This window comes from Crassostrea angulata, unplaced genomic scaffold, assembly GCF_025612915.1.
Source record: "Crassostrea angulata isolate pt1a10 unplaced genomic scaffold, ASM2561291v2 HiC_scaffold_112, whole genome shotgun sequence".
Taxonomy (NCBI): Eukaryota; Metazoa; Mollusca; class Bivalvia; order Ostreida; family Ostreidae; genus Magallana; species Magallana angulata.
The window spans coordinates 165,969-310,147 of NW_026441667.1; the positions used below are offsets into that span (position 1 = coordinate 165,969).

At 32.7% G+C, this 144,179-nt stretch overlaps 6 protein-coding genes, 1 long non-coding RNA gene and 1 pseudogene across 8 annotated transcripts in view; 1 reads left to right on the plus strand and 7 right to left on the minus strand.

Annotated features, from left to right (window-relative positions):
- Positions 1–2,960, minus strand: part of LOC128169253 (uncharacterized) — a 10,449-nt gene extending 7,489 nt beyond the window's left edge. The window contains exon 1 of the mRNA XM_052835415.1: positions 2,875–2,960. The gene's annotated coding sequence lies outside the window, so the exon portion shown is untranslated. The remainder of the gene's footprint in view (positions 1–2,874) is intronic.
- A 6,633-nt stretch (positions 2,961–9,593) lies between these two features.
- LOC128169258 (uncharacterized) lies at positions 9,594–12,939 on the minus strand (annotated as a pseudogene).
- An 18,271-nt stretch (positions 12,940–31,210) lies between these two features.
- Positions 31,211–80,177, minus strand: LOC128169270 (uncharacterized). The gene is made up of 4 exons (XM_052835429.1): positions 80,032–80,177; positions 37,703–38,334; positions 37,557–37,604; positions 31,211–36,631 (listed from the first exon to the last, which is right to left on the minus strand). Exons 2-4 carry the CDS (start codon positions 38,286–38,288, stop codon positions 31,728–31,730), a joined length of 5,538 nt encoding a protein of 1,845 aa, XP_052691389.1. The 5' UTR covers positions 38,289–38,334; positions 80,032–80,177; the 3' UTR covers positions 31,211–31,727.
- Positions 80,178–84,180: 4,003 nt separating this feature from the next.
- LOC128169268 (uncharacterized) lies at positions 84,181–86,769 on the minus strand. Its single transcript, XM_052835426.1, has 2 exons — positions 85,810–86,769; positions 84,181–85,634 (listed from the first exon to the last, which is right to left on the minus strand). The coding sequence occupies exons 1-2, from the start codon at positions 86,159–86,161 to the stop codon at positions 84,742–84,744; spliced, it is 1,245 nt and encodes a 414-aa protein (XP_052691386.1). The 5' UTR covers positions 86,162–86,769; the 3' UTR covers positions 84,181–84,741.
- Positions 86,770–93,749: 6,980 nt separating this feature from the next.
- On the minus strand, positions 93,750–96,357 carry LOC128169256 (uncharacterized). The gene has a single exon (XM_052835418.1). The coding sequence runs from the start codon at positions 96,344–96,346 to the stop codon at positions 93,887–93,889; it is 2,460 nt and encodes an 819-aa protein (XP_052691378.1). The 5' UTR covers positions 96,347–96,357; the 3' UTR covers positions 93,750–93,886.
- Positions 96,358–105,068: 8,711 nt separating this feature from the next.
- On the plus strand, positions 105,069–107,328 carry LOC128169254 (uncharacterized). Of its 2 annotated transcripts, none has more exons than XR_008241514.1 (4): positions 105,069–105,377; positions 106,102–106,215; positions 106,406–106,556; positions 106,871–107,328. It is a non-coding gene; the product is annotated as an uncharacterized LOC128169254 (long non-coding RNA). The 2 variants fall into 2 exon arrangements; XR_008241515.1 differs by having other exon boundaries at positions 106,105–106,215.
- An 11,001-nt stretch (positions 107,329–118,329) lies between these two features.
- LOC128169265 (uncharacterized) lies at positions 118,330–121,978 on the minus strand. The gene is made up of 3 exons (XM_052835423.1): positions 121,827–121,978; positions 118,476–119,091; positions 118,330–118,391 (listed from the first exon to the last, which is right to left on the minus strand). Exons 2-3 carry the CDS (start codon positions 119,056–119,058, stop codon positions 118,330–118,332), a joined length of 645 nt encoding a protein of 214 aa, XP_052691383.1. The 5' UTR covers positions 119,059–119,091; positions 121,827–121,978.
- A 1,758-nt stretch (positions 121,979–123,736) lies between these two features.
- LOC128169255 (uncharacterized) lies at positions 123,737–131,943 on the minus strand. Its single transcript, XM_052835417.1, has 2 exons — positions 131,067–131,943; positions 123,737–127,661 (listed from the first exon to the last, which is right to left on the minus strand). The coding sequence occupies exon 2, from the start codon at positions 127,642–127,644 to the stop codon at positions 124,864–124,866; it is 2,781 nt and encodes a 926-aa protein (XP_052691377.1). The 5' UTR covers positions 127,645–127,661; positions 131,067–131,943; the 3' UTR covers positions 123,737–124,863.
- Positions 131,944–144,179: the final 12,236 nt, after the last annotated feature.

The window sequence follows — 144,179 nt, forward strand, 5'->3', positions numbered from 1 at the left end:
ATCGATTGAGTAAAAATTACCAATAGGATTCTTATAAACATCAAATATAAGCAGATCAAATTATTGTATCATGCATACAAATAAACTTATGGATTGTGATACACTTTTTAGCCGGGCTGTGCTGAAAGCAGAGTCATGGCTGTAGGCAGGCAAATCGCCAATGATACTATAAATAGCACAACTTTAAAAGTAAACAAAAATCCGAACAGCGTCAAAGTGAAAGCTTCCGCTATACCAAATAATTACAAAGAGAGCCATGTTTTGTCAAATCTATTGGTTTTTCATTTGTTTGCGAATAAATTAAGCGTTTTTTTCCCTTTCTCATAAATTACGTGTTTTTTTTTAAACAAGACTGCGTATTGGGCACATATACAATGCGCATGAATTTCCATAATCTATTTTTCAAACCATTTGTGTTAGGCTGCACATAGAAGTAATGAGGGGAAGGGGTTGATTTTATAACGCTTGTTTCAAATTTCAATGCAACTGTTGATTTTTTGTCTACTAGACAGACATATTTTATTTATAGCCGCTAACAAAACAATTTAGTAGCTCTCTGGCGCATTTTCGACATTAAAAACGAGAGAGAGAAATTTACAGTTTGCATAATGACACATCAAAAGAGCCCGGCTTTCACTATTACTTCAGTACTTTGAATTTTTTGTTAAGGTAGTTAAGAGTTAAATAACACGGCAGCTTCAAAAAGTGACTCGATTCCGAAGTAGAAATATAATTGCTTTGTGAACACACTTACTTGATATTTATAATCAGCATTGTGTTCTTATAAATAAACAATTTTTACAATGGCCAAATTCGACGATCATTAATTTTAGAGTTGCCTTAACCTTCCTGCGAATGTTTAAAACAATTTCAAAGTTTGCTTGTTGAAATTGACATTTCTTATTTCCAATTTGATATGAAAAAATGGGTAGGTTGGATAGCATAGATTGGATAGGATGCTGGATGTAGAATGGGTAGGTTGGATAGAATAGATTGGATAGGATGCTGGATGTAGAATGGGTAGCTTGGATAGAATAGATTGGAAAGGATGCTGGATGTAGAATGCATGACACTGAATTTAGGATACAGAATAAGCAGACAGAGTGTGTGTGTGCGGGGGGGGGGGGGGGGGGGGGGCAGACTAATCCAAAAAATCTTGACAGCGGGGCGGGGGGGGGGGGGCGTAGTATATCTATAACTTCAATATCACTCCTAATTTCCTTATTTGAATACTATTTTTTTTTACATACTCCTAACAAAGTGGGGAGGGGGCAACTCCATGATAACTCAAATACTTTATGTAAAAATTAAAGAAATTAGATGCTACGTACCTGAATAAGACAGGGGTTGTGGTGTAAACTTTATGAGTACCGACATTGTAACAAAAAAGATTGCTGTTTTAATATCGTAATTATATATATCGAATAGTTTTGTACGTTTTAATTACTTGGGTGTTTAGATCAATTTTATGTAGGAATCAAAATTCGATAAACTCGCAGTCATATATTTTCTTCACATATTACAGCTTGATAGAATTGATGTTTAAAATAAAAGCCTAACACTATACACTTGTTACTGTGTGGTCCCGTTGTCATGGTACCAGGTGGTTCAGATGTAAACAAAAATTGGCATTTTTATGGCGATTTGAAATCAAATACTGAGTAATGGCAACATTTTTGGCTATCCAGGAAAAATATATTTTACAGAAAAATTGTCATTAAGCTTCAAAATGAGTTTTCTTATTTAATTTGAATTGAAAATGCAAATTTTGAATTTTTTTTTTACAACCTATTATGTTGTTCAATAAAAAAAACTAAATAAAAAACGAATGGCTTCAATGAAGGTAAGTTTTGCTATTTTTCATCTTAAGCATCGATTAGCATGGTAATGGTTTCCCCTAGCAACCAAGTTTAAGTGTCTTTTTAAGTTTTAAACCTAGGTGTGTCCATGTATGAAATATGTATGAAAATTGACGTGTAACCGTGATGATATTTCATAAAAATCTTTGATTCTTACATAAAATTGATTTTAAATATGAGATATTTCGCTGATTTAGTGACTAAATATGCGATTTAACCAAGGACATTAGATGTCAAGGAAAGCAATTGAACCGTTCTTTTTTTTTTTTTCTGAACATTAAAAGTTTTAAAATTAAGATATCATATATAGACATAGAATCAGTTTATAATTGACGTTTTCTTAACTTCATGAAAGGAAAAATTTATAATGAACTTCGCATTTTTAAAAAAAATATAAACTAATCATAAAACTGTAGGTGTTTCTTGATCTGTATCTACTTAGTGTAATATGTTAAAATTTTTGACTGAATATGATATTTTTGTCTCAGAAGTTTCACCGAGAGAATATTCAATTTTATATGAGCAATGTCTAACGTGTTCGTAATCGTAAAACTTCAGACAAGTGTATATGAATTTAAACTTGAATGACCCGCTCTATAACCCCTAAAACGTAATGTAAAAATCAATAAAGCGTGTGGCCAGATAAGCGGAGTTATGTAAACTTGTCTCTTTAAATAGGTGTAGCTCTGTTTTTCTAGCGTCTTACTTTCGTTTATTTTATAATACATTTATTTTGAATATCTGTTTTCGTCGTACCCAGCATTTGTTTATTCACTGTAATCCGTAAATGTCCTATTTACTGCTTACTCATTCTCAATGTCAAAGCACTTTGTGTCCAGTATAATGTACTGTTTAAAATTAACCTGGAGAAAAGCAGATTGTTTACAAATCAAAGTAACAGGTTTTCCTATGAGGGCACCCGTTCATTACCAACGTGTTAAAAACTGTTTTTTGCTTATGTTATTGTTCTTATTTCAATATTCGAATTAGAATTAGAAGATAATTTTTTACTTACCAAAACAAATCCACTAGGACACACATGTAAACGAGCGGTTGCCAAGCAATATACCTTTGCCTACGTGATATCAACTTATATATCCGTTATCAAGTGTTCTTCAACACTTTTTTTTTGTCGCAGGTAAATTCGTATTTGCAGACATCGATTTATGATAAGACGTTGCACTTCAAATTCAGAAAACAAAGTTGACGGTTTTAGTAAATAATCTATAGACGTTGTTATCCCCGATAGCAAAACTACACAAATCGATATTGACTAGACAAGGTACATGTAAATAGAAAAGGAACATAATACATATATTTTTAAAACCGGATTTAAAAAAAAAAATGTATATATAGCCAATGTTCACATTGTGTTAAATAAGCTATTGCAATTGTTCAAGAAAAGGAGCATTATTACATCTATATATTTCTTAAAAACAAGATTGTCCGAAGTTGTGATTAAGCAAGTTCCATCGACAACCTTCCCTCCCAAAATTACAAATAAAAAAACATAAAAACGCACTGATTACAATACAGTCCCTGAAAAGTTCTACTTTCTCATTTTTTTCGTTCACTGTGCAGTCACAGAGCGCTGACCATGCGTTCACTAGCGCTCACGTTCGCGCTCACCGTTCACAAAGCTCTCGCCTTGCGCTCACTGTGCGTTCACAAAGCGTACACTTTACATTCACCGTTCGTTTAGCGTTCACTTATCTTTCAGTTCGTTTTCAGTCATTTTCATTCGGAACTCCAAAATAAAAAGATCGGTCTTTGCGAGTCAAAGCGAAATGAGAAAAGAACCTGTCCGTAATGGTTGAAGGTAACCTACACTACACATGAAACATCAATTTTAATAAGAATTTAATCCGTAGAATTTAAGTTTACATTATTGAGCAGGTCTGTTTTTGTTGTTTGTTAGCTCACCTGAGCTGAAAGCTCAAGTGAGCTATTCTGATCACTTTTTGTCCGTCGTCCGTCTGTCCGTCCGTCCGTCTGTCCGTCTGTAAACTTTTTACATTTTGAACTTCTTCTCTAATACCGCTTATCCAATTTCAACCAAATTTGGCACAAAGCATCCTTATGGGAGGGCGAATATAAATTGCAGAAATAAAAGTCCGATCTGTATTCAAAGCGGAGAAAACCTTGAAACTGTAGAAAAAGGGGGGTGCATTTTTAAAAATCTTCTTCTCAAGAACTACTGATTCCAATTCAACGTAGTTTAGCATAAATTATCCTTATGGGAAGGAAAATATAAATTGCAAAAATTAAGGTCTAATTCTGTTTCAAATCTGAGTTATTACGAAAATAATAATAAAGGAAAGGCATGTTTCAATCAGTTTAATAGCCTCGGATTCGGCATCCGGTAAAATGGGTAGACAAGACTTTGCCTGGGCAAAACAAAAGATAAGCAGTTATTAATCTGCCAATCTCATTAAAATTTCAGGATATTTGATGGACCAGTATATTTGTATTTGCTGTAAATATTGCCGCAAAATAATGCGTATTTGGAATTGACGATTGCCGATCTGCCCCGGCTTTTATTTTGCCACGGCCCGGTTTTGCTTACCCATTTTACCAAGACTCGTATTCCATACTTCTAAAACGAGGTTCTTTGTTTAAAGCAGCCATGACATTATACGAAAAAGGGTCGATCTGACTATGATGAATTTGCTTGTTGTGCAACACTTCGCGTATGAAGGGAAATTTTTGAAACATGAAAAATATATTGGTGCCGATTTTGTGAAGTAAATTGAGGCTAAATATTTCAATGCGTTGACAGTTTTCACACATGACGTTGATGTTAGCTTGTTCTGATTTTCGTTTCGTTTTCATTTTTTATGCTTTGTAACCTGGAAACTGTCGTCTGGATTTCGTGATTTTTACGTATCAAATCAAACAGAGACTTCGGTAAATCAAACAGTTACGTTAACTGTTTACCTGCGCAAATTAAGCAAAATCTGATGTAGGAGTACTGAAATACAATTCATTCTATCGGTAATTCGGCATTATTTTTTGCGTAATGGTAGATTAATGCAATAGGTTTTTGTTGAGATGCTCGGCATTTTCTCTAGTTTATTCAGTTTAAATAGAGTTTGATATCGCTTACGGAAATATGTAGGTATATACATATATATATATGATTCATTTCGAAAAAATAAATTGTGTTCTTTATTTGTTATACATGTAGTGCATGTTTCTTGTGTTTAATTGTTAACAATTTCTATTTACTAACCATTTTTGAGTGTTTGCTTCGAATTATAAGCAAGATACAGAGATTTGCTAACAATTCTATGTTTGTACACAGATCTTAAAAGCTAAAGATTAAATCAAAGTACTGATAGTACTGAAAAGCGCTAACCCAGCTTCTGTATGTATATAACAGATATATGTATATAGCATTTCAGCTTCTGTATACGCACTATATTTCCTCATCACTGCATGACAGTCCCTGCAATGATGTATGTAAGCCCCGTACATTAATTTCACAATAACCCGTAAATTAGATTCACAATAGCCCGTGCAGTTATGTGCATAAACCCCTGAAACTGGTTCCCTAACCAGTTTAAATGATGTATACTTTTGCTTAGAGGGGGCGGTTATTCGATGCACCGGAAGTTGAAGTCTAACGACAATAAAGGGCTGAGCTATGCTTAGCGCTTTAAAAAGTAAAAAAATTGTCAATATTTATTACGAAAATTTTCAAAATCTGTTCTTCCAGAAACCAACTTATTGAATTGTAAACTTAACCTTTTTAGCTTACCTGAGAATGGGGCCACAATGGGGGTCGAAGTTTAACAAATGAATAGAGTAAATCTTTAGAAATCCTCTTCTCAGAAACTAATTGGCCAGGAAAGCTGAAACTTGTGTGGAAGCATCCTCAGGTAGTGTAGATTCAAAGATGTGAAAATCATGACCCCTGGGGATAGGGTGGGGCACAATGGAGGGTCGAAGTTTAACATATGAATATAAAAAGTAAATCTTTAAAAATCTTCTTCTCAGAAACTAATTGGCCAGGAAAGCTGACACTTGTGTGGATGCATCCTTATGTAGTGAAGATTCAAATTTGTGAAAATCATGACCCCCGGGGGTAGGTTTGGGCCACAATGGGAGATCGACGTTTTACATAGGAATATACACAGTTAATCTTTAAAAATCTTCTTCTCAGAAACTAATCAGCCAGGAAAGCTGACACTTGTGTGGATGCATCCCAAGGTAGTGTAAATTCAAAGTTGTAAAAATCATGACCCCCGGGGGTAGGGTTGGGCCACAATGGGGGATCGAAGTTTAACATAGGAATATATACAGTAAATCTTTAAAAATCTTCTTCTCAGTAACTAATTCGAAGGCAAGGCTGGAACTTGTGTGGAAGCATCCTCAGGTAGTGAAGATTCAAAGTTGTGAAAATCATGACCCCTGGGGGTAGGTTGGGGCCACAATGGGGGATTGAAGTTAAACATATGATTATATACAGTAAATCTTTAAAAATCTTCTTCTCAGAAACTAATTAGCCAGGAAAGCTAAAACATGTGTGGAAGCATCCTCAGTTAGTGTAGATTCAAATTTGTGAAAAGCATGACCCCTGGGGGTAGGTTTGGGCCACAATGGGAGGTCGATGTTTTACATAGGAATAAACAGAGTCATCTGTAAAAATCTTCTTCTCAGAAACTAATAAGCCAGGAAAGCTGGAACTTGTGTGAAAGCATCCTCAGGTAGTGTAGATTCAAAGTTGTGAAAATAATGATCCCCAGGGGTAGGGTGGGGCCACAATGGGGGGGGGGGGGCAAAGTTTAACAAAGGAATTTATAGGGTAAATCTTTAAAAATCTTCTCAGAAACTAATCAGCCAGATGATTCTTTATAATTGTTAAGACTTTGGCCCCAGGACAATTCTTTGGCCTCACGAGAAGGTTGAGAGTTTACTGTACGTTTACATCCCATATATAAACTATTGTTAGGGATCTTTTTGAGAACTGCAATACTCAACACATGATATGACCATAAAATCATCCTGTTAGAAAAGGGACTAATGATTATAAACATAAGAATATCCAGGGGAAAATGGATTTTATTTATACAGGATTTACATGAATGATTGTATATTGTCCAGATAGTTTGTATTGTTATACTTTCATGTTAAATACTGAAATCTGATTGGTTAAGACGCAGTTAATAATATTTACTATTACCCTCAGCGTTAGCAACGCACTTGACAACGGGTAACATTAAAAAATGTTACATGCGCGAAAATTATGCGCGTACGGTTCGCTGTAGAATTCACGTTATTCCTATATAAAAGCAGTAAAATTTTCTTTAAAATTTTAAAAAAGACATTCAGTATAACAAAATAAATAGTGCCTGTTTGGGAGGATAACAGTTGAAATTGACACCCCGAGAAAACCATTGTCAACCTCCGCTTCGCGTCGGTGGACAATGGTTTTCTCGGGGTGTCAATTTCAACTGTTACCCTCCCAAACAGGCACTATTTATATATTATGACTCCATTGAGCTGATTTTATCATACCTATTGTTCCTCAGGTGAGCGATGTGGCCCATGGGCCTCTTGTTTTTATTATTACAAGGTGTATGTTTTTAAATCATTCCTATCAAGAAGTCGTTTAATATGCGTTTAAAAAAATGTGATGCGAATAATTAATAAAAATAAAAGCAGTAACGTTTTCTTTCAAACTAAGACATTCCTTGACAATGGTATTATCGAGGAGTCAATTTCAACTGTCACCCCTCCTCCACCCTCCAACAGGCATTATTTTTGACGATCCGAAAGTGGCCTTAGTATGAAGTTACTGTAATAAAGAGCTTTATAAATAAGGTGAAAAAGTTAAAATCATATTGAAATTAAGGGTGTAAAAGGTTATCACCACAGTGACGTAATGATGTAGAAATGACGTCATGAAGATAGTCTTTTTGTGATATTTTGGTGTTTTGTAGCAAATTATGGTTGTTTTCCGTTAATTATTCAGCACAAAATTAGCAAAAATGTTCAACGGTGGTAAAGATAGATAGCTCACGTAGAATTCGTGCGCCTCTCTGTCGAGGAGATCTATACGCCTGCCGTTTATCTGATGGATAATAGTGTTTTTTCTTTGACATTTAATTTCACTTGACTAAATAAATGATAATAGAAATAACTTACGAATAAATATTTCTGATGCACAGGTATTTAGGTTACTCCGTTATAAAGATTTTCGGTTATATGTACTTATTAGATATTTTTATTATTACATTAAACTCGATTATTCGTTGATAAAATCATAAAATCATTATTGTCTTAAATTTGTTTTTATATAACTGTTATTCCTGAACATAAATAGTATGGTATTAGATAGAATAGGATAGATATTATTTGCAGGATATTTGATAGGATTGTTTTAAATGTCAACTTTCACGATAGCAGCACTGTACATGTAGTTTATTAGCTATTTTTGGGAGTTGATTTGAATCAACTCTCCTATGCAGTTACTCTGGCAAACCGAAAGTGAAACAGTGTTTGGATCTAAGCACAAATTATCACCGCTGACAAGAGGTAGATCTTGAAACTAATACAATGTAGATAAATTCGGTGCACTATATGCTGTACCATTGAAAAGTATCTATAAATACCTTCAAAATAGTCAGATTTTATAAAGTACGAACAATTCAATTGTTTTTTGTAGTTGCATGCATTCCTACGCTAGAGTTCAAATTAGTCTCGTTCAACCAGACGCTCGGCTGTCTCCCTAAATCTCCGACAAGCAGAGAGTCTCTTGGTAGTAGGAGATTAACGGAGACAGCCGGGTGTCTGGTTGAACGAAACGAATTCAATTTTGCTTGGATCCAGACGTGTACAATTTTTAGAAACATTTCGATTACTGATACACAGTTTGAATTAATTCTATCTTTTAATATTAAACAACATGATTCATATGTGGTTTTCTCGAAACTCTTGTCGGAAAATTTCGAGAATTCATATTATGAAAATGTGCATAACATATCGTTGATTTTAAAATTGATAATAATAAAATCAACTCCCGACAGTACTTCAGTACTTTGATTTATCATTACCAACGAAATACAATGTAACGATAACCCCCGAGGCCCAATAAATCGTTCATCTCGCGTTCACCTTGCGTTCACATATCGTTCATCGTGCGTTCACTTTGCGCTCCGTTTGCGCTCTGTGTTCGCTTATCGCTTAACGTTTATGTCATCCAGCTTGTAGTTTCCTTTTTTGTAACTAGGAACTCTTGTTGAATTGTTGATTTATCCAATACCATCTGACAAACTGCTGTTCTCAAAAATACCTTCACGATTTATTGGCCTTTCATGTTCAGGTTCGAAACATCGCAAAATCATGTAACCACCAACTGTGGAACATTGTTCGCATTCGACCCTTAATATCAGATAGCGCTAGTTAAATCCTTGCATGCTCACTTATGACCTCTCGTTTGAACTACTGCAATGCCTTACAACACGGTGTATGTACCAGTTGTTCCTTGTCAAGACTTCAAATGATTCAAAACACAGTCGCTAGGATTAAAACGCGTACTAGGAAATATGACTACATAACACCAGTGCTGGTCAAGTTACACTGGCTTCATTTTTTTAAAGCCGTCGGGGTAGATACTTTTTTTCTTTTGGGTCAAATGAAATTAATTATCTACAGGTCAACCAGAAAAGAAATAAAAGATAAAGCATTGAAATGTTAAAATCTGCATGATTTATTGTTTAGTGTAAAGAATGTAAAGAAACATTTCATTCAAAAGTCGGGTTTAAGGAGAGCAAATATTAAATGGCTTACGATCCTATCTCTCTTTGCATTTATCTAAGGTATTCCTATTCAAATTTGACAAGTTCTGCACGTTACTGTTTATTAATAAATAGAACAGAAATGAACAATTTAGAATTTGAAACATGTACTGGTTATGAATGTTCTCCAACTCTTGTGTAGGCGATGAAAGCTCCATACAATTTTTACCGTTCATTATCAATCGATCTCATTACGTTTTATTATGTTTCAATATAATGGAGCCATAGATACAGGCAAACAAAAATCCGATTTTCAAAGGAGAGGATATTTTATCTACACAATTAAGTGTTGACACAAACGATACTTTGTACAATCTATTAATTTTACTGGCATACTGTTAACATATTCATTTGATCTATCTCATTTGTTCAATTTTACGTATTTGGCGTTATTTCCCGCCTACTAAGTCAGATTTTTCTGTAACTAAAACATAAACAAGTTATATCGTTAAAAATCATTTGTACCACATTTCTGCAGATTTTTTCTCTCGCCCCGCATATATTTTTTCATTTGACTAAATAAGCGCATTAAAACAACTTCGTGGATAAACATTCAGCAGGAAAGTCTTTCTGGAGTATTTCAAGACAAACTTTAATACTCCATTCTCGTTTTAATCGTAATAGGAGCTTGGTATACCTTGATGATGTTTCATCTTTCTCGAATTCGAAAACATCCGAATATGGAAGAAAAAACGGATTAAGATATCGTTGATCTGAGAGATTTAGCAGGTATTCATAGATACGCCCAGCAAGATCTACGTATGAATCTGTCGTTTCCGCTTTCTGAATAGAACTCTACATTTCTAACCATAGATAGAAGGCACAATTCTTTAACATATAGCTCTTGATGGCGTGGGAAGGGTTGATGGGCAACGCTTTCTTGCGTTTGAATTTTTCCTGGATTGTATAGAGCGGTGATGGAATCACATCAATCTCAATTTGAGGACAGACCTTACTTTTAACTATCTTGGTCAATATATACGCAAACCTAAAAGGATCAGGGAGTGTTCTCATCAAAGCAATCTCAGCAGGTGCAGCCGATACACGGAGCATTCTCCTCGTCTTCTCATCCCTAGCTGTGTTACAGGTTTGAAAAATGTCGTCCCCTTTCCATAGGACCTCGTTGCTAAAATCATTCACTCGTGTTTGTAGAATGAGGAAACAACCTGCTTCATTCACCTTCTTATCTATTTCTAGAAAGTCTGGAAAGTTCACATTTGCAGGCCACCATCCAGGATTGTATACGACGGGAACTAAGTCAATGCTGATCTTTAGTTGTTTGTATACTGTACCAATCCAGTAAACACTGAAATTAAAAACGGGCTTTCCACGAATGACATGCATCTTGTCCTCATAATGGAAGTAGAGGTTGCCATAAGACCAAACTTTTCTTTCATTCAAAGCGCGTTTCAAATAACCTTCAAATAGTTTCAGGAATGGAAACGCAAGAAAGTATTCTTCGTTGTCTGCAAACTCTTGGTATTCATCTGGTACAGGCTTTTGTAAGAATTTTAGACAAGCAAATCCTTTTTTCAGCGCATTCCTTAGTCAGAATAATGTCCGTTATTTTCTTGAGCTCCTCAATGCATAATGCAAAATCAAATTCATCTGGAGGACCAACTTTGGTGCCTTCTACTGACGACCCTGTTCGAAAAACGGACATCTTGAATCTTTTATCGTACGTTTCAATAACTGAACAAAGGGTTTGCACTGTTTTCAATACCTCTTCAGATATTTCCATTATTTCTTTGGTGTTTTCAGGACTGCTTTTGTAAAATCTGTTCAGTAGGAATTCATAAAAGTCACTACGTATGCTAGGGAGGTGCAGCACACTTTTTATATTTTCTTTTGTTTTGATCTCAGAGCTACACATGGATGTCGGCATATCAAGAAGAAGGTCTTCAAAAGATTGTATACGTGTGTAAAGCACTTCCATTTTTTCAGTATATGCTAATTGTTTAAAACATCGATAACTGCAATGTCTCCTAGCAGTATCAATTGGTTTGTCTCCTAGACTATCTACAGCAAATGCATCAGCCTGAAACTCTAACAAAAGTTCAACTTGTTCTTCAAAGTTGTGATAAGCTGCGAGATGTAGTGGTGTGGTACCATTAGCATCACGTGCATTGACATCTACTTTTCCTTTAGTTATAATTTTCCTTATGAGTTCAGGTATTGGTCTATGTTTCAATAAAGACATCAGCGGGGTTCTACCCCAGCGATCCTGAGTATTTAACTCGATACCATATCTAAATAGACTATCAAACACGTGCTCAAGGAAAAACACAGAGGCTGCCGACTCGTTGTAGACATTTTTGGCATTTACATCAACATTTGCGAACAACAGAAATTCCAAAATGTCGTTATATATAGTGGATACACCTGCTAATCTGTGTACTGCTGTGTTCCCTAAATTATCGGAGATCCCAAAGTCAGCATGCAGACTATAAAGCCGGGCAAGTGAACTCTCGTCTATGTTGAAGGTGTCAATCATGTAGGCCCATGGTGCACGTCCGCGTACATCTGTACTGTTCAGCAAAGCTTTGACGGTATTTTTGATAAAATTGATATCAATGAAGTCAATGATTTCAATAACATTTTCAAAGACCTCATTGATCATGTACACATGAAGGAAATTCTCGCCTTTCAAATTTTGCAGATGCAAATCAAGATTTGATGTAACGTAGTTATCAAAGATATGTTTTAGGAGAGGCGGATTGTCATCCCGTTTTGCTATAAGGTGTAATATGCTATCTCCATACTTAGTCTGCGCTTTTATGTCCGCTCCTGCTATAATTAACTTATATACAATATCCACAGTTGTAGATTGTTCTTTGAGAGTATATGGATCGTCGATGTTGGACTCGGTGCTAAATGGAAAGCAACAGTGCAACGGTGTGTACCCATTGATGTCCGCTGTATTCACATCAGTGCTTTGTTGATCAAGAAGAAACGCTACGTTGTTTTGGGATTCCAAAAATACAGCGTAATGAAGCGGAGTCTGTCCATGACGTTAACACATTCATTAGTTCCACGCCTTTAGAATTTATCCAGCGTACGGCTAAATGGAGCGGGGAATCCCCACGTAAATCTCCGGAACTAAGGAACTCGACATTCGAGGCCAGTGCTGCACATTCTTTCACGTCTCCGTTTAACACTGCTTTATGGAGTGGTGTGTACGGATTTTAACAGGATTTTTCAAGGTCTTCCTCGTCAATATAACCTTTGGTAGCGAGTTGATGAAGATCAAGTATACTTTGGGGTTTCGGTCTGGCCATAATGTAAGTTTTTTTCTGTAAAATAGAGAATCTTTTTGTAATTTTTGCACATAATTTTATTTTATTAGCCCTAAACGTTTTTAACTAGTCTAACCTATATAGTGTCCTTTAGCAAACGTCTGGAATCTACTACAGTGAACATTTAGTACGCTGCTAGGATTGTGTGAAAACACATTGCATTTATCAAAACAATATAGTATGTTTAAAGCATACATAGGGAGTCTTAAAATTACTCTTTAATATGTAAAAAAAAAATCAAATATTACATATCAAATCACTCTTCTTGAGAATATTTTGAAGAATGTTTCTTATTTTACATTCAAATAATTTTTACCTATTTATAAAACTAATCATGACCATGATCATGATTTTTTAAGATTTACTCTACATATTCCTATGTAAAACTTTGATCCCTCCATCCATTGTGGCCCCACCCTACTCCAGGGGCTGTCATTGTTTTCACAACTTTCAATCTACACTACCTGAGGATGCTTCCACACAAGTTTCAGCTTTCCTGGCTTATTAGTTTTTGAGAAGAAGATTTTTAAAGATTTACACCATATGTTCCTATGTAAAACTTAACCCCCCCCCCCCCCATGTGGTCCCACCCTACCCCAGGGATCATGATTTTCACAATTTGAATCTACACTACCTGAGGATGCTTCAACACAAGTTTCAGCTTTCCTGGCTAATTACTTTCTGAGAAGAAGATTTTTAAAGATTTACTCTGCATATTCCTATGTAAAACTTCGACCCCCCCCCGCTCCCCACTGTGGCCCTACCCTACCCCCGGGGTCATGATTTTCACAATTTAATATCTAAAATACTTTAAGATGCTTCTACACAAGTTTCAGCATTCCTGGCTGATTAGTTTCTGAGAAGAAGGTTTTTAAAGATTTACTATATATATATTTCAATGTTAAAATTTGACTCCCCATTGTGGTCCCAACTGTCTATCTACACCACCTACAAATGGTTCAACAGAAGTTTTAGCTTTCCTGGCTGATTTGTTTCTGAGAAGAAGATTTTTAAAGATGTACTCTATATATTCCTATGTTAAACTTCGACACCTCCCCCTTTTCCATTGTCGCCCCACCCTACCCCTGGGGATCATGAATTTTTCAACTTTGAATCTACACTACCTGAAAATACTTGCACACAAGTGTCAGCTTTCCTGGCTGATTAGTCTCTGAGAAGAATATTTTTAAAGATTTACTTTATATATTACTATGTTAAACTTTGACCCCCCCCCCACCCCCATTGTGGCCCACCCTACCCCTGGGGATCATGATTTTCACAACTGTGAATCTACACTACCTGAGGATGCTTCCACACAAGTTTCAGCTTTCCTGGTCTTATGGTTCGCGATAAGAAGATTATTGAAAATTTCTCGAAAATTTTTATCTATTCGTAATTATCTCCCTTTGCAATTAGGCGTGGTCCTTAATTTTCACAACTTTGTATCCCCTTTAGGCTAAGAAAGCTTTGTGCTTAGTTTAGTTGAAAATGGCCCAGTGGCTGTTGAGAAGATGTTGAAAATAAAAAGTTTACAGACGGACAGACAGACGGACGACAGACAAAATGTAATCAGAATAGTTCACTTGAGCTTTCCACTCAGGTGAGCTAAAAATGATGAACATCAACAAATGAACATAAAAAATAATTATCTTCTTTTCTTAGTTATCGACTGTAATCTTTGTTTGACATTGTCTTATTTACAATATGCATATGTTATGTAGCTTTGCTACACTTTGGCAAAATCTGGTGAGAACTAACAAGCATAAAATTATTACATCAGTTTGAAATGTTCACTGACCAGTTCTTAGTTTCCAAATAATTGATACTAACCTTTTAAAAAAAATGATTTTGGAGATAATAATATTGTTAAATGGATATTTTGACTTTACAGTCGAACGAATTAAACATTACAGGTTTCAGAAATAAAGATCTGTATATAAAGAAAGAAGTTATTATTTAACATATAAAAAGTTTATTTAAACTATCTTGGTTGTAAAGTTTTGTAATTCTGATAGAAAAGAACTTTTAAATAGTAATCAGATAATATTAATTAGCATTTTGTTTTTACTTTAACATGGCACTATGCATTCAATACCTTAAAAGATGTAGGTATTCTATAACTTCATTAATTTAATTTCATTCTAGATTTCTGAGTCATTGCATTTTTACAAAAAGATGAACAGAGAGGCAGATCTAGCAGTATGGAATATGGGGGAGAGGTACAATCGACGAAAATCAATAAAATGGGGCACAACAATCCATAAAATGGGGAGGGGTACAATCGACAAAAATCAATAAAATGGGGAGGGGTACAATCGATGAAAATCAATACGTGGTACATTCAGTATTCGTTAATGATAAAAGAGAACCCTTTGAACGTTTTCCACGCGTAAAATTCATTTCATTTCACATTCATGTCGTCATTATCTATTTTAACATCAGAGTGCACTGCATTAGGGCAAGTCCCGTTACAATTTATTGTTAAGCGTTTCAATTGTGGTAAGGAAGATCAGTGATGAGAACGTGTGTCTATGCTTAATAGAAAAAGGTCACCTAAGAAACAAAAAAATATTCAGACTAGTTACGAAAAACTATAATAATAATGGAGTTTTTTGGTATTTGTTTTATATCTTTGAAGTTTTAATTCTGAACTTTTTTTCAAGTTTTGATTTTCAGTCGTTTGCCTTGTTAAATAAAGATCTAAATGATCAGATATGACCAAAAAATGGGGGGGGGGGGGGTGATTTATCTGTAAAAATGTGTTTAATGTTATTTCATGCTGTCACCTGGAACTTGATGTGACTTCTGTAATGAATGCGTTACTTCATCCGGCAATAGTGCAGATGCAAGATCATATTCAGGAAAGTTTTGAAAGTTCTATATTTTCTTTATGGTTTACACGTTAACCATTTACACGGAATTTTTTTCAAATTGAATTGTCCCACTCTTAGAAAGATTTACACAAAACATGCTTATCTTTGGTGTTTCATGGGGGTATGAGGTACCTAGAAAAATATCATAACCCGCATAATCGGGTTATAGAATTTTTTTTTGCAACATACTATAGCATTGAATCATGATTTTTTTAAGTATACACTCTCCTAACTGCAGCGGTGTGTGCATACAAATTGATTAACGCGCGTTAGCGCGTTATGAAAATTTGTATGCACACCGCTGCAGTTATGAAAATGTATACTTAAAAAAATCATGATTCAATGCTTATATTTACATTTTTTAACTTCTTGCCTTGTCTGCAAATGTGATTCATACCTTAAAATTCCTATCTTATCCTAAGGGTAAGTTAATATTAATGGAAGAGCCACAGTAACAGCCACAAGCGTGAACTTTGATTTTCGCTTGTGACGTTGCGGTATACAGCGTTCAACGTTTGTGACGTCATAATAAAACTCCGTCAATTTGACTTTTGACTACTTGTTCCATTTAGAGGCTTTTGAAGATCACCGAATTTAATGGGAAAACACAGTAGAATGTAAATATTGTACAATGTCTTGTTTATATTTCTCCTTTTTTTATATATTAGAATAACTTAAGATATATCTGACATTAAATAAAGAAAACAATACAAATGAAGGCAGCTTTTAAAAGTAAAACAAATGTGTGTACGCGACCGTCGTTTTACTCCATCGCGTAGATTTTTGGCTTGTCATTTCAAAACTGTATGAACAATAATGAATTTTCTTAAGGTGGCTCTATACACCTACAGTTTATTCCAATTTTCAATAGAAGACCACAAAACATATACTTATCAAATATTAAAATGACGATAGGGATACTATAGGTATTTTAAAAGAATTGTTTAATGTTTTTTCGTGTTTTTGTAAAATATTTTTTAAAAAGACAGCTATCAACAAATTGAGAGAAATTATTTTGTCATATGATGGATATTTCCTTCGGACACATAAAAAAAAAATATAACACTTCTTAACATTAAAAAATGTTATTATTGCATTTTTTTTAGTATTTCCCCAAAACATAATTTTTTATATTTTCTTACTCTGTTGACAAATCATCTGAAAAAGTTGCTTGATGTTATTGGAAAATGTATTTTAATAAATGTGATCTAAAAAATTGAATGAAAACCATTGCAAATAAACACCAAAAAGAAATGTTTTGATTTAATTTGGTATGAAAGTCCCTCATGTAAGGGTTATCGTTCCTAAGTCCCAAGGCCCAAAGACCTTGGGGACTTCTCATTTCGGAGTTAAAGAAAATTTCCTAAATATAATGTTGGAATGATAAATACATACATATTTCATTATAGACTTTGCCCTGTATAAGTGAATAAATTCACTTTAATGTTAAATAAGTTAAATAAATAAAGGGGAACATTGACTAGGCTAATAGGATTTATGTATCCCAACCTGAGAGAAATTCAAAGCAACCCTCTCATCCCCGTTAGGTGTCGATATTAATGTGCATTAAAGTATATTATAATTGAAATATTTTCACCTGTTTAGAATTTTCTTTCACAGTATTCAACCAAAAAATACGTTTTGCGTACTGCGTCATCAAACAGTGGTGTATAGAGCCCTCTTAAGACATAGAGGAGGAAATGCCCAGTTGATGTTATCATTAATCTGTGTATTTCGCAATATTGCATAAATTCATGCATTCTCTCTTCATTTTCCACGTTTACTCAGTGAAATAAAAAACGCTGAAGAGGTTATTCTTATATTTAAAAACAATACAGTCCTTCTTACACAATTCTTAAAATAAGTAATGTTTACAGCATTTATTTTAGATACTTATTGTATTTAGATTGTAGATGGGAAAATCGTCTTTAATAAGATTTGAAAGTTTACTTAAAATTTCATATGTCCTTGACAAAGGGGGGGGGGGTCGATTTCATCCGCCAAATCCCGATTTAAATGTGATTCTCCATATATATTTTAATAACCTTCAGTGTATGTTTGAACACTTTCTTCCAGGCTTGCACCTTTTAGTATTTTCAGTATTTAGATTTTTTTTTCAAAACTGATAATTTACAAAATAAAAAATGTAGCATATATATCTCATACATTTTTTTTTATTTTATCGATTTCACAACAATATGTTGTATTGATTCAGGCGCTATATTTATATCATTGTTTTCGCATTTACCCGCCTGCCTAATGATATATGAATGGAAAACCGTTGTACGCCTATTCTCTTTTGAGAAGTGGAAAGGCATAGCCCACATCTTCTTCTCTTCGCAAGTCCTCAAAATCTGATTCTGGAAAATGTGTAAATGTCAGAACCAAAAACGGTTTACACTTCGACCCATGTTTCGACTCCAGTTTCCCTGAATTTTAATAACAGAGCTACTATTTCTAAATTTGAAACATTATTTTATCCATATATTACAAAAAATCAACACTAACCCGCAGTCAAATCACTTTCTCAACTTCTACATTCCGAAGTGGATGTAGGCTATACCTGTCCACTTTTCAAAAGAGAATATGGTACACATAGTACAAGACAACATTGTTTTAAAGGGGCATGGTCACGATTTTTGTCAAATTTTATTTTTCTGTTTTTATTATTTGCAATGCTTTAGGAATGCATTTCTAATGATCAAATGAAATTTGGGTGCCAGTCGTTGAGTTTAAGCAAGATGCAGGACTCACAATTCTTCGTCATGTAAACAGGGCTCGTGCCCTGATTTTGTTTACATAGGTTCAATATACCAGTAAAAATCATTTTAAAGCTGGGTTGTCTATCTTATTATTCATTTAAAGCATAAATAAACAGTTCATTTACGATTAATACATTTATTTTAGGTCTAAAACTGGAATTTTCACTTCAACATTCGAAATGTAAACAAACGCTTTCTTTACATAGCGAAGAATTGTAAGCTTTTTAACTCGCTTATTACTCATCAAATGACACTCAAATTTTGGTTGCATATGAAAAATGCCTTACTGAAGCATTGTAAACATTAAAATCGAAAAAAATAATTTTTGACCAAAATCGTGACCATGCCCATTTAAGAGCTAAATATTTATTTTTGCCATTTTTTTCAACAAGGCAATAATGTGAGGAATATAAAATATCTTATTACTTGTACTTTTATAAACAAATACCCATAAACCGGAAGAATGTGATTATATGTGCTTAGTGTTATTGAAATTTCAACGTATTTTAGCAATCACAGCAGTGAGATTCTTTAATAAATAAGCATGCACGAGAAGTGTCAGAAAAACAAAAAAGGTTAGTAATAAACGTTGAATCAACCCTTTACATACCGTCAAATCGCACAACCCAAAACGTATGTCTATTTTCACTTTAGTGTTTACGAAAATAAAAATAAAAACAATGCTGAACTTCGAGCCCGATTTAAACACAAGATATAATGACAAATAGTTTTGTAAGCAATGTTGGTCTGTTACTATATGTGTATCTTAACCCAAGGCGTGTTTTATACGAGAACGAATTATAGACAACAGAAACAAGTTTCATAGCGAGAAGTACGATATTGATTAAAATCAAAGTACTGAATGTACTGATGGTCATCAAGAAATAAAGTGTCTTTGAAAATCGAACTACAGTACTGAAAATGCTTATACCTAAGCTTATATATAAAGTGAGGTTTCTAAATTTTTAAAGCCATAACCCTCATAATAATTCTTTGGCAACAAGAGGGATTAAAAGTTTAACAAAGTAGTATATTGGGAAAATGTTGAAATGACTAATTCTCAAGAAAAACAGGGTTCCAATTTGTGTAATGTTCCTGTGCAAGTATCCTTAGAGGGTAAAATTCTAAATTGTTAAACCGAGACTAAAACTGGGGCCCAAGAGGGGTTCACATTTTAATATAAAAATATATAGGGAAAATATTTCTTTCTCAAGAACCTTAATGCTACAATTTGTATTATTACTTTGCAAACATCCGTAGACAGTGTGAATTCTAATTTGCTAGATCCGTGACCATCGGGCCAATATTTTAGCTCCAAGAGAGGTTCAAAGTTCAAGCAGAAATGTCTACAGAAAAATGTTTAAAATATTCTTCCAAAAACGAGAATGTTACAGTTTGTGAGACTACTATGCAAGCATCCTCAGTTAATGCAGATTCTGAATTGTACAGTGACCCCTAACCAAATAAACCCAATGTTGCTCAAAGTTCAACATAGAAATATACAGGAAAAATTGTTTATTTTTTTCCTCGAGGAAATATGCTGCATTTATTGACATAACTATGAAGGCAACTGAATATATTCATATCATCACATCAATGTCACTAACATTGTATTACTTTTTTATAATCATTTCAAGTCAAATCTTTAATGTTGATGTTAGTCTCAGGCACGTAGCATAAGGGATAGGGTAGGGGGGGTGCTGCCCCCTCCCCCACTTTTTCTCGCAGCATTTTTCTTAAATTTGCATAGTAAAAATAGACTTATCATGGAGCTGCCCCCCCCCCCCCCCCCCCCCCACACACACACACACTTTTTTGGGAGTATGTAAAAAAAAATGGAATGAAAATGAGAAAAATTGAAGCTATAAGTAATAGATATACTTGCCCCCCCCCCCCCCCCAGGTCACCTTTATATCATTTCAAAATACGTAAACATATTATCTTCAAAAAACTTATGACTTATATGAACCTTCATCAACGGACTTCGGTTGTTTATATTCTGTTACTATGATGAAAGTCACAATGGCGCCTAACGTCTTTTGGAGGTGACCAGATACATGTAATACAAATAATACATATATATATAATTCCAAATTCATTTACCAAATAATTCGTCTATACTATAGTACACATGCTCTGTGTTGTTACTTGTTTTATAAATATCGTTTTTGTACGAATAAGTTCATGTACGAGTTATTAGGAAATTAGAACTCTTCTGTATCAAGAGGTGCATGATTTTTGCGTCACTTTTTCCCGCTACAACACGCTAGTCAGACGCTGTTAGCAATGTCGCACTACTTGGTTCGCCACGGTGTAAGTATTTACAATATTTACTACCTACATCTAGTTTTTATAATCATTCATAATGTCATATCGATGTGTTGTTTATTTACGAGTCACTACATACTGTATCGAGTCATGACGAATTGTTTAACCGTAAACGTATATCCTGTCAATAGATTATCTTCGTAATATAACAGAAATTAGTTTGTTAAGGTGCATCTAATAGTTTTAATTCATTAAATTGTGTATTTATATTGATACTTTTATCTACGGTCCATCAGTAGCGTAATAAATAGGTCAAATATATGTATGCTTGCAATATATGCTAGTTTTCTCCATAATATGTGCTGAATGCATGATCTGCTTAGAACCCTAATACTGTTGTAGGAAGTTGTGAAAATGTGTAATTTTGTGTCATATATGTTTTGATTATGTACTTATTATTGTTTTGTTTAACTGTGGCTTTTTACCAAGTTCACGAATAAATCGCTATTCTAGTACAATTGGTTAGCTATCTGCATTCTTGAGGCAGAATATGCTCTGTGCGTGAAAAACGAGAAAAAAACAAATATTCAGTGTTATTAGAAAGTAAATTGAATAAAGATCTTCGAAAATTCCTATCAATATTTTGTAAAATATACAACGGTGAAAAAACTGATATTTGTGTTTGAAATGTCGGGCGACGCAGGATCCCAATTACACCGAGCACGAAAGTGTGATGTCACAAACCTATCAAATGTGGAGCTAGAGCGAGCCGAGACGAGAGATGTTCTGTGCGTGTATCTGTTATTCTAGCAAAATTTCAAGGACTGTGTTCGATAACGTCGAAGGACTAATCCGATTTCTTACTGGAACTACTGGAGAATTGCGATAGACCTACATTAGACTGTAGTTAGACTGTGTGTTGATCCGGTGTTCTATTTTAGACAATTCTACTTTCGTTTTGTGTATTATTGTTTTACCAATGTTTATGTCTATTTCATTTGTCCTTTTATTGTGTGTATCTGCTTAATCCTTCATCTTGTTGTATTTCATCATCCATGTGAGAAAGGTTAGAGTTAAAAGTGTGTGTAAAATCATAAAACTTAAACATTTCTTGGAAGAAAGGGGGGCTCATTGGCTACTTACAGTCATTGAGGTTATTTGAAATTTTCAGACCGACAGACATGACTTATTTTCTTCTATTAACTTCCCAGTTTTGCACTTATCAATTTGTAAGGAAGTGGTAGGTAAAGTTAGTACATAATTTATTTTGGATATTGGTTATTTGTGGTGATTGTTTTCAGAAGGAGAAGGTGTTTGTGTTTTGAAGGTGCTGTCATATCCCAATTCATCCAATTGTGTTTGTGTTTCTTATCAAATTAAGTCATCTTTTATCACTTACCACTTCATGTAGTTAAGATTTACGAGTACTGTATACAGTATATGTAGAAGAATATTTAGAGAACAAGAGGCTGATTTAAAAGATCTATTTTGAGTAACACTTAAAGTATTAGAAGTACAGTTAAAAAATATATTGCTAAAATTAAAGAGTCTTAAGATCTATTTTTTATCATTTACAAGTGTGACGAAAGGATAAATGTATTGAATTTGAATTTATAATCTATGAGCACTTGGATTATTTTTTCCAGCAGTTTTGTATATAATAAGTATAGCAGCAGGAGGGGAAGAAGTGGCCTATGATGAGCATAAGAAAAAAGGAAAAAATAAAGATCAGGAGGAAGAAAAGCTGAAAACCTTGATGTTTATTGTGCAAACGGTGATAGTTTGCCCTATTTGGTGTACATAGAAGCAGTAATTGAACTTTATTTTATGCATAAATAGCTTATCATCCCAGTTCAAGTTACAAAATATTCAGACTTTAACAGTAAAGTTTCTATTATTTTTGGGACGATTAAGACGCTGTGCAGATTTTACTGGTGATGGTGGAAAAGCATGGCAACTTGCTACTAAAAATATGTGTGTACATTGTTCTTTTCCTGTGAAGACAACTAATAGGTTTCCTATACATTTAGAACCAAATGAAGTGAAATTCATCTGAGGAATAGACGAATCAGTAGAGACTCTTATAATGGAGCAGCTGATTAACATCCGTAAAAGATCCATGATATGGTTCTTAAGAGGTTACATGATGACATGGAAAACAAAGGCAGCGATAAAACGTATTGGTTTGTACAACAAATATTTTTCTGGCCCAAGGTGTATAGTGATGTAGTGGAGAAGGCGGGAAATTGTAGTAGATGTGTTTGAAGTAAAACTCCAGAGAGACCCAAAACAGACATAATAACAATTCAGACTTCAAGACCACGTGAACTGGTTTGTATTGACTTTTTAAATTTAGAAAAATTCGGATAGGCGGGTACGAACGTATCCTAGTGGTTACCGACCATTATCCAAGGTATGTTATGGCTATTCCCACAAGAAAAAAATATGGCAAAAATACTGTGTGAACATTTTTTCCTGTCACTACAGTTACCTAGTTTGCTAGTTTGTCTTCATTTAGACCAGGGTATACACTTTTAAAGTTCAGTTAACAGAAATTGTACAGATTGGAGGAGTACAGAAGAGCCAAGAGTACAACACCATCCCATCCCATGGGAAATGGTCAGGTTGAAAGATTCTATTAGACTCTACTGAAATTGCTAGAAACCATAGACGCTAAACAGAAACAAGATTGGGAGACTTATGGTTTGCCTCTGGATATGGGCTATAATGAAACTAAACACAATACAACATGGAATTCGCCTTACTATCTCATGTCTGGATGGCACCCTCGTTTCGTCATTGACGTTTATTTGGGTCTTGCGGATTCACAGGAGCAGTAAAAAAGGTAAGGAGAACTGTGCACAGAAGCTTCGACGCAGATAACAGTTTGGTTACAATTTAGCTAGGGAAAATAAACATGGACTTCTAAAAGATATAGGCAAAAAATGATTCCAAGGTTAGGTTTGAAAATGTTTTAGTAGAAACAAAGTTTTGGTTAAGATTTTTGGCTAAACCGAGCAAGTGTAATTTGGTTGAGAAATGGAAAATAAATCTCTACATAGTAGTAGAAAAGACAGTTTCAGATACTCCTATTTATCGAAAATGTGTGTTGATGGGTAAAATCAGGACTTTACATAGGAATTTGTTACTACATGTACCATTCATGTGTATTTCGGATAATGATGTTGATTCAATTGACAGGTTTAATTATAGTGTTAAAAAAACCAGACATATCTGTTATTAAACAAGTGCAGAATGCTGAAGCATCACAAACTGGTGATCCGGAAAATGTGTCGAATGCAATTGAACAGAGTGCAGACTTCAAAGAGTGCAAAATTTGATTCTGAGTCCAGTAATGACGATGTTATCAGATATATTCCTAAAAGAATAAATGAGCTAAAAATGATTCTCAGTCTCTAGACAGGTCAAATGAATTCAGTGCAATTTCATCAGCAACTAGTCAAAAAAGGTCAAGCAGAGAAAAAATATGGGAAGCTCCGGACAGGTATGGTACTTGGGTATCTTCTTCAGAGGCAAAACGTTTGGTATGTTAAGCTCTAGGGATAATGTCACAGGTAATACGAACAAAACCCATGAATCAGATATTTTCTGTTGTTTTATGATCTGTAAAAAATTCTGTTTTTATGGGTATATGCTTATAAGATATGTATATATATGATTGTACTTATTGTTTAGATTGTGCATGGTTATTATGGTGACCGTTTGCTAGAACTACTTACCAATATTAAATGCATTATGAGATATATATAATTCATTGATATTTTAAGATAACATAAGTATAGTTATGGTTGAGAGTATTTGGATAGTAATATGTAATTAAGAAGTAGATAATATCAAGAAGTATTCTAATGAAATGACAGGAGACATTCTATTGAAGCAGGGGAGAATGTCAAGGGGTGACAATCACATGTTTTATTCAACAGTAGGATATCATTCATTCAGTCATTTTCATTCATGCGTGTATTGATTTGTATTGGTTGAGTGGTGTCTTTTGTGTCACGTAATTGTCGAGTTTGGGTTGTATTCGTGTGGTCAGATATTTTTGTAATAGAGTTTAAGAACCAGTATGTTTAGGGCGGGGTAGCTAAGTACGCATGTGTGAATGTCGGTATAAATACCTTTTCGCTGATTCTTCTATTAATTCCCTACGATAACACGTCATAGACGTATAAACTCTTCCGAAGCATCATTACTAATGCAGCATTACTTTAGGAATCAATGGATAAGTTCCGGTAAGAGATATGTCCATATTTTTTGAATAATAAATATTGCGTGAGTGAATTGTACGAGCGTTTCATTTTCACTCTAGGTCACCTTTACTTTATTTTACTATACGTAAATCATCTTCAATAAATGACTTTTGTGAACCTTCATCAATAGATTTGGGTTATTTATATCCTGTTCCTATGATGGAAGACGCCTTCATTCTCGTTTATAAATTCGACATGCGGCACTGTGTCAAAATTGAAAAGTTAAAATCAACATAAAAAATTAAAATGGCAAAGATGAACTAAAAATATTATCAAATAACAACAAATAAAAATCCATATAGAATTGAAATTTATTCTTTTATTTCCCCAATAAAAAAATTGGTTATAACGACATTTTAACGATTTTATGACGCATTTTGTGACAAGTTGAAGAGCGATCTCATAGCAAAATGACGACGTCACCGATGGAGGTGGTGCACCGATAATATAATTTAAATTAATATTACTTTGAATAATAAAAATATAAAATTTTGTAAAGACCTTCAAACAAATCTCAGGCCAAATTTTAGGTTAAAATAAAATTAATAAGATTGACCAGAAATGCATTTTTAAACAACCATTGAACACATACATAAACGTTCATACCCCAACTTTGTCTTTTGTCCCTCCGACCATAATATTCTAATTGAAGAAGGGCTACCTCTGAATTGGTCATTGGGCTCTTTGTTTTCTCGTCTTCTACAAGAATGATAGCTGTTTGACAAAGCCCTTCAGGGCTCGATTAAGGGTTTTTTTGCAGGGGGTGTCATCCGTTTTTATAGTTATCACAAGAAGATATTTGTATGAGATAATTTTTTAAAAGAGCTTCTCAATTTTGGGTCGAAAACCCAAGTGTGTCGCCTGCAGTTTTCTTAAAAACGAAAAAGATACTAATATGATAATTATAGAGACTAATAGCACGAGCATATAAGGTTTTGGGTTACAGTTCCTATACGTCAATGGATTAATTATTATAGTTAATTAATCATTATTATTGCGTTTATTCATTTCAACATTTCATGTTTTCATGTCCTGTTGTTCATGTTTCCATTCACACTACTTCATTAATTCATACATTCATTCATAGTTTGATAGTAATACGAGAGGTTACGTTTTGTGGATGAATCGGCGAATGAATGGGTGTGTTAGACTGGTTCTTAAGGTTTGAGTGAGTGAGTGCGCATGCCACTTTTTTTATCATCTAAATTTGAGCACGAACTTGGAGAATTAATATCAGGACGCCACCCGAGACAGACAGTTGATTTAATGGATAAATAACGAGATAGTGTTGAATAGTTTAGAGAAAACATTAGGGGATGTTTTCTCTAAACTATTCGACACTATCTCGTTATTTATCTTACTTTAAAAAATTCCCCCCATTGAACCTCAAAGAAGCATTGACCCATTCATATATCCAAGTGTGCTGTAATACAAAAGCATCTAGCTCATTTATGATTCCAATAGTACCATACACAATAACCTAACCAAACACACCTTTCATTCATGGACAAGTGAACAGGTGCGCATGTTATAGTAAACCATTCCGCTGTACTGAGCAGACTTTAATTTAGATGATGAAATTTTAAACGCAAAGTACATTCAATATATATAGAGGTCTACACTACCGGAAAAGACACGGATACCGTTTGAATGATATTTTAGAGCTGCAAGGAGAAAGGGAAAATAAAAAAATTGACGAAAATTAACAGACGATGATTTGTTAAAAAATTGGTAGGAGTCTTATAAAGTCATAGTGCGACAATATTCCTTATATTGTTAAAACTAGGGAAAAAGAGTGTTATGGTTCAAGGTTCAGAGAGAAATCTAAAAGTGTTTATGGAAGTGATTAATATGTGATCCCAAATCTATCAAAACTGAGAAAAGGAGATATTTCTGCTGAAATTTCATTCGTGGCTTATCGGAAATACATTTATGGAAGACAAGATTCTGTGTTAATTATAAATTTGGATTTATGTTGGAAATACACGTTTCAACATTTTGTCATTTTTATTTGTTTTATGCACCGTTGGATATTTGAATATCCAACTGATGGGCGGTTGGATATTAAAAATATCCAACTGCCCATCAGTTGGATATTTATATATCCAACAACTGTTGATTGAATAGTGAAAATAAACGTTGACTAAATACAATGGGTGACGTCATAGAAGTTTTTAAAGTCTGTTCCAAAGCTCATCAACCCGAATAACTATTTATGTAGTAGTCTTAGATTGTTTGTTATACTTTGTGAATTATCTTAATTAAAGATATGTAATTTAAGTACTATCTAACTAAACATAAAATTATATTAACGAGTAAATGAAGAGAATGAGAGTGTTTTAGTTATATTATAAATGTATATTATTATACATCACATGTGAAAACCATTTATACTATAATCGAAGAACGATATAAAATTCAGTAAATTCCACAAAAATGTCTTGGAGTTTAGGTTCTCAATGTACATAAAAATATATTAACCCCACTTCTGCTAATTTATTGACAAATTGTTTGGCTATGATTGGTTTCTGTTTGTCACGTTCGGGATCTCAACTCTTATACCTGGTTACCAATACACGGTCAGAACAAGTTATCGTTCTTTGAAAACAAAAATGGCAAAACGTTTCATCATTGACGCAGACGATATACACAACAAGAGGCCCATGGGTCACATCGCTGACCTAAACATTTCCGTATATTAGTTTTTTATTTTCTATATCTTAGCATATGCTGTTTCTATTTCAATTTTTGAACCACTTTCTGGGGCCCCAGTATTGTTCCGTGGTTTATGATTGGCTTTAACAATTTAGAATCTCCACTTTTTTAGGATGATTGCATAGTAATTTCACAAACTTAGCTTAGTAGTTCTGAAAAAGAAAATATTTTAGATATTTTCCATAATATATATTTCTATGTTAAACTTTGAACCCCTCTTGGGGCTCAAGTATTAGTCCAGTGGTCTCAGCCTTATTGATTTAGAATCTACATTATTTAAGGATGCTTGTACAATTATCTCACAAATTGAAGCATTGTGCTTTTTGAGAGGAAGATTTTATAACATGTTTCTCTATATGTTAAACTTTGAACCCAATATCGGGTCCCATCTTTGTCAAGGGGCCACTAATTTTTTACCTAATATTTATGTAAACTTTGGCATTTCTGGTGCAGTGGTTCTGAAACAGAGGATTTTAAACATTTTTCCTATGTAATTCTATCTTAAACTTTGAAACCCACAATTTTTAAAATTTAGAATGTTCACTGTATTTTCAAGCCTTTGGGTATATATTTGCATTCTTGGTAAAATGGTTACTCGAAAAGAAGTTTTTAGAACCTTTTTCCTACGTATTTCTATGTAAAACTTCGAACTTCACCTGGAACCCAGTTTTGGTCCAGAGTTCACCGTTTTTAAGATTTAGAATATTCACTAAATTTCCTTGTGTAAGTATTGTTTATCGAGAAGTTGTTTGAACAGTTTTCTACGTATTTCTATGAAAAACTTCGAACCCCGCCTGGGGTTACGGTCTTGGTGTGAGGGTCACGATTTTTTAAAACACACATCCTATAATCACTATTTCGCGATCATATCCTTTCTAAAAAGGGATAACTATTTAGAATTCCATTTCCGTAAGGATGCCTTGTACCAAGTTTCGCTGAATTTGGCCCAGTGGTTTTAAAGAAGTCAAAAATGTGAAAAGTTAACAGACGGACAGATGGACGGCCGGACAACGGACAACAGGTGATCAGAAAAACTCAATTGAACCTCCGGTTTAGATAAGCTAAAAAGAAAAAAAAACGTATTCATAAAAAGCAACATAAACGCTGTACGTTTATTAAATGCTTGCCTAAAAGAAAAGAAATAGGATGACGATTTTGAATTGTTTGATCCAGTTAAGCTGAATGAAATTTTTACACATTTTGATTTCGGTGCGCGAACACAAGATGGAGAACATTATAAGGCGACGTCGTTCAATAACATGAGACTTGCTTTAAACAGGTATTTACAGAGTTTTTTATTTATTAGAAATATTGACATCATAAAGGAGATGCCAATGTCTCCTTTAAGGCCACCCTTGCTGAACTGAAAACGGTTGGAAAATGTAATATGGGACACCATTCCGTTATAGGCGAAAGCAATCGACGGATGCTATACAATTCTATACACATGAGTCCTAAAACACCTTTTGAATTCCAGAACAAAGTGCAGTTTGAAATTACATTTAATTTTGTCGGCGTTTAGTGGAGAACATGCACGCTATGTACAGGTCAACATTCTAGGTCAAGGAAGATCCAAAGGGAGGTGTAAGATAGGTTATTAAATGTAGTGATAAATTGGCGAAACGAAAAACCCACAGAGCTAACGACAGGGCCAACATCTGGTGTGATGCCCGAATTTCCTGGATCCCTATTTTGTCCAGTGTAATCTTTTGAAAAATACTTAAACAAACTGAATCCTAATTGTGAAAGTTTACGGCAAAGACTCGGTGAGGCATTCACAGACGAGGACATCTCTTGGTACTGCAATTCAAGACTCGGTGGAAAACATTAATAAAATCTATGTCCTAATTCAGTGAAACTATTGGCCTGTCACAGACTTACACTAACCATTCGATAAGGGCGACATGTACCACAGTTCTTACCTAATGCATGTTTAGCTTACCCCAGATTCAGATTATGACAGTAACAAGGCACACGTCAGTACAGGGTATAAGCCAGTACAGTCGTTTTTCAGTCTTTCACAGTGCATCAAAAAACGGACATGGGTGAAAAGATAGCAATGTGACAAGCAATGGGCCAAAACCTTAAAAATGATTTGGTGAAAAATATACCAGCTTTTCCATCTACTTCACCGCTGGCATAATCTCCCCCTCAGGACACTAACGAATATTCTCTAAGACCATTTTTACAGGACAACAGTTCCACAATTGCTGAATTACGGAGAATTAACGTAGGTGATATATTCAGTGACTTTGAATCCCAAATAACAGCAACAGAAACTTCCGTGCAGACGAGATGTATTGTTTACAAGATTTTCAAATGTGTATTTTGCTAAAGTTTCATTATTATCTAAAAACAATTAGAGTTATTCTCCATTATCATATTGATATGTATTTTCTTCAGTTATCTTTCTTTTTTGAACCTAGAGTTATCCTTTCATTATATGACTTAGAGTTACTTTTCCTAATTGTTGACTTCCTGTATTGTTGTTTGTGTGACCCACACAGGGACACTTAGTTCACCCAACATGTTTTTTTTTGTATTCCTATGCTGCCACACTCTGTAAGTAGTTTTCTGTTGATTTATATTACATACGCGGCTATTCATTTATATGTTTACTGTTTCGTTTTTTGTATATATTAAAAAATAAGTCAAGAGCCTATTAAAATGTGAGTATTTATTTTTAAGCGAATGTAAAGATGCTTGTGTTGTAATTTCACAGACTGTGCATTGCATTTTTCGAGAGGAACCCCCCATTCATTCATTTTTATGGATACATTTATATTTTTTAACTTAGACACTCTATTGTACTGACATAGTAGCCTTCGTTAATTCATATAGGGGTTTCTCGACATTCTTGTCGAAAAAGTCAAAAATTATTATTATAAAAATGTGCGTTATTCAAATACAAATTAAAAACTACATGTACTTGTCCTGCAAAATAACATATAATTGATTTTAAGGTAAACAAACATCGACAAAATCAACTCCCGTCAGTTCTTCAGTACTTTGATTTTTAATGTTGGAACCACATTTGTGATATACTGTTAACTTGCTATTACTTTTAGGTTGACATATCAATTCCATTTTTAAGTGATTTCTATCTATCGAAGCAAAACATTCATCGTATCTTAATTCGCATGTCCTGCTTTTTTATTTTTGATCTAGAGACAGAAAGCAGAGCATAGTTATTCAAAATGGACGGAAACGTTTCTTAATTTGCTATGAAAGTTTGAAAAAGCGTATGGTTTTTTTTTCAAACTTTCAAGCATGACATTTATTCTGAAGTAAAAACCTCGAGAATACGTAAGTTCATGACTTGGCGGTGACATTTTTATGTCGCATAAATAAAACTATACACATTTATATGTTTTTAATTATTCAAAACAATTCAATCAAAGTTTTATTTCAAATTGAAATTGTACTTAAACACGATGTATCATTTTAAACAACACACAAACAATGCTTTAACAGTGCACATATCATAATGGCTTTTGGAGGCAAATTTAACAGAAAAATGAAACATATGCTATATTTTATAATAGAAAGATGAAACATATACTATACCTTTCGTACGTTAACAATTCAAATTTTATACTTAAACAACCTTTTGAACTAGCAGCAATAAATAGTGACACGTCAGAAACTCTTCTGTTGACATCTGCTTCATTTTTAAAAGTTCACGTTTTAAGTCTGAATATCCTTCTGAACATACAACAATCAGTGGGGAATCTTTTGAGCTTGTGGTGTTTTTACCTGCTCCATTTTATAACACTTAACATGTTATATCTAAATGTCTTCTTGAACAAACATCAATAAGCTGGCAAGTATCGGAAACTGTGATATTGGCATCTATTCCATGATTTAACAGTTCACAAACATTACATAAACGTCCCTATTGAACAAACATCAATGTATCGGGATATATCATTATATGTACTATTGACATCTGCCCCATATCTTAACAATTCAAGTACTATATCTAAATGTCCTTTTGCACATGCAGCAATAAGGGGCGAATTATCAGAAACTGTGAGATTGACATCTGCCCCATGTCTTAACAATTCAAGAACGACATTTAAATTTCCTTTTGTACATGCAGCAATAAGGGGTGAATTATCAGAAACTGTGAGATTGACATCTGCCCCATGTCTTAACAATTCAAGAACTATATCTAAATGTCCTTTTCCACATGCAGCAATAAGGGGTAAATTATCAGAATATATAACATTGACATCTGCCCCATGTTTTAACAATTCAAGAACTATATCTGATTGCCATTTTTGACAAGCTGTAATAAGTGGAGTACTATCATTAACTATGATATTGACATTTGCCCCATGTTTTAACAATTCAAGCACTATATCAAGATGTCCCTCTGAACATGCAGCAATAACAGGTGAATTATCAGAAACTGTGATATTGATATCTGCTCCATGTTTTACCAATTCATCCACTATATCTAAATGTTTATCTTGACAAGCTGTGATAAGTGGTGACATATCATTAACTATGGTATTGACATCTGCACCGTGTTTAAGGAGTTCACGAACTATATTTAAATGTCCTTGTGAGCAAGACGCATTCAAAGGTGAGTCTTTACAGTGTCTGACATTGACATCGGCTCCATGTTGTAACAGTTGACGTATTACAGCTAAATGAACTTTTGAACATGACAAACGAAATAATGTATCATCAGAAATGGTATTTGCATATGCTGTTTGTTTTGACAAATTAAACTTCATAAGTCGATAATCTATGAGACATGAAGCAGTAAGTGGTGAATTACCAGAAACTGTGATGTTTACATTTGCTTCATGTTTTAATAGTAAACGTATTATATCTAGGTACCCTTTTGAACATGCAACAATAAGTGGTGAACTATCAGAAACTGTGATATTAACATCTGCTCCTTGTTTTAACAATTCATTTACAACACTCAAATGACCTTGTGAACAGGCAGCAATAAGGGGTGAATTATCAGAAACTGTGATGTTGACATTTGCTCCATTTTTTAACAATTCCTTTACAACATTCAAATGACCTTTTGAACAAGCCGCAGTAAGTGGTGAACCTTTGTTGACGTCTGCTCCATGTTTTAACAATTCATTTAAAATATCCAAATGACCTTCTAAGCAAGAAGCAATAAGAGGTGAATCTGTACAGTTTTTGCCATTGATATCTGCTCCATGTTTTATGAGAGTGCGTATTATATTCAAATGCACTTTCGAACATAAATCTAGTATTTTCCCAGAGTATACGATTTCGGCAGATTTTCTTTGGTAATACTCACGTGATATTTCATCATAATGAATAAAACATGAAGCAGTAAGTGGTGACCAACCCGAAACAATCATATTGACATCTGATCCATGGTTTAAGAGTTCATTTATCACATCGTAATTCCCATTTGAACACGCAGCAATGAGTGGGGAATTTTCAGAAACTTTCATATTGGCATCTGCACCATGTTTTAACAGCTCATGGACTATGCTTAAATGTCCTTTTGAACATGCTTCAAGAAGTGGAGAGTTATTAGAAACCATGGCATTCACATTTGCTCCATGTTTTAACAGTTCCAGGACTAAATGTAAATGTCCTATTGAACATGCTTTACGAAGTGGATAGTTATTAGAAACCATGGCATTCACATCTGCTCCATGTTTGAACAATTCTTTGACTATATTTAGATGTCCTTTTGAACATGCCTCAAGAAGTGGAGAGTTATTAGAAACCATGGCATTGACATCTGCACTATGTTTTAACAATTCATGGACTATGCTTAAATGTCCCCTTGAACATGCTTCAAGAAGTGGAGAATTGTTAGAAACCCTGGCATTGACATCTGCTCCATGTTTTAACAGTTCACGAACCATATCTAAATGTCCTTCTGTACATGCAATAATAAGTGGTAATCTGTCAGAAACTATGACATTGGCATCTGCTCCATGTTTTAGCAATTTGGATATGATATCTAAACTCTTGTATGAACACGCAGCAATTAGTGGAGAAGAATAACGACCTGTGATATTGACATCAGCTCCATGTTTTAACAATTCAATAACTAAATCAAAACGTCCATTTCTACATGTAGCGATAAGTGGGGAATCATAAGTATTAGTCAGATTGACATCTGCACCATGTTTTAGCAATTCTCGTACAGCACCTTCATTTATATATTTATTTGAACAAGCAGCAATAAGAGGTGAATCAAGACATGTTTTGATGTTGACATCTGCTTTATGTTTTAAGAGTTCGTGTATCATGTCTAACTGGACTTTTGAGCATTCAGCATAATTGGATTTATCTATTAAATATCCGGTATCGACACCTTTACCTTGTCTTAACAAATTGTTTCCCTTTAAAATACAATTTATCGAACACGCAGCAATAAGGGGTGATTTAAAAAAACCTTTCATATCTACATATGCTCCGTGTTTTAACAATTGAAGTACTATATCAAGATATCCCTCTGAACATGCAGAACTAAGAGGTGAACAACCAGAAACTGTGATATTGACATCTGCCCCATGTTTTAACAATTCAAGAACTACATCTAAATGTCCTTTTGCACATGCAGCAATAAGGGGTGAATTATCAGAAACTGTGATATTGACATCTGCCCCATGTCTTAACAATTCAAGAACTACATCTAAATGTCCGTTTAAACACGCAACAATTAGTGGGGTCCTATTATAATCTTTTATATTGACATTTGCTTTACGTTTTAACAATTCAATAACTATATCTAAATGTCCTTTTGAACATGCAACAACCAGTGATTTATCACAATAGCTGTCGTCATTTACATATGCACGAAGGTTTAACAGCTCAAGAAGTATATTCAAATGTCCAGTTTTGCTTGCAACAACAATTGGTGGATCATGAATTTTCAAATCATTATCATCATTATCATCATCATAAACATCATCAAAAAAGTCGTCTTTCCACGATAAATCAGAAAAAAGGACTTTATTATCACAATATCGAAGTAAAGTTTGGAAAGTCAGAAGGTCACCACTATAACAACTGAGATTAAGGAGGCGGCGCTTCTCAATTAAGATTTCTTCGGCCCCCAAACATTCATCGCCTCTTTCGGAGCATAAATCGGACCAAGATTCATCTTCAGACTCTTCTGACACATCACATCTCCCTGTACTGTTATCATCAATATCTGATTCATTTCTTTTTTTACAATCTGTACCCTGTACTGTAGTACAAAATTCATCCGATTGAAAGTTGAAAGGAGTTCGAAATAGGTCATTAACCGTTTTGGTGTTTTTTATTATCTGATCTATGATAAACTGTAAAATTCGATTGTGTCCATAGAATATAACCCAGTCAATGGCACGAGCACACGTGTAAAAGTCAACATCTTCGTTGATGTTAATGCACATTAAATTAATGAGTAAATCATAGCTCTTGCTCGGAAAAAAATGTTTTTTAGATGATTTTGCTGGTTTAACTTGTTGTTCTTTTAAATCTGACAGAAATACGGTGAACAAGTCTGAATAAGGCTTACTATTCATCAAATCCAAAAAAATTTGAAGCACCAATGGATTTTTTAACGCTTCGTTTTTAAAAACATTAAACAACTCGCCATTATGTATATCTTCAAACAAACGATCAGCAAGTAAATGGTAATGGGACTCCTGTAGTTTTATACACAAATCATGCACATATTCTTCGTCGTCAACTGTATCACTGTCTTCCTTCTCATCGACTGTTTGGTCTAATTCGTCTTCTTCTCTTTTACGTTTCCTACATTTGCATTTGCCTGGTTTGATATAATTAGCAATGTAATCACTATCCATATATTGCAAAATTAGCTCTGGAAAGTGACGACCAAAATGATAGGCGATTATTTCAAGCATAGAATCGTGAATAAATTTAAACTCTTTTTGACGTTGCTCAGTGTAAGTCCCTTCCATTTCAGCCAATGCATCAATAAAATTAAAACTACAGATCGTATGGTCAACTTTGCATCTTTTTAAAACCTTGAACTTCATTTCATCAAAATACGTCGTGTTTTCTATGTTAGATTTTTTTTCTGACAGTGAATTTTGATTGGTCATTAATAAAACTAATGAAGCATAATGATCCTTGTTTCTTATTTTCATGTTGTCCAGAAGTTCCAATATACATGGAACAGGTGAAATAAAAAACTGTAGCCCATAATGTTCTAACTCTTCCTTTCTTGAAAACAATTTGCATAGATATGGAAAACTTTTCGATAATTTTGACAAAGTGTCTGCTGATAACAAATCTTTATCTAAGTTGTATTTTGCAAATAAATCATATTTATCTTGATCATTTAAAGCATTCTCTTCGCTGTGTAACTGAACTACGTGTTTTTTATTTGACAAAATGGATCCTGAGAAAGCTTCATGTTTGAAAACTACCTCCCGGCATGTCATAAGAACCTTGGTGGCTGGCATTGTAGGTTCATTTAATCTATCTTTATACATGGTGACCTTCTCAAGTTCCTTCATGTCAAACCCAAACACACCTAGGACATCATCAATAACAAACACTTGTGGATTGCGAGGGTTACAATACGTTTCAATGTCCTTTATGTCTTTGGTTGGTAATATTTCATACCCGTCTTTCTCTTGCAAAAACAGTGCAATGTGGCGGGCTGTAGCTGTTTTTCCTGAGCCAGGGACACCAACAAACGTCACAAACGGATGCTGTCTAACTTTGTTTAGCATCGCGTAAAAGTTGTGGGTTTCAACAAAAAAAACGTCATCTTCTTTCCATTTAAGAACGTCCTTTTCATATATAACTGTGAAAAATAAATCAAATATAAGTTTTTAATAACAAACAATAGTTTCTAAATTCAGTAGTTAACTGCAGTATATACTCTCTGTGTTTAGTAATTATAACATATCAACATTGACAAAAATAAATCAAAACATTGATATCTCAGTAACCAGCAATTGTGAAATCACTAGCACCAAGATGATTATTAAGTTGTGATTACACTCTTGATTGTTTCAGTATATTTTTGTCTATTTTCTGATTAAATAAATCTTTTTTAAGGACCTATGTAACGATTGTATAAACCATTTAACTCTTACATTTTACGTCTGTCTTTAGACTAATGTTGCATGTCCTTGCGCCAACTTACCAGCTAAAACACACCGCCATGTGCCATATTTTATTCATCAAAAAGGAGTGTTAGTGAGAATGATAAAGATTTATGTTCATAATTTTCTAATCTTAATAAATTCTATCTGTGGGGGATACACACTACCTTACTCTTCTGTTTTCATGCTAGCATTGTTACTACCTTCTAGAAATTAAGCATACTTCAAAAAAATGTGTATAGGGGTTGTGATGGTGTCAGGTGCTTAAACTGAATTGAAACGTTACACCATAATGAGCGCATATTTTAAAGCAGACCCACAGTTTATAGGAATATTATATGTATTGAAGCATGTTAATTACATGCAACAATGTGGACATCAATCCATTTATTTTATCAACTAACCATCTCATTGTACCTTCTCATTGTGTAGATTGTATTGTGTGTAACATGAACCTCGTATCTATTCTATTGTTGTAGTTTGGGTTTTGTTTATAATGTGTTTGCGTTTTGTCATGAAGCTGGTTATATATAATTTAAAATTTTAATTATATTTTCCTTATTTTCAGTTTAAATTTCAATTTAATTCAAGTAATTATTAATCATTTTAGAGATATTTTACCTTTTATATTCCAAGGAAGAACTGTCTTCTTTATTTCTTTGACATCCTCTTAAAAATAAAATTATGTGTGATATATATTTTTTATGTTTCAACAAACATCTTTTTTTTTTTTTTTTTTTGCTTTTTAACAGCGCAAATAAAAATACCTGAAATGTCTTTAATTTTTTCATGGAGGTCAAGAAGCTCTTTGATATTTTTTTCGCTTTGAGTAGGATCCATGGTACAAGTTTTCAGTTCCTTTACTTCGTCCTGGTATTTAGTAGAACTACTACCTAAGTAGTTCTCCAACTCTTTAACGATGCCCTTAATATCTTGGTATTTTATTTTAAAGTCTGTATCGGAGATAGATCTTTCCGAATTATGTCCATATTCATTTCTTATCAGACGAATCCGTTCGATGTTTCCTGACACACCTCTATCTCCGGGATGTGGGTTGTTTCCCCATTTGTTTGAATGCGGTTGGATCGAGCACATATTCCGTAATAAAAAGTACAGTAACGTAACATCGAATTTTAAGTAATCTTTATTGTAGACGAGTGTCTTTTGGTGTTGGTTGATCAGTGGTTTCTTTGTTTTAGCAATATAAGCTCTGACTTTCGTTTCCAAATTGGACGGAGAAATTTCGTTCCTAAGAACATCACGTAGTACGTTAGTGCATGGACCCAATATCATCTGGGCCACACGACCAAGGTTGGTGTTTTCTCCAGTTAGTTTAAACTTTGAATTTGACATCTTTCGTCATTAAATAGTACAATCCAAGGAATTTAACAAAAAAAAACTGAAATAAAAAGTAATGTTTCTTTTACCTAAAATGTATAACAATCACAGTCATATGATTATTTTAACAACTACAAAATCAGTAAAACAATTAGCTGAATGTTGAGTGAGCTTTTCTGATGGAAATTTATGCGTTGTATCGTCGACGTCATTGTCGTCTTTGTCGTCGTCATAAGCTTTTCACATTTGTATCTTCTTTTCAAGAACCTCTTAGCCCAACACATACTTTGGCTTTCAAATTTGTTGCAATGAAATTTTAGATTTCTTTTAAAGAGGATAATAATTTGGAGAGAGTGAATAAAGGATGTGGTAGCTTAAAGATCTTCTGAAAAACCAAATAATATGTGATATAAAAACTTCATCCTCCTATTATAGATAAATATAAGTTTCTTTAAATCATGATCACGAGGGGTTCAGAAAAGGGTTCACAAGTTCTGATAAAAATAAGTAGAAATCAACACTTAAATTATACTTTTGAGGAACTAAAAGGCTATATATATATATATATATAGTTAGATTATGTCAGAAAATACGGGAACAGTATAGTGAAAGAAAAAAATCAGAAGAAGCCCAAAGAAAATGTACTAAATAGAGCAGCACGAAATAACCCGAGTTTTGCTGAAATTGTCAATCAAAATTCCACCCAAGAAAACAGAAAGCAATCAACGAGCAATGAGCAACAACGGTCAACGTTGCTACCACAAGAAAATACACGTAACAGATATGGAAGAAAACAGCACATCGTGCCACAATATACGGGCTATGAAAAAAGAGTAAACAATGGAACACAACAAGTGAAACAAAGGAAAACTTCCAGTTACTCATACAACAACAATAACAACAGCAACAACAACAACAGGAACAATAACAGGCATGTAAGGCCAAACTACTCTCTAGGGAATACATATCGGAGAAACGGTACAACCTACATCGGCAGAGGACTATATAAGTATTTTTTAGGCGGAGGCAAACCAGGGCACGGACAAAGATTCCAGCGACAACGACAACAACAGCAACGACGAAATGCGTGGATCCAAAAATAATCAATTTGTCCACCAAACAATTAAACGAATCCGAAATAAAGCTTCTATCAAAAGGATTGAAATACACACCAACCCCAAGCAGTAGTAAACAGGAATTAAGAAAAGACATAAAAGAATACACTCGCAAATTACGTCTGGCCGAATATTTCAATAATACGGAGAGCGACGAAGAAAATAAAAATACTCAACAAGATTTAGTGAAAAATAAATCCAATTTCAACCCAAAGAAAGGACGAAACAACATTCTAGACACTGTTTGTGAAACGCTCCAGAACTTACCACTAGATAGTACTGAATGTATATCTACTAAACAAAACTTGTCTAAAGAAGATACAAATGCCTTAAAATCATTAGCGAGTGATGAAAATATTGTAATTAAAGAGGCGGATAAAGGCGGAGCCGTGGTTATTATGGACACAGTATATTATTAGCAAAAAATAATGGATATGCTTTCAAACACAGAATTTTATACTGAAACATCTGAAAACCAGGACAAAGCAATCCTACAAAAAATAAAAAAAAATGCTACTCAAACATTTCTCTACTTTAACAGATAAGGAGAATTTGTCACTGAGTTTGAATATAAAAAAGTTCCTTCTATGGGTTACCAAAAGTTCACAAATCAAAAACAATCAAAGAAGCTATACAAAAACAGAATTCTGAATACATTACTTGTGAACATCCCGCAGATTTAACATTCCGTCCTATTGTTGGAGGACCTGCAGCACCAACCCAACGACTCAGCAATTTATTGGATATAATTTTGAAACCACTATGTCAAAATGTAAAAAGTTTCATCCGGGATGACTTAGATTTTCTACGACATCTACCGGAACAAGTGGATCCTGATGCTGAACTAGTAAGCTTGGATGTAGTCAACTTGTACACTAATATAAGCAGTACACTAGGACTTACAGCTTTGAATTTCTGGATTGATAATTGCAGAACGGACATTGATAACAGATTTACAAAGGAGTTTTTATTGGAGGCTACAGACCTGGTCTTAAAGAATAATGTATTTACGTTTAATTGCAAATACTTTCATCAAATCAAAGGTACAGCCATGGGAACTAAAATGGCCCAGCATACGCTACATTATGCTTAGGATTTTTAGAAGAAAGTCTGTATAAAAAGACAAATGAGGTATTCGGTGAAGAATTCAGCCAGACTCTGAAAAAGAACTGGAAAAGATATCTAGATGATTGTTTCATCATATGGAATAAAGGAGACTCGGAATTACAAAGGTTAAAAAATATTCTTAATGATCTAGATCCATATATTAAATTCACATTAGAAAAAAAGTTCCACAAAAATTCCGTTTTTAGATGTTCTAGTCAAGAAGGAGAACGATAAAATTTCTACAGATATATTCTACAAGAGTACAGATACTCATCAATATTTGCATTTTGGATCGTCCAATCCACGACATATAAAGAGGGCCATCCCTTACAACCTTGCCAGGAGAACATGTACTATAGTCAGTGATGAGGAAACAAGAAATCGGCGTCTCGACGAATTAAAACAATTTTTAACTGATCAACCTTATCAACGACGGAATAATGAAGGCCAAAGGAATAGATAGACAGGATCTTATTTATCCAATTTTACAGAACAACAAGGAAACTTAAATATTACCGCTTGTTACTACCCATAACCCTAGAAACCCGAATATAGCTCCAGTGGTCAATCATCTCAACAGAGTTCTCAAAACAGATGAAGATATGGCTCGCGTTTTATCCAAATTCAAGTTTATTAACAGTAAAAGGCAACCAAAGAACCTTAAGAGAATACTCTGTCCATCTACAATTAATACGTCAATAAAAACGGTATCTAAATGTGGAGACATACGATGCGGCACGTGTCCGTTTTTAAAACAAGGCAGCTCAGTTGACTTCAGAGGAAAACAATTCCGCATAAATTCTGACATGTCATGTCAATCCAAAAATTTAATATATATCATTATATGTGATGGTTGCAACAAATTTTATATTGGCGAAACAGGGACAACATTAAGAACAAGAATCCGGTTGCATAAACAGCAAATTAAAGACCCAGAGTACCGGAAAATAAAACTCAGCGAGCACATCGATGTATGCAGAGGCGGGCAATTTAAAGTGTTTCCTTTTTATAAACTTTTTACAGAGAGTGCAACGGAAAGAAGAGAAAAAGAAAAACATTTTATTCAAACTTTCAAACCTTGCCTCAACAGACTGCTATAATTTAACTTTTTTATGTATTGTGTATATATTTCATTGAATAACCCTATAGATTACGCGGCATTATCCCTCTACTACGTTAACTTTAACTATGACGTCATTGTATTGTAGACATCACCAAGTAACGTAATTGTTATTTTAAAAACGTCTGAAGATTGAATGAAAGCGCCAACGTTTTACTCTGTGTTGTCTTTCATTTTTTCAAATTCTCTGTATATAAAACCGGACACTGCGATATTTTTTGGATTTAACTATATATATATATATATATATATATATATATATATATATATATATATATATATATATATATATATATATATATATATATATATGTACTGTGTTAAGATATTGTAACAGAAAATTTTTTTCAAGTACATGCATCACCAATGTGTATCTGTCAGATTGTTTTTAGTGTTGGTATTGCAGGGGTGGGGGAGAACTTGGATCATGAAATTGTATACTAGTATAGAAAACATTATAATGATTCAAATTGCTAGAATGCTTTCATATATAAAATTGTTAAAATTTAAAGTGGGTATGGGGGTAATTCAATTGTTATATCTTTAATACTACAGAGTCTAGTCTTATTTCAAGGGGGGAAGGATGACACCAAAGTCCTGCAATTGTAAGTTAGGTTTGTACTGATATATTTTAGCGTTTTTATCTTGTTTAAACGCTTTAAAAAAATGTTCCACGGTTAAAATCGAAAGTAAATTAAATTAAGGTAATATATCGGATACAGCTTTTTTATTGATATTTTGCGCATTCAAAAAAGTAAGTCAATGACCTAGTTTTGTAGTTAATGGCCAATAAATATTTCAGTGGAACATTTTAGAAATATAACTTAAAATTATACACTATCATTGAGATTTTCTGAATTGCAAAAATATTACAAATAATAAACCTCTTTTTAAAATGGCATTCAGTTTATGAATGGCAGTGGCTCTTAATAAATATAAAGCATTAAGTGTTAAGTAACATTGTTGTAAAATTTCCAGTCCAAATTTGAGCTATGGGCAATAACAGTCAAAATCGGCCCCAAAAGTCATAATATTTTAAATCACATTTAATTATTGTCATTTTCATTAAATTATTTATTTTCAAAGATGTTACTTATTACAACAATTGATGATTAATCAAATTTGGCTCTTCTATGACGTCAGTATGACGTCGAAAAATGACGTAGAATTCTTAAAATAAGAAGAAATATCACATTTTTCAACATATTTCTCGACTTTTCAATGCCTCCGCAAGCACCCGACATGATCATATCATTATGTTTTGTTACCCTGGTACACATACTAGGAAAAAAATATATTTTTTGGTGGAGACATGTGGAGGATGTTAATTTCTAATAAAAAGAACTGAGCAGTAGAGAGAATCTGGCAACACTTACTGAGTATTGGTGTGTTATTCCCACCAATACACCTTTATATCGTTTATAAATTAAACAAAAAAGAATGATACCTATGTAAGTGTGTTGTATGTAATATCTTTTCTTGATAACATTAAATAAGTTGCAGTTTTAATCGAACTGATATACAACGTCCAGCATAATACACTGTACATGTATAATGAGATAAACTGTATCTTAGATTTTTATATAACACATAACATATAATAATATATACGGTTTATGTATACGATTAAATTATTTTATCAAGTCGTTTTTATAAACACAGGCTACTCTGCCCGTTTTTATGCGATGTACCAATTCTAAAAATAGGGATGTTGCTAGATACGCTACATTCATGACAACAACAGCACTGTTTTGTATCCTATGAAACTTAGCCTAGGAGAATTGAATCCAGTTCCTCTACGTGCAAAGAAAATGAAGCTTTATGAAAATAAAACGATATAAAAGAAAAGGTATGTATATTTATTCATGTGTTCATCTTCGTTTAAAATAGGTCACAGTTATTCATATACATTGCTTTAATACTTGGTGTCGGCTGCGTTAGCTACTTGAATGTATATATGTTTACACATATGCACATAAGGCTTATAAATCTATACATCGAATCGAAACTTGGACCATAGTGCAATTTAAAATAAGTCTATATACAAGCAGTAACAAACATGTACTATTGTACGGAAATACAAGCACGGTCGACTCTACAGTGGCTATAACAGTATTTTTTTCTAATGGCGGATCCAGTGATTTTAGCATAAAACAGGCGCGTTGAATTAAAACAAAGAACGTTATGGGAAAAGTTAGACCCAAATCAATAAAAAGATGTTGACATGTCATGTGATATTTTAGGGGGTGCATGCACAGGGGCTCGGTTATCGAATGCTGGAGTTCTCTATCATTTGTTTCTAATTAAAATTAATCTATGCTAAATCATAAATATAAGTGATTTGTGTATATTGCATTGAAAACATAAAATGAAATTTTTAGTGAATGTGTTTTAATGTAATACACAGAAATACACTTTAAGATTACTGATTTTCATCATTGTTGTCTTCGGGAACAAATATTAAAGAACTCTTCTATTTGACAACCGAGCCCCTATGGGTGCACACGCGGATCCAGAAAATTTTCGGGAGGGGGGGGGGATCCAAGAAATAATTGTGTTTTCCGGGGACGGGGAGTCCGAGGCCTATTTTCGGTTAATTTTGATGGGGACTTTTTCCGTATAGATAAGCAAAGGGAAAGAAATACTGTAGGAAGTATTTAGTAGCGTTAAAGTGTTCAGATACATAAGCCAAAAAAAAAATTAATTGTTAATTGTATTATAATTTAGAAACTTGATTATTATTATCATTATTATAAGACTTAGTTTTCTAAGTAAATTATGTAACAAATCTATTATATAGGAAAAATGTGGTGTAGTTCACTGTTTAGCGTTCACAAGCAGTTCGAGTTGCTTTGTATGAGATATTATGTTAAAGAGTGTTGGACAGTCAAGGCTATTTTCATGCAATATTAAACTCCTAAAAAGAAAAGAGCTTTGTATCGAGAAAGAAATATAATCGATATTATAAACATCAAATATTTCGAAGTCTTACCTCAATGAATAATATAGTTTATGGCAAAACAACTTATCAAATATTATACATTTATTGCATTATTGTGAGGGAGATATAAAGATTTATTACCACAGGGAAAACATATTTTCCTAGAGCAACGCCCGAGGGAAATATGATTTGTCAGGTGGAATAAATCTTTATATCTCCAAAACGTGCTTGCAATAAATTGTGTATTATACCTAACGATATATGATAATTTAGGTTGTATTCGTTTTTTCAACTCTTGTAAAGCAAAAACATACTGATTGTTAACCGGTTTCTATGTTAGTTTTCTGGGTCTATAAGGGATTTTAAATGATGGTAAATTAAGGCTCTAATCTAATAAAATTTTAGAATTAATCATTTGATTTCTCGTATGTTGACTAGGGATTTTTCATACGCATGGAATGTTTTGCGTGGATTCCGAATGGGTGGAATAGGATGAAAAAATATGACGATGACAGAGAAATATGAAGTTTTACTGCAAAAACATGCGATTTTCAAGAACACGTTACGTACAATTAACATAAAGAAGTATAATAAGGTATATGTGTTTAATAATTTGTTGAGCACCAGCCCTCATGGATATTAGATAGGTATTATTTTTCATTTTCTTACCTGTCCTACAATAAGTATTTTCTGTTAATTATTGCCTTTTTCATCAGTTTTAACTTGCGTATACTAACACAAACATCTTGCAGAATCTTAAAGTGTCGTAAAACTTACAAGTTTATATTTAGTGGTTTTGGAATATTTTATGGTTTACTAGCACTCACAGAAATAATTCAAAATAACTAAAATGGAATGACATCCTCATTATTTTCTTAGCACAATACTCCATAATACGGCATTATGAATTTTAAAAAAAAATCTCTTTCTAATTTACAGAATGTCATCAGAGCAACGACGAAACTTTCCTTGCATCATTTGAAGCAAAAGATCGAAACAACATGAGAGAAGACCTCTATCTAATGCAAACAACAAACATTTGAGGAAGTACACTGTGAAAACTTTCTTAGTTAACTGCAGAGAAAATGAAGTACTGTGTGGTAGATGTAAACGAGAGTATTACACAAATACCAGACAGCATAGGAATCATCAGGGTATATCCGGAACCAAACCTGTTGTCCAACCAGAGACAATATCATCAATGGAATTTTCCCTTAAGAATATAACATTACCCCTCCCATCGATAGGAGGCAGTCATTCTACATGTTGCGTTTGCAAAAAGCGGGGGCCTAAGTTGATAGTTTTGTCATCGAACGCATTGTTTTTTGTACAAGAATGTGATCATTCCCTACGGATCAAGGTGCTGTCCAGTACAAATTGCCGATGACATGATGACCGAGGAGGCAGTCAACGGATGGACAACATCAGGCAACACACGAACTGAAATCGAACAGACATTATGAATCTTCTCGGTAAAATACGTGTGGCACTGCTGAAGGAAGATGAAAAGGGGATTAACTTTGATTCTACTTTCAGTGATACGGACGTAAAAAATTTGACTGGTCTTAACAGAGCAGCATTTGAAAACTTGTTGACATATATGACATCAATTCCTGACTCACAGGTTCGAAGTGCGAGGACCTGTTTGGGTATTTACCTCACATTATTGAAAACCGGTTGATCGAATTAGATATTAGCCACATTATTCCAAGTTTCCTGAGACTCTATCAGGCGTGCCATCAAATTATTCAGAAAAAATCTACTACAAACATTTACGCCACATCATATTGGTTTCGAACATGTAACAAGAGAAAATCTCATTAGAAACCACACACGTCCCTTGGTTCAGACTCTATCTAATCTAATATTATATTTCAACAGAATTGTATAATTTAAGTTATTTAACATACATTAATATTCTTAAAACATCCGACTTTAACTTAAATATCAGCAGGGTTTCAATATTCCAGAAATTGCGATTTTTCAGTGCAGTATAAAACTTGCTCAAAAAAATCTAAAAATTCAAACATAGGGGTGAAAAGCGTGTTTGTGTATTCTAAAAGACCTGTTTGATTAATCCATGAACATTTTTTAAATTGTTATCGTGGGGCCATATGTGACTGTTATAGCCCCTAGCTCTTTCCTCTATCAATTATCAAACACTACGTATTTTTGTTTCAATTAAACACAAAATTAAATGATAATAATACAACATCATTTATTGTATTAAGCTTTTTACGCTAACCTTTTTCGGCTGGCATAAAATTTATATGAGTTCAATGATCAGTTTTTTGAGATATGGCGTTTTTATGGATTTTAAGCTTTTTTCAATAGTTTTGCATTGCGTGCCATACAATTATCTTCGTGATTGAATGCGATACAACCAACAGGAAATGTCCAAAATTATATTAAATAACATTTAAAATCTAAACTTTTAGTATTAAAATAATAAAAAAATATTTTAACAGAAAAAAAAATATGCAAAAGTAAAAACGAATGTCCCCTGTCTTGCTTTAAGTCAATTTTTGTTTTAGCCTGATTCCATGATAAAAATATCGAATGTAATGTCAATAATACTTCATTGTCTAACTACTCTGTGTTTAGAACACGTTATTCATTTCATTAAACTTTATAACAATCACAGGATTAATGACCATCTTTAAGTCCTCCTTAAAGATAGCTTAAAGGTGTTTAAAGGTAGCTTAAAGACGATCTTTAAGCCACCTTTAAGCTACCTTTAAGCTATATGTATTGCTTAAAGGTGGCTTAAAGAAAGCGTAAAGATGGCTTAAAGACTATCTTTAAGCCACCTTTAAGGACAACTTATAGGTCCTTAATGTCCAAACTTCTTTTAGCCACCTTTAAGCCACCTTTAAGCTACCATTAAGCCACCTTTAAGCCATTAAAAAAAAATTAATTCAATATTGTGCTTAATTTCCAACAAAATGTATTAACTTTATGAAAGAAAAGTTATTAAAACGGTTTTTGTTCTAGAAAGAAAAATGAAGAAAAAAAAAAAAAAAAAAAAAAAAAAGGCCACTGCGAGAATTGAACCCGGGACCCTTAAGTTTCTAGCATCACCACACATCCTCTGCGCCACGGCAACTTACATATATAAGAGCTTTTTTATATCCTATATATCAGTGGATATTGAATCACAGTATTGAATGTGTTTACTTGAAAAGATTTTGACAAACCATTCAGTTTGTAACAATCACTTATATCTAATTTATAAATTACATGCATGCATGTATTTAGAATGAAATACGGAACTTGGTCTTCAGTGAACAAAAATATATTATACCTAAATGGAAACCGTTAGGTTCACTATAGTAGGCTTTCTTACATGTAGTTAATAAATTTAAACCGAGTAGATATACGTTCATCTTATTTATAGCTATAAAAATGTAAGAAAGAAAATGAAATCATTTCTTTTATTAAATGCATTGATACTATTAGGGTATTTGTTCAATTTCCCGCAATTTCCCGGTTTTCATGATCGCGGCGCCGTTCCAATATGTTTAAATATTTACATGTAATTGTATGTACATGATTTATAAACTATCAATTCTATAACAAACAAAATTACCAATTACCGGTGACGTATTTACTGCATGTGGCAATTGCAAATGACTTGTACATACAATTGTATGATGTGCCAGGCCGGGTATATTTGACATATTTACCCTTATACATATATTTAAATAATCAACCCCTATTTATGATCACCGGTACATTAATTAATGAGCCTCAAGATTTTACTCTCACATACATGTATCGTTAGTTTGTAGACGTAACATCTTTGAAACTCAGAGCTAGGAAATAATACTTTGAAAATGAATTACAAATGTAAATTAACTTTTATTCACTAGACTTATCGTATACTCGTACATACTAAGATTCAACGCCTTTAGAAACCCGGACGTGCACCTGGGCACACGACACACCTGTTGTGTATATCTTATATATTCTGTGTTAGTTCCAGGGGTTTTCTAAAGTTGGACAAACAATAGACTTTAATTAGATATACACAAACATGCACCTGGGCACACGACACAACTGTTGTGTATATCTTGTATATTCAGTGTTAGTTCCAGGGGTTTTCTTAAGTTGGACAAACAATAGACTCTAATTAGATATACACAAACGAACAAAACTATGTCTAGACAAACAAAGCAGTAATATCCTGCCCGATATAACAAAGGCAGTTGAGAGTCTTTTCATCTTTAACATGTATCTAGCAGATCTAGAGTTAGAAATAATGAAAATTGAAAAAAAAAATACAAACCTTAAACCGATTAACAAATTAAATCATGTATTTTTGGTTTATTATCTTTATTTTGTTTAATAACCGGATGAACTGAGAGAGAGAGAGAGAGAGAGAGAGAGAGAGAGAGAGAGAGAGAGATTTTTCACCGATTAATTTATAATAGAAAACAAACATACTTTAATTAGTTGTATGCACATATTAAGATACAGAGACTGCGCTCATCCCTACAATAATTTTACAATCAATTCGCCTGGAACACCCCCCCCCCCCTTCCTTGGAAATTATATTATCACTCGGATGACCCCCTCCCATCTCTATAAAAGAGCTTTTGCATTTAATATATGTTTTTATTGTTCAGCTTGATCAATATTGACTTAAAGGCCACTTAAAGACAGTGTAAAGGCAGTGTAAAGAGAGCGTAAATGCCACTTAAAGATGCTTAAAGGTGGCTTAAAGGTGGCTTAAAGAAGTTTGGACATTAAGGACCTATAAGCACTTGCTTAAAGGTGACTTAAAGGCGGCTTAAAGGTTGTATAGCCTTAAAGCTCCTTTAAGTCACCTTTAAGCCACCTTTAAGGACTTGCTTAAAGATGGTTTTTCGCCCTGTGAATCCAAAGGACTATGTGCGGTATGGTCAAATATCTGCCCCGATTTCAACCAATTTTTAAATAGTATCGTATAAAAATGAAATCTTCACAAATCATTGTAAAGAGGATGCCTATAACTTTAATAATGATTTTAGTCATCATTGCTCACTCCCTGTGTATCTATGACGTCACCTAAATGACCTAATTCCCGCAAAGTTGCAAACAAATGAAGATATTTTCATTTTTGCTCTATATTTTGCATTCGGAAGTATAGAGCGCAGGTCTGCTGAAGTGCGACTTTAACATATGTTTTTCTTCAGATAGTTATACATATTATACTAAAAAATGGTACTTGAGCAAGCCTGCGCTCGATGTTTCCCAGTCGAATAACCATCGGAAAACACCCATATTTTGCTACAAAATATCAATTTATCAAAATAATGCAATACTCATGACGTCATTTCTACATTATGACGTTACTGTGGTGATTACCTTTTTACACCTTTATTTCCAATATGATTTTAACTATCTTTCACCTTATTTTAAAGCTCTTTCTAAAACTTTGATACGGGGGGGCTAAAATTGCATAAAACCGCACTTAGTCCTTTGACAGCTTAAACCCTAAGTTATCAACATTCTTAATTTAATTCAAAGCACTGAGTAGGTTTCAAATGAAGATTAGTTTCTCGTTAACAAAAATCTAAAACTTAATGCCTCTGTTTATAGAAAAACCCTGAGTTAAGTTAAACAGTCACATTGTTTACAAAATAATAGATTAGAGATATAATAAAACAGACAATATCTGAATACTGAAGTCAAAATTGAATCCGAATGTGAAATTACCAGAACCGAATGCCATTATCAGCGACGTCTTAAAAGAGCTAGGAATGATTTGTTTTAATAATAAAATTACTTTGACTGTGACCTAAGTGAGAAAATTAAAGTTTACAGGAATGCAGTTTAGAGTTTGTACATAATCCACATTAAAAGAGATTCAAAATTCAGCATTGGAAAATCTGGGTGAAAATATTTGAATTTTTTTTTAATTAGAAATGTATGATTCAAGCATTTGCAATATTATTATGTATTCAAGCATTTCGATTCTTAATACTACTAGTTGACACAACAACCGCTGAAACAGCAGATATGTTTATTTGAGTTTGCGAAGATGCATTGGTTAAGGTTATGGCCGATTTTAATCAGGTGAGTTAAAGTTAATATTCATACAAGATAACAACAAAATTTACTTTATGTCAGGTTGCATTACAAATCAGAGATGACATTTGTTTAGGGATATTCAAAAACGACGTTTATCGACCCTCAAAATTAGATGGAGATAACAACACACAACTGCTCATTTCGAACAATTCAAACAATTCTATTTTTTATAAAAACACTAATCAAAAACCTGGAATAAGTCCTTAAATAATTTAAAATATTATTTAAAATAAAATAATAGTGATTTGATGCACTGATTAAAATGGTAATTAGCCCCTTTAAAAACTGATGTGGTTGGTAATTAGCCCCTTGAGGTCTAAATCTGTGACGGATTGTGTTGTCTTAAGTACATTTATACCTAGAGCTATTAGCACCTCAGGCGTAAACAATTGACTGCTTAAAGTAAAAAAACAGTACTATGAAAAAAAACTTGCTTATATATTTGATATACAGTTGCTACTTTCAATGCATTTAATAATGTGTTTATCTTTAAAGTAATTATTAAATAAACTTGTCATGTATAGGGATCGCAAGTCAAAAATTGGAAGCAAAAAATCAGCATTGGAATATGTTGGTGAAAATGGTTAAAAATATTCTTAATTAGAAATGTATGATTCAAGCATTTGCAATATTATTATGTATTCAAGCATTTCGATTCTTAATACTACTAGTTGACACAACAACCGCTGAAACAGCAAAGATGTTTATTTGAGATTTCGAAGATTACGACATAATTTAGTTTACGTCAGGTTGCATTACAAATAAGAGATAACATTTGTTTAAGGATATTCGAAAACGACGTTTATTGACACTCAAAATTAGATGGAGCTCGAGATAACAATTTTGAATACAAACAGACGCAAAATGTTACCTAAAAAAGGCATTGTTTTTCATTTTATTTTAGATAGTGTTTTTGTAACAAACATTACTGTTATCCATATACATCTTTAAATATATAACCGAAGAACTGTTGCAGAAATTACTAATTACTTACTGTATTTCCAATGCTGTTGAAAGAAATCAATCTATTTTATATTATTGTCCGTAAAGTTTGTTCCGCTAGGTAACTTTTTAAGGGTTTTTTTGCTTAACTATTATCTTATCAGATAGGCATTTTTGTTTTAAATGCCAAACTCGACATTACTATAGAAAACCGTAGGCTACCCTCACAATATTGAAGAACTGTTGCAGAAATTACTTAGTACAGTATATACTCGTTTAGAAGTATCGTTCACTAATATGCCGGTTGCTTTTTTACAGATTTATTTTGAATATTTTGCTGTTGACCCTCTTATTAGTCGAGAACTTTTTCTTGATAATTGGTATACAGATTCTTAAACAAACGAACACAATTTATCAAGCATAATTAAATTCTAGATAAAAATATTGTTGTTTGACCCCTCTAATATTATTTTTAGATGCAATGAATTTTTAAAAAGGTGTCTTAGTGAAGACACATATCTTGTGGTTTATAATAACTTTCGATTTTGGACGCCATTTTTTATAAAACACTACTGAAAACCTGCAAAAAGCTCTGAATTATTTAAAATACTTTTAAAATAAAATGAGAGTGATTTGATCCCCTGATTAAAATGGGAATTAGCCCCTTTAAAAACTGATGTGTGAGGTTGTGTTGTTTAAGGTGACATGCCAGCTACCTACAGCCACCAATGTAGCTATCATCACCTCAGGTGTATTTAATTATGAATAGAAAAAAAAAATAAAACGATTTTTATTTTTTTTATATTTTTTTTTACCACACATAATTTATTGAATTTATTTTTATTAGATTCTAGTCAATTTCTTTATATTGAACATATATTACTGTATTTTGATCCCGCTCGATCACTTTTAAGCACCTTGGTTTTCAATTTCTATAAACAGAGCTATATTTCTTAAGGTTAGTAACTTTCGATTTTGGGCGCCAATATTTCTTAAATCACTCATTACAACCGAAAAAAATAGCTCAAAAACTATTTTAAATGCGACTGAAAATAAACTGACAGTGATTTTATCCCCTACTGACTAATAAGGGTTGGTAATTACCCCATTGAAGTCTGTGATGGATTGTGTTGTCTTAAGTACATTTATAACTAGGGCTATTAGCACCTCAGGCATAAACAATTGATTGCTTAAAGAAAAAAAATACTATGAAAAAAACTTGCTTATATATTTGATATACAGTTGCTACTTTCAATGCATTTAATAATGTGTTTATCTTTAAAGTAATTAAAAAATTAACTTGTCATGTATAGGGATCGCAAGTCAAAAGTTGGAAGCAAAAAATCAGCATTGGGATATGTGGGTGAAAATTGTTAAAAATATTCTTAATTAGAAATGTATGATTCAAGCATTTGCAATATTATTATTTATTCAAGCATTTCAATTCTTAATACTAGTAGTTGACACAACAACCACTGAAACAGCAAAGATGTTTTTTTTGAGTTTTCGAAGATGCATTGGTGAAGGGTATGGCCGATTTTAATCATTTTAGGTAAAGTTAATAGTTATACAAGATAACAACATAATTTAGTTCACTTCAGGTTGCATTACAAATAAGAGATAACATTTGTTTAAGGATATTCAAAAACAACGTTTATCGACACTCAAAATTAGATAGAGATAACAAAACACAATTGCTCATTTCTAACAATTCAAACAATTCTGAATACAAACAGACGCAAAATGTTACCTAAAAAATGCATTTTTTTTCATTTCATTTTAGATAGTGTTTTTTTAACAAACATTACTGTTATCCATATACATCTTTAAATATATAACCGAAGAACTGTTGCAGATATTACTAATTACTTACTGTATTCCCAATGCTGTTGAAAGAAATCAATCTATTTTATATTATTGTCCGTAAGTTTGCTCCACTAAGTAAATTTTTAAAGGGTTTTCTTTTTGCTTAACTATTATCTTATCAGATAGGCATTTTCGTTTTAAATGCCGAACTTGTCATTAATATAGAAAACCGTAGGCTACCCTCACAATATTTCAGAACTGTTGCAGAAATTACTTAGTACCGTATATACTCGTTTAAAAGTATCGTTAGCTAATAAGCCGGTTGCTTTTTTACAGATTTATTTTGAGGATTTGGCTGTTGACCCTCTTATTAGTTCGAGAACTCTTTTTTCTGGATAATTAGTATACAGATTTTTAAACAAATGAACACAATTTATCAAGCATAACTAAATTCTAGATAAAAATTTTGTTGTTTGATCCCTCTGTTATTATTTTTAGATGCAATGCATTTTTAAAAAGTTGTCTTCAGTGAAGACATCTATCCTGTGGTTTATAATAACTTTCGATTTCGGACGCCATTTTTTATAAAACACTACTGAAAACCTGGTATTAGCCCCTTAAATTATTTGAAATTCATTTTGAAATAAGATGAGAGTGATTTGATCCCCTGATTAAAATGGGAATTAGCCCCTTTAAAAACTGATGTATTAATTTGTGTTGTTTTAGGTGACATGCCAGATACCTACAGCCACCAATGTAGCTATCATCACCTCAGGTGTATTTAATATTGAATAGAAATAAAAATAAAACGATCTTTATTTATTTTTATTTTTTTTAAACAGAACAGAATTTATTTAATTTATTTTTATTAGATTCTATTTAATTTTTATATATTAAACAGATATTACTGTAATTTGATCCCGCTCGATCGCTTTTAGGCACCTTGGTTTTCAATTTCTAAAAACAGAGCTATATTTCTTAATGTTAGTGACTTTCGATTTTGGGCGCCATTGTTTCTTAAATCACTCATTACAACCGGAAAGAATAGCTCAAAAACTATTTTAAATGCGACTGAAAATAAAATGACAGTGATTTTATCCCCTGCTGCCTAATTAGGGTTGGTAATTAGCCCATTGAAGTCTGTGATGGATTGTGTTGTCTTAAGTACATTTATACCTAGAGCTATTTGCACCTCAGGCATAAACAACTGACTGCTTAAAGTAAAAAAAATACTATAAAAAAAAACTTGCTTATATATTTGATATACAGTTGCTACTTTCAATGCATTTAATAATGTGTTTATCTTTAAAGTAATTAAAAAATTAACTTGTCATGTATAGGGATCGCAAGTCAAAAGTTGGAAGCAAAAAATCAGCATTGGGATATGTGGGTGAAAATGGTTAAAAATATTCTTAATTAGAAATGTATGATTCAAGCAATGCAATATTATTATTTATTCAAGCATTTCAATTCTTAATACTAGTAGTTGACACAACAACCACTGAAACAGCAAAGATGTTTTTTGAGTTTTCGAAGATGCATTGGTTAAGGGTATGGCCGTTTTAATCATTTTAGGTAAAGTTAATAGTTATACAAGATAACAACATAATTTTGTTCACTTCAGGTTGCATTACAAATAAGAGATAACATATGTTTAAGGATATTCAAAAACAACGTTTATCGACACTCAAAATTAGATAGAGATAACAAAACACAATTGCTCATTTCTAACAATTCAAACAATTCTGAATACAAACAGACGCAAAATGTTACCTAAAAAATGCATTTTTTTCATTTCATTTTAGATAGTGTTTTTGTAACAAACATTACTGTTATCCATATACATCTTTAAATATATAACAGAAGAACTGTTGCAGATATTACTAATTACTTACTGTATTCCCAATGCTGTTGAAAGAAATCAATCTATTTTATATTATTGTTGAAGAACTGTTGCAGATATTACTAATTACTTACTGTATTCCCAATGCTGTTGAAAGAAATCAATCTATTTTATATTATTGTCCGTAAGTTTGCTCCACTAAGTAAATTTTTAACGGGTTTTCTATTTGCTTAACTATTATCTTATCAGATAGACATTTTCGTTTTAAATGCCGAACTTGTCAATTATATAGAAAACCGTAGGCTACCCTCACAATATTTCAGAACTGTTGCAGATATTACTTAGTACCGTATATAGTCGTTTAAAAGTATCTTTAGCTAATAAGCCGGTTGCTTTTTTACAGATTTATTTTGAGGATTTGGCTGTTGACCCTCTTATTAGTTCGAGAACTCTTTTTTCTGGATAATTAGTATACAGATTTTTAAACAAATGAACACAATTTATCAAGCATAGCTAAATTCTAGATAAAAATTTTGTTGTTTGATCCCTCTGTTATTATTTTTAGATGCAATGCATTTTTAAAAAGTTGTCTTCAGTGAAGACATCTATCCTGTGGTTTATAATAACTTTCGATTTCGGACGCCATTTTTTATAAAACACTACTGAAAACCTGGTATTAGCCCCTTAAATTATTTGAAATTCATTTTGAAATAAGATGAGAGTGATTTGATCCCCTGATTAAAATGGGAATTAGCCCCTTTAAAAACTGATGTATTAATTTGTGTTGTTTTAGGTGACATGCCAGATACCTACAGCCACCAATGTAGCTATCATCACCTCAAGTGTATTTAATATTGAATAGAAATAAAAATAAAACGATCTTTATTTATTTTTATTTTTTTTAAACAGAACAGAATTTATTTAATTTATTTTTATTAGATTCTATTTAATTTTTATATATTAAACAGATATTACTGTAATTTGATCCCGCTCGATCGCTTTTAGGCACCTTGGTTTTCAATTTCTAAAAACAGAGCTATATTTCTTAATGTTAGTGACTTTCGATTTTGGGCGCCATTGTTTCTTAAATCACTCATTACAACCGGAAAGAATAGCTCAAGAACTATTTTAAATGCGACTGAAAATAAAATGACAGTGATTTTATCCCCTGCTGACTAATTAGGGTTGGTAATTAGCCCATTGAAGTCTGTGATGGATTGTGTTGTCTTAAATACATTTATACCTAGAGCTATTTGCACCTCAGGCATAAACAACTGACTGCTTAAAGTAAAAAAAAAAAATACTATAAAAAAAAACTTGCTTATATATTTGATATACAGTTGCTACTTTCAATGCATTTAATAATGTGTTTATCTTTAAAGTAATTAAAAAATTAACTTGTCATGTATAGGGATCGCAAGTCAAAAGTTGGAAGCAAAAAATCAGCATTGGGATATGTGGGTGAAAATGGTTAAAAATATTCTTAATTAGAAATGTATGATTCAAGCAATGCAATATTATTTTTTATTCAAGCATTTCAATTCTTAATACTAGTAGTTGACACAACAACCACTGAAACAGCAAAGATGTTTTTTGAGTTTTCGAAGATGCATTGGTTAAGGGTATGGCCGTTTTAATCATTTTAGGTAAAGTTAATAGTTATACAAGATAACAACATAATTTAGTTCACTTCAGGTTGCATTACAAATAAGAGATAACATATGTTTAAGGATATTCAAAAACAACGTTTATCGACACTCAAAATTAGATAGAGATAACAAAACACAATTGCTCATTTCTAACAATTCAAACAATTCTGAATACAAACAGACGCAAAATGTTACCTAAAAAATGCATTTTTTTTCATTTCATTTTAGATAGTGTTTTTGTAACAAACATTACTGTTATCCATATACATCTTTAAATATATAACCGAAGAACTGTTGCAGATATTACTAATTACTTACTGTATTCCCAATGCTGTTGAAAGAAATCAATCTATTTTATATTATTGTCCGTAAGTTTGCTCCACTAAGTAAATTTTTAAAGGGTTTTCTTTTTGCTTAACTATTATCTTATCAGATAGGAATTTTCGTTTTAAATGCCGAACTTGTCATTAATATAGAAAACCGTAGGCTACCCCCACAATATTTCAGAACTGTTGCAGAAATTACTTAGTACCGTATATACTCGTTTAAAAGTATCGTTAGCTAATAAGCCGGTTGCTTTTTTACAGATTTATTTTGAGGATTTGGCTGTTGACCCTCTGATTAGTTCGAGAACTCTTTTTTCTGGATAATTAGTATACAGATTTTTAAACAAATGAACACAATTTATCTAGCATAGCTAAATTCTAGATAAAAATTTTGTTGTTTGATCCCTCTGTTATTATTTTTAGATGCAATGCATTTTTAAAAAGTTGTCTTCAGTGAAGACATCTATCCTGTGGTTTATAATAACTTTCGATTTCGGACGCCATTTTTTATAAAACACTACTGAAAACCTGGTATTAGCCCCTTAAATTATTTGAAATTCTTTTTAAAATAAGATGAGAGTGATTTGATCCCCTGATTAAAATGGGAATTAGCCCCTTTAAAAACTGATGTATTAATTTGTGTTGTTTTAGGTGACATGCCAGATACCTACAGCCACCAATGTAGCTATCATCACCTCAAGTGTATTTAATATTGAATAGAAATAAAAATAAAACGATCTTTATTTATTTTTATTTTTTTTAAACAGAACAGAATTTATTTAATTTATTTTTATTAGATTCTATTTAATTTTTATATATTAAACAGATATTACTGTAATTTGATCCCGCTCGATCGCTTTTAGGCACCTTGGTTTTCAATTTCTAAAAACAGAGCTATATTTCTTAATGTTAGTGACTTTCGATTTTGGGCGCCATTGTTTCTTAAATCACTCATTACAACCGGAAAGAATAGCTCAAGAACTATTTTAAATGCGACTGAAAATAAAATGACAGTGATTTTATCCCCTGCTGACTAATTAGGGTTGGTAATTAGCCCATTGAAGTCTGTGATGGATTGTGTTGTCTTAAATACATTTATACCTAGAGCTATTTGCACCTCAGGCGTAAACAACTGACTGCTTAAAGTAAAAAAAAAAAATACTATAAAAAAAACTTGCTTATATATTTGATATACAGTTGCTACTTTCAATGCATTTAATAATGTGTTTATCTTTAAAGTAATTAAAAAATTAACTTGTCATGTATAGAGATTGCAAGTCAAAAGTTGGAAGCAAAAAATCAGCATTGGGATATGTGGGTGAAATGGTTAAAAATATTCTTAATTAGAAATGTATAATTCAAGCATTTGCAATATTATTATTTATTCAAATTCGATTCTTAATACTAGTAGTTGACACAACAACCACTGAAACAGCAAAGATGTTTATTTGAGTTTTCGAAGATGCATTGGTTAAGGGTATGGCCGATTTTAATCATTTTAGGTAAAGTTAATATTTATACAAGATAACAACATAATTTAGTTCACTTCAGGTTGCATTACAAATAAGAGATAACATTTGTTTAAGGATATTCAAAAACAACGTTTATCGACACTCAAAATTAGATGGAGATAACAAAACACAATTGCTCATTTCTAACAATTCAAACAATTCTGAATACAAACAGACGCAAAATGTTACCTAAAAAATGCATTTTTTTCATTTCATTTTAGATAGTGTTTTTTAACAAACATTACTGTTATCCATATACATCTTTAAATATATAACCGAAGAACTGTTGCAGATATTACTAATTACTTACTGTATTCCCAATGCTGTTGAAAGAAATCAATCTATTTTATATTATTGTCCGTAAGTTTGCTCCACTAAGTAAATTTTTAACGGGTTTTCTTTTTGCTTAACTATTATCTTATCAGATAGACATTTTCGTTTTAAATGCCGAACTTGTCAATTATATAGAAAACCGTAGGCTACCCTCACAATATTTCAGAACTGTTGCAGAAATTACTTAGTACCGTATATAGTCGTTTAAAAGTATCTTTAGCTAATAAGCCGGTTGCTTTTTTACAGATTTATTTTGAGGATTTGGCTGTTGACCCTCTTATTAGTTCGAGAACTCTTTTTTCTGGATAATTAGTATACAGATTTTTAAACAAATGAACACAATTTATCAAGCATAGCTAAATTCTAGATAAAAATTTTGTTGTTTGATCCCTCTGTTATTATTTTTAGATGCAATGCATTTTTAAAAAGTTGTCTTCAGTGAAGACATCTATCTTGTGGTTTATAATAACTTTCGATTTCGGACGCCATTTTTTTATAAAACACTACTGAAAACCTGGTATTAGCCCCTTAAATTATTTGAAATTCTTTTTAAAATAAGATGAGAGTGATTTGATCCCCTGATTAAAATGGGAATTAGCCCCTTTAAAAACTGATGTGTTAATTTGTGTTGTTTTAGGTGACATGCCAGATACCTACAGCCACCAATGTAGCTATCATCACCTCAGGTGTATTTAATATTGAATAGAAATAAAAATAAAACGATCTTTATTTATTTTTATTTTTTTTAAACAGAACAGAATTTATTTAATTTATTTTTATTAGATTCTATTTAATTTTTATATATTAAACAGATATTACTGTAATTTGATCCCGCTCGATCGCTTTTAGGCACCTTGGTTTTCAATTTCTAAAAACAGAGCTATATTTCTTAATGTTAGTGACTTTCGATTTTGGGCGCCATTGTTTCTTAAATCACTCATTACAACCGGAAAGAATAGCTCAAAAACTATTTTAAATGCGACTGAAAATAAAATGACAGTGATTTTATCCCCTGCTGCCTAATTAGGGTTGGTAATTAGCCCATTGAAGTCTGTGATGGATTGTGTTGTCTTAAGTACATTTATACCTAGAGCTATTTGCACCTTAGGCGTAAACAACTGACTGCTTAAAGTAAAAAAAATACTATAAAAAAAAACTTGCTTATATATTTGATATACAGTTGCTACTTTCAATGCATTTAATAATGTGTTTATCTTTAAAGTAATTAAAAAATTAACTTGTCATGTATAGGGATCGCAAGTCAAAAGTTGGAAGCAAAAAATCAGCATTAGGATATGTGGGTGAAAATGGTTAAAAATATTCTTAATTAGAAATGTATGATTCAAGCATTTGCAATATTATTATTTATTCAAGCATTTCAATTCTTAATACTAGTAGTTGACACAACAACCACTGAAACAGCAAAGATGTTTATTTGAGTTTTCGAAGATGCATTGGTTAAGGGTATGGCCGATTTTAATCATTTTAGGTAAAGTTAATATTTATACAAGATAACAACATAATTTAGTTCACTTCAGGTTGCATTACAAATAAGAGATAACATTTGTTTAAGGATATTCAAAAACAACGTTTATCGACACTCAAAATTAGATGGAGATAACAAAACACAATTGCTCATTTCTAACAATTCAAACAATTCTGAATACAAACAGACGCAAAATGTTACCTAAAAAATGCATTTTTTTTCATTTCATTTTAGATAGTGTTTTTTTAACAAACATTACTGTTATCCATATACATCTTTAAATATATAACCGAAGAACTGTTGCAGATATTACTAATTACTTACTGTATTCCCAATGCTGTTGAAAGAAATCAATCTATTTTATATTATTGTCCGTAAGTTTGCTCCACTAAGTAAATTTTTAAAGGGTTTTCTTTTTGCTTAACTATTATCTTATCAGATAGACATTTTCGTTTTAAATGCCGAACTTGTCAATTATATAGAAAACCGTAGGCTACCCTCACAATATTTCAGAACTGTTGCAGAAATTACTTAGTACCGTATATAGTCGTTTAAAAGTATCTTTAGCTAATAAGCCGGTTGCTTTTTTACAGATTTATTTTGAGGATTTGGCTGTTGACCCTCTTATTAGTTCGAGAACTCTTTTTTCTGGATAATTAGTATACAGATTTTTAAACAAATGAACACAATTTATCAAGCATAGCTAAATTCTAGATAAAAATTTTGTTGTTTGATCCCTCTGTTATTATTTTTAGATGCAATGCATTTTTAAAAAGTTGTCTTCAGTGAAGACATCTATCTTGTGGTTTATAATAACTTTCGATTTCGGACGCCATTTTTTTATAAAACACTACTGAAAACCTGGTATTAGCCCCTTAAATTATTTGAAATTCTTTTTAAAATAAGATGAGAGTGATTTGATCCCCTGATTAAAATGGGAATTAGCCCCTTTAAAAACCGATGTGTTAATTTGTGTTGTTTTAGGTGACATGCCAGATACCTACAGCCACCAATGTAGCTATCATCACCTCAGGTGTATTTAATATTGAATAGAAATAAAAATAAAACGATCTTTATTTATTTTTATTTTTTTTAAACAGAACAGAATTTATTTAATTTATTTTTATTAGATTCTATTTAATTTTTATATATTAAACAGATATTACTGTAATTTGATCCCGCTCGATCGCTTTTAGGCACCTTGGTTTTCAATTTCTAAAAACAGAGCTATATTTCTTAATGTTAGTGACTTTCGATTTTGGGCGCCATTGTTTCTTAAATCACTCATTACAACCGGAAAGAATAGCTCAAAAACTATTTTAAATGCGACTGAAAATAAAATGACAGTGATTTTATCCCCTGCTGCCTAATTAGGGTTGGTAATTAGCCCATTGAAGTCTGTGATGGATTGTGTTGTCTTAAGTACATTTATACCTAGAGCTATTTGCACCTTAGGCGTAAACAACTGACTGCTTAAAGTAAAAAAAATACTATAAAAAAAAACTTGCTTATATATTTGATATACAGTTGCTACTTTCAATGCATTTAATAATGTGTTTATCTTTAAAGTATTTAAAAAATTAACTTGTCATGTATAGAGATTGCAAGTCAAAAGTTGGAAGCAAAAACTCAGCATTGGGATATGCGGGTGAAAATGGTTAAAAATATTCTTAATTAGAAATGTATGATTCAAGCATTTGCAATATTATTATTTATTCAAGCATTTCAATTCTTAATACTAGTAGTTGACACAACAACCACTGAAACAGCAAAGATGTTTATTTGAGTTTTCGAAGATGCATTGGTTAAGGGTATGGCCGATTTTAATCATTTTAGGTAAAGTTAATATTTATACAAGATAACAACATAATTTAGTTCACTTCAGGTTGCATTACAAATAAGAGATAACATTTGTTTAAGGATATTCAAAAACAACGTTTATCGACACTCAAAATTAGATGGAGATAACAAAACACAATTGCTCATTTCTAACAATTCAAACAATTCTGAATACAAACAGACGCAAAATGTTACCTAAAAAATGCATTTTTTTTCATTTCATTTTAGATAGTGTTTTTTTAACAAACATTACTGTTATCCATATACATCTTTAAATATATAACCGAAGAACTGTTGCAGATATTACTAATTACTTACTGTATTCCCAATGCTGTTGAAAGAAATCAATCTATTTTATATTATTGTCCGTAAGTTTGCTCCACTAAGTAAATTTTTAAAGGGTTTTCTTTTTGCTTAACTATTATCTTATCAGATAGACATTTTCGTTTTAAATGCCGAACTTGTCAATTATATAGAAAACCGTAGGCTACCCTCACAATATTTCAGAACTGTTGCAGAAATTACTTAGTACCGTATATAGTCGTTTAAAAGTATCTTTAGCTAATAAGCCGGTTGCTTTTTTACAGATTTATTTTGAGGATTTGGCTGTTGACCCTCTTATTAGTTCGAGAACTCTTTTTTCTGGATAATTAGTATACAGATTTTTAAACAAATGAACACAATTTATCAAGCATAGCTAAATTCTAGATAAAAATTTTGTTGTTTGATCCCTCTGTTATTATTTTTAGATGCAATGCATTTTTAAAAAGTTGTCTTCAGTGAAGACATCTATCTTGTGGTTTATAATAACTTTCGATTTCGGACGCCATTTTTTTATAAAACACTACTGAAAACCTGGTATTAGCCCCTTAAATTATTTGAAATTCTTTTTAAAATAAGATGAGAGTGATTTGATCCCCTGATTAAAATGGGAATTAGCCCCTTTAAAAACCGATGTGTTAATTTGTGTTGTTTTAGGTGACATGCCAGATACCTACAGCCACCAATGTAGCTATCATCACCTCAGGTGTATTTAATATTGAATAGAAATAAAAATAAAACGATCTTTATTTATTTTTATTTTTTTTAAACAGAACAGAATTTATTTAATTTATTTTTATTAGATTCTATTTAATTTTTATATATTAAACAGATATTACTGTAATTTGATCCCGCTCGATCGCTTTTAGGCACCTTGGTTTTCAATTTCTAAAAACAGAGCTATATTTCTTAATGTTAGTGACTTTCGATTTTGGGCGCCATTGTTTCTTAAATCACTCATTACAACCGGAAAGAATAGCTCAAAAACTATTTTAAATGCGACTGAAAATAAAATGACAGTGATTTTATCCCCTGCTGCCTAATTAGGGTTGGTAATTAGCCCATTGAAGTCTGTGATGGATTGTGTTGTCTTAAGTACATTTATACCTAGAGCTATTTGCACCTTAGGCGTAAACAACTGACTGCTTAAAGTAAAAAAAATACTATAAAAAAAAACTTGCTTATATATTTGATATACAGTTGCTACTTTCAATGCATTTAATAATGTGTTTATCTTTAAAGTATTTAAAAAATTAACTTGTCATGTATAGAGATTGCAAGTCAAAAGTTGGAAGCAAAAACTCAGCATTGGGATATGCGGGTGAAAATGGTTAAAAATATTCTTAATTAGAAATGTATGATTCAAGCATTTGCAATATTATTATTTATTCAAGCATTTCAATTCTTAATACTAGTAGTTGACACAACAACCACTGAAACAGCAAAGATGTTTATTTGAGTTTTCGAAGATGCATTGGTTAAGGGTATGGCCGATTTTAATCATTTTAGGTAAAGTTAATATTTATACAAGATAACAACATAATTTAGTTCACTTCAGGTTGCATTACAAATAAGAGATAACATTTGTTTAAGGATATTCAAAAACAACGTTTATCGACACTCAAAATTAGATGGAGATAACAAAACACAATTGCTCATTTCTAACAATTCAAACAATTCTGAATACAAACAGACGCAAAATGTTACCTAAAAAATGCATTTTTTTTCATTTCATTTTAGATAGTGTTTTTTTAACAAACATTACTGTTATCCATATACATCTTTAAATATATAACCGAAGAACTGTTGCAGATATTACTAATTACTTACTGTATTCCCAATGCTGTTGAAAGAAATCAATCTATTTTATATTATTGTCCGTAAGTTTGCTCCACTAAGTAAATTTTTAAAGGGTTTTCTTTTTGCTTAACTATTATCTTATCAGATAGACATTTTCGTTTTAAATGCCGAACTTGTCAATTATATAGAAAACCGTAGGCTACCCTCACAATATTTCAGAACTGTTGCAGAAATTACTTAGTACCGTATATAGTCGTTTAAAAGTATCTTTAGCTAATAAGCCGGTTGCTTTTTTACAGATTTATTTTGAGGATTTGGCTGTTGACCCTCTTATTAGTTCGAGAACTCTTTTTTCTGGATAATTAGTATACAGATTTTTAAACAAATGAACACAATTTATCAAGCATAGCTAAATTCTAGATAAAAATTTTGTTGTTTGATCCCTCTGTTATTATTTTTAGATGCAATGCATTTTTAAAAAGTTGTCTTCAGTGAAGACATCTATCTTGTGGTTTATAATAACTTTCGATTTCGGACGCCATTTTTTTATAAAACACTACTGAAAACCTGGTATTAGCCCCTTAAATTATTTGAAATTCTTTTTAAAATAAGATGAGAGTGATTTGATCCCCTGATTAAAATGGGAATTAGCCCCTTTAAAAACCGATGTGTTAATTTGTGTTGTTTTAGGTGACATGCCAGATACCTACAGCCACCAATGTAGCTATCATCACCTCAGGTGTATTTAATATTGAATAGAAATAAAAATAAAACGATCTTTATTTATTTTTATTTTTTTTAAACAGAACAGAATTTATTTAATTTATTTTTATTAGATTCTATTTAATTTTTATATATTAAACAGATATTACTGTAATTTGATCCCGCTCGATCGCTTTTAGGCACCTTGGTTTTCAATTTCTAAAAACAGAGCTATATTTCTTAATGTTAGTGACTTTCGATTTTGGGCGCCATTGTTTCTTAAATCACTCATTACAACCGGAAAGAATAGCTCAAAAACTATTTTAAATGCGACTGAAAATAAAATGACAGTGATTTTATCCCCTGCTGCCTAATTAGGGTTGGTAATTAGCCCATTGAAGTCTGTGATGGATTGTGTTGTCTTAAGTACATTTATACCTAGAGCTATTTGCACCTTAGGCGTAAACAACTGACTACTTAAAGTAAAAAAAATACTATAAAAAAAAACTTGCTTATATATTTGATATACAGTTGCTACTTTCAATGCATTTAATAATGTGTTTATCTTTAAAGTAATTAAAAAATTAACTTGTCATGTATAGGGATCGCAAGTCAAAAGTTGGAAGCAAAAAATCAGCATTGGGATATGTGGGTGAAAATGGTTAAAAATATTCTTAATTAGAAATGTATGATTCAAGCATTTGCAATATTATTATTTATTCAAGCATTTCAATTCTTAATACTAGTAGTTGACACAACAACCACTGAAACAGCAAAGATGTTTATTTGAGTTTTCGAAGATGCATTGGTTAAGGGTATGGCCGATTTTAATCATTTTAGGTAAAGTTAATATTTATACAAGATAACAACATAATTTAGTTCACTTCAGGTTGCATTACAAATAAGAGATAACATTTGTTTAAGGATATTCAAAAACAACGTTTATCGACACTCAAAATTAGATAGAGATAACAAAACACAATTGCTCATTTCTAACAATTCAAACAATTCTGAATACAAACAGACGCAAAATGTTACCTAAAAAATGCATTTTTTTTTTCATTTCATTTTAGATAGTGTTTTTGTAACAAACATTACTGTTATCCATATACATCTTTAAATATATAACCGAAGAACTGTTGCAGATATTACTAATTACTTACTGTATTCCCAATGCTGTTGAAAGAAATCAATCTATTTTATATTATTGTCCGTAAGTTTGCTCCACTAAGTAAATTTTTAAAGGGTTTTCTTTTTGCTTAACTATTATCTTATCAGATAGGCATTTTCGTTTTAAATGCCGAACTTGTCAATTATATAGAAAACCGTAGGCTACCCTCACAATATTTCAGAACTGTTGCAGAAATTACTTAGTACCGTATATAGTCGTTTAAAAGTATCTTTAGCTAATAAGCCGGTTGCTTTTTTACAGATTTATTTTGAGGATTTGGCTGTTGACCCTCTTATTAGTTCGAGAACTCTTTTTTCTGGATAATTAGTATACAGATTTTTAAACAAATGAACACAATTTATCAAGCATAACTAAATTCTAGATAAAAATTTTGTTGTTTGATCCCTCTGTTATTATTTTTAGATGCAATGCATTTTTAAAAAGTTGTCTTCAGTGAAGACATCTATCTTGTGGTTTATAATAACTTTCGATTTCGGACGCCATTTTTTTATAAAACACTACTGAAAACCTGGTATTAGCCCCTTAAATTATTTGAAATTCTTTTTAAAATAAGATGAGAGTGATTTGATCCCCTGATTAAAATGGGAATTAGCCCCTTTAAAAACTGATGTGTTAATTTGTGTTGTTTTAGGTGACATGCCAGATACCTACAGCCACCAATGTAGCTATCATCACCTCAGGTGTATTTAATATTGAATAGAAATAAAAATAAAACGATCTTTATTTATTTTTATTTTTTTTAAACAGAACAGAATTTATTTATTTATTTGTATTAGATTCTATTTAATTTTTATATATTAAACAGATATTACTGTAATTTGATCCCGCTCGATCGCTTTTAGGCACCTTGGTTTTCAATTTCTAAAAACAGAGCTATATTTCTTAATGTTAGTGACTTTCGATTTTGGGCGCCATTGTTTCTTAAATCACTCATTACAACCGGAAAGAATAGCTCAAGAACTATTTTAAATGCGACTGAAAATAAAATGACAGTGATTTTATCCCCTGCTGACTAATTAGGGTTGGTAATTAGCCCATTGAAGTCTGTGATGGATTGTGTTGTCTTAAATACATTTATACCTAGAGCTATTTGCACCTCAGGCGTAAACAACTGACTGCTTAAAGTAAAAAAAAAATACTATAAAAAAAAAACTTGCTTATTTGATATACAGTTGCTACTTTCAATGCATTTAATAATGTGTTTATCTTTAAAGTAATTAAAAAATTAACTTGTCATGTATAGAGATTGCAAGTCAAAAGTTGGAAGCAAAAACTCAGCATTGGGATATGTGGGTGAAATGGTTAAAAATATTCTTAATTAGAAATGTATGATTCAAGCATTTGCAATATTATTATGTATTCAAGCATTTTGATTCTTAATACTAGTAGTTGACACAACAACCACTGAAACAGCAAAGATGTTTATTTGAGTTTTCGAAGATGCATTGGTTAAGGGTATGGCCGATTTTAATCATTTTAGGTAAAGTTAATATTTATACAAGATAACAACATAATTTAGTTCACTTCAGGTTGCATTACAAATAAGAGATAACATTTGTTTAAGGATATTCAAACAACGTTTATCGACACTCAAAATTAGATGGAGATAACAAAACACAATTGCTCATTTCTAACAATTCAAACAATTCTGAATACAAACAGACGCAAAATGTTACCTAAAAAATGCATTTTTTTTTTTCATTTCATTTTAGATAGTGTTTTTTGTAACAAACATTACTGTTATCCATATACATCTTTAAATATATAACCGAAGAACTGTTGCAGATATTACTAATTACTTACTGTATTCCCAATGCTGTTGAAAGAAATCAATCTATTTTATATTATTGTCCGTAAGTTTGCTCCACTAAATAAATTTTTAAAGGGTTTTCTTTTTGCTTAACTATTATCTTATCAGATAGGCATTTTCGTTTTAAATGCCGAACTTGTCAATTATATAGAAAACCGTAGGCTACCCTCACAATATTTCAGAACTGTTGCAGAAATTACTTAGTACCGTATATACTCGTTTAAAAGTATCTTTAGCTAATAAGCCGGTTGCTTTTTTACAGATTTATTTTGAGGATTTGGCTGTTGACCCTCTTATTAGTTCGAGAACTCTTTTTTTCTGGATAATTAGTATACAGATTTTTAAACAAATGAACACAATTTATCAAGCATAACTAAATTCTAGATAAAAATTTTGTTGTTTGATCCCTCTGTTATTATTTTTAGATGCAATGCATTTTTAAAAAGTTGTCTTCAGTGAAGACATCTATCTTGTGGTTTATAATAACTTTCGATTTCGGACGCCATTTTTTTATAAAACACTACTGAAAACCTGGTATTAGCCCCTTAAATTATTTGAAATTCTTTTTAAAATAAGATGAGAGTGATTTGATCCCCTGATTAAAATGGGAATTAGCCCCTTTAAAAACTGATGTGTTAATTTGTGTTGTTTTAGGTGACATGCCAGATACCTACAGCCACCAATGTAGCTATCATCACCTCAGGTGTATTTAATATTGAATAGAAATAAAAATAAAACGATCTTTATTTATTTTTATTTTTTTTAAACAGAACAGAATTTATTTATTTATTTGTATTAGATTCTATTTAATTTTTATATATTAAACAGATATTACTGTAATTTGATCCCGCTCGATCGCTTTTAGGCACCTTGGTTTTCAATTTCTAAAAACAGAGCTATATTTCTTAATGTTAGTGACTTTCGATTTTGGGCGCCATTGTTTCTTAAATCACTCATTACAACCGGAAAGAATAGCTCAAGAACTATTTTAAATGCGACTGAAAATAAAATGACAGTGATTTTATCCCCTGCTGACTAATTAGGGTTGGTAATTAGCCCATTGAAGTCTGTGATGGATTGTGTTGTCTTAAATACATTTATACCTAGAGCTATTTGCACCTCAGGCGTAAACAACTGACTGCTTAAAGTAAAAAAAAAATACTATAAAAAAAAAACTTGCTTATTTGATATACAGTTGCTACTTTCAATGCATTTAATAATGTGTTTATCTTTAAAGTAATTAAAAAATTAACTTGTCATGTATAGAGATTGCAAGTCAAAAGTTGGAAGCAAAAACTCAGCATTGGGATATGTGGGTGAAATGGTTAAAAATATTCTTAATTAGAAATGTATGATTCAAGCATTTGCAATATTATTATGTATTCAAGCATTTTGATTCTTAATACTAGTAGTTGACACAACAACCACTGAAACAGCAAAGATGTTTATTTGAGTTTTCGAAGATGCATTGGTTAAGGGTATGGCCGATTTTAATCATTTTAGGTAAAGTTAATATTTATACAAGATAACAACATAATTTAGTTCACTTCAGGTTGCATTACAAATAAGAGATAACATTTGTTTAAGGATATTCAAACAACGTTTATCGACACTCAAAATTAGATGGAGATAACAAAACACAATTGCTCATTTCTAACAATTCAAACAATTCTGAATACAAACAGACGCAAAATGTTACCTAAAAAATGCATTTTTTTTTTTCATTTCATTTTAGATAGTGTTTTTTGTAACAAACATTACTGTTATCCATATACATCTTTAAATATATAACCGAAGAACTGTTGCAGATATTACTAATTACTTACTGTATTCCCAATGCTGTTGAAAGAAATCAATCTATTTTATATTATTGTCCGTAAGTTTGCTCCACTAAATAAATTTTTAAAGGGTTTTCTTTTTGCTTAACTATTATCTTATCAGATAGGCATTTTCGTTTTAAATGCCGAACTTGTCAATTATATAGAAAACCGTAGGCTACCCTCACAATATTTCAGAACTGTTGCAGAAATTACTTAGTACCGTATATACTCGTTTAAAAGTATCTTTAGCTAATAAGCCGGTTGCTTTTTTACAGATTTATTTTGAGGATTTGGCTGTTGACCCTCTTATTAGTTCGAGAACTCTTTTTTTCTGGATAATTAGTATACAGATTTTTAAACAAATGAACACAATTTATCAAGCATAACTAAATTCTAGATAAAAATTTTGTTGTTTGATCCCTCTGTTATTATTTTTAGATGCAATGCATTTTTAAAAAGTTGTCTTCAGTGAAGACATCTATCTTGTGGTTTATAATAACTTTCGATTTCGGACGCCATTTTTTATAAAACACTACTGAAAACCTGGTATTAGCCCCTTAAATTATTTGAAATTCATTTTGAAATAAGATGAGAGTGATTTGATCCCCTGATTAAAATGGGAATTAGCCCCTTTAAAAACTGATGTGTTAATTTGTGTTGTTTTAGGTGACATGCCAGATACCTACAGCCACCAATGTAGCTATCATCACCTCAGGTGTATTTAATATTGAATAGAAATAAAAATAAAACGATCTTTATTAAGGTCTTCCGTTTCCAACGGAAGACCTTCTTGTTATTGCTTTGTTTCTTTTTCACTATTATTTTTATTCTTTTTTTTCTGTCACGTTTTCTCAAAAATGCTTTAGCCGATTTTCATGAAACTTTCAGATCTTATTCATGACAAAATTTGTAAGAAAATTACGAGAGCTTTTTTTGGTCGTCACTTCCGATACCGAGATATTTAAGATTTTACGTTTTTGCTTGTTCACGACTTTTCTCAAAAAGTATTTAAGATAGAACCTTCAAATTTTCAGAGATGGTAGAGAGTGAACGGCCGCAGTGCCCTTCCCACATCCGAACGTCCTCCGTCACTTCCGGTTGTCACCGGAAGGAAATGAAAAACCTTATTTTTTCAATTTTTTAAACTTGAGTTTTATTTATGTTTTTATTCGATAGAGACGTCTAAAACACTTCAGAATATAAAATTCGTTTTAAAATCGATCAAAGCATTCCTGAGATTTTGAGCTCAAAAGTTCTGAAGCGAGAGTCCGCGTAGCTCAGTCGTTAAAGTGTTGGACTTGTGCCCAGGCGACCCAGGTTCCGTCCCCGAGTGCCGATTATTTTTTCTTCCCTAATTTTGTTTTCTTTAACGATTTTATCTTTAAAATGGTAGTTTTTATTGTTTTCCATTTTATTTTTATCATAAATAAAAATAATAACAGTTTTTTTAGTACAAATATAGTTTTCGTTTCTGTCAGCAGTTTGCTTAATTCAGACGCTCGTCGCATCGCCGGCATCAAAGACATGCCGCCGAAGCGCCCCTGCAGTACGACCGCATTAGAGTTCACTGGGTCGCATTGCCGGCATCAAAGAAATGCCGCAATCTCCATGATTGTATGCACACAACATTTAGCAATACACCAACGATATTCTACATGGCTTTAAAAGGAGGACTGATTAGTACTTATCCACATAACTATAGAGATACACGCATGCATGTATACATGCGTTCATTGACATATGTTGCTTATATATTGATTTCCTGAACACTATATATAAAACACTATGAAATCTCTCTCTCTCTCTCTCTCTCTCTCTCTCTCTCACCCTGACAACCGGGTGACTGCGATACGGTGTGAAAACTGACCACCTTGTATCTGTGTTTGGGCCTATGTATTAACAGATGTAAACACTCATCGTTGATATACACTGTTGAAACAAAGAGTCTGATTATTCACTTTTGATTTATAAAAATCATCACGGCAGGGTGAATTGGGATTGATATCATTTACAATCAGTCTTATAAAGTTTAGATTTATTTACAAAAGTCTATAAACATGTACATGTTCGCCCAAAAGCGGGATTAGTGATTAAGCAGCGGGGTCAATAATTCTCTCTCTCTCTCTCTCTCATTATAGCTAGATAAACAATGAATGTGCATATCCGTATAAATTAGCCTAGCGAACATTTTATATGGGTATAATATATGTATTAATTTATTAAATCAGAATTTGAATTAATTATTCTCCCCTGGGAATAAACCCCGTTTCAAAATCGCCCTCATTTGGTTTCAGACTTTTGAAGAGTCATCGGACAATATGCTTTGCCCTGCGTATAATCTCTCTCGGATGGGGATCCGATTACTATTGATGAAATAAAATCACTATTATTGATGAAATAAAATGTTTTTCTATTAACTTATATAGCAAATTAAAAATGCTGAGATGGATTGAAAATACGCTTCATATATCAGACGTCCGCGTCAATTTGTTCCCGCCCATTTCAAACGTTTTGACCTGTTGCATTCATCTCCATGTACCTAATGTTAATGCTATACATATATTAGAATAAAAGTAAATATCAAAGAAAAAATCATAACTAAGATTTTGAGATTTTTAAATTTCAAATCAATGGTACAGTGGCTTATACAGCGCTTATACATTGTTCTAACATATGTATTTTGTTTAGAAATTGTGTAATATGTGATATTTAGAATTTAATATTCTACGTTAAATATAGAAGTCACCGACCAACCCCCCCCCCCCAATTCATAAAATCATTTAGTTTTTCTGGTCCGATTTTACTTGATCTTTGATCTTGGGCCTTTAATTTCAACTAAGTACCATTCTAGATTACTGTACTAATTATGATTAATTATAGTACAAATTATACTAATTATAGTACAAGTTGAAAAACACTCTTCAATTAAGATTTAGACAAAAACAGTCTTTTATTATTAGGGTCTTCCGTCTTCAGCGGAAGACCCTTCTATTCTTATTGTTATTAGGGTCTTCCGTTTACAAAGGAAAACCCTCTTTTTTTTCTTCGGTTTCTTTTTATTACAGGTTATTAGACCTGTAATTAAGTCAAAAGACCTCTTATTTAATATGAAATAAAATGGGACTGGTCCTTAAAATTAAGGATCCTACAGTGTGGATAATCCTTCATCCATCGCTCTTTTAGATCACATCTGCATTTCCTGATATGTTTCGTTGATGAAGATAAAAGGCAAGGTCATTTCCTCTTCTAAAAATCGGACGGAAGACCTCCTCGTTGCTCGCAACGAGATCGTATCTAGTTTATTTTTATTTTTTTTAAACAGAACAGAATTTATTTAATTTATTTTTATTAGATTCTATTTAATTTTTATATATTAAACAGATATTACTGTAATTTGATCCCGCTCGATCGCTTTTAGGCACCTTGGTTTTCAATTTCTAAAAACAGAGCTATATTTCTTAATGTTAGTGACTTTCGATTTTGGGCGCCATTGTTTCTTAAATCACTCATTACAACCGGAAAGAATAGCTCAAAAACTATTTTCTATGCGACTGAAAATAAAATGACAGTGATTTTATCCCCTGCTGACTAATTAGGGTTGGTAATTAGCCCCTTGAAGTCTGTGATGGATTGTGTTGTCTTAAGTACATTTATATATAGATCTATTAGCACCTCAGGCGTAAACAATTGACTGCTTAAAGTAAAAAAAAATACTATGAAAAAAAAACTTGCTTATATATTTGATATACAGTTGCTACTTTCAATGCATTTAATAATGTGTTTATCTTGAAAGTAATTAAAAAATTAACTTGTCATGTATAGGGATCGCAAGTCAAAAGTTGGAAGCAAAAAAATCAGCATTGGGATATGTGGGTGAAAATGGTTAAAAATATTCTTAATTAGAAATGTATGATTCAAGCATATGCAATATTATTATGTATTCAAGCATTTCAATTCTTAATACTACTAGTTGACACAACAACCGCTGAAACAACAGATATTTTTTTTGAGTTTTCGAAGATGCATTGGTTAAGGGTAGTGCCAATCAGGTGAGATAAATTTAAATTTATACAAAATAACGACATAATTTAGTTTACGTCAGATTGCATTAAAATAAGAGATAACATTTGTTTAAGGATATTCCAAAACGACGATTTTTGTCATTCAAAATTAAATGGAGATAACAAAACAGAATTGCTTATTTCTAATAGTTTAAACAACTCTGAATATGAACAGATGCAACATGTTACCTTAAAAAGACATTGTTTTTCATTTTATTTTAGATAGTGTTTTTTTAACAAACATTACTGTTATCCATATACATCTTTAAATATATAACTGAAGAACTGTTGCAGAAATTACTAATTACTTACTGTATTTCCAATGCTGTTGAAAGAAATCAATCTATTTTATATTATTGTCCGTAAAGTTTGTTCCACTAGGTAACTTTTTAAGGGTTTTTTTTTGCTTAACTATTATCTTATCAGATTGGCATTTTCGTTTAAAATGCCGAACTCGTCATTACTATAGAAAACCGTAGGGTACCCTCACAATATTTCAGAACTTTTGCAGAAATTACTTAGTACCGTATATACTCGTTTATTAGTAGCGTTCGCTAATAAGCCGGTTGCTTTTTTACAGATTTCTTTTAAAGATTTTGCTGTTGATCCTCTTATTAGTCGAGAACTTTTTCTGGATAATTGGTATACAGATTCTTAAACAAATGAACACAATTTATCAAGCATAACTAAATTCTAGATAAAAATTTTGTTCTTTGACCCCTCTGTTATTATTTTAAGATGCAATGCATTTTTGAAAAGCTGTCTTTAGTGAAGACATCTATCTTGTGGTTTATAAAAACTTTCGATTTTGGACGCCATTTTTTATAAAACACTAATGAAAACCTGGAATAAGTCCTTAAATAATTTAAAATACTATTTAAAATAAAATAATAGTGATTTGATACACTGATTAAAATGGTAATTAGCCTCTTTTAAAACTGTTGTGTGAGGTTGTGTTGTTTTAGGTGACATGCCAGATACCTACAGCCACCAATGTAGCTATCATCACCTCAAGTGTATTTAATATTGAATAGAAATAAAAATAAAACGATCTTTATTTATTTTTATTTTTTTTAAACCACACAGAATTTATTTAATTTATTTTTATAAGATTCTATTTAATTTTTATATATTAAACAGATATTCCTGTTATTTGAATCCGCTCGATCGCTTTTAGACACCTTGATTTTCAATTTCTATAAACAGAACTATATTTCTTATGGTTAGAAACTTTCGATTTTGGACGCCATTATTTCTTAAATCACTCATTACAATCGAAGAAAATAGTTCAAAAACTATTTTAAATACGACTGAAAATAAAATGACAGTGATTTTATCCCCTGCTGTCTAATTAGGGTTGGTAATTAGCCCCTTGAAGTCTGTGATGGATTGTGTTGTCTTAAGTACATTTATACCTAGAGCTATTAGCACCTCAGGCGTAAACAATTGACTGCTTAAAGTAAACAAAATACTATGAAAAAAAAACTTGCTTATATATTTGATATACAGTTGCTACTTTCAATGCATTTAATAATGTGTTTATCTTGAAAGTAATTATAAAATTAACTTGTCATGTATAGGGATCGCAAGTCAAAAGTTGGAAGCAAAAAATCAGCATTGGGATATGTGGGTGAAAATGGTTAAAAAAATTCTTAATTAGAAATGTATGATTCAAGCATTTGCAATATTATTATGTATTCAAGCATTTTGATTCTTAATACTACTAGTTGAAACAACAACCGCTGAAACAGCAGATATGTTTATTTGAGTTTTCGAAGATGTATTGGTTAAGGTTATGGCCGATTTTAATCAGGTGAGGTAAAGTTAATATTTATACAAGATAACAACATAATTTAGTTCACCTCAGGTTGCATTACAAATAAGAGATAACATTTGTTTAGGGATATTCAAAAACGACGTTTATCGACACTCAAAATTAGATGGAGATAACAAAACAAGATTGCTCATTTCTAATAATTCAAACAACTCTGAATACAAACAGATGCAAAATGTTACCTAAAAAAGACATTGTTTTTCATTTTATTTTAGATAGTGTTTTTGTAACAAATATTACTGTTATCCATATGCATCTATAAATATATAACTGAAGAACTGTTGCAGAAATAACCAATTACTTACTGTATTCCCAATGCTGTTGAAAGAAATCAATCTATCTTATTTTATTGTCCGTAAGTTTGTTCCACTAGGTAACTTTTTAATGGATTTTTTGCTTAACTATTATCCTATCAGATAGGCATTTTCGTTTTAAATGCCGAACTTGTCATTTCTATAGAAACCGTAGGGTACCCTCACAATATTGCAGAACTGTTGCAGAAATTACTTAGTACCGTATTTACTCGTTTATAAGTATCGTTCGCTAATAAGCCGGTTGCCTTTTTATAGATTTATTTTAAAGGTTTTGCTGTTGACCCTCTTATTAGTCGAGAACTTTTTCTGGATAATTGGTATACAGATTCTTAAACAAATGAACACAATTTATCAAGCATAACTAAATTCTAGATAAAAATTTTGTTGTTTGATCCCTCTGTTATTATTTTTAGATGCAATGCATTTTTGAAAAGTTGTCTTCAGTGAAGACATCTATCTTGTGGTTAAAATAACTTTCGATTTTGGACGCCATTTTTTATAAAACACTAATAAAAACCTGGAGAAAGCTCTAAATTATTTAAAATAATTTTTAAAATAAATTGATAGTGATTTGATCCCCTAATTAAAATGGTAATTAGCCCCTTTTAAAACTGATGTGTAAGCTTGTGTTGTTTTAGGCGTCATGCAAGCTACCTATAGCCACCAACGTAGCTATCATCACCTCAAGTGTACTTAATTATGAATAGAAATAAAAATAAAACGATCTTTATTTTTTTTTATTTTTTTTAAACCACACAGAATTTATTTAATTTATTTTTATAAGATTTTATTTAATTTTTATATATTAAACAGATATTCCTGTTATTTGAATCCGCTCGATCACTTTTAGGCACCTTGATTCTCAATTTCTATAAACAGAACTATATTTCTTTAGATTAGAAAATTTCGATTTTGGGCGCCATTATTTCTTAAATCACTCATTACAACCGAAAAAAAATAGCTCAAAAACTATTTTAAGTGCGACTGAAAATAAAATGACAGTGATTTTATCCCCTGCTGACTATTTAGGGTTGGTATTAAGCCCCTTGAAGTCTGTGATGGATTGTATTGTCTTAAGTACATGTACTTATAACTATTAGCACCCCAGGCGTGAATAATTGACTACTGAAAGTAAAACAAAATACTATGAAAAAAAACCTTGCTTATACATTTGATATACAGTTGCTACTTTTAATGCATTAAATACATTTAAAGTAATTATAAAATTAACTTGTCATGTAAAGGGATCGCAAGTCAAAAGTTAGAAGCCAAAAATCAGCATTGGAATATGTGGGTGAAAATGGTTAAAAATATTCTTTATTCGAATTGTATGATTCAAGCATTTGCAATATTATTATGTATTCAAGCATTTCGATTCTTAATACTACTAGTTGACACAACAACCGCTGAAACAGCAAAGATGTTTATTTGAGATTTCGAAGATGCATTGGTTAAGGGTATGGACGATTTTAATCAGGTGAGATAAAGTTAATATTTATACAAGATAACGACATAATTTAGTTCACCTCAGGTTGCATTACAAATAAGAGATAACATTTGTTTAAGGATATTCAAAAACGACGTTAATTGACACTCAAAATTAGATGGAGATAACAATTCTGAATACAAACAGACGCAAAATGTTACCTAAAGAAGACATTGTTTTTCATTTTATTTTAGATTGTGCTTTTGTAACAAATATTACTGTTATCCATATACATCTTTAAATATATAACTGAAGAACTGTTGCAGAAATTACTAATTACTTACTGTATTTCCAATGCTGTTGAAAGAAATCAATCTATTTTATATTATTGTCCGTAAGTTTGTTCCACTAGGTAACTTTTTAAGGTGTTTTTTTTGCTTAACTATTATCTTATCAGATTGGCATTTTCGTTTTAAATGCCGAACTCGACATTACTATAGAAAACCGTAGGGTACCCTCACAATACTGCAGAACTGTTGCAGAAATTACTTAGTACCGTATATACTCGTTTATAAGTAGCGTTCGCTAATAAGCCGGCTGCCTTTTTACAGATTTATTTTGAAGATTTTGCTGTTGACTCTCTTATTAGTCGAGAACTTTTTCTGGATTATTGGTATACACTGTATTCAGGATACAGGATAAGCAGGCAGTGTGTGTGTGTGTGGGGGGGGGGGGGGGGCAGACTAATCAAAAAAAAATTGTCAGCTGGGGGGAGGGGGGGGGGTAATATATCTATAACCTCAATTTCACTCCCAATTTCCTTATTTGAATACCATTTTTTTTACATACTCCCAACAATGTGGGGAGAGGGGCACCTTCATGATAATTCAATTTTTTTATGTAAATTAAAAAAAAATAGTTACTGCGAGAAAAAAGTATATCTCGAATAGTTTTGTACGTTTTAATTACTTGTGTGTTTAGATCAATTCTATGTAGGAATCAAAATTCGGTAAACTCGCAGTCATATATTTTCTTCACATATTACAGTTTGATAGAATTGATGTTTAAAATAAAAGCTTAACACTATTTACTTGTTACTGTGTGGTCCCGTTGACATGATACCAAACATGATAAGATGTAAACAAAAAATGTCATTTTAATGCTGATTTAAAATCAAATTCTGAGTAATGGCAACATTTTTGGCTTTCCAGGAGAAACATATTTTACAGAAAAATTGTCATTAAGCTTCAAAATGAGTATTCTTATCTAATTTGTATTTAAAATGCAAATTTTGAATTTTTTTTTACAACCTATTACGTTGTGCAATAAAAAAAAATAAAAACGAATGGCTTCAATGAAGGTAAGTTTTGCTATCTTATGCATCGATTAGCATGGTAATAGTTTCCCCTAGCAACCAAGTTTAAGTGTCTTTTTAAGTTTTAAACCTAGGTGTGTCCATGTATGAAATGTGTATGAAATTTGGTGTCTAAGCGTGATGAGACTTTATAGAAATCTTTATTTCTTACAAAAAATGGATTTTAAATATGAAATATTTAGCTGATTTAGTGACTAAACATGCGATTTAACCAAGGACATTAGATGATAAGGAAAACAAAGGAACCGTTCTTCTTTTATTTTCTAAACACGAAAGAGCTTGAAAATTAAGATATCATATATAGAAATGGAATCAGTCTATATTTGACTATTTCTCAAATTCATAAAAGGAAAAATAATGAACCACGCATATTTTTTTTAAATATTAACTAATCATCAAACTGTTGGTGTTTCTTGATATGTATCTACTTAGTGTAATGTGTTAAAATTTTTGACTGAATATGATATTTTTGTCTCAGAAGTTTCACCGAGAGAATATTCAATTTTATATGAGCAATGTCTAACGTGTTCGTAATCGTAAAACTTCAGACAAGTGTATATGAATTTAAACTTGAATGACCCGCTCTATAACCCCTAAAACGTAATGTAAAAATCAATAAAGCGTGTGGCCAGATAAGCGGAGTTATGTAAACTTGTCTCTTTAAATAGGTGTAGCTCTGTTTTTCTAGCGTCTTACTTTCGTTTATTTTATAATACATTTATTTTGAATATCTGTTTTCGTCGTACCCAGCATTTGTTTATTCACTGTAATCCGTAAATGTCCTATTTACTGCTTACTCATTCTCAATGTCAAAGCACTTTGTGTCCAGTATAATGTACTGTTTAAAATTAACCTGGAGAAAAGCAGATTGTTTACAAATCAAAGTAACAGGTTTTCCTATGAGGGCACCCGTTCATTACCAACGTGTTAAAAACTGTTCTTTGCTTATGTTATTGTTTTTATTTCAATATATTTGAATTAGATTTTCATAAAGACAATTTTATACTTACCAGTACAATTCCACTAGGGCAACACAAGGTGCACAAATGTAAACGAGCGGTTGCCAAGCATTATACCTTTGCCTACGTGATATCAACTTCTATATCCGTTATCAAGTGTTCTTCCACGATTATTTTTGTCGCAGGTAAATTCGTATTTGCGGACATCGATTTATGATAAGACGTTGCACTTCAAATATTCAGAAAACAAAGTTTAAAACACGGTTTTATTAAATAACCTATAGACGTTGTTATCCCCGATAGCAAAACTACACAAATCGATATTGACTAGACAAGGTAAATAGAAAAGGAACATAATACTAAGTTTTTTAAACCTGATTTTTTAAAAATGTATATATAGCCAATGTTCACATTGTGTTACATAAGTTATACAAATTGTTCAAGAAAGGGAGCATTTTTGTCAGAAGTTGTGATTAAGCAAGTTCCATTCACAACCTTCCTCCCCCTCCCCCCCCCCAAAAAAAAAATACAAATAAAAAAACATAAAAACGCACTGATTACAATACAGTCCCTGAAACGTTCTATTTGCGCTCACTGTGCGTTCACAAAGCGTACACTTTACATTCACCGTTCGTTTAACCCTAACCCTTCACTTATCTTTCAGTTCGTTTTCATTCATTTTCATTCGGAACTCTAAAATGAAAAGATCGGTCTTTGCGAGTCAAAGCATAATGAGAAAAGAACCTGTCCGTAAAGGTTAAAGACAACCTACACTACACGTGAAACATCTTTTTAATAAGAATTTAATCCGTAGAAATTAAGTTCACATTTTTGAGCAGGTCAGTTTATAGTCCCCTACCAATTCTCACCGGAGGGGACTATAGCTTTCCTCTGCGTCCGTCAGTCCGTCCGTCTGTCTGTCTGTCTGTCTGTCTGTCTGTCCGTCCGTCCGTCTGTCTGTGAAATTTGCTGAACAGCTTCAAAATGTCAAACTACTGATCAAGTTTACACTTTATTAATGTCTGGTTGACATTTTTCCGAGAAAATTAATTTTTTATATTCAAATTTTTAATGTTCGGGTTCGATATTCTGCATAACAGTGCATTGTTTTAACATTTTCCACAAACCGGTAGGGGACGTGTATTGCTTATGCAATACTCTCAGAATGCTTGTTGTTGTTGGTTTTTATTATTACAAGGTGTATATCTTTACATCATTTCTATCAAGAAGTCGTTTAATATGCGTTTAAAAAAATGCGATGCTAATAATTAATAATCAAAGTACTGAAGAACTGACGGGAGTTGATTTTGTCGATGTTTATTTATTTTAAAATCAATGATATGTTATTTTGCATGACAAGAACATGTAGTTTCAAATTTAAAGTACACACATTTCTATAATATGAATTTTTTTACTTTTTCGACAAGAATGTCCACAAACTCCCATATGAATCATGTTAAATAATATTTAACAATAAAATTAATTCAATCAAACTATGTATCAGTAATAGAAATATTTCTCAAAAATTGTATGGATCCAAGCAATATTGAACTCTAGTCTTGATCAACCAAATGCTAGGCTGAAACCGTAAATTTCCGACAAGGATTTACGGAGGCAGCCAAGCGTCGAGTTGAACGAGACTATATTGAACTCTGGCGTAGAAATACATACGACTATAAAAAATATTTAAATTTATCGTACCATTTAAAATCTGACTATTTTCAAGGTATTTATAAAAAGACAATGCTTTAGCATACATTACATCGAATTCATCAATTATTTTCAAGAACTAAGTCTTGTCAGCAGCAATGAATTGTGCTGAGGTCCAAACACTTTCACTTTCGGTTTGACTGAGTAACTGCATAGCAGAGTTGATTAAAATCAACTCCCAAAAATAAAAGCAGTAACGTTTTCTTTCAAATTAAGACACTCCTTGACACTGGTATTATCGGGGTGTCTGTTTCAACTGTCACCCCTCCTCCCCATCCAACAGGCATTATTTTTGACGATTCGAAAGTGACGTAAGTATGAATTTACTGAAAAAAATTTAGGTTAAACAATAAAGCTTTAAAGGACTATGTGCGATATTATGCATTGTTTACCCCCAAAATCAAAGTTTTATAAAGAGCTTTATAAATAGGGTGAAAAATAGTTAAAATCATATTGAAAATAAGGGTGTAAAAGGTTATCACCACAGTGACGTAATAATGTAGAAATTACGCCATGAAGATCGTCTTTTTGTGATAAATTGGTGTTTTGCAGCAAATTATGGTTGTTATCTGATGGTTTTTCGAATGGGAAACATCTAGTGCAGGCTTGCTCAAGTACCACTTTTTAGTATAATGTGTATAATTTTATGAAGAAAAACATATCCTAAAATCGTACTTCGCAGACCTGCGCTCTATACATCCGATTGCAGAATATAAAGCAAAAATGAGAATATTTCATTTGTTTGCAAAGAACTAAGTGCGGTTTGGGTCATTTTATGCCCCCTCTCAGAATCCAACAATTTTTATACTGAAAGGTGGATATGGGTCAACCTTTTAATTTATGACTTAATTGTACTGTTTTGACGTCATGTTGCCTAGCAACGGTCCATGAAAACTCACCCCTTTTCAGCATATGTTTTTATCCTCTAATTTATTAAATTTGTTTTTTTAAGTTACAAATCCAGGCAAATATTTCCAATGCAGTTTTAATAGTAATTGACATGTTTGTGTAATGAGAAAAATTAACCATAGCAACAAAACAAAAGTATCCAAGCAACCAATATTACCATAGCAACAAGTTCATAACATGTATCTTAACAAATTTATCAATCTAATTACTACAGCAAAGTATATTGTAGAATATTTTTTTTTATATATTTAATATATCACCTGCATATGCATCAAAATTCTCCCTAGCAACAGCTAACTTGTTACCATGGGAACCATTACAAATTAATTACAATGCATCAAACACAATACTTAAATAAAGCAAAGCTTCTTTTAAACATTATGTTATTACAGTGGTGTGCTTTAAATTCAAGAATTGAAAAGTCAGATTTCCATTGTCATTTTTTTTCTTCAAAATAAAGTAATGTAGCAATAAAAGCATATCTTTATGCCAACTACGGTAATTTCATATGATGTCTATATTAGACAAACAGTTAGTTAAAGAACAAACAACAATTGATGTAAAATAACATTATACATGTACATGTCTATGAATTAACATACCATCTACACATGCATTTAAGTATGTACTCCTATACTCCTAGGAGCAATCTACGCGGCTATGTTAAGGCTGCCCGATTAATTTCACAGCGCTATGTAGAAATTCACTTGTCTGTACTTCATAAGATATGACGTCATAGTTAACTTTGACGTCACGATCTGCATTCCTTTCGATCGTTCTTAGGGAATGTATCGTAACGTAATAAGTGATATTCATTGTGCATAATAAAACCGCTTCATTCCTTTACATAGACACTGTTGTAAATACTAGTGATACTAAATTCAATATCACCGATATGGAGTATAAAAAAATCAACAGTTTTAAAGCTTCGTAATAGGTAAATAACTATTCATAAACTAATGGTTTTGAGACTCCCCCTGCTACGTGTAATCTAATGAATGGTGATATGTATGTGCATATAAAAAACGGCTTGCCACAAATGAAAGATAAAAACAATCTTAGTATATTTTACGTGAAATCGGGAGAGAAAATAAGTACCACTGTGAATCTTGCTGGGGGAAACCTACCGATTGACCCGATTGTGTGTAAATCGAGCCTAAAAGGTAAAAATATGCCTAATTTCGATGGCGGTGCGAAATGTTTTGACAATATTTCAAATAAACGAAATATTTATATGAACCCCCAGCAAGAAATGCAAAATACATTACTTATCGAAGGATTTCTCATAAAAATATTTTTGATTTAATGTCATTGTTCACTTGTGCCGATGCGATTTTTATAGATTATTTACCGTGTTAGAATACACCCGTCACGTGCTTAAGAAAAATATATGACGTCACAAAAATACATCAAATATAGTGTTGGATGCCACTGTTAACTTATGTAATAAAAGTTTAAAGAAACTCACTCGGTTAAAGCATTTTTCGATAATTAAAATAGTATCATTTTTCGATATATATTTAGCTTCGGACAGCCTTAACATAGCCGCGTACAAAAAACAAGAAATACTCAAACCCCCTTACAGTTCTATAGCAACAATTCAAGACAACATTAAAACCCAAAATTACTTAATAATCCAAAATCTCCTATCAGCCAATTCATACATTGCAACTAAATTCATATAATTATTGAACTTTAAAAAATACTTTAATTCATCGACATTAAAGAATTGATAGAACAAAATATATAATTCATACATAAATACCGGTACTTGTTCATTCATTCAAATTCTAAACACTAACACTTTAAAAGAACATTTGGAATTATGTTACAAGGAAATAATTCACTATATTCATTAGAATTATCATGACAGTAACAACTTATTTTTAACATTTTGTACAATCAAAATGATTTCTTGAGTTGAATACATCAGATGTATACATATATATCCAACAAATGCAATTAAATTTGCAATATGGAAACATTTTCAAATCACTGAATAAAGATTAAAACTAATTCTGCATGACATCTCTTTTGCAAATATCATAAAAACTAACATAATTTCTTCAAATGAAATAAATAGGAGAAAGCCATCACAGAATTAAGTCACAATATCTTACACTTACATTCAATTAAGCAGTACTACTCTTCAACTGTGTCACTGTCAGAGTCCTCCAGATGAGCTGCATTCAGAAAATGGCGTTTGGGCCCAGATCCAGATGCAAAGGGCTCATCACTCTGATGTCGTTTCCAACCAAGAAACCACAACACACTTGACACATGAGCACAGCAACCAACTATTCTTGCTCCACATTTGCAAGTACAGTACCAACCACAAATAGAATCAACACCTTCTTTTTCAGAGTCATACTTAATCCACAGAGTATGTAGAATATTCCTTGAGTGTCGAGACTGAATTTTAACTCTTAAGAGAAAAGGAAAGTCATGACATACCATGATTTCGTAACTGCCTCCATCTTTTAAATGTTCCCTCGAGTAGTTTTCTGCATGCTTTATTTGATAAATTCCAAGTGTGATGGTACGCATATCATCAAGGGAGAGAACAGGGAAATTATCCAGCTGGTCTGAGGAGGCTTCAATGGCTGAGTATACAGCACGACGAGTCAAAAGGTTGTTTTCTTCTACCAGAGTTTGGACTGTATTTGGCATATCTGCTTTTTCCAACATTTTAGTTGCAATTTCCGATGACTCTGGATCCATGCTCCCAAGACAGGGTCTGAATTTATTGCACAGAGCGCATACAATGCGGACAAAGTCTCCTATTTGTGGAAGAAGTTTGTTTGGAACTACTTTATCAAGGAGTCTCCACTGTTTAAGCCTACCATTGACACTTTCCACAACCCATCTTACTTTTGTAACCATCCGAGATATGTTGGCTTCAGTTGTGGAGTGTTGTTTCTTTCCCCTTGGTAGATAAAATGGCATATGTATCTGAAGACCATTTTCTTCCATGAATGTGACTGCATCTCGAAATCCTCTATCGACAATCACCACATCATCCTCTTTCAACCATTCTAGAAGAAAAAGAATTTCAATATCAGTACCTCATATCATGCATCATGCGTTTATTTTTTTTTCATTTTAGCGTTAAGTAATTTTTATAGCATTTACATATACAAATGTGCATTCATGTCCTTATGATTAAGTGTCTCTTAATTTTTTTTAAATTGTGTAACTGTAATTACCTACCTTGGATGTCTTCAGCATTCTGTGAGATCATATGTTTTGTTATGCTAGCATCATTGTTATGGTAGTCTGACAGGTATGGTCCCAGAACACTTATGATATACCCATCAGGAGCTACAACCATCATTGGTTTCACTAATGGGCGGTTTTTATGGAGACTGTAGGAAAGCCGCTGAAATTCATAGTCATTGCTCTTTTGTATGTAGATGTAGGTACCATCAAGGATGAGTACAGCTTGGTCTTGGTTATCCTCACTGGTGAACAGCTTTCTGGCAATTGGAGTAATATGGTGCAAGCATAGTTCCTGGTGGCTAATGTGTTGGAAACCAAGATGTCTGGGGACAAAGTTTTCCATAAGAGCCTCTCTTACAGATGGAGTTATTCTTTGAATCTGATTAAGTGAAAGATTGAAGATGCTGGAGAGAATTGTATTTGGAAGGCCAGTCCGAAGCTTTGTGAGGAATACAGCGAGACATGTTCTTTTTGAGCGGCTGAAGTTGTTATTCAAGTTCTTTAATTCAATAACCAGTTCAGAAAATTGTTCCTTCTTTAATCCAGTGAGGTTTGAATAGTCCTCTTCACTTAAAAGCGATGGTACATCAAAGTTCAGGTATGTTGAAGATTTGATAGTATCTCTTAGGTCAGATAAAAGCTTGCATATATCAGATCGTGACAACTGCTCTTCATTTTTGGTTGTTGTAAGTAATGACAGAGCCGCTTTGCTGAGGTAGCCATCCTCTAGATGTGTCTTACAGCATTTGCTGTCATCATTGATGAAAATGCCGGTTTCTAAAAAAGCTTGTGTAATACCTGCATTGGGAACGACTACAAGACGATTCCTTTCATTATGAGGCTTCCTACAGATAACACATTTTCTGTGACCTTTTGGTGTGGAAGCTATTGGTAGGTTAATAGACTTTGGACTAAGTTCTTTTGAATTGGAATCACATCTTGCCTCAGGTGGTAAAAAGTCTGGGTCTTTGGACACATCATTGCACAATGGAACACTTGGAACCTTGGTCTGTGATCGAGAAAAAGATCTAAAACATCTCTGACAAATAACATCTTCTTCGGAGACATTTCGTCCTGTTCGCTTCACGGTTGCACGTATCAATGCTGGGGTTTTAATAGGTCTCCTAGACTGATATCCACCACAACTTCTAGTATAACACCAACAGCAGTAGTATGCTTTAGGCATAATCAAGCAGATAGCTTCTGAAACAAATAATTAAAAAATTTTACATATACCAGTTAAGATATTTGATATATCTAATATATTCATAAAAAATCTTTGCATGCTTTAACATCCAAAACATATTTTTTCAACAAAAGGATAAATATTTTTAACTATATTTAAGTTTGCAGCAGATATTTTTTTCTGAATTTTAATTAAATCTCTCTCTCTCTCTCTCTCTCTCTCTCTCTCTCTCTCTCTCTTGTTCTCTCTCTTAAACAAACAAATGGGCTTGTTTCTGTAATAAAATTCATTCTATAGTATACTAATAACATGTGTTAATATTATACTATGGAATAAACTTTATCACAGAAACAATTAAGTTGAGAGAGAGAGAGAGAGAGAGAGAGAGAGGTTATGCTTAATAATATATCCAAAAAAAATAAAAGTAATAGCTGTGATGTAAATGTTACAATAACAAAGGAACAACTTTTATTTTGTTTTTGTTTTGATATATCTATAAAGGAAGAGAGTTATCCCGCATGGTGCCCCAAACAATGATTATTTCCCTTTAATGTCGCTAAGATACAATAAACAATATCCAGCTGTCAAAAGTAAGTTAATAATATAGCTAGGGTATTATATTTGCATTATGCATTACTTATTAAATTCCTTCAAGAACACAAACGCGTTAGTTTCAGATTGTTGCAGCGGTACTGTATAACGTTACATGTAGGAATAATGTATGAATCTTTCGTCAGACAGACGAGATTGTGTGTATAAGCAGACGGTCGAGATTTTTGACTAAACGCTTTATGAATTCTATATGAATGAAATAAATCGTGTACATGCACATTGTTTCATTCTAATTCTTGAATAATAATGCTATTTTTTAAATGTATTTACAAGTGTAAAGCAAATGAACAGTGGCCGAGATAGACGTTAATCATGCACATGTGTATATGTTTTTAGGTGTGTGGTTTCTTTCATTATGTTTTATTTTACTTACCTAAGTAATTCTGCCATGTTGACGATCAAATAAAGTGCGGATAACTTTAAAAGAGGCCCCTCTTTCAAGCCATCCAACCCATGATAAGTGACTGTATCTACATCGTAGAAATTGTTTACTTTCCTTTCGTTCGGTTTTTGTTAACTCAGCCAAGTTTTATTCACGCACATCAACAACAAAGTTTTGCATTATCTTATATTTAATTATTCAAAATATGCATTCAATATAATTTAAACATACTTCTTTTTTATTTGCCAAACAATAAAAGAAATACAAGCGCGACCGAATTTTCTCGACGTCACAATTTGGTACGGCACAACGAATCAATGCGACCGTTTTATTCGAAATTAACAGTGAGCGCAGTCTTGCTCAAGTAAGATCTTTTCACTGTTTATTTCTTTATAAATTATCTTTCTTCTATAAAAGTTTGGTACTTGAGCAAGCCTGCGCTCATATTAAATTAAGTGAAAATGTAACGCAAAAAGCCATTAAATTTGTAGATTTTCCAAAACATCGATACTTTAGGGACTCTGAAATTCAATATATAGTTGTTCAAAATGTAAAAAATCGTTAGAAATATTAGGAATGTGTTCTCTTTTTTTCCTTGATATAAAAAAATAGCTTGAATCTTCCACTTTATTTTTCGCGGTAACCAGGGGGCAGAAAAAGGCCAAAACCGCACTTAGTCCTTTGCCGGAATTAGATAATTTAGATGACGTCATAGATAAACAAAGAATGAGCAATGATGACTAAATTCAAGATTTAAGTGATAATAAATTTGATTTTTTTACGATACTATTTAAAAATTGGTTGAAATCGGGGGCAGATATTTGACCATTCCGCACATATATGTAATCCTTCACAAATAATAGTTATTGATTCATTTAAGGTTTCAGTCTTAAAAAAAACTTTTTAAACAATGAACGATTCGACACGTATATAAATAGACAAAATTACAAATAAAAAACGGGCATTGTATTTGTGTACTTTTCACGACTCCTATCATTCCGGGTCATACTGAAACACCTGCCGGGGAAAACACCCCTGTAGAGAAAATATTAACGCCTGCTGCTTACCTGATGGATAATTTTAATATTCTCTTTGATATTTTATTTCACTTAACTAAATTAATGATCACAGAAATAAAAGGTTGACTTTATATTAATTATTCAGCACAAAATTAGCAAAAATGTTCAATGTTGGTAAAGATAGATAACTCTTACGTAGAATTCGTGCGCCTGTCGAGGAGATCTATACGCCTGACGTTTATCTGATGGATAATATTGTTTTTTCTTTGACATTTAATTTCACTTTACTAAATAAATGATAATAGAAATAACTTACGAATAAATATTTCTAATGCACAGGTATTTAGGTTACTCCGTTATAAAGATTTTCGGTTATATGTACTTATTAGATATTTTTAATATTACATTAAACTCGATTATTCGTTGACCAAATCATTATTGTCTTAAATTTGTTTTTATATAACTGTTATTCCTGAACATAAATGGTATTGTATAAGATAGAATAGGACAGATATTATTTGCAGGATATTTGATGGGATTGTTTTAAATGTCAACTTTTACGATAGCAGCACTGTACATGTAGTTTATTAGCTATTTTTGGGAGTTGATTTGAATCAACTCTCATATGCAGTTACTCTGGCAAACCGAAAGTGAAACAGTAAGCACAAATCATCACCGCTGACAAGAGGTAGATCTTGAAAATAATACAATGTAGATAAATACGGTGTACTGTATGCTGTACCATTGTTTTTCAAAAGAAAAGTATCTATAAATACCTTCAAAATAGTCAGATTTTATATAGTACAAACAATTCAATTGTTTTTTTGTAGTTGCATGCATTCCTACGCTAGAGTTCAAATTAGTCTCGTTCAACCAGACGCTCGGCTGTCTCCGTAAATCTCCGACAAGCAGAGCGTCTCTTGGTAGTCGGAGATTAACGGAGACAACCGGGCGTCTGCATGGTTCAATATTGCTTAGATCCAGACGTGTACAATTTTTAGAAACATTTCGATTACTAATACTCAGTTTGAATTAATTCCATCTTTAAATATTAGAAACATTTCGATTACTAATACTCAGTTTGAATTAATTCCATTTTTAAATATTACACAACATGATTCATATGAGGTTTTCTCGAAACTCTTGTCGGAAAAGTTCGAGAATTTATCTTATGAAAATTAACATAACGTATCGTTGATTTTAAAATTGATAATAATATAATCAACTCCCGACAGTATTTCAGTACTTTGATTTATCATTACCAACGAAATACATTGTAACGATAACCCCCGAGGCACAATAAATCGTTCATCTTGCGTTCACAAAGCGTTCACATATCGTTCACCTTGCGTTCACTTTGCGCTCCGTTTGCGCTCTGTGTTCGCTTATCGCTCAACGTTTATGTTATCCAGCTTGCAGTAACTAGGAACTCTTGTTGAATTGTGGATTTATCCAATAACAGCTGGCAAACTGCTGTTCTCAACAATACCTTCACGATTTATTGGCCATTCATGTTTAGGTTCGAAACATCGCAAAATCATGTTACCACCAACTATGGAACATTGGTCGCATTCGACCCTTAATATCAGAAAGCGCTAGATCCCTTGTATGCTCACTTGTGACCTCTCGTTTAGACTACGGCAATTCCTTACTACACGGTGTATGTACCAGTTCCTTGTCAAGACTTCAAACGATTCAAAACACAGTCGCTATCGCTAGGATTAAAACGCGTACTAGGAAATATGACTACATTACACCAGTGCTGGTCAAGTTACACTCACAGGGCGAAAAACAATCTTTAAGCAAGTCCTTAAAGGTGGCTTAAAGGAGATACAATCTTTAAGCCACCTTTAAGCCACCTTTAAGCTGAACTTATAGGTCCTTAATGTCCAAACCTCTTTAAGTCACCTTTAAGCCATCTTTAAGCTACCTTTAAGCATCTTTAAGTGGCATTTACGCTCCCTTTAAGTTGCCTTTAAACCATCTTTAAGTTCCCTTTAAGTCAAGTTTGATCAAACTTAACAATAAAAACATATATTAAATGCAAAAGCTCTTTTATGGGGAGGGGAGGGGGTGATCTGAGTGATGATCTAATTTCCAAGGAAGGGGGGGGGGTGTTCCAGGCGGTTTTAATTGTCGCTCCATTAAACACATATCGCTATCATCAACAACGCTCCGATGGACATAGATTGCCGTTATAAAATTCTTTATAATTTTTTGGGTGATTTCAAAATTATTGTAGGGGTGAGCGAAGTCTCTGCATCTAAATTTGTGCATGAAATTATATTTAAGTATGTCTGTTTCCTATTATAAATTAATCGGTGAAATCTCTCTCTCTCTCTCTCTCTCTCTCTCTCTCTCTCTCTCTCTCTCTCTCTCTCTCTCTCTCTCCTAGTTCATCCGGTTATTAAACAAAATAAATTAAAGATAATGAACCAAAACTGCATTATTTAATTTATTAATCGGTTGAAGGTATGTATTTTTTTTTCAATTTTAATTATTTCTAGGTCTAATTCTAGATCTGCTAGATATATGTTAAAGATGAAAAGACTCTCAACTGCCTTTGTTATATCGGGCAGGATATTACTGCTTTGTTTGTCTAGACATAGTTTTGTTCGTTTGTGTATATCTAATTAGAGTCTATTGTTTGTCCAACTTAAGAAAACCCCTGGAACTAACACAGAATATACAAGATATACACAAGAGTTGTGTCGTGTGCCCAGGTTCACGTTTGTGTATATCTAATTAGAGTCTATTATTCCTGTACCGGTGATCATAAATAGGGGTTACTTGTTTAAATATATGTATAAGAGTAAATATGTCACATACCCATCCTGGTACATCATACAATTGTATGTACAAGTATATGTATACATCATTTGCAATTGCCACATGCAGTAAATACCTCACCCGTAATTGGTAATATTGTTTGTTATAGAATTGATAGTCTAAAAATCACGTATACAATTAAATGTTTAAACATACTGGAACGGCGCCGTGATCATGAAAACCGGGGAAATTGCGTAGAACTAATACCCTAAAAGTTTCAATGCATTTAATAAAAGAAATGATTTCATCTTCATCCTTGCATTTCATTTAGCTATGAATTAGATGAACGTTTATCTACTCGGTTTAAATTAATTTACTAAGTAAGCCTAACGGTTTCCATTAAGGTATTTTTTTTTTCACTGAAGATCAAGTTCCTTATTTCATTCTAAATATATGCATGCATGTGATTTATAAATTAAATATGATTGATAGTTACAATTTGAATGGAAATCAAAATATTTTCAAGTAAAATACATTGATTCAATATCCACTTATATATAGGATATAAAAACCTCCCGAAATATGTAAGTTGCCGTGGCGCAGAGTAAGTGAGGTGATACTGTTAAACGGGGCGTTTTGATTATTTTTTTTTCATTTTTTTTTCTAGAACAAAAACCGTTTTTAATACTTTTTCTATCATTATCTTATAGTTAATATATTTTGTTGGTAAATTACGCACAATATTGAATTAAACGATTTTTAAATGGCTTAAAGGTGGCTTTAAGGTAGCTTAAAGATGGCTTAAAGAAGTTTGGACATTAAGGACCTATAAGTTGTCCTAAAGGTGGCTTAAAGGTGGCTTAAAGATAGTCTTTAAGCTGCCTTTAAGCCATCTTTACGCTTTCTTTAAGCCATCTTTAAGCAACACATATAGCTTAAAGGTGGCTTAAAGATCGTCTTTAAGCTATCTTTAAGGAGAACTTAAAGATGGTCATTCATCCTGTGACTGGCTTCATTTTTTTAAAGCCGTAGGGGTAGAGACTTACTTTCTTTTGGGTCAAATAAAATTAATTATCTAAAGGTCAACCAGAAAAGAAATAAAAGATAAAGCATTGAAATGTTAAAATCTGCATGATTTATTGTTTAGTGTAAATAATGTAAAGAAACATTTCATTCAAAAGTCAGGTTTAAGGAGAACGAATATTAAATGGCTTATGATCTTATCTCTCTTTGCATTTATCTAAGGTATTCCTATTCAAACTTAACATATATCTAAGGTATTCCTATTCAAATTTGACAACTTCTGCACGTTACTGTTTATTAATAAATAGAAAAGAAATGCACAATTTAGAATTTGAAACATGTACTGGTTATGAATGTTCTCCAACTCTAGTGTAGGCGATGAAAGCTCCATACAATTTTTACCGTTCATTATCAATCGATCTCATTATGTTTTATTATGTTTCAATATAATGGAGCCATAGATACAGGCAAACAAAAATCCGATTTTCAAAGGAGAGGATGCATATAGAGACATTTTATCTACACAATTATTTGTTGACACAAACGATACTTTGTACAATCCATTAATTTTACTGGCATACTGTTAACATATTCATTTTATCTATCTCATTTGTTCCGTTTTACGTATTTGGCGTTATTTCCACACTACTTTGTCAGATCTGTCTGTAACTAAAAAATAAGTTATATCGTTAAAATTCATTTGTACCACATTTCTGCAGATTTTTTCCCCGCCCCGCATACATTTTTTCATTTGACAAAATACGCGCCTGAAGCATTAAAACAACTTCGTGGATAAACATTCAGCAGGAAAGTCTTTCTGGAGTATTCCAAGACAAACTTTAATACTCCATTCTCGTTTTAATCGCAATAGGAGCTCATTATACCTTGATGATGTTCCATCTTTCTCGAATTCGAAAACATCCGAATATGGAAGAAAAAACGGATTAAGATATCGTTGATCCGAGAGATTTAACAGGTATTCATAGATACGCCCAGCAAGATCTACGTATGAATCTGTCGTTTCTGCTATCTGAATAGAACTGTACATTTCTAACCATAGATAGAATGCACAATTCTTTAACATATAGCTCTTGATGGCGTGGGAAGGGTTGATGGGCAACTCTCATGGATTGTATAGAGCGGTGACGGAATCACATCAATCTCAATTTGAGGACAGACCTTACTTTTAACAATTTTGGTCAATTTATACGCAAACCTAAATGGATCAGGGAGTGTTCTCATCAAAGCAATCTCAGCAGGTGCAGCCGATACACGGAGCATTCTCCTCGTCTTCTCATCCCTAGCTGTGTTACAGGTTTGAAAAATGTCGTCACCTTTCCATAGGGCCTTGGAACTAAAATCATTTACACGTGTTTGTAGAATAAGGAAACAGCCTGCTTTCCTAACCTCATTACACATAGCTAGAAAGTCGGGGAATTTCACATTTGCGGGCCACCATCCAGGATTGTATACGACAGGAACCAAGTCAATGCTGATCTTTAGTTGTTTGTATACTGTACCAATCCAGTAAACACTGAAATTAAAAACGGGCTTTCCACGAATGACATGCATCTTGTCCTCATAATGGAAGTAGAGGTTGCCATTAGACCAAACTTTTCTTTCATTCAAAGCGCGTTTCAAATAACCTTCAAATAGTTTCAGGAATGGAAACGCAAGAAAGTATTCTTCGTTGTCTGCAAACTCTTGGTATTCATCTGGTACAGGCTTTTGTAAGAATTTTAGACAAGCAAATCCTTTTTCAGCGCATTCCTTAGTCAGAATAATGTCCGTTATTTTCTTGAGCTCCTCAATGCATAATGCAAAATCAAATTCATCTGGAGGACCAACTTTGGTGCCTTCTACTGACGACCCTGTTCGAAAAACGGACATCTTGAATCTTTTATCGTACGTTTCAATAACTGAACAAAGGGTTTGCACTGTTTTCAATACCTCTTCAGATATTTCCATTATTACTTTGGTGTTTTCAGGACTGCTTTTGTAAAATCTGTTCAGTAGGTATTCATAAAAGTCACTACGTATGCTAGGGAGGTGCAACACACTTTTTATATTTTCTTTTGTTTTGATCTCAGAGCTACAAATGGATGTCGGCATATCAAGAAGAAGGTCTTCAAAAGATTGTATACGTGTGTAAAGCACTTCCATTTTTTCAGTATATGCTAATTGTTTAAAACATCGATAACTGCAGTGTCTCCTAGCAGTATCAATTGGTTTGTCTCCTAGACTATCTACAGCAAATGCATCAGCCTGACACTCTAACAAAAGTTCAACTTGTTCTTCAAAGTTGTGATAAGCTGCGAGATGTAGTGGTGTGGTACCATTAGCATCACGTGCATTCACATCTACTTTTCCTTTAGTTATAATTTTCCTTATGAGTTCAGGTATTGGTCTATGTTTCAATAAAGACATCAGCGGGGTTCTACCCCAGCGATCCTGAGTATTTAACTCGATGCCATATCTAAATAGACTATCAAACACGTGCTCAAGGAAAAACACAGAGGCTGCCGACTCGTCGTAGACATTTTTGGCATTTACATCAACATTTGCGAACAACAGAAATTCCAAAATGTCGTTATATATAGTGGATACACCTGCTAATCTGTGTACTGCTGTGTTCCCTAAATTATCGGAGATCCCAAAGTCAGCATGCAGACTATAAAGCCGGGCAAGTGAATTCTCGTCTATGTTGAAGGTGTCAATCATGTAGGCCCATGGTGCACGTCCGCGTACATCTGTACTGTTCAGCAAAGCTTTGACGGTATTTTTGATAAAATTGATATCAATGAAGTCAATGATTTCAATAACATTTTCAAAGACCTCATTGATCATGAACACATGAAGGAAATTCTCGCCTTTCAAATTTTGCAGATGCAAATCAAGATTTGATGTAACGTAGTTATCAAAGATATGTTTTAGGAGAGGCGTATTGTCATCTCGTTTTGCTATAAGGTGTAATATGCTATCTCCATACTTAGTCTGCGCTTTTATGTCCGCTCCTACTATAATTAACTTATATACAATATCCACAGTTGTAGATTGTTCTTTGAGAGTATATGGATCGTCGATGTTGGACTCGGTGCTAAATGGAAAGCAACAGTGCAACGGTGTGTACCCATTGATGTCCGCTGTATTCACATCAATGTTTTGTTGATCAAGAAGAAACGCTACGTTGTTTTGGGATTCCAAAAATACAGCGTAATGAAGCGGAGTCTGTCCCCATTTGTTTTTTATATTAACATCAGCACCACATGACGTTAACACATTCATTAGTTCCACGCCTTTAGAATTTATCCAGCGTACGGCTAAATGGAGCGGGGAATCCCCACGTAAATCTCCGGAACTAAGGAACTCGACATTCGAGGCCAGTGCTGCACATTCTTTCACGTCTCCCTTTAACACTGCTTTATGGAGTGGTGTGTACGGATTTTTACAGGATTTTTCAAGGTCCTCCTCGTCAATATAACCTTTGGTAGCGAGTTGATGAAGATCAAGTATACTTTGGGGTTTCGGTCTGGCCATAATGTAAGTTTTTTTCTGTAAAATAGAGAATCTTTTTGTAATTTTTGCACATAATTTTATTTTTATTAGCCCTAAACGTTTTTAGCTCACCGAGCTGAAAGCTCAAGTGAGCTATTCTGATCACATTTTGTCTGTCGTCTGCTGTCTGTCTGTCTGTCCGTCTGTCTGTAAACTTTTCACATTTTCAACATCTTCTCAAGAACCACTGGACCAATTTCAACCAAACTTGACACAAAGCATCCTTAGCCTAAGGGGATTTAAATTTGTGAAAATTAAGGATCAAGCCCTTTTGCAAAGGGAGATAATTAGGAATTTATGAACATTTTCGAGAAATTTTCAAAAATCTTCTTCTCATGAACCATTAGACAAGGAAAGCTGAAACTTGTGTGAAAGCATCCTCAGGTAGTGTAGATTCTAATTTGTGAAAATCATGACCCCCGGGGGTAGGGTGGGGCCACAATGGGGGGTCGAAGTTTTACATAGGAATATACAGAGTAAATCTTTGAAAATCTTCTTCTAATGAACCATAAGACCGGAAAGCTGAAACTTGTGTGGAAGCATCCTCAGGTAGTGTAGATTCTAATTTGTGAAAATCATGACCCCCCGAGGGTAGGGTGGGGCCACAATGGGGGGTCGAAATTTAGCATAGGAATATATAGAGTAAATCTTTAAAAATCTTCTTCTCATGAACCATAAGACCAGGAAAGCTGAAACTTGTGTGAAAGCATCCTCAGGTAGTGTAGATTCAAAGTTGTGAAAATCATGACCACTGGGGGTAGGATGGGGCCACAATGGGGGGTCGAAGTTTTACATAGGAATATACAGAGTAAATCTTTAAAAATCTTCTTCTCATGAACCATAAGACCAGGAAAGCTGAAACTTGTGTGGAAGCATCCTCAGGTAGTGTAAATTCTAATTTGTGAAAATCATGACCCCCTGGGGGTAGGGTGGGGCCACAATGGGGGGTCGAAGTTTAACATAGGAATATATAGAGTAAATCTTTAAAAATCTTCCTTTCAGAAACTAATCAGCAAGGAAAGCTGAAACTTGTGTGGAAGCATCCTCAGGTAGTGTACATACAAAGTTGTGAAAATCATGACCCCCGGGGGTAGGGTGGGGCCACAATGGGGGGTCGAAGTTTTACATAGGAATATACAGAGTAAATCTTTGAAAATCTTCTTCTCATGAACCATAAGACCAGGAAAGCTGAAACTTGTGTGGAAGCATCCTCCGGAAGTGTAGATTCTAATTTGTGAAAATCATGACCCCCGAGTGTAGGGTGGGGCCACAATGGGGGGTCGAAATTTAACATAGGAATATATAGAGTAAATCTTTAAAAAATCTTCTTCTCATGAACCATATGACCAGGAAAGCTGAAACTTGTGTGAAAGCATCCTCAGGTAGTGTAAATTCAAAGTTGTGAAAATCATGACCCCCGGGGGCAGGGTGGGGCCACAATGGGGGATCGAAGTTTTACATAGGAATATATAGAGTAAATCTTTAAAAATCTTCCTCTCAGAAACTAATCAGCCAGGAAAGCTGAAACTTATGTGGAAGCATCCTCAGGTAGTGTAGATTCAAAGTTGTGAAAATCATGACCCCCGGGGGTAGGGTGGGGCCACAATGGGGTGTCGAATTTTAACATAGGAATATATAGAGTAAATCTTTAAAAATCTTCTTCTCAGAAACTAATCAGCTAGGAAAGCTGAAACTTGTGTGGAAGCATCCTCAGTTAGTATAAATTCATAGTTGTGAAAATCATGATCCCCAGGGGTAGGGTGGGGCCACAATGGGGGGTCAAAGTTTAACAAAGGAATATATATGGTAAATCTTTAAAAATCTTCTTCTCAGAAACTAATCAGCCAGATGATTCTTTATAATTGTTAAGACTTTGGCCCCAGGACAATTCTTTGGCCTCACAAGAAGGTTCAGAGTTTATGTACGTTTATATCCCATATATAAACAATTGTTAAGGATCTTTTTGAGAACTGCAATACTCAACATATGATATGACTATAAAATCGTCCTGTTAGAAAAGGGACTAATGATTATAAACATAAGAATATCCAGGGGAAAATGGATTTTATTTATACAGGATCAACATGTATTATTGTACATTGTCCAGATAGTTTGTATTATGACTCCATTAAGCTGGTTTTATCATGCCTATTGTTCCTCAGGTGAGCGATGTGGCCCATGGGCCTCTTGTTAACTAGTCTAACCTATATAGTGTCCTTTAGCAAACGTCTGGAATCTACTACAGTGAACATTTAGTACGCTGCTAGGATTGTGTGAAAACACATTGCATTTATCAATACAATATAGTATGTTTAAAGCATACATAGGGAGTCTTAAATTTACTTTTTAATAAATAAAAAATCAAATATTACATATCAAATCACTCTTCTTGAGAATAATTTGAATGATTTTTCTTATTTTACATTCAAATAATTTTTACCTATTTATAAAACTAATCATGACCATGATCATGATTTTTTAAGATTTACTCTACAAATTCCTATGTAAAACCTTGATCCCTCCATCCATTGTGGCCCACCCTACTCCAGGGGGTGTCATTGTTTCCACAGCTATCAATCTACACTACCTGAGGATGCTTCCACACAAGTTTCAGCTTTCCTTGCTTATTAGTTTTTTGAGAAGAAGATTTTTAAAGATTTACTTCATATGTTCCTATGTAAAACTTTAACCCCCCCCCCCCCCCAATGTGGTCCCACCCTACCCCAGGGATCATGATTTTCACAATTTGAATCTACACTACCTGAGGATGCTTCAACACAAGTTTCAGCTTTCCTGGCTAATTAGTATCTGAGAAGAAGATTTTTAAAGATTTACTCTGCATATTCCTATGTAAAACTTCGACCCCCCCCCCCTCCCCACTGTGGCCCTACCCTACCCCCGGGGGTCATGATTTTCACAATTTAATATCTAAAATACTTTAAGATGCTTCTACACCAGTTTCAGCTTTCCTGGCTGATTAGTTTCTGAGAAGAAGGTTTTTAAAGATTTGCTATATGTATTTCAATGTTAAACTTTGACTCCCCATTGTGGTCCCATCCTACCCCTGGGGATCATGATTTTCACAACTGTCTATCTACACCACCTACAAATGGTTCAACAGAAGTTTCAGCTTTCCTGGCTGATTTGTTTTGAGAAGAAGATTTTTAAAGATGTACTCTATTTATTCCTATGTTAAACTTCGACCCCCCCCCCCCTTTTCCATTGTCGCCCCACCCTACCCCTGGGGATCATGATTTTCTCAATTTTGAATCTACACTACCTGAAAATACTTGCACACAAGTGTCAGCTTTCCTGGCTGATTAGTTTCTGAGAAGAAGATTTTTAAAGATTTACTCTATATATTCCTATGTTAAACTTTAACCCCTCCATTGTACCCCCGGGGGTCATGATTTTCACAAATTTGAATCTACACTACCTGAGGATGCTTCCACACAAGTTTCTGCTTTCCTGGTCTTATGGTTTGCGATAAGAAGATTATTGAAAATTTCTCGAAAATTTTCATCAATTCCTAATTATCTCCCTTTGCAATTAGGCGTGGTCCTTAATTTTCACAACTTTGTATCCCCTTTAGGCTATGAAAGCTTTGTGCTTAGTTTGGTTGAAAATGGCCCAGTGGCTGTTGAGAAGATGTTGAAAATAAAAAGTTTACAGACGGACGACAGACAAAATGTGATCAGAATAGTTCACTTGAGCTTTCCGCTCAGGTGAGCTAAAAATGATGAACATCAATAAATGAACATAAAAAATAATTATCTTCTTTTCTTAGTTATTGACTGTAATCTTTGTTTGACATTGTCTTATTTACAATATGCATATGCTCTGTAGCTTTGCTACACTTTGGCAAAATCTGGTGAGAACTAACAAGCATAAAATTATTACATCAGTTTAAAATGTTCACTGACCAGTTCTTAGTTTCCAAATAATTGATACTAACCTTTTCAAAAAATGATTTAACAGATAATAATATTGTTAAATGGATATTTTGACTTTACAGTCGAATGAATAAAACATTACAGGTTTCAGAAATAAAGATCTGTATATAAAGAAAGAAGTTATTATTTAACATATAAAAAGTTTATTTAAACTATCTTGGTTGTAAAGTTTTGTAATCTGATAGAAAAGAACTTTTAAATAGTAATTAGATAATATTAATTAGCATTTTGTTTTTACTTTGACATGGCACTATGCATGCAATACCTTAAAAGATATATTCTATAAATTTAATGTATTCTTTAACTTTATTAATTCAATTTCATTCTAGATTTCTGAGTCATTGCATTTTTACAAAAAAAAATGAACAGAGAGGCAGATCCAGTAGTATGGAATATTGGGGAGAGGTACAATCGACGAAAATCAATAAAATGGGGCACAAAAATCAATAAAATGGGGAGGGGAACAATCGATGAAAATCAATACGTGTAACATTCAGTATTCGTTAATGATAAACGAGAACCCTTTGAACGTTTTCCAGGGGTAAAATTCATTTCATTTCACATTCGTGTCGTCATTATCTATTTTAACATCAGAGTGCACTGCATTAGGGCAAGTCCCGCTACAATTGATTGTTGAGCGTTTCAATTGTGGTAAGCAAGATTTGCATAATTATTTAGCCTTAATTAACAAGTCTTCAGTGATGAGAACGTGTGTCTATGCTCAACGAAAAAGGTCACCTAAGAAACAAAAAAAAAATTCAGACTAGTTACGAGAAACTATAATAATAATGGAGTTTTTTGGTATTTGTTTTATATCTTTGAAGTTTTTATTCTAAACTTTTTTTCAAGTTTTGATATTCAATCGTTTGCCTTGTTAAATAAAGATCTAAATGATTAGATATTACAAAAAATGGGGGGTGATTAATCTGTGAAAATGTGATACATGTTATTTGATGTTGTCACCTGGAACTTGATGTGACTTCTGTAATGAGTTTTGAAAGTTATATATTTTCTTTATAGTTTACACGTTAACCATTTACACGGATTTTTTTTCAATTAGAATGTTCCCACTCTTAGAGAGATTTACACAAAAAATGCTTATCTTTGGTGTTTCATGGGGGTATGAGGTACCTAAAAAATATCATAACCCACAGAATCGGGTTATAGAATATTTTTTTGCAACATACTGTGCAATGTCTTGTTCGTATTTTTCATATTTTATATATTAAAATAACTTAAGATTAATCTGTGTTTTTCGCGATACTGCATAAATTCATGCATTCTCTCTTCATTTTCCACGTTTACTCAGTGAAATAAGAAACGCTAAAGAGGTTATTCTTATATTTAAAAACAAAACAGTCCTTCTTACACAATTCTTAAAATAAGTAATGTTTACAGTATTTATTTGTGATACTTATTGTATTTAGATTGTAGATGGAAAAATCGTCTTTAATAAGATTTGAAAGTTTACTTAAAATTTCATATGTCCTTGACAAAGGGGGGGGGGTCGATTTCATCCGCTAAATCCCGATTTAAATTTAATTCTCCACATATATTTTAATAACCTTCAGTGTATGTTTGAACACTTTCTTCCAGGCTTGGACCTTTTAGTTCTTTTAGTATTTAGATTTTTTGTTCAAAACTGATAATTTACAAAATAAAAAATGTAGCATATATATATATAATACATTTTTTGTATTTTATCGATTTCACAACAATATGTTGTATTGATTCAGACGCTATATTTATAGCATTGTTTTCTCTTTTACCCGCCTGCCTAATGATATATGAATGAAAAACCGTTGTATACCTATTCTCTTTTGAGAAGTGGACAGGCATAGCCCTCATCTTCTTCTCTTCGCAGGCCCTCAAAATCTGATTCTGGAAAATGTGTAAATGTCAGAACCAAGGACGGTTTACACTTCGACCCATGTTTCGACCCTAGTTTCCCTGAATTTTAATAACAGAGCTACTATTTCTTAATTTGAAACATTATTTCATCCATATATCACAAAAAATCAACACTAACCCGCGGTCAAATCACTTTCTCAATATCTACATTCCGAAGTGGATGTAGGCTATACCTGTCCACTTCTCAAAAGAGAATATGGTACACCTAGTACAAGACAACATTGTATTAAAGGGGCATGGTCACGATTTTGGTCAAATTTTATTTTTCTGTTTTTATTATTTGCAATGCTTTAGGAATGCATTTCTAATGATCAAATGCAATTTGGGTGCCAGTCGTTGAGTTTTAAGCAAGATGCAAAACTCACAATTCTTCGTCATGTAAACACGGCTCGTGTCCTGTTTTTGTTTACATAGGTTCAATATACCAGTAAAAATCATTTTAAAGCTGGGTTGTCTATTTTATTATTCATTTAAAGCAAAAATAAACAGTTCCTTTACGATTAATACATTTATATTAGGTCTAAAACTGGAATTTTCACTTCAACATTCGAAATGTAAACAAACGCTTTCTTTACATAGCGAAGAGAGCTTTTTAACTCGCTTATAACTCATCAAATGACACTCACATTTTGTTTGCCTATGAAAAATGCCTCACTGAAGCATTGTAAACATTAAAATTGAAAAAATAATTTTTGACCATAATCGTGACAATGCCCATTTTAGAACTAAATATTTATATCTGCCATTTTTTTCAACAAGGCAATAATATGAGGAATAAAAAATATCTTATTACTTGTCCTTTTATGAACAAATACCCATAAACCGGAAAAATTTGATTATATGTGCTTGTGTTATTAAAATCTCAACGTATATTAGCAATCACAGCAGTGAGATTCTTTAATAAATAAGCATGCACGAGAAGTGTCAGAAAAATAAAAAAGGTTAGTAATAAACGTTAAATCAACCCTTTACATACCGTCAAATCGCACAACCCAAAACGTATGTCTATTTTCACTTTAGTGTTTACGAAAAAAAAAATAAAAACAATGTTGAACTTCGAGCCCGATTTAAACACAAGATATAATGACAAATAGTTTTGTAAGCAATGTTGGTCTGTTACTATATGTGTATCTTAATCCAAGGCGCGTTTTATTATTATAGACAACAGAAACAAGTAGCATAGAGAAAAGTACGATATTGATTAAAATCAAAGTACTGAATGTACTGATGGTCATCAAGAAATAAAGTGTCTATGAAAATCGAACTACGGTACCGATAATGCTTATAACTAAGCTTATATATAAAGTGAGGTTTCTAAATTGTTAAAGCCATAACCCTCATAATAATTCTTGGGCAACAAGAGGGATTAAAAGTTTAACAAAGTACTATATTGAGAAAATGTTGAAATGACTACTTCTCAAGAAATACAGTTGCAGGTTGCAATTTGTGTAATATTACTGTGCAAGTATCCTTAGAGGGTAAAATTCTAAATTGTTTAACCGAGACCAAAACTGGGGCCCAAGAGGGGTTCACATTTTAATATAAAAATATATAGGGAAAATATTTCTTTCTCAAGAACCTTAATGCTACAATTTGTATTATTACTTTGCAAACATCCTTAAATAGTGTGAATTCTAAATTGCTAGATCCATGACCATCGGGCCAATATTTAAGCTCCAAGATGGGTTCAAAGTTCAAGCAGAAATGTCTACGGAAAAATGTTTAAAATGTTCTTCCAAAAACGAGAATGTTACAGTTTGTGAGACTACTATGCAAGCATCCTCAGATAATGCAGATTCTGAATTGTACAGTGACCCCTGACCAAATACCGGGGCCCCAATGTTGCTCAAAGTTAAACATAGAAGTATCAAAACATTGTTAATTTTTTTTTTCTCGAGGATATATGCTGCATTTATTGACATAACTATGTAAGCAACTGAATATATTCATATCATCACATCAATGTCACTAACCTTGTATTACTTTTTAATAATCATTCAAAGTCAAATCTATAATGTTGATGTTAGTCCACCGGTGATAATTAATTGTGTTTTGCAACCTCATAATATCTTTATTCAAAAGGAGGTCTTTGTAACCAACTTTTAAAAAATGTCATAATCTATTTCTCAGTATTGTTACATTTGATACGTTATTCCCCAGGAATTTAGGTTAGTCAGTTGATGTATACGATTCCAATAAAAAGAATCCAATGATTGTCTTTTTATGTATTGTTTATAAGTTTAAATATATGAGATTTTTTTATGAGAATTCAAAATTTTAATAACCAATGACAAAAAATTTAGATTGGCGAATCATTTCTTGGACGGGATCCTCAAATCAATCGCGATAACAGATGCATTATACTTTTTTCTGATCCTTATAATCCAATTGATCTACGACATTGTGTGTAGTATAACTTGTTTAAACAGCTCATTACTTGTTGAATAATAAATAATTAATATTGCACGAATGAAATGTATGAGCGTTTCATTTTCATTTTAGGTCACTTTTACATCATTTTACTATTCTAAACATATGATCTTCAATAAATGACTTATATATGAACCTTCATCAAGGGACTTTGGTTGTTTATATTCTTTTACTATGATGAAAGACACCGTCAATAAATGACTTATATATGAACCTTTGGTTATTCATATTTTGATACTTTGATAAAAGACACCGTCACAATGGCGCCCAACGTTTTTTGGAGGTGACCAGATAATACAAATAATACAGGGATATAATTCCAAATTCGTTTACTAAATAATTAGTCCATACTATAGTACATGTGCTTTGTGTGTGAAAAACAAGAAAGAAAAAACAAATATTCAGTGTTCTTAGAAAGTTAATTGAATAGAGCTCATTATAAATTTCTATCAATATTCTGTAAAATATTCAGCGTTGGAAAACTGTACTCGCGACGCAGGATCCCAATTACACCGAGCACGAAAGTGTGACGTTACAAACCTATCAAATGTGGAGCTAGAGCGAGCCGAGACGAGAGATGTTCTGTGCGTGTATCTGTTTATTGTAGCAATTAATATCCATTTCAAGGACTGTGTTCGATAACGTCGAAGGACTAAACCGATTTCTGTTTGGAACTACTGGAGAATTGCGATAGACATACATTAGACTTTAGTTAGACTGTGAGTCGACCCTGTGTTCTATTTTAGACAATGCTACTTTCGTTTTGTGTATGATTGATTTACCAATTTTTATATTTATTTCAATTGTCCTTTTATTGTGTGTATCTGCTTTATCCTTCATCTTGTTGTATTTCATCATCCATGTGAGAAAGGTTAGAGTTGAAAGTGTGTGTAAAATCATAAAACTTACACATTTCTTGGAAAAAAGGGGGACCCATTAGCTATTTATAGTCATTGAGGTTTTTTGAAATTTTGAGACCGAAAGACATGACTTATTTTCTCCTATTAGCTTTCCACTTATTAATGTGTAAGGAAGTGGGGAGCAAAGTTAGAAAAAGGTACTGAATTTATTTTGGATATTGGTTATTTGTGGTTATTGTTTTCAGAAGGAGAAGGTGTTTGTGTTTTTAAGATGCTATTATTCATCCAATTGTGTTTATGTTTCTCATCAAATTAAGTCTTCTTTCATCACTTACCATTGCTTGTACTTAAGATTTACAAGTAGTGTATAAAGTATATGAAGAAGAATCTTTAGAGAATTAGAGGCTGATTTAAAAGATCTATATTGAGTAACACTTAGAGTATTAGAAAAACAGTTAGACAAATATATTACTGTGGTTTAATAATCTTAAGATTTATTTTTTTTCATTTACAAGGGTGATGACTGGATAAATGTATTGAATTTGAATTTATAATCAATGAGCATTTGGATTATATTTTCCAGCAGTTTTGTGTATAATAAGTATAGCAACAGGAGGGAAAGAAGTGGCCTATGACGAGCAGAAGAAAGAAGGAAAAGATAAAGATCAGGAAGAAGAAAAGCTAAAGACCTTTATAGGTAAGATGATCCCAAAATATAAGATTATTACATAAAAGAGTAAGTAAGTATGCAAGTTATTTGTTGTTATCACTAGTTTAATTACCAACAGTGAATCGAATCTTGGACATATTAGAAGGAAATGTGAGTCATTACGAGATTCCACCAAATATGTTTATGCAAAGATAACAGATTGTCAGATTTTACTTAGAGAAATAAAAAAAGGTAGAGCAGGAACAGACCAAAGATGTCAAAGCAGCTGCACTCCATACCAGACAGAAGACAGCACAGATATGAAAAATGAACATCTCAAGCACCCAAAAGAATTGAGAAAAGACTGGAAAATCTGGAAAAGAAACAAGGTAACAAAAGAGAATATCCTATAAGAGAAGTCTCTTCTATTTCAGGGCAATTGGGAGAGAAAACTAGTTCAAGCCCTATTAAAAATTTACAAGATTAAGGATAAGACCTGAGTAAACGATCAAAATTTGTGAAAACGTTCTTAGCTTGGTAGATGAAAGTGGTACTATTTCTGAAGCATTTCACAATTCTTTAGAAAAAAAAAACAAGTTTGCATGAGATTACAGAATTTCATATCGATGTTTATGGTGCAAACGGTGATAGTTTGCCCGATTTGGGGTACATAGAAGAAGTAATTAAACTTTCTTTTATGCAGCAACCTCTACTAATCCCAGTTTTGGTTACAAACGATCCAGACGGTTAAGAACCTGTGCAGATTTTACTGGTGATGGTGGAGAAGCAAGGCAACTTGCTATTAACAATTTGTGTGTACATTGTTCTTTTCCTGTGAAGACAACTAATAGGTTTCGTATACATTTAGAATCAAATGAAGTGAAATTCATCTGAATAATAGACGAATCAGTAGGGACTTTTATAATAGAGCAGCTGATTAACTTCCGGACAGGGATGGGGTCAATTACAATGGAAAGTAATTAATTAAATTACAATTACTTGCTTAAATTCTTCAATTAAATTACCATTAGCATTACAAGAGATTTCAAATGTAATTAATTAAATTGCAATTACTTTGCAAAAGTAATTAATTAAATTACAAATTACATTTTCATCAAAATTTACTAAATCCATGATTTATCTACAACACATAAACATGTAAGGAGGAATGTCTATAATGTGAATAAAATTTCGTCATAATCAAAATACTTTCACTGTTTGATAATTTGCTAACTACTCTTATAATTAACAATTTTTGGAAAGTAAAAATATAAAGTTGGTTTTATTGTTTATTTTAAAAAGTCACAATATGAAGGTGTCCCATATCACCTTGATATTCAATAAACATTTGAAAGTCATATCCCCTAACCTACACCTATCATATGTCAACTAAAGTATTTCTGCAAAACTATTTTATGAAAACTTTCTCGTTTGCATTTTTATCCACTATTTTTTCTTTATAAATACAATGCCAAATACAGGTTAATCTCAGGTAGAGGCAGACTTTAATTGTTATCAAAATACAATTCACACCTGTTGTTCTGTACCTACATGTAATTATCAAATGTTTGCAATAAGGGAACACACCCTGTGGACATGTAAGGCATCAAAAACTAAAACCAATTTGAAGCCAAGCATTTTAGGCTATCAATTACAAAGCATGACTTAATTAATAGTTTATATAATTTAGATAACACTGATTTTGTTTATAAATAAACAGTTATTTTTTAAACTAATTCAATGTTAATTGACACACTTATTATCCTAATAAGAAGGAAAATGAGCATTTTTTAAGAAAAAAGAGATCAAGCAATTCATCAAATACATGTACTAAATTAAATTTGGGAAACTTATGGTTAAATATTGAATCACTGAAAAAATAAATTTTGAAAAATATTTAGTATGATATATATAACAATAGTTAAATGCTTTTTAACTACTCTTCCTAACTTTACCTTGTACCATTGATAGTGCGGGGAACAATGGGTACTGGAAAGTTTCATATTTATATGTACATCAGTGTGAAATTGAAAGTAATTGAAAAGTAATTGGAATTACCTGCCTTTTTTGTAAGTAATTAATTAAATTACCATCACATGTAATTGAACATTTGGCCAAATACACATTACTTTCAATAACCTCAAAGATTGTAATTAATTACACCCAATTATATATAATTAATATATAATTACAAATTACCATTACCCCATCCCTGCTTCCGGATAAGATCCATGATGTGGTTCTTAAAAGTTTACATGATGACATGGAAAACCAAGGAAGCGATAGAACGTTTTGGTTTGTACAACAGAGATTTTTACTGGCCCAAGGTGCATAGTGATGTGGTAGATAAGGTGGGAAATTGTGGTAGATGTGTTTGAAGTAAAACTCCAGAGAAACACAAAACAGACTTAGAACAATTCAGACTTCAAGACCACGTGAACTGGTTTGTATTGACTTTTTAAGTTTAGAAAAGTCGGATAGGCGGGTATGAACGTATCTTAGTGATAACCGACCATTATCCAAGGTATGCTATTGCTATTCCTCCAATACGGCAAAAGCACAGAGTGAACATTTTTTCCGTCACTGCAGTTACCTAGTTTGTCTTCATTTAGACCAAGTTAGAAACTTTGAAAGTTCAGCCAGCAAGTAATTGTGCAGATTGGCAGGAGTAAAGAAGAGCCGTACCATCCCATGGAAAATGATCAGGTTGACAGATTCAATTAGATTCTACTGAAATTGCTAGAAACCATAGACGCTGAACAGAAAGAAGATTGAAAGACTTATGGTTTGCCTCTGGATCTGAGCTATAATGAAACTAAATACGATACAACAGGTGATTCGCCTCACTATCTCATGTCTGGATGGCACCCTCGTTTGGTCATTGACGCATATTTAGTCCTTAAGGATTCACAGGAGCAGTAAAAAAGATAAGGAGAACTGTGCACAGAAGCTGCGACGCAGATTACAGTTTGGTTACAAGTTAGCTAGGGAAAAAAACACTGGAATTCTAAAAGATATAGGCAAAATTATTATTTCAAGGTTAGCTTTTAAATGTCTTAAATGTTTTAGTTGAGAACAGAGTTTTGGTTCCATTTTTGGCTAAAACAAGCAAGTGTAATTTGGTAGATTAATTGAAGATAAATCTCTACATAGTAGTAGAAAAACCAGTTTCAGATATTCATGTTTATCTAGTTAGGAAAAAGTGTGTTGATTGGTAAAATCAGGACTTTACGTAGGAATTTGTTACTACCATTCATGTGTATTTCAGATAATGATGTTGATTCTAATGACAGGTTTAATTATAGAGTTAATAAAACAGGCATGCATGTTATTAAACAAGTGCAGAATGCTGAAGCATCACAAACTGGTGATCCGGAAAATGTGTCGAATGCGATTGACCAGAGTGCAGACTTCTCAAAATTTGATTCTGAGTCCAGTAATGACGATGATTTTCAGATATATTCCTAAAAGACTAAATAAACCTAAAAATGATTCTCAGTCTCTAGACAGGTCAAATGAATTCAGTGCAATTTCATCAGCAACCAGTCAAGAAAGGTCAAGTAGAGAAAAAATATGGGAAGCTCCGGACTGGTATGGTACTTCTGTATCTTCTTTAGAGGCAAAACGTTTGGTATGTTAAGCTCTAGGGAGAATGTCACAGGTAATACGAACAAAAACCATGAATCAGATCATTTTTGTTGTTTTATGATCTATAAAAATTTGTGTTTTTATATGTATATGCTTATTAGAAATATATATGTGATTTTATTTATTGTGTGGATTGTGCATGGTGATTATAGTGCGCGTTTGCTAGAACTACTTACCAATATTACATGCATTATGATATATATAACTCATTGATATTTTAAGATTACTTAAGTATAGTTTTGTGTTGATAGTATTATATGAATAAATAAGTAACACCTGTTTCTAACTAGATGAGTAGAATATTGGATGAGTTAATTAGCAATCAGTTTTATCAATGGCTCTTTAAAGTCATCAGCGTAATTTTATGATATAACTGATGACATGAGAATGTAACTTTATTTTCCTTCACAGCGTATGTCTTCTGACTAATTTATCAATTAACGTGACATATGAATTTGTTTAAATGTTGGAATCACATTAAGAATATACTGTAAACTTGCTCTTACTTTTAGGTTATCAATTCCATAACATTTTTGAGTGATTTCTATTTATCGAAGCAAAACATTCATCTTATCTTAATTCGCATGTCTTGCTTTTTATTTTTTGATCTAGAGACAGAAACCTCATCATAGTTAATTTAAATGGACGAAAATGTTTCTTAATTTGCTATAAAAGTTAGAAAAAGCGTACGTTATATAATTTTATCCAAATACTGTTTTGTTTGAGGCTTTTTTTATACTTTAAAGCGTGACATTTATTCTGAAGTAAAAACCTCGAAAAAACGTAAATTCATGACTTAACTATGACATTTTTAAATCGTATAAATAAAACAATATACATTTAATTTTCTTTATTATTCAAAACAATTCAATCAACGTTTTATTTAGAATTGAAATTGTACTTAAAACACGATGTATCATTTTAACCAACACACAATCAATGCTTTAGCAGTGCACATATCATTTCTTAACGACTTTTGGAAGCAGATTTAACAGAACAATGAAACATATGCTATACTTTCCGTACGCTAACAATTAAAATAACATATTTAAACAACCTTTTCAACTAGCAGCAATAAATAGTGATACATCAGAAACTCTTCTGTTGACATCTGCTCCATTTTTTCAAGTTCACGTTTTATGTATAAATATTCTTCTGAACATACAACAATCAGTGGAGACTTTTTTGAGCTTGTGATGTTCTCATCTGCTCCATTTTTAACAGTTAACGTATTATATCTAAATGTCCTCTTGAACAAGCATCAATAAGCTGGCAAGTATCGGAAACTGTGATATTGACATCTACTCCATGTTTTAACAGTTCACGTACTTTCCATAAACGTCCCTATTGAACAAGCATTAATGTATGGGGTAATAATTGACATATGCCCCATGCTTTAACAGTTCGGGAACTACATCTAAATGTCCTTTTGCACATGCAGCAATAAGAGGGGAATTATCAGAAACTGTGATATTGACATCTGCCCCATGTCTTAGCAATTCCAGAACTATATCTAAATGTCCTTCTGTACATGCAGCAATAAGAGGTGAATTATCAGAAACTGTGAGATTGACATTTGCCCCATGTTTTAACAATTCGTGTACTATATCTAAATGCCAATTTTCACAAACTGTAATTAGTGGAGTACAATCATTAACTATAATATTGACATCTGCTCCATGTTTTAACAATTCGTGTACTATATCTAAATGCCAATTTTTACAAGCTGTAATAAGTGGAGTACTATCATTAACTATGATATTGACATCTGCTCCATGTCTTAACAATTCGGGAACTACATCTAAATGTCCTTTTGCACATGCAGCAATAAGAGGTGAATTATCAGAAACTGTGATATTGACATCTGTCCCATGTCTTAACAATTCCAGAACTATATCTAAATGTCCTTTTGTACATGCAGCAATAAGAGGTGATTTATCAGAAACTGTTATATTGACATCTGTCCCATGTCTTAACAATTCCAGAACTATATCTAAATGTCCTTTTGTACATGCAGCAATAAGAGGTGATTTATCAGAAACTGTTATATTGACATCTGCTCCATGTTTTAACATTTCGTGTACTATATCTAAAGGCAAATATTCACAAGCTGTTATTATTGGAGAAATATCATTAACTATGATATTGACATCTGCTCCATGTCTTAACAATTCGGGAACTACATCTAAATGTCCTGTTGCACATGCAGCAATAAGAGGTGAATTATCAGAAACTGTGATATTGACATCTGCCCCATGTCTTAACAATTCCAGAACTATATCTAAATGTCCTTGTGTACATGCAGCAATAAGAGGTGATTTATCAGAAACTGTGATATTGACATCTGCTCCATGTTTTAACATTTCGTGTACTATATCTAAATGCCAATATTCACAAGCTGTTATTATTGGAGAAATATCATTAACTATGATATTGACATCTGCCCCATGTTTTAACAATTCGTGTACTATATCTAAATGCCAATTTTCACAAGCTGTAATAAGTGGAGTACTATCATTATCTATGATATTGACATCTGCTCCATGTTTAAGGAGTTCACAAACAATATTCAACTGTCCTTGTGAGCAAGACGCATTTAAAGGTGTGTCTTTACAGTGTTCGGCATTGACATCTGCTCCATGTTGTAACAGTTGACGCACTATAGCTAAATGAACTTTTGAACATGACAAACGTAATAATGTATCATATGAAATGGTATTTGCATATGCTGTTTTTTTTGATAAATTACACTTCATACACCAATAATTTATGAGACATGAAGCAGTAAGTGGTGAAATGCCAGAAACTGTCATGTTTACATTTGCTCCATGTTTTAATAGTAAACTTATTATATCTAAGTACCCTTTTGAACATGCAGCAAGAAGTGGTGAACTATCAGAAACTCTGATATTAACATCTGCTCCATGTTTTAACAATTCATTTACAACACTCAAATGACCTTGTGAACAGGCAGCAAGAAGTGGTGAATTTTCAGAAACTGTGATGTTGACATTTGCTCCATGTTTCAACAATTCATTTACAATATTCAAATGTCCATTTGAACAAGCAGCAATAAATAATACACCATCACAAACTGTGATAGTAAAATTCATTCCATGTTTTAACAATTCCTTTAAAACATTCAAATGACCTTTTGAACAAGCAGCGGTAAGTGGTGAAACATTAGAACCTTTGTTGACGTCTGCTCCATGTATTAACAATTCACTAACTATATTCGAATGACCTTCTAAGCAAGAAACAATAAGAGGTGAATATGTACAGTTTTTGCCATTGACATCTGCTCCATGTTTTATGAGAGCGCGTATTATATTCAAATGTACTTTGGAACATAAATTTAGTTTTATCATGGAATATACGGTTTCGGCAGGTTTTCTGTCGTAATTTAGGTGATACATACGACGTGTTTCATCATAATGAATTAAACATATAGCAGTAAGTGGTGACATACCAGAAACAATCATATTGACATCAGCTCCATGGTTTAAGAGTTCATTAATCACATCGAAATACCCAAATGAACACGCAGCAATGAGTGGGGAATTATCAGAAACTGTAATATTGACTTCTGCTCCATGTTTTAACAGCCCACGCACCATATCTAAATGTCCTTTTGTACATGCAATAATTAGTGGTAATTTGTCAGAAACTATCATATTGACATCAGCTCCATGTTTTAAAAGTTCATGGACTATGCTTAAATGTCCTTTTGAACATGTTTCAAGAAGTGGAGAGTTATTTTTAACCCTGGCATTGACTTCTGCTCCATGTTTTAACAGCACACGAACCATATCTAATTGTCCTTCTGTACATGCAATAATTAGTGGTAATTTGTCAGAAACTATCATATTGACATCAGGTCCATGTTTTAACAGGTCGGTTATGATATCTAAACTCTTAGTCCCATTTGCACATGCAGCAATAAGTGGGGAATTCGGAAATACTGTGATATTGACATCAGCTCCATGTTTTAACAATTCATGTACAACATCAACACGTCCTTCTTTACATGCAGCGATGAGTGGGGACTGACAGGAAGCGATACGAAGTGAGCTTTTCGTAACGATCAGATTGACATCTGCTCCATGTTTTATCAATTCTCGTACAGTAGATATATTTATATTTCTATTTGAACAAGCAGCAATAAGAGATGAAGTTCGACAGTTTTTGATATTGACATCTGCTTTATGTTTTAAAAGTTCGTGTATCATATCTAACTGAACTTTAGAGCATTCAACTAATTTTGATTTATCCTCTAAATATCCGGTATCGACACAATCACTTCGTCTTAACAGATTGTTTCCCTTTAAAAAAAAATCTATCGAACAAGCAGCAGTAAGAGGTGATTTATGAGAAACTATAATATTGACATCAGCTCCATGTATTAACAATTGAAGTACTATATCAAATTGTCCTTCTGAACATGCAGCAATAAGAGGTGAATTATCAGAAACTGTGATATTGACATCTGCCCCATATCTTAACAATTCAAGAACTACATCTATATGGCCTTTTGTACATGCAGCAATTAGAGGGGAATTATGGGAAACTGTGATATTGACGTCTGTCCCATATCTTAACAATTCAAGAACTACATCTAACTGTCCTTTTCTACAAGCAGCAATAAGAGGTGATTTATCTGAAACTGTGATATTGACATCTGCACCGTGTTTTAACAATTCAAGAACTACATCTAAATGTCCCATTGTACATGCAGCAATAAGAGGGGAATTATCAGAAACTGTTATATTTATATCTGCCCCATGTCTTAACAATTCAAGAACTACAATTAAATGTCCTTTTGTACATGCAGCAACCAGTGATTTACAAAAACTCTTGTCACTTGCATCTGCACCAAGGTTTAACAGCTCAAGAAGTATATTCAAGTGTCCTGTTCTACTTGCAACAACAATTGGTGGATCAGCAATATTCCAATCATAATAATAATCATCATCATCATCAACAACATCATAATCATAATCATCATCATCATCATCATCATCATCATCATCAAAATGATATTCGTTGTATTTCCACAACAATGATTCAGACAAAAGGACATCTTTATCACGATATGGAAGTAAAATTTGGAAAGTCAGAAGGTCACCACTATAACAACTAAGATTAAGTAAGCGGCGCTTCTCAATAAAGACTGGCTCGATACCAAGAAATTGATCGCTTATTTCAGAGCACAAATCAGACCACGAGTCATCTTCTGACACATCACATCTCCCTGCACTGTTTTCATTGATATCTCTTTCATTACAATCTGTACCCTGCTCTGTAGTACAGAAGTCTTCCGATTGAATGTTGAACGGAGTTTGAAATAGGTCATTGACTGTGTTTGTGTTTTTTATTATCTGATCTATGATAAAGTGTAAAATTTGATTGTGTCCATAGAATATAACCCAGTCAATGGCACGAGCATATGTGTAATTGTCACAACATTCGTCAATCCATTTTGAATTCATGAGCAGATTATAGAACTTGCTAAAGAACAATTTCTTTTTAGATTTTTTTCCTAGTTTTTTTCTTTTAAATGGTGACAGAAATACGGTGAACAACTCTGAATAAGGCTTACTTTTCATCACATCCAAAAACTTCTGAAGCACCAAAGGATTTTTTAACGCTTCGTTTTCAAAAACATTAAACAACTCGCCTTTATGTATATCTTCAAACAAACGATCAGCAAGTAAATGGTAATGGGACTCCTGTAGTTTTATACACAAATCATGCACATATTCTTCGTCGGCAACTGTTTCACTGTCTTCCTTCGCATCGACTGTTTGTTCTAAGTTGTCTTCTTCTCTTTTACGTTTCCTACATTTGAATATGTCTGGTTTGATATAGTTAGCAATGTAATCACTATCCATATATTGCAAAATTAGCTCTGGAAAGTGACGACCAAAATGATAGGCAATTATTTCAAGCATGGAATCGTGAATAAATTTAAACTCACTTTGACTTTGCTCAGTGTAAGTCCCTTCCATTTCAGTCAATGCATCAATAAAATAAAAACTACAGGTCGTAGGATCAACTTTACATCTTTTTAAAACCTGGAACTTCATTTCATGAAAATACGTCGTGTCTTCCTCGTTAATTTTTTTTTTTGACAATGAATTTTGATTGGTCATTAGTAAAACTAATGAAGCATAATGAATCTTGTTTCTAATGTTCATGATGTCCAGAAGTTCCATTATACATGGAACTGGTGAAATAAAAAACTTTTGCCCATAATGTCCTAACTCTTCCTTTCTTGAAAACAACTTGCATAGATATGGAAAACTTTTCGATATTTTTGACAAAGTGTCTGCTGATAACAAATCTTTATCTAAGTTGTATTTTGCAAATAAATCATATTTATCTTGATCATTTAAAGCATTCTCTTCACTGTGTAACTGAACAACTTGTTTTTTATTTGACAAAATGGATCCTGAGAAAGCTTCATGTTTGAAAACTACCTCCCGGCATGTCATAAGAACCTTGGTCTCTGGCATTGTAGGTTCATTTAATCTATCTTTATACATAGTGAGCTTCTCAAGTTCCTTCATGTCAAACCCAAACACACCTAGGACATCATCAATAACAAACACTTGTGGATTGCGGGGGTCACAATACATTTCAATGTTATTTATGTCTTTGGTTGGTAATATTTCATACCCGTCTTTCTCGTGCAGTAGAATGGCGATATGACGAGCTGTAGCCGTTTTTCCTGAGCCTGGGACACCAACAAACGTCACGAACGGCTGTTGTCTAACTTTGTCTAGCATCGCTTGGAAGTTGTGAGTTTCAACAAAGAAACTGTCATCTTCTTTCCATTTAAGGACGTCCTTTTCATATATAACTGAGAAAAATAAATCAAATATAAGCTGTTAAAAACAAACAAATAGTTTCTGAATTCAGTAGTTTACTGCAGTATCTACTCTCAGTGTTTAGTAATTATAACATATGAACATTGACAGAAATAAATCAAAACATTGATATGTCAATAACCAGCAATTGTGAAATCACTAGCACCAAGATGATGATTAGGGTGTGTTTACACTCTGGATTTTTTCAGTATATTTATACCCCCGCTCCGAAGGAGAGGGGGTATACTGTTTTACCCTTGTGTGTCTGTCTGTCTGTCCGTCCGTCTGTCTGTCCGTTCGTAACAAAAATTTCTGTCGCATTTATCTCAGCAACTATTTATCGCAGATGCTTGAAATTTTAACACAGTGTTTGTTAAGGCATGCCATATCGTGAGATATATTTTTGTACCAATCAGACGTCAACTTCCTGTTAAATGATAACTTTGCTTATTTTTTAACCAAAATTTTCAAACAAATTTTCCTCAAAGATTTCTCAGCAACTGTTTATCGCAGATGCTTGAAATTTTTACACATATTTGTATAGGCATGCCATATCGTGGGATATATTTCTGTACCAATCGGTTGTCAACTTCCTGTTAAATGACGACTTTGTTTATTTTTAGCCAAAATTTTCAAACAAATTTTCGTGAAAGATTTCTCAGCAACTGTTTATCGCAGATGCTTGAAATTTTTACACAATATTTGTATAGGCATGCCATATCGTGGGATATATTTCTGTACCAATCGGTTGTCAACTTCCTGTTAAATGACGACTTTGTTTATTTTTAGCCAAAATTTTCAAACAAATTTTCGTGAAAGATTTCTCAGCAGCTATTCATCGCAGATGCTTGAAATTTTTTCACACTATTTGTTTTGGCATGCCATATTGTGGGATATATTTCTGTACCAATCGGATGCCAGCGTTCTGTTAAATGTCGACTTTTCTTATTTTGCATATTCACATCAGAGCGGGGGTATCACTAGTGAGCATTGGCTCACAGATATCTTGTTTTGTCGATTTTCTGATTAAATAAATCTTTGTTAAGGAATTGTGTAAAGATTGCATTAATCGTCTTACTATCACATTTTACGTTTGTCTGTAGATTAATGTTGCATGTCCTTGCGCCAACTTACCAGCTAAAACACACCGCCATGTGCATAATTTTATTCATGAGAAAGGAGTGTTAGTTACAAGGATAAAGATTTATGTTCATAATTTTCTTACTGTTCTGTTTTCATGCTAGCATTGTTACTACCTCTTAGAAATTAAGCATACTTCCAAAAATGTGTACAGGGATTCTGATGGTGTCAGGTGTTTTTAAACTGAATTGTAACGTTACACCATAATGAGCGCACATTTTATAGCAGACCCACAGTACATTGTATATAAGAACATTATATGTATTGAAGCATGTTAATTGCATGCCACAATAAGGATATCAATCCATTTATTTTATCAACTAACCTTCTCATTGTACCTTCTCATTGTGTAGCTTTGTATTTGTATTTGTATTTAACTGTATTTATAATGTGTTTGCGTTTTTTCATGTAGCTGGTTATATATAATTTTAAATTTTTTATTATATATTATTTTCAATTTAAATTTCAATTTAATTCAATTAGAATTCAATTATTATTAATCATTTCAGAGAAATTTACCTTTTATATTCCAAGGAAGAACTGTCTTCTTCATTTCTTCGACATCCCCTGTAAAATAAAATAATGTGTGAAACATATTTTTTATGTTTAAACAACATCTTTCTTGCTTTTTAACAGCGCAAATAAAATTACCTGAAATATCTTTGATTTTTTCATGGAGGTCAAGAAGCTCTTTGATATTTTTTTCGCTTTGTGTCGGATCCATGGTACACGTTTTCAGTTCCTTTACTTCGTCCTGGTATTTAGTAGAACTACCTAAGTAGTTCTCCAACTCTCGAACAATGCCCTTAATATATTTGTATTTTATTTTAAAGTCTATATCGGAGATAGATCTTTCCGAATTATGTCCATATTCATTTCTTATCAGACGAATCCGTTCGATGTTTCCTGACACACCTCTATCTCCGGGTTGTGGGTTGTTTCCCCATGTGTTTGAATGCGGTTGGATCGAGCACATATTCCGTAATAAAAAGTACAGTAACGTAACATCGAATTTTAAGTAATCTTTACTGTAGACGAGTGTCTCTTGGTGTTGGTTGATCACTGGTTTTTTTGTTTTAGCAATATAAGCTCTGACTTTCGTTTCTAAATTGGAGGGAGCAATTTCCTTCCTAAGAACATCACGTAGTACGTTAGTGCATGGACCCAATATCATCTGGGCCACCCGAGCAAGGTTTGTGTTTTCCCCAGTTAATTTAAACTTTGAATTTGACATCTCTCGTTCTTAAATAGTACAATCCAAGGAATTCTAGAAATGAAATTAAAAAATATTGTTTCTTTTGAAAACTTTTAATGATGTTATTACAAACATATAATTCTCTATTCCTTTTATATTAAACTGTTTGAATTATAATTAACATCTCTATAATGTATAACATCACATGATTATTTTAACAAATATTGAATCAGTAAAACAATTAACCAAACGTTTAAGTGACTTTCTGATGAACATTTGTTTTGTATATCATCGACATGATTGTCGTCATTGTCGTCGTCGTAAGCTTTTCACATTTTTATCTTTTTTTCAAGAAACACTTACCCTATAAAATACTTAAGATTTCAGGTTTGTTGCAATGAAAAGTCAAATTTATTTTCAAGGGAGAGCTAGTTTGGAGAGGATGGAAATAGGATTGGGTACTTTAAAAATCTTCTGAAAACCAAATATTATGCGATATCAACATTTCACCTTCCTGATATAAGGTAATTGTTTAAATCTTTATCACCAGGGAGTCAGAAAAAGGGGTCACAAGTTATGATAAAAATCAGTAAAAATCAACAATTGAATTATACTTATGTGGAACTAAAAGGCTATTCTTTGTTAAAATACTGTATCAGAAAGCTAATATACCGGTTTTTATTTACAGTACATGCATCAACAATATGTATCTGTCGGACCTTTTTTGATGTGGGTATTGCGGGATGGGAGAGGAGTTAGATCATGAGATCATGAAATTGCATGCTTCACACCAAAAAATGGTAACAATTGGCATTGTGGTGTTTAAAAAGAAGTTAAAAATGTAAAATTGTTAACGCAAGACGCACGACACACGACGACGGACGAAGACCAATTTCATTAGGTCACCTGAGTGAACTAATAAAACCGACATATTTTCTGAATACTGAAGTCAAAATTGAATCTGAATGTGAAATTGCCAGAGCCAAACGCCATGTTCAGTCCCAATCTGTTTCTTGCAGGTAATTGCAAGGCATCAAGCCATTAAAAAAGCTAGGAGTGATTTTTTTAATTCTAAAATTACTTCAACTGTGACATCAATAAGATAATTACAGTATTTAGGAATACAGTTTAGAAAGTGCACATGATCCACCTTTAAGAGATTTTCAAAAATCAATGTGGGAATATGTGGGCAAAATGTTTATATATTCTAAATTAGATATTCGTGGTTTTAACATTTGCAATATTATAAGTATTCAAGCATCCCGATCCTTAAGAGTTGGCCTAACAACCACTGAAACAGCAAATATGTATATATGAGTTTTCGACGATGCGTAGGTTAAGAGTATGGCCGATTTTAATCAGGTGAGCGATGCGGCTCATTGGCCTTTTGTTTAATTAAGTGGCGTAAAGTTTATATCTATACAAATATAAAAAGTTAACGAAATAATTTAGTTAACGTCAGGTTGCATTAGAAATAAGAGATAACATTTGTTTAAGAATATTCACAAATGACGTTTATTGACATTTCAAAAACGATGGAGCTAACAGCACACAGTTACTTATATCTAACAATACAAACAAATCTAAATATAATCAAACGCAAAATGTTACCTAAAAAGCACATTCTTTTTCGTTTTATTTCAGTAAGTGTTTTAATAATAAACAAATCTTTAAATATATAATTGAAGAACTGTTGCAGAAATTACTAATTACTTACTGTTTTTCCAATGATGTTGAAAGAAATCAACCTATTTTATGTAATTGTCTGTTAGTTTGTTCTACTGTGTAACTTTTTAAAAGTTTTTATTCTTAACTATTATCGAATCAGATAGGCATTTTCGTTTTAAATGTCGAACTCAACATTACTATGGAAAGTCGTAGGGTACCCTCACAATATTTCAGAACTGTTACAGAAATTACTAATTACTTACTGTATTTCCAATGAGGGTGAAAGAAATCAATCTATTATCCGTTAGTTTGTTCTGCTTTGTAACATAATTAACATTGCTCAATTATTATCCAGTTAGTTAGACATTTTCGTTTTAAATGCCGAACTAATCAATACTACGGAAAGCAGTAAGGTACCCTCACAATATTGCAGAACTGTTGCAGAAAGTATTAAGTACCGTATATACTCGCCTATAAGTATTGCTTATAAGTCGGTTGCCTTTTTTTAGATTTTTTTTTTAATTTTGCCGTTAACACTCTTATAAGTGTGGTAAATTTCCCTGGATAATCAGTCTACAGATTATCAATCGAAAAAACACATTTTTATCAAGCATAACTTAATTGTAGATTAAAACTGTTGTTGTTTGATCCCTCTGTTATCATTTCTAGATGCAATGCATTTTTAAAGTGTTGTCTTACGGCAGGACATCTATCTTGTGGTTTATAAAAGTTTTCGATTATTGATTCCTTATACATAATAAATAAAATGACAATGATTGTATCCCCTGCTGACTGACTAGGGTCGGTGATTGGCCTTTTGAAGTCTGTGATAGCTTGTATTGTTTTAATTAAATTTATTCCTATAGCTATCAGCACCTCAGGCGTAAATAATTGACTGCTTAAAAAATTCTATCAAATATACCTTGCTTAAATTTTTGATATACAGTTGCTACTTCAATGCATTTATCAATTTGTTCATCTTCAAGTTATTAAAATATCATGTATAGGGATCGCAAGTCAAAGGTTGGAAGCAAAATGGCACCCAAAAATAGAGTGTTTCTGTAATAAATATTACTGTTATTTACATACATCTTTAAATAAGTAGCTAAAGAACTCTTGCATTATTACTAATTACTTACTGTATTTCCAATGAATGATGCTGAAAGAAATAAATCTATTTCATAATATTGTCCGTTACTTTGTTCTGCTTTGTAACATTTTCAGTTTCATTGCTCAACTATTTCCTATTTAGATTGGTATTTTCGTTTTAAATGCCGAACTTATCAATACTATGGAAAGCCACAGGATACCCTTGCATTATTTTTGCGTTTCCTCTGTAGTTGACCAAAAAAAAAATTCAACAAAACACTTCCCTTTCCTGAATAATTTTGATTTTAACTTTGTAAAAACAATTATTCCCAACATAATTAATTTTGATCATCAAATCATTATTGTGTCCTGGTTCAATATATTAAAAATGTCATACAGCAAAAATTTTGATCTAATTCGGAGTCAACATTCTAATAATCGTAGCCAGAGAAACTTTATAATTATTTTTGGCAGGAACAATAACTCTGGTTCAAACTTAACAATTAAAATCTTGCAGCGAGTGAATCTGCAACATTATTATTTGCGGGCTTGAAAAACAAACGCTTTAAACAAGGAAGAACATGCGATTGTAATTCTTGCAAACGAAACTAAAAAAAATTGAATTTTGTCACTTTAATAAGAAAAAATATGCAATTGTAATTCTTGCAGACGAATCTAAAAGAATTTCATTGGACGCTTTAAACAAGAAAGAACATGCGAATGTAATTCTTGCAGACGAACCTGAAAGATTTTAATTTGGACGCTCAGTTTAACTAAAATTTCACTATATATGATCTTTTAAGAAAGCGAAATTTCGATAAAAGATGTAGAAAAAATCGTTTTATGTTTTGATTTCAATGCTGATACTTCACGCTCATTTTTATTACAAGTTAAATTCATAAATAACACAAACCTGCACGATTGTACACAATTTAAAAAAGATAGCTTTGTTTTTAGTATGTTTATTTTCAGCACAAAGCAGGCATCATTCATAACTGTTTTAAAAAACCATGTAATCTTTCATAACTCTAAACAAAACAGACCATACTAAAAATAAATCAAAACAATTCAATAAAAGTAGCATAAATTTCAAAGATGTGAAACAAAATAGAAAGGGAAAGAAACAGAGAGAGAGAAACAAATATCAGATAAATGAGCAAGTATTATTTCTCTTGTAAATAAATAATGTCATATATTCTCGTAAAAGGTTACAAACAAGTCACCTATCCTGGATGTCAGGACGTTTTCTGCTTTCAATCAAAATCTTAACTTTCTAAGAAGTAATTGCTTTAATCTTAGAGATAAGATCAGAAACAGTGTTAATAGACAGGATGATATACATTTTTTACTTTCATAAACAGAAAACGGACAAAAAAACCTTCAAAATAGTCAGATTTTATATAGTACGAACAATTCAATTGTTTTTTGTAGTTGCATGCATTCCTACGCTAGAGTTCAAATTAGTCTCGTTCAACCAGACGCTTGGCTGTCTCCGTAAATCTCCGACAAGCAGAGAGTCTCTTGGTAGTTGGATATTAACGGAGACAGCCGGGCGTCTGGTTGAACGAGACTAGAATTCAATATTGCTTGGATCCAGACGTGTACAATTTTTAGAAACATTTCGATTACTGATACACAGTTTGAATTAATTCTATCTCTAAATATTACACAACATGATTTATATGAGGTTTTCTCAAAGCTCTTGTCGGAAAAGTTCGAGAATTCATATTATGAAAATTTACATAACAAATCGTTAATTTTAAATTTGATAATAATATAATCAACTCCCGACAGTACTTCAGCAGTACTTCAGTACTTTGATTTATCATTACCAACGAAATACAATGTAACGATAACCTCCGAGGCACAATAAATCGTTCATCTTGCGTTCACAAAGCGTTCACCGTGCGTTCACTTTGCGCTCCGTTTGCGCTCTCTGTTCGCTTATCGCTCACCGTTTATGTCACCCAGCTTGCAGTTTCTTTTTTTGTAACTAGGAACTCTTGTTGAAATGTGGATTTATCCAATAACATCTGGCAAACTGCTGTTCTCAACAATACCTTCACGATTTATTGGCCATTCATGTTCAGGTTCGAAACATCGCAAAATCATGTGACCACCAACTATGGCACATTGGTCGCATTCGACCCTTAATATCAGAAAGCGCTAGTTAAACCCTTGTATGCTCACCTGTGACCTCTCGTTTGGACTACGGCAATGCCTTACTACACGGTGTATGTACCAGTTCCTTGTCAAGACTTCAAAGGATTCAAAACACAGTCGCTAGGATTAAAACGCGTACTAGGAAATATGACTACATAACACCGGTGCTGGTCAAGTTACACTGGCTTCATTTTTTTAAAGCCGTAGGGGTAGAGACTTATTTTCTTTTGGGTCAAATAAAATTAATTATATAAAGGTCAACCAGAAAAGAAATAAAAGATAAAGCATTGAAATGTTAAAATCTGCATGATTTATTGTTTCATATAAAGAATGTAAAGAAACATTTCATTCAAAAGTCAGGTTTAAGGGGAGCAAATATTAAATGGCTTATGATCTTATCTCTCTTTGCATATATCTAAGGTATACTATTCAAATTTGACTATTTCTGCACATGTTACTGTTAATTAATAAATAGAAAAGAAATGAACAATTTAGAATTTGAAACATGTACTGGTTATGAATGTTCTCCAACTCTAGTGTAGGCGGTGAAAGCTCCATACATTTTTTACCGATCATTGTCAATCTATCTCATTATAATAGAGCCATAGATACAGGCAAACAAAAATCCCATTTTCAAAGGAGAGAATGCATATAGAGCCATTTTATCTACACAATTTTTTGTTGACACAAACGATACTTTGTACAATCCATTAGTTTTACTGGCATACTGTTAACATATTCATTTTATCTATCTCATTTGTTCCGTTTTACGTATTTGGCGTTATTTCCAAACTACTTTGTCAGATTTGTATGTAACTAAAAAATAAGTTATATCGTTAAAATTCATTTGTACCACATTTCTGCAGATTTTTTTCCCCGCCCCGCATACATTTTTTTCATTTGACAAAATACGCGCCTGAAGCATTAAAACAACTTCGTGGATAAACATTCAGCAGGAAAGTCTTTCTGGAGTATTCCAAGACAAACTTTAATACTCCATTCTCGTTTTAATCGCATTATGAGCTCGTTATACCTTGATGATGTTTCATCTTTCTCGAATTCGAAAACATCCGAATATGGAAGAAAAAACGGATTAAGATATCGTTGATCCGAGAGATTTAGCAGGTATTCATAGATACGCCCAGCAAGATCTACGTATGAATCTGTCGTTTCTGCTTTCTGAATAGAACTGTACATTTCTAACCATAGATAGAAGGCACAATTCTTTAACATATAGCTCTTGATGGCGTGGGAAGGGTTGATGGGCAACGCTTTCTTGCGTTTGAATTTTTCCTGGATTGTATAGAGCGGTGACGGAATCACATCAATCTCAATTTGAGGACAGACCTTACTTTTAACAATTTTGGTCAATTTATACGCAAACCTAAATGGATCAGGGAGTGTTCTCATCAAAGCAATCTCAGCAGGTGCAGCCGATACACGGAGCATTCTCCTCGTCTTCTCATCCCTAGCTGTGTTACAGGTTTGAAAAATGTCGTCCCCTTTCCATAGGACCTTGTTGCTAAAATCATTCACTCGTGTTTGTAGAATGAGGAAACAACCTGCTTCATTCACCTTCTTATCTATTTCTGGAAAGTCTGGAAAGTTCACATTTGCGGGCCACCATCCAGGATTGTATACGACAGGAACCAAGTCAATGCTGATTTTAAGTTGTTTGTATACTGTACCAATCCAGTAAACACTGAAATTAAAAACGGGCTTTCCACGAATGACATGCATCTTGTCCTCATAATGGAAGTAGAGGTTACCATTAGACCAAACTTTTCTTTCATTCAAAGCGCGTTTCAAATAACCTTCAAATAGTTTCAGGAATGGAAACGCAAGAAAGTATTCTTCGTTGTCTGCAAACTCTTGGTATTCATCTGGTACAGGCTTTTGTAAGAATTTTAGGCAAGCAAATCCTTTTTCAGCGCATTCCTTAGTCAGAATAATGTCCGTTATTTTCTTTAGCTCCTCAATGCATAATGCAAAATCAAATTCATCTGGAGGACCAACTTTGGTGCCTTCTACTGACGACCCTGTTCGAAAAACGGACATCTTGAATCTTTTATCGTACGTTTCAATAACTGAACAAAGGGTTTGCACTGTTTTCAATACCTCTTCAGATATTTCCATTATTTCTTTGGTGTTTTCAGGACTGCTTTTGTAAAATCTGTTCAGCAGGAATTCATAAAAGTCACTACGTATGCTAGGGAGTTGCAGCACACTTTTTATATTTTCTTTTGTTTTGATCTCAGAGCTACAAATGGATGTCGGCATATCAAGAAGAAGGTCTTCAAAAGATTGTATACGTGTGTAAAGCACTTCCATTTTTTCAGTATATGCTAATTGTTTAAAACATCGATAACTGCAGTGTCTCCTAGCAGTATCAATAGGTTTGTCTCCTAGACTATCTACAGCAAATGCATCAGCCTGAAACTCTAACAAAAGTTCAACTTGTTCTTCAAAGTTGTGATAAGCTGCGAGGTGTAGTGGTGTGGTACCATTAGCATCACGTGCATTCACATCTACTTTTCCTATAGTTATAATTTTCCTTATGAGTTCAGGTATTGGTCTATGTTTCAATAAAGACATCAGCGGGGTTCTACCCCAGCGATCCTGAGTATTTAACTCGATGCCATATCTAAATAGACTATCAAACACGTGCTCAAGAAAAAACACAGAGGCTGCCGACTCGTCGTAGACATTTTTGGCATTTACATCAACATTTGCAAACAACAGAAATTCCAAAATGTCGTTATATATAGTGGATACACCTGCTAATCTGTGTACTGCTGTGTTCCCTAAATTATCGGAGATCCCCAAGTCAGCATGAAGACTATAAAGCCGGGCAAGTGAATCCTCGTCTGTGTTAAAGGTGTCAATCATGTAGGCCCACGGTGCACGTCCGCGTACATCTGTACTGTTTAGCAAAGCTTTGACGGTATTTTTAATAAAATTGAGATCAATGAAGTCAATGATTTCAAGAACATTTTCGAAGACCTCATTAATCATGTACACATGAAGGAAATTCTCGCCTTTCAAATTTTGCAAATGCAAATCAAGATTATATGTAACGTAGTTATCAAAGATATGTTTTAGGAGAGGCGTATTGTCATCTCGATTTGCTATAAGGTGTAATATGCTATCTCCATACTTAGTCTGCGCTTTTATGTCCGCTCCTGCTAAAATTAACTTATATACAATATCCACAGTTGTAGATTGTTCTTTGAGAGCATACGGATCGTCTATGTTGGACTCGGTGCTAAATGGAAAGCAACAGTGTAACGGTGTGAACCCATTGATGTCCGCTGTATTCACATCAATGTTTTGTTGATTAAGAAGAAACGCTACGTTGTTTGGGGATTCCAGATACACAGCATAATGAAGCGGAGTCTGACCCCATTTGTTTTTTATATTAACATCAGCACCACATGACGTTAACACATTCATTAGTTCTACGCCTTTAGAATTTATCCAGCGGACGGCTAAATGGAGCGGGGAATCCCCACGTAAATCTCCGGAACTAAGGAACTCGACATTCGAGGCCAGTGCTGCACATTCTTTAACGTCTCCGTTTAACACTGCTTTATGGAGTGGTGTGTACGGATTTTTACAGGATTTTTCAAGGTCCTCCTCGTCAATATAACCTTTGGTAGCGAGTTGATGAAGGTCAAATATACCTTGAGGTTTCGGTCTGGCCATAATTTATTTTTTTTCTTCTGTAAAATAGAGAATCTTTTTGTTATTTTTGCACATAAATTTCACTTTTATTAGCCATAAACCTTTTTAACTAGTCTAACCTATATAGTGTCCGCTAGCAAACGTCTGGGATCTACTACAGTGAAAATTTAGTACGCTGCTAGGACTTGTGTGAAAACACAATGTACTAGGGTTGTCCCAAAATAGCGTAGACAAGTGGCGTTATTCAGTTAATCAAAGACACAGAAAGATAAAATTTGTGCCATAAAGGGTTCAAGGAATTTGCATTCAAATAATGTTTTAAAATCATATATTGTTTGATATTAAGTTATTGAAATAAAAGCATGTTAGATCAGAAATTCGATATGCGGCGCAATATCAAAATAAAAAGTTAAATTGAACGTAATGAAATGAAAATAAGGAGGAAAGTACCTTTTGAATGAAAAATTAAAATAAAACATACATTTATCTTTCATAATAATTATATTTTTTATTCAAACAATTTTTTGCAATAACAATACTTTTCAATAGTGTATAGCGCGTATTGTGACAAGTTGAAGAGTTAACTCGTAATAAAATCACGACGTCAGCGTTTGAGGCGGCGCAGCGGTATCTGAACAAATTTTGCAAAGGCCTTGAAACAAATCCTAATCGGCTTTTCTAGTAAATAAAATTAACAAAATTGATTCGAAATGCGTTTTGTGAATAAGTAGTTTATCAACATTGAAAACATTGAGACGAGTATGATGTGAATAGGTGGAAAAAAGAAACACCGACCGATATCAATGGACGTCAAAATGTTGAACGACATATTGCGGTAAGTCGGACGTCAGATAACAAGTCATACAGGGCAATTTTGGAGTCGTCAGATCGTTAAGACTTATAAGATATTTTTTGCACTTATGGTAAATGTTCAAAAAAATATTTCTCCCGAGAAATTTTCGGAAAAAAAAACGTAAATGTTATCGTAAACGTTAACGATGTGGAGGGTCTTAGCAACAATGTAAACACTGGACATTTCTGACGTCGTACATTGCGCCGCCTGACAAAACCTATTGTTACTAATTATTAATTTTCTTAAGATTTAAATAACGTACAGATTTGAATTTTTCAGTAATGTTTGCCAATGGGTCATTGAAGAAAACTAAAAAGTCTAATGAAATTGCAGTGAACAGATTTTAAGTTATGTGTCATGTCTACGCTATTTCGGGACAACCGTCGTATTTATCAATACAATATATTATGTTAAAAGCATACCTAAGGAGTCTTAAAATTACTCTTTAATATATAAAAAATCAAATATTACATATCAAATCACTCTTCTTCAGAATATTTTGAAGAATGTTTCTTATTTTACATTCAAATAATTTTTACCTATTTATAAAACCAATCATGACCATGATCATGATTTTTTAAGATTTAGTCTACATATTCCTATATAAAACTTTGATCCCTCCATCCATTGTGGCCCCACCCTACTCCAGGGGGTGTCATTGTTTTCACAACTTTCAATCTACACTACCTGAGGATGCTTCCACACAAGTTTCAGCTTTCCTGGCTTATTAGTTTTTGAGAAGAAGATTTTTAAAGATTTACTCCATATGTTCCTATGTAAAACTTAACCCCCCCCCCCCCCAATGTGGTCCCAACCTACCCCAGGGATCATGATTTTCACAACTTTGAATCTTCACTACATGAGGATGCTTCCACACAAGTTTCAGCTTTCCTGGCTGATTAGTTTCTGAGAAGAAGATTTTTAAAGATTTACTCTGCATATTCCTATGTAAAACTTCGACCCCCCCCCTCCCCATTGTGGCCCTACCCTACCCCCGGGGTCATGATTTTCACAATTTAATATCTATAATACTTTAAGATGCTTCTACACAAGTTTCAGCTATCCTGGCTGATTAGTTTCTGAGAATAAGGTTTTTAAAGATTTACTATATATATTCCTATGTTAAACTTTGACTCCCCATTGTGGCCCCACCCTACCCCTGGGGATCATGATTTTCACAACTTTCAATCTACACCACCTACAAATACTTCAACAGAAGTTTCAGCTTTCCATGCTGATTAGTTTCTGAGAAGAGGATTTTTAAAGTGTACTCTATATATTCCTATGTTAAACTTCGATCCCCCCATTCCCATTGTCGCCCCACCCTACCCCCGGGGGTAATGATTTTCACAATTTAAAATCTATACTACCTGAGGATGCATCCACACAAGTTTCAGCTTTCCTGGCTGATTAGTTTCTGAGAAGAGAATTTTTAAAGATTTTTTCTATATATTCCAATGTTAAATTTTGACTCCCCATTGTGGCCCCACCCTACCTTTGGGGATCATGATTTTCACAACTTTGAATAAACACTACCTGAGGATGCATTCACAAAAGTTTCAGCTTTCCTGGCAAATTAGTTTCTGAGAAGAGGATTTTTAAAGATTTACTCTATGTATTCCTATGTTAAACTTGGACCCCTCATTGTGGCCCCACCCTACCTTTGGGGATCATGATTTTCACAGCTTTGAATCTTACATATATCACAAAAAATCAACACTAACCCGCAGTCAAATCACTTTCTCAACTTCTACATTCCGAAGTGGATGTAGGCTATACCTGTACACTTCTCAAAAAAGAATATGGTACACCTAGTACAAGACAACATTGAATTAAAGGGGCATAGTCACGATTTTGGTCAAATTTTATTTTTCTGTTTTTATTATTTGCAATGCTTTAGGAATGCATTTCTAATGATCAAATGAAATTTGGGTGCCAGTCGTTGAGTTTTAAGCAAGATGCAGGACTCACAGTTCTTCGTCATGTAAACAAGGCTTGTGCACTGTTTTTGTTTACATAGGTTCAATATACCAGGTAAAAAATCATTTTAAAGCTGGGTTGTCTATCTTATTATTCATTTAAAGCATAAATAAACAGTTCCTTTACGATTAATACATTTATTTTAGGTCTAAAACTGGAATTTTCACTTCAACATTCGAAATGTAAACAAACGCTTTCTTTCCATAGCGAAGAATTGTAAGCTTTTTAACTCGCTTATTACTCATCAAATGACACTCAAATTTTGGTTGCTTATGCAAAATGCCTTACTGAAGCATTGTTAACATTAAAATCGAAAAAATAATTTTTGACCAAAATCGTGACCATGCCCATTTAAGAGCTAAATATTTATATCTGCCATTTTTTTCAACAAGGCAATAATGTGAGGAATATAAAATATCTTATTACTTGTACTTTTATCAACAAATACCCATAAACCGGAAGAATTTGATTATATGTGCTTAGTGTTATTGAAATTTCAACGTATATTAACAATCACAGCAGTGAGTATTTGTAATAAATAAGCATGCACGAGAAGTGTCAGAAAAACAAAAAAGGTTAGTAATAAACGTTAAATCAATCCTTTACATACCGACTAATCGCACAACCCAAAACGTATGTCTATTTTCACTTTAGTGTTTACGAAAAATAAAAATAAAAACAATTTTGAACTTCGAGCCCGATTCAAACACAAGATATAATGACAAATAGTTTTGTAAGCAATGTTGGTCTGTTACTATATGTGTATCTTAATCCAAGGCGTGTTTTATTAGAGAAAGAATTATAGACAACAGAAACAAGTTTCATAGAGAAAAGTACGATATTGATTAAAATCAAAGTACTGAATGTTCTGATGGTCATTAAGAAATAAAGTGTCTATGAAAATCGAACAACGGTACCGAAAATGCTTATACCTAAGCTTATATATAAAGTGAGGTTTCTACATTTTTAAAGCAATAACACTCATAATAATTCTTAGGCAACAAGAGGGATTAAAAGTTTAACAAAGTAGTGTATTGGGAAAATGTTGAAATGACTACTTCTAAAAAAATACAGGGTTGCAATTTGTGTAATATTACTGTGCAAGTATCCTTAGAAGGTAACATTCTAAATTGATAAACCGAGACCAAAACTGGGGCCCAAGAAGGGTTCACATTTTAATATAGAAATATATAGGGAAAATATTTCTTTCTCAAGAACCTTCATGCTACAATTTGTATTATTACTTTGCAAACATCCTTAGATAGTGTGAATTCTAAATTGCTAGATCCGTGACCACCGGGACAATACTTTAGCTCCGAGAGAGGTTCAAAGTTCAAGCAGAAATGTCTACGGAAAAATGATTAAAATGTTCTTCCAAAAAAACGAGAATGTTACAGTTTGTGAGACTACTATGCAAGCATCCTCAGATAATGCAGATTCTGAATTGTACAGTGACCCCTGACCAAATACCAGGGCCCCAATGTTGCTCAAAGTTAAACATAGAAGTATCAAAACATTGCTCTTTTTTCTCGAGGAAATATGCTGCATTTATTGACATAACTATGTAAGCCACTGAATATATTCATATCATCACATCAATGTCACTAACCTTGTATTACTTTTTAATAATTATTCAAAGTCAAATCTATAATGTTGATGTTAGTCCACCGGTGATAATTAATTGTGTTTTGCAACCTCATAATATCTTTATTCAAAAGGAAGTCTTTGTAACCAACTTTTAAAAAAATGTCATAATCTATTTCTCAGTATTGTTACATTTGATACGAATTCCCTAAGAAATTAGGTTAGTCAGTTGATGTATACGATTCCAATAAAAAGGATCCAATGAGTGTCTTTTTATGTATAGTTTATAAGTTTAAATATATGAGATTTTTTATGAATTTTCAAATATTTAATAACCAATGACAAAAAATTTAGATTGGCGAATCATTTCTTGGACGGGATCCTCAAAGCAATCGCGATAACAGATGCATCATACTTTTTTCTGATCCTTATAATCCAATTGATCTACGACAATGTGTGTAGTATAACTTGTTTGAACAGCTCATTACTTGTTGAATAATAAATAATTAATATTGCGCGAATGAAATGTATGAGCGTTTCATTTTCATTTTAGGTCACCTTTACATCATTTTACTATACTAAACATAGCATCCTCAATAAATGACTTATATGAACCTTCATCAACGGACTTAAGTTGTTTATATTCTGTTATTATGATGAAAGACACCGTCACAATGGCGCCCAACGTCTTTTGTAGGTGACCAGATAATACAAATAATACATATATAATTCCAGATTCATTTACCAAATAATTTGTCCATACTATAGAATGTGCTTTGTGCGTGAAAACCAAGAAATAAAAAACAAATATTCAGTGTTATTAGAAAGTAAATAGAATAGAGCTCTTTATTAATTTCTGTCAATATTCTGTAAAATATTCCGCGCTGAAAAAACTGAACTCTGTTTTTGCAATTTCGGGCGACATAGGATCTCAATTACACCGAGCACGAAAGTGTGACGTCAAAAACCTATCAAACGTTAAGCTAGAGCGAGCCGAGACGAGAGATGTTCTGTGCGTGTATCTCTTATTCTAGCAATTTCTTGATATCCATTTCAAGGACTGTATTCGATAACGTCGAAGGACTAATCCGATTTCTTACCGGAACTACTGGAGAATTGCGATAGACCTACATTAGACTGCAGTTAGACTGTGTGTTGATCCGGTGTTCTATTTTAGACAATTCTACTTTCGTTTTGTGTATGATTGATTCACCAATCTTTATATTTATTTTATTTGTCCTTTTATTGTGTGTAACTGCTTTATCCTTCATCGTGTTGTATTTCATCATCCATTTGAGAAAGGGTAGAGTTGAAAGTTTATGTAAAATCATAAAACAAACATTTCTTGGAAAAAAGGGGGACCCATTGGCTATTTATTGTCATTGAGGTTATTTGAAATTTTTAGACCGACAGACATGACTTATTTTCCCCTATTAAGTTTCCACTTTTGCACTTACTAATTTGTGTGGAAGTGGGGAGTAAAGTTAAGAAAAAGTACTGAATTTATTTTGGATATAAACTATTTGTGGTCATTGTTTTCATACGGAGAAAGTGTTTGTGTGTTGAAGGTGCTGTCATAACACAGTTCATCCATTTGTGTTTCTCATCAAATTAAGTCATCTTTCATAACTTACCATTTCATGTAGTTTAGATTTACGAGTAGTGTACATAGCATATGTAGAAGAATATTTAGAGAATTAGAGGCCGATTTAAAAGATCTATATTGAGTAACACTTAGAGTATTAGAAGTACAGTTAACAAAATATATTGATATGGTTTAAGAGTCTTAAGATCTATTTTTTCATTTACAAGGGTTAACACTTAGAGTATTAGAAGTACAGTTAAAAAAAATATTGAGATGGTTTAAGGGTCTTAAGATCTATTTTTTTTTCATTTACAAGGGTACGAAAGGATAAATGTATTAAATTTGAATTTATAATCTATAAGCATTTGGAATATATTTTCCAGCAGTTTTGTGAATAATAAGTATAGCACCAGGAGGGAAAGAAGTGGCCTATGACGAGCAGAAGAAAGAAGGAAAAAATAAAGATCAGGAGTAAGAAAAACTGAAGACCTTGATATGTAAGATGATCCCAAAATATAAGATCATTTCCAAAAAAAGAGCTTGACAGTTTACTGATATTAAAAGTCAGTACACCATTGAAGGGAAAACATTTGCATTTCAAACAATTTCTAAAATAAATAGGGTAGATTACAGTCTGCACTAATTCCATCTGTCTACTCTACGGAGCAATTTCAATACTCCCCTAAAGCTTCAAAGATTTTGTGACATTGAAGAATATCAGAAAGGGGAAGTAACCTATGAAGATTGGAGCTTTGAGGTTAGGTGTTTGATAAACTCGCAGGCATTGCCTGATGCAGTTTTGCTTAAGGGAATTGCAAGTTCTTTGTTGTTATCACTAGGTTAATAAGCAACAGTGAATCAAATCTTAAAAAGATAAGAAGAGTTTTATGGAAAAGTGAGTAGTAGTGAAACACTTATGCAAGAGCACTATAATGACAGTCAGAAAGAAGATGAGATTATTGTAGCTTATGGTTCTAGGTTAAAATCTACACTCTGTAAAGATATCAAACAGGGTCAGATAAATATCACTGCAAAAGATACAATGTTTTAAAGTAGATTTTGGAGTGGATTGAGAAGCAAGTTATTAGGAGATTCTGTCAGAGATGTTTATACAAATATAAAAGATTTTCAGATTTTACTTTTACAGAGGAATAAGAAAGGTAGAGCAGGAAAAGACCAGCACAGAGACTTTCAACAAAGATGCCAAAGCAGCTGCACTCCATACCAGACCACGAGAAGACAGCACAGAAACAACAAATAAACTTCTCAAGGTTATTAAAAGAATTGAGAAAATCTGGAAAAGAAACAAGGTAACAAAACAGAAAAGCCCAAAAAAGTAGTCTCTTCTATTTCAGGGCTATTAAGAGAGAAAACTAATTCAAGCCCTATTAAAGATTTACAAGATATGATGATAAGACCTGCATGAGATAACAAAATTTCATCTCGATGTTTATGGTGCAAACGGTGATAGTTTGCCCTATTTGGGGTACAAAGAAGCAGTAATTGAACTTTCTTTTATTCATCAATCGCTAATTATCCCAGTTTTAGTTACAAAAGATTCAGACTTTAACAGTAAAGTTCCTATTATTTTGGGGACGATTAAGACGCTGTGCAGATTTTACTGGTGATGGTGGAAAAGCATGGCAACTTCTACTAAAAATATGTGTGTACATTGTTCTTTTCCTGTGAAGACAACAAATAGGTTTCCTATCCATTTAGAACCAAATAAAGTGAAATTCATATGAGGAATAGACGAATCAGTAGAGAATCTTATAATAGAGCAGCTGATTAACTTCCGGGTAAGATCCATGATATGGTTCTTAAAAGGTTACATGATGACATGGAAAACCAAGGAAGCGATAGAACGTATTGATTTGTACAATATAGATTTTTTTGGCCCAAGGTGTATAGTGATGTAGTTGGAGAAGGTGGGAAATTGTAGTAGATGTGTTTGAAGTAAAACTCCAGAGAGACCCAAAACAGATTTAGTAACAATTCAGACTTCAAGACCAGGTGAACTGGTTTCTATTGACTTTTTAAGTTTAGAAAAGTCGGGTAGGCGGGTACGAACGTATCCTAGTGGTTACCGACCATTATCCAAGGTATGTTATGGTTATTCCGACAAGAAAAAAGTTAGCCTCCAGTACGGCAAAAATACTGTGTGAACATTTTTTCTGTCACTACAGTTACCTAGTTTGTCTTCATTTAGACCAGGGTATAAACTTTCAAAGTTCAGCCATCAAGGAATTGTGCAGATTGGCAGGAGTAAAGAAGAGCCGTACCACACCATACCATCCCATGGGAAATGGTCAGGTTGAAAGATTCAATCAGACTTTACTGAAATTGCTAGAAACCATAGACGCTAAACAGAAACAAGAGTGGAAGACTTATGATTTGCCTCTGAATCTGGGCTATAATGAAACTAAACACGATACAACAGGGAATTTGCCTCACTATTTCATGTCTGGATGGCACTCTCGTTTGGTTATTGACGCATATTTGGTCCTTAAGGATTCACAGGAGCAGTAAAAAAGGTAAGGAGAACTGTGCACAGAAGCTGCGACGCAGATTACAGTTTGGTTACAAGTTAGCTAGGGAAAAAAACCCACTGGAATTCTAAAAGATGTAAGTAAAAATTATAATTTCAAGGTTAGCTTTGAAAATGTTTTAGTTGAGAACAGAGTTTTGGTTAGATTTTTGGCTAAAGCAAGCAAGTGTAATTTGGTTGATTAATTGAAAATAAATCTCTACAAAGTAGTAGAAAAACCAGATTCAGATATTCCTGTTTATCTAGTTAGGAAAAAGTGTGTTGATGGGTTAAATCAGGATTTTACATAGAAATTCGTTACTACCATTCATGTGTATTTCATAATGATGTTGATTCTAATGACAGGTTTAATTATAGTATTAATAATACAGGCATGTCTGTTAATAAACAAGTACAGAATGCTGAAGCATCACAAACTGGTGATCCGGAAAATGTGTCGAATGCGATTGAACAGAGTGCAGACTTCTCAAAATTTTATCTGAGTCCAGTAAAGACGATGTTATCAGAAATATTCCTAAAAGAATAAATAAACCTAAAAATGATTCTCAGTCTCTAGACAAATGAATTCAGTGCAATTTCATCAGCAACCAGTCAAGAAAGGTGAAGCAGAGAAAAAATATGGGAAGCTCCGGACAGGTATGGTACTTTGGAATCTTCTTTAGAGGCAAAAAGTTTGGTATGTTAAGCTCTAGGGAGAATGTCACAGGTAATACGAACAAAAACCATGAATCAGATATTTTCTGTTGTTTTATGATCTGTATAAATTTGTGGTTTTATATGTATATGCTTATAAGATATGTATATATATAATTGTACTTATTGTGTAGATTGTGCATGGTAATTATAGTGCGCGTTTGCTAGAACTACTTACCAATATTACATGCATTATGATATATATATAATTCATTGATATTTTAAGGTTACTTAAGTATAGTTATGGTTGATAGTATTTGGATAGTTATATGTAGTTAAGAAGTAGATAATATCAACAAGTATTCAAATGAAATGACAGGAGACATTTTATTGAAGCAGGGAAGAAAATCACAGGGGGACAATCACATGTTTTTATCTAACGGTAGGATATCATTCATTCATTCGTCAGTCATTTTCATTCATGCTTGTATTGATTTGTTTTGGTTGAGTGATGTCTTTGGTGTCACGTGATTGTCGAGTTTGAGTTACCTATTTATTTAAATAATTGAAACTAAATGATAAATATTCTGTGAAAGAACTGTGCGATCGTTTCATTTTCATTTTAGGTCACCTTTACTTTATTTTACTATACGTAAATCATCTTCAATAAATGATTTTTTGAACCTTCATCAACGGACTTGGGTAATTTATATCCTGTTCCTATGATGGAAGACGCAGTCACTCTCGTTTATACATTCGAGGTGCGCACTTTATCAAAAAATGAAAAGTAAAAATCAACAAAAAAATGAAAATCGCAAAGATGAATAAAAAATCAAATAAAAATCCATATAGAATTGTTATTCATTCTTTTATTTCCCGAATAAATAATTTGGTTATAACGAAATTTTTAACGACTTTATGACGCATTGTGTGATAAGTTGAAGTGCGAACGCATAGTAAAATGACGACGTAACCGTTTGAGACCGCGCACCGATAATATGATTTGAATTAATATAATTATAAATTAGAAAAAAGAATTTGTAAAGATCTTAGAACAAATCCCAGGCCAATTTTAAAGTAAATAAAATTAACCAAATCGCCCAGAAATGCATTTTTAAACAACACTTGAACATATACAAAAACGTTCATATCACAACTTTGTCCTTTGTAAGATATTAGCCAAGATTCTCTATTTACATTTTTTTTTTCAATAAATAAGTAACACCTGTTTCTAACTAGATAGTAGAATATTGGATGAGTTAATGAGCAATCGGTTTTATCAATGGCTCTTCAGAGAGTAATCAACGTAACTTTATGAAATAACTAATGACATGAGAATCTAACTTTTATTTTCCTTCAGAGCCTATGTCTTCTGATTAATTTATCAATTAACGTGACACATGAATTTTTTTAAATGTTGGAACCACATTAAGAATATACTGTTAACTTGCTCTTACTTTTAGGTTGACGTATCTATTCCATATCATTTTTGAGTGATTTCCATCTATCGAAGCAAACCATTCATCGTATCTTAATTCGCATGTCTTGCTTTTTAATTTGTTGATCTAGAGACAGAGAGAACATCATAGTTATTTTAAATGATTGGACAATTTTCTTAATTTGCTTTAAAAATGAGAAAAAGCGGATGTTATATAAGAAGATGGGGGAACAAGATAGCGCAAATGCCCATTTGGTTTTGTAGTAAAAAACAATTTCAAATTAATTTTTTTCCAACCAAATATACTTGATGATGTTATATTACAAGTTTACAAAATCACGATTTTAACTATATTCAGTTTTGAATATTAAACAAACGATAAGAAAAAAAAATTCTAAAGTTTTGGTGGTATCGAACCCACAACCTAAAAACCCTAGCTCTCTAATGGTACCTCACATCTGGTGCTCTAACCACTGAGCCATTTCAGTCACAACAAACATCATTGTTGAATGCCTAATGCAACTTCAACCAAGAAATGACGGACTTGTAGTATTTCTCTAAAACATTCAATTGTTGGGATGCAAAATGACATTTTTAAAGTATAGTGGGTCATCTCTCCACGTTATTGTTGATTGAAATCGGTTTGATTTCCTCAAAACCTCATATAGACTATGACAAAAATATGGAGCCCAGACCCACTCTATAAAAGAAAAGGCATTGAAGTTCTAAAAATGACACTATTTGGAGGTTTTTGACACGCATTCGGCAGTTTAAATCAACCAATTCCAAATATTTAACATATTGAAGGGTTATAAATCGATGTTATGGTAAATATACATTGTTTTCAATAATTTATAAACAAATTATGAGATTTGTTCATATTTTAATTTTATAGTATTTTATCTATCCTCATATGGGCAGTTTACACGCCTTATTCACCCATCTTCTTTATCTAAATATTGGTTGTTTGAGATTTTTTTCAAACTTTAAAGCGTGACATTTATTTTGAAGTAAGAACCTCGTAAATACATAAATTCATGACTTGGCGATGACATTTTTATATCGTATAAATAAAACTACACATTTATATATTTTTTTTTTCAAAACAATGCAATCAAAGTTTTATTTCGAATTGAAATTGTACTTAAACACGATGTATCATTTAAAACAACACAAAAACAATGCTTTAATAGTGCACATATCATTTCTTAACGACTTTTGGAGGCAGATTTAATAGAAAGATGAAACATATGCTATACTCTTCGTACGTTAACAATTCAAATACTATATTAAAACAACCTTTTGAACTAGCAGCAATAAACAGTGACACATCAGAAACTCTTCTATTGACATCTGCTCCATTTTTAAAAGTTCACGTATTATGTCTGAATATCCTTCTGAACATGCAACAATCAGTGGATATTCTTTTAGGCTTGTGATGTTCTCATCTGCTCCATTTTTTACAGTTAACGTATTATATCTAAATGTCCTCTTGAACAAGCATCAATAAGCTGGCAAGTATCGGAACTGTAATATTGACATCTGCGCCATGATTTAACAGTTCACGAATATTAACAAGCATCAATGTATCGGGAAATGTCAGAATATGTATTATTTACATATGCCCCATGTCTTAACAATTCAAGTACTATATCTAAATGTCTTTTTGCACATGCAGCAATAAGGGGTGAATTATCAGAAACTGTGAGATTAACATCTGCCCCATGTCTTAACAATTCATGAACGACATTTAGATTTCCTTTTGTACATGCAGCAATAAGAGGTGAATTATCAGAAACTGTGATATTGACATTTGCCCCATGTTTTAACAATTCATGTACTATATCTGATTGCCATTTTTGACAAGCTGTAATAAGTGGAGTACTATCATTAACTATGATATTGACATCTGCTCCGTGTTTTACCAATTCATCCACTATATCTAAATGTCCTTCTTGACAAGCTGTAATAAGTGGTGACTTATCATTAACTATGGTATTGACATCTGCTCCGTGTTTAAGGAGTTCACGAACTATATTTAAATATCCTCGTGAGCAGGACGCATTTAAAGGTGAGTCGTTACAGTGTTTGGCATTGACATCCGCTCCATGTTTTAACAGTTGACGTACGATAACTAAATGAACTTTTGAGCATGACAAACGAAATAATGTATTATATGAAATGGTATTTGCATCAACACTAACCCGCAGTCAAATCACTTTCTCAACTTCTACATTCCGAAGTGGATGTAGGCTATACCTGTACACTTCTCAAAAAAGAATATGGTACACCTAGTACAAGACAACATTGAATTAAAGGGGCATAGTCACGATTTTGGTCAAATTTTATTTTTCTGTTTTTATTATTTGCAATGCTTTAGGAATGCATTTCTAATGATCAAATGAAATTTGGGTGCCAGTCGTTGAGTTTTAAGCAAGATGCAGGACTCACAGTTCTTCGTCATGTAAACAAGGCTTGTGCACTGTTTTTGTTTACATAGGTTCAATATACCAGGTAAAAAATCATTTTAAAGCTGGGTTGTCTATCTTATTATTCATTTAAAGCATAAATAAACAGTTCCTTTACGATTAATACATTTATTTTAGGTCTAAAACTGGAATTTTCACTTCAACATTCGAAATGTAAACAAACGCTTTCTTTCCATAGCGAAGAATTGTAAGCTTTTTAACTCGCTTATTACTCAAATGACACTCAAATTTTGGTTGCTTATGCAAAATGCCTTACTGAAGCATTGTTAACATTAAAATCGAAAAAATAATTTTTGACCAAAATCGTGACCATGCCCATTTAAGAGCTAAATATTTATATCTGCCATTTTTTTCAACAAGGCAATAATGTGAGGAATATAAAATATCTTATTACTTGTACTTTTATCAACAAATACCCATAAACCGGAAGAATTTGATTATATGTGCTTAGTGTTATTGAAATTTCAACGTATATTAACAATCACAGCAGTGAGTATTTGTAATAAATAAGCATGCACGAGAAGTGTCAGAAAAACAAAAAAGGTTAGTAATAAACGTTAAATCAATCCTTTACATACCGACTAATCGCACAACCCAAAACGTATGTCTATTTTCACTTTAGTGTTTACGAAAAATAAAAATAAAAACAATTTTGAACTTCGAGCCCGATTCAAACACAAGATATAATGACAAATAGTTTTGTAAGCAATGTTGGTCTGTTACTATATGTGTATCTTAATCCAAGGCGTGTTTTATTAGAGAAAGAATTATAGACAACAGAAACAAGTTTCATAGAGAAAAGTACGATATTGATTAAAATCAAAGTACTGAATGTTCTGATGGTCATTAAGAAATAAAGTGTCTATGAAAATCGAACAACGGTACCGAAAATGCTTATACCTAAGCTTATATATAAAGTGAGGTTTCTACATTTTTAAAGCAATAACACTCATAATAATTCTTAGGCAACAAGAGGGATTAAAAGTTTAACAAAGTAGTGTATTGGGAAAATGTTGAAATGACTACTTCTAAAAAAATACAGGGTTGCAATTTGTGTAATATTACTGTGCAAGTATCCTTAGAAGGTAACATTCTAAATTGATAAACCGAGACCAAAACTGGGGCCCAAGAAGGGTTCACATTTTAATATAGAAATATATAGGGAAAATATTTCTTTCTCAAGAACCTTCATGCTACAATTTGTATTATTACTTTGCAAACATCCTTAGATAGTGTGAATTCTAAATTGCTAGATCCGTGACCACCGGGTCAATACTTTAGCTCCGAGAGAGGTTCAAAGTTCAAGCAGAAATGTCTACGGAAAAATGATTAAAATGTTCTTCCAAAAAATCGAGAATGTTACAGTTTGTGAGACTACTATGCAAGCATCCTCAGATAATGCAGATTCTGAATTGTACAGTGACCCCTGACCAAATACCAGGGCCCCAATGTTGCTCAAAGTTAAACATAGAAGTATCAAAACATTGCTCTTTTTTTCTCGAGGAAATATGCTGCATTTATTGACATAACTATGTAAGCCACTGAATATATTCATATCATCACATCAATGTCACTAACCTTGTATTACTCTTTAATAATTATTCAAAGTCAAATCTATAATGTTGATGTTAGTCCACCGGTGATAATTAATTGTGTTTTGCAACCTCATAATATCTTTATTCAAAAGGAAGTCTTTGTAACCAACTTTTAAAAAAATGTCATAATCTATTTCTCAGTATTGTTACATTTGATACGAATTCCCTAAGAAATTAGGTTAGTCTGTTGATGTATACGATTCCAATAAAAAGGATCCAATGATTGTCTTTTTATGTATAGTTTATAAGTTTAAATATATGAGATTTTTTATGAATTTTCAAATATTTAATAACCAATGACAAAAAATTTAGATTGGCGAATCATTTCTTGGACGGGATCCTCAAAGCAATCGCGATAACAGATGCATCATACTTTTTTCTGATCCTTATAATCCAATTGATCTACGACAATGTGTGTAGTATAACTTGTTTAAACAGCTCATTACTTGTTGAATAATAAATAATTAATATTGCGCGAATGAAATGTATGAGCGTTTCATTTTCATTTTAGGTCACCTTTACATCATTTTACTATACTAAACATAGCATCCTCAATAAATGACTTATATGAACCTTCATCAACGGACTTAAGTTGTTTATATTCTGTTATTATGATGAAAGACACCGTCACAATGGCGCCCAACGTCTTTTGTAGGTGACCAGATAATACAAATAATACATATATAATTCCAGATTCATTTACCAAATAATTTGTCCATACTATAGAATGTGCTTTGTGCGTGAAAACCAAGAAAAAAAAACCAAATATTCAGTGTTATTAGAAAGTAAATAGAATAGAGCTCTTTATTAATTTCTGTCAATATTCTGTAAAATATTCCGCGCTGAAAAAACTGAACTCTGTTTTTGCAATTTCGGGCGACATAGGATCCCAATTACACCGAGCACGAAAGTGTGACGTCAAAAACCTATCAAACGTTAAGCTAGAGCGAGCCGAGACGAGAGATGTTCTGTGCGTGTATCTCTTATTCTAGCAATTTCTTGATATCCATTTCAAGGACTGTATTCGATAACGTCGAAGGACTAATCCGATTTCTTACCGGAACTACTGGAGAATTGCGATAGACCTACATTAGACTGCAGTTAGACTGTGTGTTGATCCGGTGTTCTATTTTAGACAATTCTACTTTCGTTTTGTGTATGATTGATTCACCAATCTTTATATTTATTTTATTTGTCCTTTTATTGTGTGTAACTGCTTTATCCTTCATCGTGTTGTATTTCATCATCCATTTGAGAAAGGGTAGAGTTGAAAGTTTATGTAAAATCATAAAACAAACATTTCTTGGAAAAAAGGGGGACCCATTGGCTATTTATTGTCATTGAGGTTATTTGAAATTTTTAGACCGACAGACATGACTTATTTTCCCCTATTAAGTTTCCACTTTTGCACTTACTAATTTGTGTGGAAGTGGGGAGTAAAGTTAAGAAAAAGTACTGAATTTATTTTGGATATAAACTATTTGTGGTCATTGTTTTCATACGGAGAAAGTGTTTGTGTGTTGAAGGTGCTGTCATAACACAGTTCATCCATTTGTGTTTCTCATCAAATTAAGTCATCTTTCATAACTTACCATTTCATGTAGTTTAGATTTACGAGTAGTGTACATAGCATATGTAGAAGAATATTTAGAGAATTAGAGGCCGATTTAAAAGATCTATATTGAGTAACACTTAGAGTATTAGAAGTACAGTTAACAAAATATATTGATATGGTTTAAGAGTCTTAAGATCTATTTTTTCATTTACAAGGGTTAACACTTAGAGTATTAGAAGTACAGTTAAAAAAAATATTGAGATGGTTTAAGGGTCTTAAGATCTATTTTTTTTTCA

Excerpts from the sequence above, each read along its gene's own strand:
- LOC128169270 (XM_052835429.1), bottom strand. The coding sequence starts at position 38,288 with ATGTCAAATTCAAAGTTTAAACTAACTGGAGAAAACACCAACCTTGGT. Across the intron at positions 37,605-37,702 it reads AAAAATTAAAGACATTTCAG|AGGATGTCAAAGAAATAAAG; the intron begins GTATTTTTATTT and ends TTTATTTTTAAG. Across the intron at positions 36,632-37,556 it reads TCTTCCTTGGAATATAAAAG|TTATATATGAAAAGGACGTT; the intron begins GTAAAATATCTC and ends TATTTTTCACAG.
- LOC128169268 (XM_052835426.1), bottom strand. The coding sequence starts at position 86,161 with ATGGAAAACTTTGTCCCCAGACATCTTGGTTTCCAACACATTAGCCAC. Across the intron at positions 85,635-85,809 it reads GAATGCTGAAGACATCCAAG|AATGGTTGAAAGAGGATGAT; the intron begins GTAGGTAATTAC and ends TTTTTCTTCTAG.
- LOC128169256 (XM_052835418.1), bottom strand. The coding sequence starts at position 96,346 with ATGGCCAGACCGAAACCCCAAAGTATACTTGATCTTCATCAACTCGCT.
- LOC128169265 (XM_052835423.1), bottom strand. The coding sequence starts at position 119,058 with ATGTCAAATTCAAAGTTTAAATTAACTGGGGAAAACACAAACCTTGCT. Across the intron at positions 118,392-118,475 it reads AAAAATCAAAGATATTTCAG|GGGATGTCGAAGAAATGAAG; the intron begins GTAATTTTATTT and ends TTTATTTTACAG.
- LOC128169255 (XM_052835417.1), bottom strand. The coding sequence starts at position 127,644 with ATGGCCAGACCGAAACCTCAAGGTATATTTGACCTTCATCAACTCGCT.